Source organism: Hyperolius riggenbachi, chromosome 1, assembly GCF_040937935.1.
Source record: "Hyperolius riggenbachi isolate aHypRig1 chromosome 1, aHypRig1.pri, whole genome shotgun sequence".
Taxonomy (NCBI): Eukaryota; Metazoa; Chordata; class Amphibia; order Anura; family Hyperoliidae; genus Hyperolius; species Hyperolius riggenbachi.
The window spans coordinates 89,957,203-90,101,381 of NC_090646.1; the positions used below are offsets into that span (position 1 = coordinate 89,957,203).

General features: G+C 44.6%; 1 protein-coding gene across 1 annotated transcript; it reads right to left on the bottom strand.

Annotated features, from left to right (window-relative positions):
* Positions 1 to 9,984: 9,984 nt before the first annotated feature.
* Positions 9,985 to 98,664, bottom strand: LOC137545724 (G-protein coupled receptor 26-like). Its single transcript, XM_068267266.1, has 3 exons — positions 97,997 to 98,664; positions 71,325 to 71,438; positions 9,985 to 10,878 (listed from the first exon to the last, which is right to left on the bottom strand). Exons 1-3 carry the CDS (start codon positions 98,662 to 98,664, stop codon positions 10,641 to 10,643), a joined length of 1,020 nt encoding a protein of 339 aa, XP_068123367.1. The 3' UTR covers positions 9,985 to 10,640.
* Between the last annotated feature and the right edge of the window lie 45,515 nt (positions 98,665 to 144,179).

Sequence of the window (144,179 nt, forward strand, 5' to 3'; positions counted from 1 at the left end):
CTTCAGTATAGGTTAGATTAGGTAGCTGCTCCCCAGTATAGGTTAGATAGCTAGCTGCCCCCCAGTATAGGTTAGGTAGGTAGGTAGGTGCCCTAGAAACGGGCCTGGCTTGACTGTCCTGCTGATCCTCTGCCTCTAATACTTTAAGCCATAGACCCAGCCTCCTTACACCACATGTGGCAATACTTACAATCTGGTCTCCTGTAGAGGGGCAGTATCAGCTTTCCGATCTGGTTCAGGTAGAAATAGCCAAGCCCAACCTGGTCCGCTCTACTGCACAGGCATCCCATGCTTGTGCATTAGAGAGGACCCGGTCAAGCTTGGCTATTTCCACCTGAGTGCAATAGGAAAGCTGATACTGCGGCTGCGCAGGAGTGCAGATTGTAAATATTGTCGCGTGCTACTGCATCTGCGCACAGTGTGTTGGAACTTGTTGGGGTATTTTTAGGGGAGCCATCACTGGATCCCGAGGCTTAAGAGGATGGGGGAGCCTCTTTAGGATCCTGAGGCTTCCCTCTTTCGAGGTAAGTACCCCATAGGCGCATTATTTTTTTACAGATTTACTTTAAAGTGCTGGATTTTCTCAAATTAATACCATAAACTTGAATAGCTGTCTCTGGATTTCTGTAATTTCAAAATGAAGAGACAATACAACATACAGTATTTAAAACCTTCTGATAAACATTTTATTATTTTATAGAAATTATAGGACAGTTTGCATCACAAAAAAAACCCAAAAAACATTTACAATATTTTAAAAATAACTGTTGGTTAGTGTCACACCGTACCCAAAGCCCTGCTATACATTATTGGAGAGGAAGGGATTATTTTTGAGGGGGTAAGGTTTATCAAAACACTTTTGGCACAAAAAAATTCCCAATCTAATACTGATTAATACATAGTTTCTTTCGACAAAAAAATACCCTAAACTGTTCCTGCAGTCCTTTTAATACATGTATATTCATAGATCCACATTCATACATACATACAGTAGATACAATTTCCAGCAATTGCACTGCTGGCAAATGTATGCCGATAAAACAATAACAGATGTAGGCCTGACCTATCAAAGAATGTCAAAGAAGAATGTTTTAGGGACGAAGGTATTCTAGTTGGGGAGAGGAAATGATGTGGAAAGGATGATTAATATTTATTGGGCCATGTATGAACAACCTTACAGTGAGCAGGAACGGTAGTTAATGCCATTTCCCTCAAGTTGTGGTACCTCAGCCTGCACTAGCCATGACACAATGAGCAAAAACGGTGGAGCTTACCGGAACCCTGTAAGTATTCATGCTATTAAGCAGCAGAATCCATAGAAACAGGAGTTTCCTTTTTCTAAAAAAACGTATTCAATTATCCAATGACACTTTTTTATTCAAGAAAAGTTTGGATTTGTGCAAAATCAAACTGTTAAAGAATGGTTACTTTTATTGAACGGGAGAACCAGAAAGCTTAGATCTGACTGCATCAAATAGATTGATTTAGGTTCACGCATTCTGTTTTCAGTCTCATACACACTGTCAGTCAATGCCACCCTCAACAATCGTTACTGTACAACAGTACAAGAAGCAAGCACTATACAGACATGTGGTTAGCTACTATTGAGCAGCATGTACTGTTGACGAGGAAAGTGCTAGTAATCCCAAGAACACGAACAATAGACTTATTCATCACATTTTGGTTGGCTAAACAATGTCAGCTGTACACACAACAGATTCTCATCCAAGTCAGGGCTGAAAACTTGCCTTGGCCAAGGGTCATCTAGTGTGTATCTAGTATACAAAGCTTTACAGTCCTTTGTTACTGTTTTAAAATAGCTAGTTTAAAAAATTGGGTACCAATACATTTGGGTGTGGCCATCCATCGGGTGTTGGCTGTGATGGATACCCTGCCTGCTCCAGTATCACAGGACCCTCAGACTCATGGAGGGTTGGCATCTCAGTGCGGGTGGGGGTGAAGGTAGTTTTGGATCCCAGGTTTAATTTACAGAAATGACATGGTTCTTATTTTAAAGGGAAACCTGAGATAAACTAAGCATATTGATTTATACTTACCCTTAGCTTCCTCCAGCCCCCTGTAGCCCATCTGCTCGATCCCCTCCAATCTCCCACAGTGGAGTCCGTGACCCGGTCCAGTCGCTATCCACTGTGCATACGCTGTTCAGGCTGTGCACATCCCCCGATCGCACACAGGTTGTTTTAGCAAACTGTACATGCGCAGAACGCTCCAAGCCAAGGAAGTGCGTTTGTAGAGACTGAGCATGCGCAGTGAAGCACAACTGGTTCAGTTGGGGAATTTACTGGGCCATACTGTGGGAAAAAGGAAGGTATCGGGAAAACGGTGATCAAGCAGATGGACTATAGGGGGCTGAAGGAAGCCCCAGGTAAGTATTAATCTACACACTTAATTTATCTCAAGTACACTTTAAACGCTTTGAATAATGAGACCTATTTTCTATAACTACTACAAACAATAACTGTAAGGGTCCCTCCTTTAGCGTGTTCTGTCCATTGCAGTGGGGCTGCAAACGGACAGTTCTGGCTTGTCAGCCTCCATTCGGTTGTGCATTTGCAATGGGTCTCATTGTCATTTGCAATCGCTCTGCAGTTCTGGGCAGCTCAGGATGCTGTCATCATTCCACCAATTGCTTGTTGCTGCTAAGCTGCGGCCAGATAGGCCCGGATTTCCTGCATGCATGTTGTTACATAATACTGCATGTATTTCTTATGAGAGTCCTTTGCATTCACAGCCAGCTAGCAAATGGTAATCAAGCCAGCTCAGGATTGAGTGATTACCATTCAGCTGTGTGGAGATTTGCATACCTGCATCCATTGGCTGATGCCAGCATAAAAGTCTGCCTCCCATTTCATACCCCGCCCGTCATAGTGGTCAGTACGCTGATCTGCTGGGCACCTTGTTACTCTGTATAGTTCTGTTATTGTAGTTCTATGCAACCTTATTACTTGTGCTTTAGCTAGTTCTTGATAAATATATATGCAGACTTGCTAATATATATTTATCCGTTAGTTGAGCCGTTTGTTATTTTTCTTATTATTGTCTATTGCCTAGTTCCATGCTTGATGGACGTTTGCTGCATCCGCGGTGGGTCAGTGAAGTCCATTATCCAGATAGCTTGGATTCTGCCATCACCACGTTGGTGACTGGTAGTATTCCTGCTACTCTAATTTCTGGAAACGTAACTATAGGCTGCAGTTGCTATTAGTTACGTTCTATCCTGTAGTTTTGCCTTGGTGGATGCTTGCTGGCGACTGTTGTTAGCCTGCTTGCTCTGCTTCTGTGGACGTGACTGTGAGCTGCGGCTGCTACTAGTTAAGCTCCAATCTATAGTCCTGTCTTGTACCTGTCTGAAAGCTTGCTATCGCTAAGGCAGCACAGTGTGAACTAAGGCAGCGCAACATTGCACTGCGCTGCCATTGTGTTTTATTTGTAGTGATATCAGAAGCCCAGAGCTGCAGTTGCTCTGGGCAGCCTGTGTAACCTCTTCCATTATCCAGCTCTTAGCCTTGTTGCACTGGGTGGTCAGAAAGTATGACCCCCCAGCATTACAATAACTCTGTTTATTAGCATTAAAGCTATATTCCAAGCACAAACGTCGTCCTAGATTAGCGTACTCAGAGTTCATTTGTGTCTATGTACAAGCTCCATAAATACCACATGTCAAATAAATAACTTGTGTATTCCACAAAGGAGCGGCACCACACAGACTATGTATAGCTCTTTAAGGTTTTATTGATGCAGACATGACTACAACAACAAACAGTTGTTTCGGCCTCCTCCGGCCTTTATCAAGTTGTTTAATGGTCATATGACCATTTAACAACTTGATAAAGGCCGGAGGAGGCCGAAACAACTGTTTGTTGTTGTAGTCATGTCTGCATCAATAAAACCTTAAAGAGCTATACATACTCTGTGTGGTGCTGGTCCAGGGGCGTAACAATAGACCCTGCAAGGGATGCCTCCGCAGGGGGGCCCAGAAGCCACAGGGGGCCCGTGGAAGGAAAAGTTTGAGAGACTGACAGCTAAGGGCATTTAGAAAAAAAAACGTATTCTGCTCTCACACCATTGTTATATTGACTGCATGTGTCCAGCACACAGATAAGGACTCATACACACTTTGGAATTTGTACACTGTCCCTGCTCCCTAGGGTTCGTAAAAAACACCTGTCTCTCACTGCTGCAAAGTTCTGATGACTAGATTACAACTTTTTTTCAAAATGTGACTCCTTTGTTTGTAAGGTTGTACCACTTTCCCTTTTCAGCAAAAGGATTCCTAGATTCTTATCACACACAAGCTAATGACCTTATGGCCTCTAATTACTTTTACAACACAATGGAGTGGAGATTGATGTCTGACTGTTGCTGCCTCATTGAGAGCTTTTTGTCTCCCATGGAGTCCGAGATCCCCTAATAACAGTAACAATCAGTGACATTCTGAATGTTTTGCCAACGTTACAGTGAATAATATATCTTACGTTCAGCATGTCATTGTTGTTCCTCCATATAGCATGTGCGCTCATGCAGTAAAATAATACAGCTGTGTGTGTATGTATATACTGGGAGCAGAGCTGCAACGAGGGACTTGTCGGCTGCAAGGGGCTGGAGGAAGCCCCGGGTAAGTAGATCTGGGGGTAGCATAGATTGCCTGACGTTTCCTTTAAGTCTAAATGTTTTTATCTGCATGGGGAAAACACATTGGTCCTCAGTTTTTCTGTGCAGAAAGCGAGGGGGGTGGGGGCCCCATCCAAGGTTTCACAGGGGGGCCCAGTGATGTCTAGTTACGCCCCTGTGCTGGTCCGTTGTGGAATACTCATTACTGTGACCCCCAGGTACCGGGGTGAGGACCTTGGCACACCAGCTTTTAATTTTTGAGCCTTGTTTGGAGCTCCTGGACACTTGCAGTATAAAATAAATAACTTGTAAAATTCTTTATCAGGAGCACAGAATCTGGCCACTTCCTGCACAGACAGGCTGTGCTATAGGCTGCAGTCTTCTCAGACAAATACTGCCTGTGCCTTCCTATTTTCAGTCTGAACAGTAGGAATGAGGTAATTCAAGCAGCTGCAACCAAATAAATCTGCCTTGCTGAACTTCCTTCCTACCTTTGGAAATGTTATCAACATCAGCCAGTCTGTTCATCAGAAATTGGTATACCAGGGTATCCCAAAAGTACTTTTCTCCATGGTATTCAGGGCCCCCAGAAAGATTATTGAGGGCCACCCTGATTGAAGACAGATCCAACCCCTCCTCCCCCCCCCCCCCTGTGGTAGGCAGTAGTCTTCCACCCCTCTTCCCTCCTATGCAGAGTAGTGCAGGGTGTAAGAGGGCACAGTCATATTTATTGAGTCCACGCTGTCTCTGGTCTCCTCTTCTTGCTGGGAGCCTCTATGCGGACATCCTGTGGCTCCTGATCATGTGATGCACATCGGGAGCCGGAGGATTTCAGCATACAGCGCAAGAAGAGGAGACCAGAGATGGGGTGGAGTCAGTAAATACGACAGTGCACCCTGTCCTACTCTGCACTAGATGGGGAGGGAGGAGGAGTGCATTCAATGGGAAGGATGGAGGTGCCCCCAATACCCCACAGGCCCCCATGATAGCTTGGGTTCTTAGGGCTATTATCACACCACTAAAAGGCTGAGCTGCTTACTTTCTAGGCCAAAGACATGTTTTAAAGCCCATTTTAAAGAGAAACCGTAACCAAGAATTGAACTTCATCCCAATCAGTAGCTGATACCTCCTTTCCCACAAGAAATCTTTAGCTATTCTCAAATGGATCATCAGGGGGCTTCGTATGGCTGATATTGCGGTGAAACCTCTCCCACAGTGTCCTGTGAGCACCAGGGTTCTGACATCACACTGTTGGAGCCTTGTTGTGTTGTGGGAAATAACAGCTGTTTCCAACTGCCAAAAAAGCAAGCAGCATCTCCTTCCACTGACATCACCTGCCAGCTGTAAAAATGTCACCATATGATAATTGTCAGAATGTAAATCAGGGAGAGGAAAGATTTTACAGTGGGCAAACACTGACTAAATAATTTATGCATACATAATTATTGTACAAATTAAGCACTTTTTTTCATTATGTTTTTTTCACTGGAGTTCTTCTTTAAATCCTCTTTCAGTGTTAAAGTGGACCCAAATTAAAATTACCGGTGTCCGGCAAAGGATGAATTGCTAATGGCTGCCACCTTTATAACCCTAACTATGAAAAGAGAAGGGTGAAAAGCATGAATTGAAATGCTCATAGGCTGGAAGGAGTGTTTATTTATCTTTGTATGTGTCAGAGTGGTGCAACTAAATATTTTGATTTAAAAAAAATGTTTAGTTTGGGTCCGCTTTAAGTGATGACAAGTAAAAAAGAAAATAAAAAATAGCATCATACCATAATTTGAAGTTGCCTCATTTCTTCAGCTTAACTTTATTGAAGAGGCAAGCTGAACACTCCATAAATATGACTGCCGTATATTCCAGCGTATAAGACGACCCCCCAATTTTTCCAGTTAAAATATAGCATTTGAGATATACTCGCCGTATAAGACTACCCCCTGTTCCAACGCACACCAAATTAAAATAAAAATTTAAAAAATCATGTACTGGTGCTATGTATGAACAGATACTGGTGCTGTACTGTATGTGTTACCCAGTATATAACAGTATATAGTCAATTGACTTGTTGCATTGGTCAACTCTCCTTAAGTAGACTGGTCAGCTCTCCTTGTCTACCTGTTCAGAGCGGTATGAAAGAATAGATTGCGCTCCCTCAGCAGGGAGATCTGAGAAGCGGTAACAGGATAGGGCGTATCACCCGGCATCAATGACACCCGGCGTATAAGACGACCCCCAACTTTTCAGAAGATTTTCAAGGGTTAAAAAGCAGTCTTATACGCAGGAATATACAGTACTTTAATTCAGAATTACATTAAAGTCATGACTGGATCAAGTGGGAGTGGGAGACTGAGCATACTCTAAAAACGAATACTACCTAGTTGGCCACTAACACAGGGCTTCAAAAAATAAAGGTATACTGGGAGGCTAGGTCCACTATAAGCTCTTAATATATACTTTAGTGCAAAATAAGATCTATATAAATAACAAATAATTAATTTGCTATACAATACAAAAGTTCTATAATGAATAGTATACACAAATTCCAAAAAAGTACAAATATAATACTAAATACAATAAAATGCAATGACAGTACATTCAATTTTACCGGATCTTTGAGAGAATAAATCGTTCTTTGGAGTCTGTATTTTGAACATGGAAAAGCCAGGATGGAGATACAGGGAAAGCCTGAGATACCGTCTTTTTCTCTAGATCTACTCAATAAAAGTAAGCTGCACGAAGGAAAACAGGAATGCTAGGGTGTTTTGCAGCCTATGAAGTAGAAAAAATAACGTACTCTGTTCTAATGTTATTCTATATTAATCATACACGACAAACACAGACACATTACTGTGTCCATCAAATCCTCTTGTTTTATAAATAAAGTACTGGCAGTTTAAAAGCCGTTGCTGATTTTCTTTACAAGGATCAGGGGGTCTTTTCCATGGATTGCTTTTTTGTTTACGTGGTATTTTACATAGTTACAAAAGTCCATCAAATTCACACATATATTTGGTGGTAATTTCACATCTGTCTTCAGGAGAATTCCATAGTTTGGTATTTTCTAACACAGCTCTAGTGACACTGCCCCACCCCCTATATTGTAAGCACCGCCTCATGCAATAAGTCCCACCCCTGCAGAACATGATCAGCTTTTCAAACACAAAGGCTACTTTGATTCTTTATTTAATACAACCCTGTCCTGTTTGAAAAATAAATGTAGTCCGGAGTACTTATAGCATGTTGATATCTTTATTTCAAATCCACCACCTGAGAAAGGTTTCTTGTAATGTCTTATAATAAGAGAGGTTCTATCTGTGGGGTAGATTTATCAAAACCAGTGCAAGGAAAGTTGGCATAAAACAGGTTAAGCAGATACTCAGATCAAGGATTCTAATTGGTTGCTCTGAGCAGATACTTCATGTCTAGTGGCTTAATAGTGTACTGGTACACCGCCTCATCCTGGCTGAAGCCCGTACCAATTCAGTAAGGAGTCCTTGGGTAACACCACAGGTGGGCTACTGAGCGTACCCTTAGTGGCTGCAGCTCTCAAGTGCTTTGAGTCTGACAGGAGAAAGGCTGAATATGTTAGCATTATTATTCTACTCCTGCTTTGTTCCAGTTTTGATAAAGCTGCCCTTCTGTGACTTGGATTGTTATCATCAATGCTTCTCAACTCCAAACCAAATCACACACGAATGCAAATAAAACAGTATGATGGACAACCGCGGACCTCTCAGGAATTTTGATGATGGAAAGTGGTGAGAGAAAGATCTAAAAACATTTTAAACACCTGTCCAGCTAAAATGTTTATTAATCATATGGCTTCATCTCCCTTCCACTAGACTTGCTGTAATTGTGTAGCATGACAAAGAAACTCATAAAGGCCTCTATTTTTCTTTGAGAACTTCCTTGTCTAAACGCCACCCCCACTGCCTGCACCACTAATTTATCGTCTAAACTTCACCCCCACTGCCTGCACAATCTCCCACCACTGATACCTCCTACTTCCCGATTGGGAGAGCTGGTGAGTGGCAGCTGGGACACATTTACCCTCCTATAAGGTAGCACGACCTGGAGGGCACAAGTTTTCACAGTTATAGAGCTTATGACTGGTGACTTCCACAGAGAGATTGCAAATTACTACTTCACACCTAGAACTGTTTTCCCCTTAGAATAGTTTTGATATTTTACATATGCTATTTATTCAGCAATAACTTTATCACTGCTTATAATACCTTAGTGATATATACATCTTTTTGGGGGCAAACTAGGCTTTCTTTGGGTGCTTTTTATTCCCGAGATTTATTTTATTTCCTATGCACTTTAAAGGGAAAGAGAAAAAATGAAAAAAATGCAGTCTCTCAGTTTTCACCTATTATGCTTTTAAAACAAATAATGCTACCATAGATAATAAACATTAACTACATTTGGCTATTTATACCATTTTTTATAAAACTTTACTTTTGTGGTTGGTACAATGTATGTTGAATATATTTCTTATTGAAATAAAGGTATTTTTGTACATGATATCTCTTTTTTTCTAGTACTGCAGTGATAATAAAATCATGTCTAAAGGTAAATGGGGTAATAAAAGGTTTATAGAAAGTGCAATTAGATGCTTTAGTATGCAGGGTGTGGCTTCAAAATTGAGTGGGGTTATAGGAGGTAGCAAAACAGTATTTCCATAGTAATAATAATATTTGTAATATTTAACGCTTTTCTCTATGGGGACTCAATAGCACTGCACTAGTGAGCTGTGGGTCCCTTCATCTTATTTAAAGCTTTATAGCTTACTCCAGGGTCTTGTGGAGTTTCCCCTATTTTTTTTTTTTTTGGGGGGGGGGGGGGGGGAGGTAGTCTTTCCCTTTAAGGCAATTCCCTGGTAGTGTAGTGGTCCCCATTCCCTTTAAGGCATTCCCTGGTAATCTAATAACCCCACTTCTTTCCCAAAGCACCACCACAGTAGATTTTCCTGGTAGTCTAGTGGTCCTCCTACCTTCCTCTTGAAACCGCGGATTAGTTGACTTGTAAGGTATATCTTGAAGTATTAATTTACTACCTAAAGTATTGTAACGTAAATTTGAAGTACTGAAGATGAGCTGTAGATGAGTAATGGTGCCCATACACTATACAATAAAAACATTCGATTTTCCCGTTTATGCGATCTAAATGATCGAATCGTATGAAAGCTGAAAATATTTTTTTTTTTTTTTGATCAAGAAATTCAAACGATTATCCAGTTTTTTCGAGAAAAATCTGATCGGACATGCTGGAAAAATCTTTATATTTGATCTAACGGAATAATCAAACTAAATTATCTAATCCTAAAAAAAATTAAAAATTGTACCATGTATGGCCACCTTAAGAGTGACTTACGTTTCATTTTACATCTCACAAAATCATTAGAAGTACTGCATGAATCCTGCAATCTATCCTCTGTACAGATGCAAAATATAAAAGTGGATATTGCTTAAAGCACGTCTGAACTGACCTCAAAAATCCTAAACTAAACAAGAGAACATGTCTATTATGGGGTCCTGATACTTATAGGTTCCTTTGATTCACCTGGCTCCCCTTTGTTGCACTGCTCTCCCCCTCATTCGTGCATGAGCGGCCCTTCTGCCTAGACATATAGGGATTGTGGAGTGGAGCAGAGCGTGCACCAGTCCTTTGGTTTCCTCTCAAACATCTTCAGTTGAGCCATGAATGGGGTGCCACTGAGGGGACCTGTTAAAACCAGGTGATCTGTAAGTATCAGAACCCCATAATTTACCATGTTATCTTAGGATTATTAGAGTCAGTTCAGTTGTCCTTTAAGACTTGGCTTGGTACCAATGGCAGAAGCATGGATTATTTCAATCATCCAAAATACCCTCCATCTTTGTAATTAAAACAGGTTAGGAATTCCCTACCCTCAAGCCTTATAATATTATTTTATCTAATGCCAAGGTGCTAAATATCCAACCCTCTGTCTTGTGCTGAGTTAGAGATGCCAGAACGATGTCTTCTTAATGTGCTCTGTGCAGACAATAGTCATTCTCAGTGTCCAGAGAGCTGTTGTAGCCAGACGAAGGATACAGTTCTCTTTTTAGAATCCTGTTGACCATGTTAAGAAGGACTTTCTTGTACTGCTGACGAAGGAGGGAATATACAAAAGGGTCAGCAGCAGCTTTACTGTATGCGAGGCACTTGCTTGCCATACCCCAGTAGTTATTAATTTTTATATATGGAAGAAGCTCAATCAACCTAGAAAGACAAAAACGAAGAAAGTAAGGAACATTGATAAAAAAACAAAAACATATTTACTTTGTTTGCAGACAGATAATACAAAACATGACTGAACATATACAACAAGCAGCTAAAACACTAAAATTATTTCATTGCAATGGCAGCTATCAAGTGCTGTGATATATTGGATTGTAAGCTCATAAGGGTTGGGTTCTCTCCCTTTTGTGTCTTGTATATTTTGTTAAAGCAAGCCCGGGAGGTTCGTAATGCATATATATTGATACTTACCTCGGGTGAGGAAAGCATCTGGATCCTAAAAAGGCTTCCCCAGTCGCCTTCTGTAGACCCAGTCCACCACTGGGACCTCCAAAGTGTGGCCTCCGTGCACATGCGCACTACCACAGTGCCAGCTGGGCTCCAGCGGATATAGTCAAGCTGGATCGGATCCATGCTACTTCACAGGTGCAGACAGCCGCACCTGCTCAGTAGTGCCAAACCATAACTGGACCAGCTACTGCCAAAGAGTGCTGAATGAGACAGAGGTAGCGCACATGCATGAGGCTCCGACATGCATTGACATGGAGACTTTTGGGGGTCTCACCATTGGAAGGGTACTGCTGAGGAGGATAAAGGAAGCCTTTTTAGGATCTAGAGGCTTCCCCCTTTTCGAGGTAAGTACCCTCTAAGGGCACTTTTTGCTACAGGTTCCCTTTAAATACTGTACAACTGTCACAATAAAGTATTATTGACTACCACCTCTGAATTATTTACCCGCATTTGTATTTATATGTATACCAATAAATTAATCAAAACAATAATAATAATAATAATAACTAGACAGCAAGTGAACCGTCAGGTCTTGGAGGTGATGTGTTGAAAGCAGGAAAATTGGCAGACATTAGGATTGAAGTTGCAAGGGTCTAGAAAACGGAAGGCCTTGTACCCCACACAATATGCATTGGTTAGTACCCACCAAAAGTAGTCCAAGGAAAGGGCAACCAGTGAACAACAGAATGGGGTATGGATGCACAAGGTTAGCTGATGCATGTAGAAAGCAAACAACACAACCTACAGTACCTAAAAAAACCTGCTGCCAATATCTTGATGTCAGATAATAGAGGACACCTTTAGCGGTCTTCTTGTGGACTTCACAAACTTACATGGGTCAGAAATACTTTGTTGGCATTAGGGGAACCTACACAATATTAGGCAGGCAGTTTTAGTGTTTTCTGCAATTACTATAAGTTTGTTAATATAGAACCTAGGTTCTCAACGTGTGGTACGCGTACCCCAGGGAGTACGTCTAATGGTTCCAGGGGGTACTCAGGCTTGATATATTTAACCAAGAATAACAAATTTAGAGTTTAAGAAAAAGATAAATCTTATTTAAACAACACAAAAATAAGTATTTTTGCTAATTAAAGGCAATAGTTAATGCTTAGAAATTGTTTAGAACCAATTATCATGTACTACGATTAAATATACATTTGTCAAGGGGTACTTGTGATAATGTTTGCTATGCTAGGGGGTACTTGGTGAGTACGGGGTCTTAAAAGGGGTACATACCAACAAAATGTTGAGAGACACTGATATAGAACATATAATTGACAGCGCACGGAGAGGAACAAGAACCAGTAGAATACAATTAGGCGACAGCAAAATGAACTACAGAGCAGCAGATAATAAAAATCATTATTGCCATGCCTTCTAGAGTCCACTTATTATAGCTATGGCTTTGGCTATATTTCAATGAATTTGCATACTAAAGAAATTCTATTAACCTAGAGAAAAAAGGGGAAGAAATTCTGGAGTTTTAATCAAAGAGATGCATTTTAGCTTAGGCAGTCAGCTTCAGCCAAATAAAATGAGAACTCCTTAACCATTCTTAGGATATGGAAATTGTGCCAGCATGAATCATTTCAGGCAAAGTTACACGTACTCAGCAGTGAAAGCAGTTTTTTATTTTAGCATTTCATAAAAAGCAAAGAGAATAACAGAAGGTGGCGGAGCACTTAAAAAATTGGTTCTTAACCCGCGTTTAAAGGGAATTATACCACATTATAAAATGCATGTTATTTTTTCTCTCTCTTTAAAGTCTATCCATCACTATGATTTACAACTCTTTGTCAGAAATAGAAACTGACAGCGACAAAATGAATCACTAAACCTTAAGTAGGTTCAAAATAATTTAGAGCATTCACAAATTTTACCTAACATTTTTTTTAAAGAAAAAAAAAAATAGGTACTATAATGATAACAGAAAAAAAAGGAAAGCTTCAATTGCAATAATAATAATAATAATAATAATAATAATAATAATAATAATAATAATAATAAAGACCTCTAACATTGTTGACCAGTGCTAAAGGAAATGGAATATGGCCATTTTTGTTTCACCATCATTCTTGTGAAAGTGTGTATCTGGATGACACTTCTATTTACAAAAAAAATCTCTCTACTACCTTCTGAGTCTGAAGAATGCTTACTAGCTGAAAGCTTACCGTTTTTCTTTTAAAGTAGCCAATAAATGGTATTATCCTGATTCAAAACATCTTGGGCCATATGCAATTCCCTTTTTCACCTGAGTTTTCTCCTAGGTGATAATTTTAAACTTGTCAATAAAATGCCTTTTAAGCCACCAGCAAGGAAGAAAATACTCAAAATAATTTTGATAGCACTTTTTTACCTACTTTTTGCTATTATTTTAGTTGAAAAGTGCTGGAAAGTTATTTTAAATCGAAGATGAAAAATTATCTCCTAGGACAGAGGTTCCCAACCGGTGTGCCGTGACACATTTATGTGTCGCGGCAGCACTAGCTATGTGTCGCCGCTCTTTGCTACCCCTGCTTGTCTCCCCCGCAGATCGCCTTATTATCTTAGCAGCGGCCGCTCTCCCCTCTCCAGCGCATGTATTTATTCAAGCAGCGTATCTCCCGGCTGCTCTGTGTGTGATGCGCAGGAAGCAGGGCTCGGTTACCATAGTAACGGCAATACATATTGCCGCTACAGGAAGCCGCTGCCCTGCATCCTGCGCATCACACACAGAGCAGCCGGGAGATACGCTGCTTGAATGAATACACGCGCCGGAGAGGGGAGAGCGGACACTGTTAAGGTAATAACAGCGGCGGGGACGGGCGGGGGGCACCACCTACCCATACTGGCTATACCGGGGCACTATACTGGCTATCCTGGGGCACTATACTAGCTATCCTGGGGCACTATACTGACTATCCTGGGGCACTATACTGGCTATACTGGGGCACTATTCTGGCTATACTGGGGCACTATTCTGGCTATACTGGGGCACTATTCTGGCTATACTGGGGCACTATACTGGCTATACTGGGGCACTATACCGGCTATACTGGGGCACTATACTGGCTATACTGGGGCACTATACTGGCTATACTGGGGCACTATACTGGCTATACTGGGGCACTATACTGGCTATCCTGGGGCACTATACTGGCTATCCTGGGGCACTATACTGGCTATCCTGGGGCACTATACTGGATATACTGGGGTGCTATACTGGCTATACTGGGGCACTATACTGGCTATACTGGGGTACTATACTAGCTATACTGGGGCACTATACTGGGGCACTATACTAGCTATACTGAGGCAACTAAACTCCCTATACTGGGGCAACTATGCTAGCTATGCCACTGCACTCATTGTGCCTGCAGCATCAGCAGTTTGTCACTGAGCCCCTCATTGTGCCTGCAGCATCAGCAGATTGTCACTGAGCCCCTCATTGTGCCTGCAGCATCAGCAGATTGTCACTGAGCCCCTCATTGTGCCTGAAGCATCAGCAGATTGTTACTGAGCCCCTCATTGTGCCTGCAGCACCAGCAGATTGTTACTGAGCCCCTCATTGTGCCTGCAGCATCAGCAGATTGTCACTGAGCCCCTCGTTGTGCCTGCAGCATCAGCAGATTGTCACTGAGCCCCTCATTGTGCCTGCAGCATCAGCAGATTGTCACTGAGCCCCTCATTGTGCCTGCAGCATCAGCAGATTGTCACTGAGCCCCTCGTTGTGCCTGCAGCATCAGCAGATTGTCACTGAGCCCCTCATTGTGCCTGCAGCATCAGCAGATTGTCACTGAGCCCCTCATTGTGCCTGCAGCATCAGCAGATTGTTACTGAGCTCCCCACCATTGTGCCTGCAGCATCAGCAGATTGTCACTGAGCCCCTCATTGTGCCTGAAGCATCAGCAGATTGTCACTGAGCCCCTCATTGTGCCTACAGCACCAGCAGCTTGTTACTGAGCCCCTCATTGTGCCTGCAGCATCAGCAGATTGTTACTGAGCCCCTCATTGTGCCTGCAGCATCAGCAGATTGTTACTGAGCCCCTCATTGTGCCTGCAGCATCAGCAGATTGTTACTGAGCCCCTCATTGTGCCTGCAGCATCAGCAGATTGTTACTGAGCCCCTCATTGTGCCTGCAGCATCAGCAGATTGTTACTGAGCCCCTCATTGTGCCTGCAGCATCAGCAGATTGTTACTGAGCCCCTCATTGTGCCTGCAGCATCAGCAGATTGTTACTGAGCCCCTCATTGTGCCTGCAGCATCAGCAGATTGTTACTGAGCCCCTCATTGTGCCTGCAGCATCAGCAGATTGTTACTGAGCCCCTCATTGTGCCTGCAGCATCAGCAGATTGTTACTGAGCCCCTCATTGTGCCTGCAGCATCAGCAGATTGTTACTCAACCCCTCATTGTGCCTGCAGCATCAGCAGATTGTTACTGAGCCCCTCATTGTGCCTGCAGCATCAGCAGATTGTTACTGAGCCCCTCATTGTGCCTGCAGCATCAGCAGATTGTCACTGAGCCCCTCATTGTGCCTGCAGCATCAGCAGATTGTCACTGAGCCCCTCATTGTGCCTGCAGCATCAGCAGATTGTTACTGAGACCCTCATTGTGCCTGCAGTATCAGCAGATTATACTGAGCCCCTCATTGTGCCTGCAGCATCAGCAGATTGTTACTGAGCCCCTCATTTCTATCATACGGGACGTGTCATGTATATCTGAATGTTTGGCATGATGTGACGTGTCACGGATATCTGAATGTTTGTCGTGATGTGTCACGACCTGGAAAAGGTTGGGAACCACTGTCCTAGGAGAAAGCTGTAGTCTGCAGCAATGCTTAGCTACTAAGATAAGGAATTACACACACAGGCCCATATGCAATTCACTTTTTCTCCTTAGTTTCCCCAAAGTTGATATTCTTACACCTTATCAATAAAATGCCTTTAACCACTTGAGGACTGCGGTGTTAAACCCCCCTAGTGACCAGGCCATTTTAACTTAATTGGGCCACTGCAGCTTTAAGGCAAAGCTGCAGGGCTGCACAACACAGCACACAAGTGATCCCCCCCCCCTTTTCCTCCCACCAACAGAGCTCTCTGTTGGTGGGGTCTGATCGCTCCCCCTATGTTTATTTTTTTTAATGTAAATATTTTTATTATTATTTTTGAAACAAAAAAACATGTTCCTTTAAATGTTTTCCCTCCCTCCCTCCCTCCGTCCCCCAGTCAGCCAATCACTGCGATCGGCTGTGATAGGCTTCAGCCTATCACAGCCGATTGCTTCTGTGTCACCCAGGGGGACAGCCGTGTCACACGGCTGTCCCCAGTACAGCGCTGCTGCTAATCGCAGCACTGTACTACCTTATTAGACGGTGGTTTCCCCGACTAAGTCTTCCGATCGGCGATCGCCGCTCAGAGACTGAAGGCGGGGTGGAGCTCCGCCCCCAAGCAGGCGATCGCACACACAGAGTGCGTGCGATCTCCTGCTAGCCCCATAGACGGCCATTCACGCCAATGGGCGTGGAGCGGTCCTGGAGCTGCCACACTGCTCACGCCAATTGGTGTGGAGCAGTCGGCAAGTAGTTAAAACCCTCAGCAAGCAAGAAAATACTCCAAATAATTTCAACAGTACTTTTCAACTACATTTTGGTACTTTTTCAATTACAGAAGGCTAAAAAGAGAAGATGAAAAATTATCTCTTAGGAGAAAACTCAGGTAAAAAAGTGAGTGTTTCTCTCCCTCCTGCCTCTTCCCCTTGCTTGTAGAGTCATCAGACACAGGCTGGGGGTTCGATTGATTTGTCTGTGATTTGTCCACGCAGGAGCAGGTCTCTGGAAAAGAGACCTGTCTTTGCTTTGTAAGTTTCAGACCTGCTCTGCTGCTGAGGAATTTGCATACACTTGTCAGGCAAACTGCCTAGCTGCCTCATTTGAAGGCTTGCAGTATAAATACCATGTGCTCCCAGAATCCTTTGCTGGTCATGAAGGTTTGTTCCTGCAAAACACTCCTAGAGTGTCAGCCTTGCTGTCGTTTGCTAAGATTATCTTAGAGTAATTCCTGGGGATTGCACTAGGCATCCCTTCTAGTGCAGTCAGGTTGTATTATCTGTTTTGCCTAGTTCTGTCTCTCTGTCTCGATTGCCTTGTCACCAGCGGCGGTCGACAGGGAATCGTTCTGTCTGTCTGGGAGTGTAGGCCAGAGCTGCGGTTGCTACTGGCTGCTCCATCTGTCTGGATTGCATTAGCCCTAGTGGTAGTGGCAGTGCTTCCTTCTGTATTCTGCCTTAGGGGTGCTAACCAGAGCAGCGGCTGCTACTGGTAGCCCCATCTGTTTGTCTGTCTGGATTGCATTAGCCCTAGTGGTAGTGGCAGTGCTTCCTTCTGTATTCTGCCTTAGGGGTGCTAACCAGAGCAGCGGTTGCTACTGGTAGCCCCATCTGTTTGTCTGTTTGGATCGCATTCGCTCTTTCGGTAGCAGCGATGGTTCCTTCTGAATTCTGTCTGGGAGTGTAGGCCAGAGCTGCGGTTGCTGCTGGCTGCTCCTTCTCTCTGTCTTGTCTTGTACGAACGCTTGCTGTAGGCTCGGTGAGCTAACCGTTTAGCAAGCGTTCGCGTTCTCTATTTCGTGTTTGTGTGTCATTGGTTAGTTAGGGTGGCACGCTTATCACTGGGTGCCTAACGTGCGGTGTTCGTGCTTAAATGCGTTCGCTGTTGCGGTGTTCGCGTTTAGTTAGCGTTTGTTATTTTCCTTATTGTTCTTGTTTGCTGTGCCTTTGCTACTCTCGTGCTCTGTCCTGCTCAGTCTTGTGTCACTTCTGGCAATCGCCTCTCTTGCGATTGCGTTCCCACTTTGTTTCCGCTGTTGTGTGTTCACCGTCGCTGGGTGTTCTGTCTCTGTGCTCTTTCTCTATTAGGGCTATCCAGCCCTACATTGCTTCAACTCGTGCAATTCCCATCTGGCATCTGTGGCAGTACAGAGGCTGAGTCCATCTGTACTCCACAGCTCCATCTGCCGGTGGGAATCTCCCTCTACAGGTGCATAGCACCATAGCTAGGTCCTATATAATTACACGCTTGTGGAGGTTTTCCGCAGTGTCAGTGCGCATTCTGTGCGCTGACCACGGAAATAAATCCCGCAAACGTTACAGAATGACCAGCCAAACCGAAAGCCCCAGTGTAGAGGGAATTTCCGATTTGTACGATTTTGTCGAATATGGTTCTCGTATCTTTTAAGAGGTTTAAGATACTGAACTCTGAAACCAGAGATGACTTTATATCAGAGTGTTCCAGATTCTTGGCGAATCCTGAATTCCAGGCCACTAAAATTTCCACTTGGAGTGCTCAGATTGCTTACAATCTTCTCCAAGGAGATCTGTTTGTGTGGGCTGCTGAGTATGCTAGACACAGGAATCTGAGACATAACCCTCGCAGATTTATTGCTCACCTGTTTTTTCGTAAGCTTGGAATTCCCATACCATCCTATTTCTATGAGTTTTTTCCTGCAGTGCAAGATGCTGATCAGTTTAGTTTATGCAACACCTCCCAGTCATTACCATATGCTAATCAGTTGCTGCTTGTAGCCCAGTCTGTTGAGTCAGTAATTTCCTGTAGATCTATTCAGCCCCAAGTTAAAGCATATGTGGATCCGGTGATTGGTGGGTGGCAGATGATTTTGGATGAATTGCACACACACCAACCAATTGACTCCAATAAAGAGACACCATTATCGGATGATTGTTCCTGCCTGTCTGGGGTAAAGCAAGTGAGTGCAGACGTTGTGCGATCTGAAATGAATGGGTGTACTACTGTTGACACCTGTGTGAATTCTGGTAGATTCTCGTCTGCTTGTGTGAACTTTGAGTCTGTGCGATCTGATGCCTGTTTCTCAGATGATCCTGCTATGGGGAAAATTCCTAAACTATGCAGCCTCAAGAGTAACGTTAAAATGACTAATAAAGTTGTTCCTGTTGTTGTCACAACTTCTACTGCAAATAAATCTATGTCTCACTCTGTTCACACTTGTAAAGGCACATTGCCTGATGACAGTTGTTCCAGCGTTTCTGTCCTGAACACTTTGCAGTCTGGTCCACAGATTGCGGAGGTTTGCGCTCTGGAAGCGTCAGTTTCGCAACCTAAAGCGATCTTGGATTCGCAAATTTTGCGTTCTGACTCCTCGGATTCGACATTGTTAGCCGAGTCTAAGGGGGAGGCAGCGCTTTGGTTTTGCGAATCTGTTACTGGGGAATCTTTGCCTTGTCCAGAGAAGGTCTCTGTGAGCCTGCCCTGTACCATGAATAAAACCATGATGTCCACTCGCACTGACATTTGTGAGTCCCTTTCTTGCTCTAAAGATAGTTCTGACTCTCCACCTTGTACTCTGGATGAGTCAATATTACCTTGCATAAAATCTCCTGCAGTGACCCTAGAGGCTCGTCTAGGTATTGCTACTATTCTCACCTGTTTTTCTGCTATTCTTGCAGTCTAGTTTGACTACTATGCAGAATTCTGCGTGCAGTGAGATTGGAGTTAGAGAGTCAGTGTGTGTTCCAGTAGATATTCCTGTGCATCCTGTTCTTGATGATGAAATTCAGTCTCAGCATATGGTAGAACCATTCCTGGGACATCTGCCCTGTCTGCAGAAGGTATTTGTTATATGGCCCTGTAACATGGATAGTTCAGAATCCCTGTCAGAAAACTTGAAAACTGATATTTCTGAGGTCTTGTCTGATGTTTTGAAGGTTTCCAAGTTCCTCCCAAAGGGTGCAGAACTTTTAGGAGATGCCTCCTGCCCCCCAGATCCGTCTGAGGTATTGCCCACTTCAGTAGGCTTTGCCATTATGCTGACTACCTTGGCAGCTCTTGTGGAGCTTCAGTCATGCGCACTCAATGATGAGTTTTGGTTAGATACAATTATAGTCACAGAAACTTCTAAGTCTGAGTCCAAGCCTTCTTTTGGAAGACCAGTACCTGTGACCACTACTCGTGATGATTTTCTGCCCGGTCCTGGTTTTGGTCTTGTCGTGTCGGACTCTGAGGTTGGCAGTTCCCCGACATGTCCTGAGGTTTCTCCTGTGCTAGTGTACCCCGATGTGCTCTGTGACCCAGAAAGCCCAAGTGTGCCTCGGTTACCAGCATGCTCAGATGCTTCCTCGGTGGAGACATGTTCTGATATTGCATGCCTGCCTGCATGCCCAGAAGTGGTCCCTGACAGCCCTGATCTTGATGGTTGTCCTGGTAATCCGGAATAATCATAGGTTCCATATGGGTTCTTGGTAGTTTTCCATGTGAGCCTGGTGAGCGTTCTGGCCTCTTGGGATCTCTGCGGAGCTTCAAAGTGTTCTGGGAGATTCTGGGAGAATTTTTTCTTGGTGACCTGGATGGGATCAACAGTGGCTTCTCTGTTGAAAGGGACACTTCAAATAGGTATTGTGGCAGGTTTGGTGTTTTTGGATGCTCCCTGGAAGGTGGTGGGTATTGCCTGGAGGGTGTCGATGGCTTCTTCTCTGGCATTCACAGTTCTGATGGGTGTTGCGCTGAGACTTGTAGTACTGATGGGCATGTTTTGGTGGCTTCTGCTTCCGAGGAGGTCAGTTTCGAGAGGATTAACTCTGGAATTGGGCCTTGTCGGGCTGGCCTGATCTTCATAAGTCTTCAGTTAGATTTTTTTGGAAACGTCGGTTTTGAGAGATGTCTGGAATCCATCCCTAGAGGGGGGGGGGGGGGTACTGTAACGATCTGCTCAGCTGTCTGCACGGGCAGACAGCTGTTTGTCCATTCCTTAAGTCTGAGGGCTGCAGGTCTCTGGAAAAGAGACCTGTCTTTGCTTTGCAAGTTTCAGACCTGCTCTGCTGCTGAGGAATTTGCATACACTTGTCAGGCAAACTGCCTAGCTGCCTCCTTTGAAGGCTTGCAGTATAAATACCATGTGCTCCCAGAATCCTTTGCTGGTCATGAAGGTTTGTTCCTGCAAAACGCTCCTAGAGTGTCAGCCTTGCTGTCGTTTGCTAAGATTATCTTAGAGTAATTCCTGGGGATTGCACTAGGCATCCCTTCTAGTGCAGTCAGGTTGTATTATCTGTTTTGCCTAGTTCTGTCTCTCTGTCTCGATTAATACAATAAACAAGGCCGGTATTCGTACAGGAAAAATGAATCATGCAACACGGGAGTCAAGATCTGACCTGTGACAACAAGGTGGTGTGAACTACGACAGCACTCGAGTACATTTGTAGGAACCTTGAGTCAGATATTGACTCCCGTGTTGCACGCTCTCTGTCTCGATTGCCTTGTCACCAGCGGCGGTCAACAGGGAATCGTTCTGTCTGTCTGGGAGTGTAGGCCAGAGCTGCGCTTGCTACTGGCTGCTCCATCTGTCTGGATTGCATTAGCCCTAGTGGTAGAGGCAGTGCTTCCTTCTGTATTCTGCCTTAGGGGTGCTAACCAGAGCAGCGGTTGCTACTGGTAGCCCCATCTGTTTGTCTGTCTGGATTGCATTAGCCCTAGTGGTAGTAGCAGTGCTTCCTTCTGTATTCTGCCTTAGGGGTGCTAACCAGAGCAGCGGTTGCTACTGGTAGCCCCATCTGTTTGTCTGTTTGGATCGCATTCGCTCTTTTGGTAGCAGCGATGGTTCCTTCTGAATTCTGTCTGGGAGTGTAGGCCAGAGCTGCGGTTGCTGCTGGCTGCTCCTTCTCTCTGTCTTGTCTTGTACGAACGCTTGCTGTAGGCTCGGTGAGGTAACCGTTTAGCAAGGGTTCGCATTCTCTATTTCGTGTTTGTGTGTCATTGGTTAGTTAGGGTGGCACGCTTATCACTGGGCACCTAACGCGTGGTGAGCATGCTTAAATGCGTTCGCTGTTGCGAATGAGTGCGGTGTTCACGTTTAGTTAGCGTTTGTTATTTTCCTTATTGTTCTTGCTTGCTGTGCCTTTGCTACTCTCGTGCTCTGTCCTGCTCAGTCTTGTGTCACTTCTGGCAATCTCTTCTCTTGCGATTGCATTCCCACTTTGTTTCACTGTTGTGTGTTCACTGTCGCTGGGTGGCGACTAGATTGGTGGACACACATTTATTCTGTCTCTGTGCTCTTTCTCTATTAGGGCTATCCAGCCCGACATTGCTTCAATTCGTGCAATTCCCATCTGGCATCTGTGGCAGTACAGAGGCTGAGTCCATCTGTACTCCACAGCTCCATCTGCTGGTGGGAATCTCCCTCTACAGGTGCATAGCACCATAGCTGGGTCCTATATAATTACATGCTTGTGGAGGTTTTCCGCAGTGTCAGAGCGCGTTCTGTGCGCTGACCACGGAAATAAATCCCGCAAACGTTACAGTAAGTAAGTAAGTGTTAAAGCATGCCAGCCCACTAGCCAAGTACATCAGTAGGTAACATTTCTTCCATAGTAGCACCATCATTTGAACAATCTGCTCTGATCAAAAGCCTCTGAGTTCTGTTTTTAATTGCTGAACTGGTTAGCGTTAATTTTATCACCTAAGTTAGGCAAAAATAGCTAAATCTCACCATACAAACATTGATTTTGCTCATCCAAATTGGCCCCAAATCGTGTTAGTAGAGAGAATCGTGTCAGTGTGGCCACGCTTGTCTTTGCATGGGCTGTCGCAAACTTTCGGGGTTCCAACAATTGCGTAACTACAATTTACAATCAAACTTTGATGGCCCCCCCAATGTTCCCACCCCTTCCCTTGCCTCCCCTTGGTGACCCTCACAGCCTGGGGCCCATCTCACAAGGGTCATAAAACAAGTGTAGCCATCATGATCTTCACACCCATAACAAGTAGCCACAAAACACCTGATCTGAAGTATAGTCCTCTGTATTAGTGGAAGGGAAGGTTAAGCTGAATACTCACCACCCTACGGAGGAACACAATGGGCGCGAACGGAAAGTCAAATGGTACTTTGGGTGGAGTCATCAGGGATCTTAAAGATTCGATCCACCATGGCGGTCATTATCGGCGCATGACGCTAAATGATGTTCGCATGATTGCACGCTTGTACCCGCGTCCTTTTGAAAAGGGTGCCTGGAAAAAAGTGCGTGTAACGATCGGTGTCAGCACACAGAGAGAATCTGATTATTGGTGATCTGCAGTATCACCAAGAATACAGATATATACTACATTATTGATGATCTGCAGAATCACCAATAATATAAGTATAACTAACCTCTGGATACCTATATAGTGTGAGTGTTTGGTGCAACAGTAATGACTTTGAGTGGGACCACCCGAGGAGCAGGTGGTTCTTGGCAGTATGAGAAATACCTCCCTCTGGGAAGTGCGAAGACCTTCCAACAGCCTGAGACTTCCAAAGGGGTGGAGCCCCAGGCTGAATAGCAGGAAGGCCCTGTGGCTAAGTGACACCTAGAAGGTGGGCGTCACAAGCAGGACTGGAGACTAATCACTCAATGGAGAGGGATAGCTCGCAAGGTCGGGCAGGCTAGGTCGGCAACACACGGGCAGATAAGGTACAGAGACAGAAGGCTGATTCGGTAACCAGGGACAGGCAGGGTTGGCAACAGGTAATCAGATATGCGTAGGTACCGAATCAGAAAGCAGAAGGATAGTCAGGCATGCAATAGGTCATAACAGATATCAAACAATGCCTAGTCTTGGGTGTGAGGTCCGTGGTCTCAACACCCTGGAACTAGTCTGAAGTATAACACAATGGTAACACAGTATCCCTAGTCTTGGGTGTGAGGTCCGTGGTCTCAACACCCTGGAACTAGTCTGAAGTATAATACAATGGTAACACAGTATCCCTAGTCTTGGGTGTGAGGTCCGTGGTCTCAACACCCTGGAACTAGTCTGAAGTATAACACAATAGTAACACAGTATCCCTAGTCTTGGGTGTGAGGTCCATGGTCTCAACACCCTGGAACTAGTCTGAAGTATAACACAATAGTAACACAGTATCCCTAGTCTTGGGTGTGAGGTCCGTGGTCTCAACACCCTGGAACTAGTCTGAAGTATAACACAATAGTAACACAGAAGTAATCTGGCTCAGTGTGAATTCCCAGGTCCTCCTGGTTCTAACACACTGTGGGATCTGACTATGGTCTGAGTGCTTTCACGTAAGTGTTCGCAACAGCAGACAACTTGAGACTGACCAGCAATAACTATATATAGAGCGGCGCTTCCCGGCGCCACCCATCGCTGATCAACCAATAGCCACTCGCTCTGAGATCAGCTGACCAACCTGGTCAGCTGATCCCTCCTCGTTTGTCATAAATTGTATACAATGAACAGAGGCGCCAAAAGTATAAGATTAGATTAAATGAGCTTAAAAACCAACTTAAATGGCAAAATTGAAGGAGGAAGTGGTGGTCTTACCTCCCTCAAGCAGACACGACAACGACTGCGATTCAGACAGTCAAACACATTTATTAGGAATTCCAAAAAGAAATGCAACGCGTTTCGCAGGTTCAACCCCGCTTCATCAGGCAATATAGGGAGGAGTATCAAACTGAAAATGCCAGAGACCAAAGTATGAATACACTCGTACAATCATAAATGTGTTATTATATATTATTCAAAAATAGTGATTTCAATATAATAAACTGAGTTCAAATGCAAAACTATGGATTAAATATATAAGGTAAGCCCATGATTTAATTAATTTCAGAATAAATGTATCTTGGAAAAACGCATTTACATAGCCCAACATGGCAATGCATATGGTTCCCTCAATTAACTCAATAAATTGAGTTCAAAGGCAAAACTATGGATTTTGTATATTCAGTATGTCAATAATAACACAAATCGCAGAACAAATGTATAGCCAAACATGGCAATGCAGAGAAATTGCAGCAAATGAGTGATTGTTTTATCTGATCTAATGCAACATCCATGTGCTGCAAATGGATTGAAGTAGTAGGTGTTTAATAGTAAATAATAGTGTATTCAGTATCAGGTATTTGTCCTGGATAAGGAGTGACTAAACTAAAGGTAATAAACGTTTTGCTGGTATCACTCTAAGGATGTGTAAAGCATAATTATACAAACTAGGAGTCAAGATTCCAAAAGATGTAGCAAAGTGACTTACCAATCTGCACAAGGATTCAAATTAAGCACCTCTGTAATGAAAGAGCAAGCCATATCAGCTTAAATAGGTGTTGGGTGAGTATGGGCCAATCAGGGGCTGCCATGTGGACAGTGTGGACAGGCCAGTGATGTAACCAGTGATGTAATGCTGCTGGGCGGGGAAGGAAGAGGGAAAAAAAAAAAAAAAGGGGAATTGTGTTTGAAAAATTCTTAACTGAGGAATGGTAACCTCAGTGGTAAGCATGACCAGATCTGGTAATATAGTACTAAGGTCGGGGCTTCATTGCCTAATGTAGATATAGACACAACAACAACAACATTTGCATAGATCATCCAATAAATATCCAATAAAATTATATATAAGATAAAAAATATAAAAAGATATAAAATTAATTGATACATATATAAAAATGAATAGTTACCTAAATTAGAAAAGAATACCTAAAAAGAAGAAAAATGGGAGAGGGGGGGGGGGGGGAAGGAAGGGGATTTTAGGGGGAAAGGGGGGGGGGGACAAGAAGGGGGAGGAGAGGAGGGGGGAGGGTTTGGGAAATAAGGGAGTTGTTGACGGTCACCAGCTGTTTGGACTGACAATTTAGTATAAAGCCAATTATATGAACAAATTATATACAGTGCATATCATATAACATCATATAAAAATTATAAAAATGTAAATATAAAATATAGAAAGAATTAAGAGAGAGGACTAGTTAAAAAGTCTTAACGGAATGTGGATAGTAATAATTCAATAGATTTTTTCTAAAACTTCCTTGAGACCCTCAGGAACTATGATGCCAGGCTCATGGTCCTGCAGCCAGACCCGTTGCGCAGCATGTACATTTGTACTGAACACCTCCACTTTCATGTCCAATACTACTGGTATCCAATATAGTATAAAAAGACGTATATCTTGCCAATCCAAATTCATTATTTATCTGATCTTTTGTGCCTGCCGTCTCCAGTACGTAGGCAGAACCACACAGGAGGCACATAGCAGAATAGGCCAACACAAAAGAAATATTCTTAACAAATTCCCCCTGCACAGTGTTTCACGTCACTTCCACCAGATTCACCATGGGGACCCCAGCACCTTCACCATCACCCTAATAGATGAAATTAATGCAACAGAACCAGCGGCCTATGACAAACTGAAAAAATTGGAGATGTACTGGATCCAAACCCTCAGGACGCTAGTTCCTGAGGGTCTCAACGAAGTTTTAGAAAAAATCTATTGAATTATTACTATCCACATTCCGTTAAGACTTTTTAACTAGTCCTCTCTCTTAATTCTTTCTATATTTTATATTTACATTTTTATAATTTTTATATGATGTTATATGATATGCACTGTATATAATTTGTTCATATAATTGGCTTTATACTAAATTGTCAGTCCAAACAGCTGTTGACCGTCAACAACTCCCTTATTTCCCAAACCCTCCCCCCCTCCTCTCCTCCCCCTTCTTGTCCCCCCCCCCTTTCCCCCTAAAATCCCCTTCCTTCCCCCCCCCCCCTCTCCCATTTTTCTTCTTTTTAGGTATTCTTTTCTAATTTAGGTAACTATTCATTTTTATATATGTATCAATTAATTTTATATCTTTTTATATTTTTTATCTTATATATAATTTTATTGGATATTTATTGGATGATCTATGCAAATGTTGTTGTTGTTGTTGTGTCTATATCTACATTAGGCAATGAAGCCCCGACCTTAGTACTATATTACCAGATCTGGTCATGCTTACCACTGAGGTTACCATTCCTCAGTTAAGAATTTTTCAAACACAATTCCCCCTTTTTTTTCCCCCCTCTTCCTTCCCCGCCCAGCAGCATTACATCACTGGTTACATCACTGGCCTGTCCACACTGTCCACATGGCAGCCCCTGATTGGCCCATACTCACCCAACACCTATTTAAGCTGCTATGGCTTGCTCTTTCAATACAGAGGCGCTTAATTTGAATCCTTGTGCAGATTGGTAAGTCACTTTGCTACATCTTTTGGAATCTTGACTCCTAGTTTGTATAATTATGCTTTACACATCCTTAGAGTGATACCAGCAAAACGTTTATTACTTTTAGTTTAGTCACTCCTTATCCAGGACAAATACCTGATACTGAATACACTATTATTTACTATTAAACACCTACTACTTCAATCCATATGCAGCACATGGATGTTGCATTAGATCAGTTAAAACAATCACTCATTTGCTGCAATTTCTCTGCATTGCCATGTTTGGCTACACAATTGTTCTGAGATTTGTTTTATTATTACTGAATATACAAAATCCATAGTTTTGCATTTGAACTCAATTTATTGAGTTAATTGAGGGAACCATATGCATTGCCATGTTGGGCTATGTATATGTGTTTTTCCAAGATACATTTATTCTGAAATTAATTAAATCATGGGCTTACCTTATATATTTAATCCATAGTTTTGCATTTGAACTCAGTTTATTATATTGCAATCACTATTTTTGAATAATATATAATAACACATTTATGATTGTACGAGTGTATTCATACTTTGGTCTCTGGCATTTTCAGTTTGATACTCCTCCCTATATTGCCTGATGAAGCCGGGTTGAACCTGCGAAACGCGTTGCATTTCTTTTTGGAGTTCTTAATAAATGTGTTTGACTGTCTGAATCGCAGTCGTTGTCGTGTCTGCTTGAGGGAGGTAAGACCACCACTTCCTCCTTCAATTTTGCCATTTAACCTCCCTGGCGGTAAGCCCGAGCTGAGCTCGGGCTATGCCGCGCAGGGGGAGATCTCAGCCCCTGGTGGGGCGATTTTCATTTTGTAAATTGCTGTGCGCGCAGCCAGCACTTTGCTAGCCGCGCGCACAGCTTGATCGCCGCCGCTCTGCGGCGTTCGGCCGCACGCAGCGGCTGAAGAGGGCCCCCCCCCCGCCAGAGCCCTGCGCTGCCCGGATCAATGAGTTCCGGGCAGCGCTATGGGCTGGATCGTGTGTCCCTGACGTCAGGACGTCGGCTGACGTCCATGACGTCATCCCGATCGTCGCCATGGCGACAGGAGAAGCCAAACAGGGGAACGCGTTGTATACGCGTTCCCCTGTTTGCTATTGTTGCCGGCGGCGATCGGACTAGAGGGCCACATGCGCCCTCTAGTGGTGTTTCATGTAGCTACCACTCTGGTAGCTTTACATGAAACTTTAAAAAAAAAAAAAAAAAAATTGGAATTCTGCAATTTTTGCAGAAAAAATTAACCGCCAAGGAGGTTAAGTTGGTTTTTAAGCTCATTTAATCTAATCTTATACTTTTGGCGCCTCTGTTCATTGTATACAATTCTGAGTCCACCCTTGGTGGAGGGTTGCTACCCTTTCTTCCTGTCTACAGAGAGCGACTTCTTAATCCTGAGTGGGGTCAGGACAATCTCCCCACCTGCCTTTACAGTGGTTGCCTGCTGGTGACCCTGACTTGTGAGTATCTAGCAATACAAACTTATTGCCACCTTGTCCAGTACGAATTACACTATTGGGGCTCTTGGTGTTCCCTGTTTTTATCTCTTTGCTCGTTTGTCATAAAGGTTCTGCCTCTCAGCGCGCGCGCGTATTCCTCAATCTGTGTGCACTAACAGGCCCAGCCACATCAGACGCACGCTACCGCGTGCAAACCGCCGAGCTGGACGCGGAACCAGCCGCCTCGCTGCAGTCCGCGCAGCGGCTTTTCCGCAATCTATTACAGTGCGCCTGGTGTAGCCATATATGCCAAATTTGGCTACAAAGCGCTCCCGGTGTAGCCCATATATGCCAAATTCGGCTACAAAGGGCACCTGGTGTAGCCCATATATGCCAAATTCAGCTAAAAAAAGCATGCTATTATAGGCAAAATTTGTTAGGCTATAAAAAAGCTCTAGATATAGCTGAGAAAAGTGATTACTATGACCTAACTTCTCCCTACTCTCACACAGAACCCTCCCCTGATGGTGCCTAACCCTAACCCCCCTGGTGGTGCCTAACCATAACCCCTCCCTGGTGGTGCCTAACCCTAAGTCAGCCCCTGGTGATTACTATGACCTAAATTCTTCCTACTCTCCCACAGAACCCTCCCTGGTGGTGCCTAACACTAAGACCCCCCCCAGGTGGTGCCTAAACCCTAAGACCCCCCCCAGGTGGTGCCTAACTCTAAGACTCCCCTGGTGGTGCCTAACCCTAAGACTCCCTGGGTGGTGCCTAAAGGTGCGTAAAAAAATTCCCAATACAAGGATCGCACACACGTCGGTAGGTAGGCTGGTGCTGGACCCCCAGGCAATGTGCAAGTAATTTTCATGAAGGAGTCCGCACACAAACCGTAGAAGCAATAAACGTGAAGTATTTATTATCCCATCACATACATATGCAGACACGGTCTGACCTGCTTAGGTCGACGCAAGTTTCGGGGCCACGCAGGGTCCCCTTTGTCAAGACAGATAGCAGATAAGACATACACCTTGGTGTATGTAGGTGTATGTCTTATCTGCTATCTGTCTTGACAAAGGGGACCCTGCGTGGCCCCGAAACGTGCGTCGACCTAAGCAGATCAGACCGTGTCTGCACATGTATGTGATGGGAGAATAAATACTTCACGTTTATTTCTTCTACGGTTTGTGTGCGGACTCCTTCATGAAAATTAAAGGTGCGTACACACGCACTATTGTAACAAACGACGGGTCCATCAATCCCTCCTGTGGCGCGGTCGTTCTGCCGACAGTAGTACTTGTGTACAGGCTGTCGGCAGACTGATAAGACCGTTTTAGACTGAAAAGAAACAGTCTGCCGACCGCCTGCACTCACGTACTACTGTCGGCAGAACGACCGCGCCGTGGGAGGGTCTGATGGACTTGTCGTTTGTTACAATAGTGCGTGTGTATGCACCTTAACCCTAAGACCCCCCCAGGTGGTGCCTAACCCTAAGACCCCCCCAGGTGGTACCTAACCCTAAGACCCCCCCAGGTGGTGCCTAACCCTAAGATTCCCCTGGTGGTGCCTAACCCTAAGACCCCCCCAGGTGGTGCCTAACCCTAAGACCCCCCCAGGTGGTGCCTAACCCCCCTAGTGGTGCCTAACTCTAAAATACCACCCTGCTTGTGATGCCTAATCCTAATCCCCCCTGCACCCCCAAATCAAAAATCTCGGCTATAAAAAGGTGCCCTTTTGTAGCAGAATAAAAAACCTTGTAACCGAAAAAAAATGGGCTACAAAGGGGCACCCTTTTGTAGCAGAATCAAAAACCTTGTAGCCGAAAACCTTGTAGCCGAATAAAAAATATGGGCTACAGTAAGGCGTCCTTTTGTAGCCAAAAGCCTTGTAGCCAAATAAAAAATATGGTCTACAAAGGGGCGCCCTACTGTAGCCGAAAGTAGCCAAATAAAATATGGGCTACCAAGTGGCGCCCACGTAGCCTATATCAAAACTCGGGCGCCCTTTTTACCACCTTGTAGCTGATATTTGCAGAAATAACATTGACGTCTATGGAGGCGCCCTTTTCATACAGACATCTCAGGCACCTTTTTCAACTGATCCCCTAGTACCCACGTCATGACATAACCAAAACGATCACTTGTCGCTTAAAGTATCGCCAGACATCGGGAAAATTGCGTCATGGGTACGGGACTTTAGTAGTTGGGACCTCCCATGGCTCTGGGTCCCCGTGTGATTGCAGGGGCTGCTACCCTGTAGTTACATCCCTGGGTCCCATCGCTGGAATGGAGAAACGGAGGGGGATGGGGAAGCCTCTGAAGGATCAACGCTGTACTGTAAAAGCAGATAATAACAAGCTCTGCCGCTGAGGGACGACACAGGACTCGGGGAAGTCTTTTTCTTGCAATCAGCTGTTCTATTTTCTTTCACCTGCTGTGCCTGGGATTTACTTGTGTTCTCCCCGTCATTCCTAATTATGCTTTACCACAGGCCATTAGTGAAGTCACTGCAGCACCCATAATTATTCAGATGAAAAGATCTCCCTCCTTGCCTGGATTTACAACGCAAACTCCTCGCATACCACCAGCTGCAATGCCATCATTCTTAACATGTTTTCTAGACAAACAGTTCACAACACAGCGTTTAACATGCTAGTTAACTAATCAATATGCTAAATCCCTCATTAAAAAATCCCTGCAGATTTACAGCTTGAAATCAAAATAAAATGCCATTGAAATTATCTTGAGAAAAAAAGAAAAGCGCAGTACTGATGTAAAAAAAAAAGGAAAAATATGACAAACAAGGTAAATATATGCATGGCCTAGATTCAAGAGCGGTTGCAGAGGCGATTGTAGTATTTTAGACCTGCTGGAGAATTATTTCGGTGTTTCACTGTGAGTACCAGGTAAAAATAATCCTATTGTAATTCTGTACTCAGGCGAAGCTGACAGAAATGGGTGCCTCACACAATATTTACTTTATAGTGCTGTTTCTAAAAGCTGTCCCAAGGGACCACTAATTCGAGAAGGTCGGGATTTTCTGATATACAAGGGCTAACAGGTGAACTAATTAATCACAGCTTAGAGCTCTATTCCTGGAAAACGATAGTTCTGAACTGTGTGCAGATGGGTCAAAAGCACATAATAGTTTTTACTGAAATCTGCATTCCCACTGGAGAGATGTTCCTTCATTTCCATTGAAACCGGGCAGGAGACCACAGTGACTATGTGGCCAGACTTCAAAAGCCAGTGGAAGACTGAAGAGCTGTCCAAACTCCCCAGAATGATGTAATTGCTGGGTGCTGTAGGGGCCATCCTTTGTGTTAGGTGGAGGAGGATAGGAAAGATGGGGGAGAAACTGTAGATGGGCCCTAAAATACATTGATTTATAAATACCCGTATTTCGCGCCGTATAAGACGCTCCGGAATATAAGACGCACCCAGGTTTAGAGGGCAAAAACCAGAGGAAAAAAAAAAGTGTACTAAACCTGGTGTGTCTATATACTGGAGCGTCTTGTAGATGTTCTCCCCCAATTAATGTCCTCCATGTGACCTCAGGTGTCCCTCAGGTGTTCCCAGGGGTCCCCAGTGTGGTCCCCCTGTGTCCTTAGGTGTCCCCAGTGTGGTCCTCGTGTCCTTAGGTGTCCCCCATGTGTCCCTAGCTGTCCCCCATGCTAGCTGTCCCCCATGTGTCCCTAGTTGTCCCCATGTGTCCCTAGCTGTCCCCCATGTGTCCTCAGGTGCCCCCATGTGTCCATAGCTGTCCCCATGTGTCCCTAGCTGTCCCCCATGTGTCCGTAGCTGTCCCCCATGTGTCCTCAGGTGCCCCCTATGTGTCCTCAGGTGCCCCCCATGTGTCCATAGCTGTCCCCCATGTGTCCTCAGGTGCCCCCTATGTGTCCTCAGGTGCCCCCCATGTGTCCTCAGGTGCCCCCCATGTGTCCTCAGGTGCCCCCCATGTGTCCTCAGGTGCCCCCCATGTGTCCTCAGGTGCCCCCCATGTGTCCTCAGGTGCCCCCCATGTGTCCTCAGGTGCCCCCCATGTGTCCATAGCTGTCCCTCATGTGTCCCAGTTACCTGTGTGTTGTGTGATTGTGCTGCCCCTATGTGTTCCTGGTTCCCCCGTGTGGTCCGCTGACTCGTGCCCCTGCCTGCTTGTGTCCGCTCCCGCAAATGTGCTCTACCCTCCCCGCAATTATGCTCCAGCCCCCGCTCGTTTCAGCCAACCTCCCCGCAATTATGCTCTAGCCCCCCCCCCGCTCGTTTCTGCCACCCTCCCCGATTGCGTGTACGCTGCCCCCGATATCCAAATAGCCGCCGCAGTCTTACTGTATCAGCGGCTCCCGGGATCGCAGCCCTGTGGTCTCCTGTCTCATCGCTCTAGTGATGGCTTCTGCTGATTACGCGCATTGCAGTAATCTTAACAGTAATCTAAGGGCCTAGTGGATGTTACCCCCCCTCCCCCCCACCAAATCTTAACCATTTCAGCACTCAGTTGTTTTTCACCTTATGCATCCTAATAATTTTAACCTCCCATTCATTCGCCAATAACTTTATCACTAATTATCGCAATGAATTGATCTATATCTTATTTTTTTCCGACACTAATCAGGCTTTCTTTGGGTGGTACATTTTGCTAAGAATTATTTTTTCTAAATGCATTGTAGCAGGAATATTAACAAAAAAAATGGAAAAAATTCATTATTTCTCAGTTTTCGGCTAGTATAGCTTTAAAATAATACATGCTACCATAATTAAAACCCATGTATTTTATTTGCCCATTTGTCCTGGTTATTACACCATTTAAATGATGTCCCTTTTACAATGTATGGTGACAATATTTTATTTGGAAATAAAGGTGCATTTTTTCAGTTTTGCGTCCACCACCATTTACAAGCCTATAATTTAAAAAATATCAGTAATACACCCTCTTCACATGCATAATAAAAAAGTTCACACCTTTAGGTAACTATTTATGGTTTTTTTTTTTCATTGTAATTTTTTTGTCATTAAAATTTTTTTGGGGGTAATTTTTGGTGTGGGAGGTAAACAGTTAATTTTAAATGTAATTATATGTGTTTATTTATTAAAAAAATGTACGTGGATGTAGTTTTACTATTTGGCCACAAGATGGCCACAGTAAAAAAAAAAATCCGTCTTGGAAGCGAGAGTATAGGGAGGATGGGAATTTTTTCTTTGATTCAGAATGATCGCAGCCTCTCAATGAAGCCGTCGGTCTTTCTGCCAGGGACTTAGATCAACGAATAGGAATGTTCCCATTCATTGATCTCTGGGCTAATGGGGGGGTGGGGGGTGGTACGAGAGTGCACGGGCAGGCGCGCTTGCATGGGCGGGAGCGCGCAAGTTGAATGGATGTGACAGTCACGTCCATTCGGCTAAAATGGTTAAAGGACACCTGAGGCGACAATAAACTAATGTAATAAACAATTGTATCTATCTTATTTCTCCTAAAAATGACTTTTTAAGATATTCCACGGTTTTATTTTATGTTTAAATCTACTTTTTAAGTTTTAACTGTTTTATTGTTTTTGCTCAATGATTCATTCATTGAAGTATGCCAGAGCTAAAATGTATGAACTATTGACCCTTGTTATCTCTTTCCTGCTCTCAGAAGACATTTTCTGCTAGGAAAGTGTTTTATAGTTGGAATTCCTTATCAATGAGGGTCACACTGTAGTCACTTCCTGTCTGAGTCAGGACTAAGTCAGCCACTTACATACCTGATATTTAACTCAGGCAGAGAAAGAAAAAAAGGAACACAGCATAGTTATTTGTGTGCTTGGCACTGTACATACCCATGTATATCTCATGATGTCACATGTCACCTCGGGTATCCTTTAATAAAGAAGCAAAGTAAGCATCAGCAGTGGGCAAAAACTGCTATTTTGCCTAGAGCCCCATTTCACCTTAACCTCCTTAGTAGTAACCCAGAGTCAGGCTTGGGCTAGAAATCCAGTAACCACGAGCCTGAGTCCTGGTAGCTGCCAGGAGGTATGTGCAGAGCCTGCACAGCAGGCTTTCATAATTCACCTCCCCGTGGATCCAGACGCTGGCAGCCATTCTTCTTTAAGTCCTCGAAAGGCTCTCATTCCCTCTGGTGAGATCGCCATCTGACGTCATGTCGACAGGTGGCGATTTTACTATAGGGGTACAGCATAGGACTGGTAGAGAGAATTGCAGTGCTGACCCAGGGGAGACAGTGAGTGACAGTTTGCGATAAGGTTTTACTGCTGGAAGGTTCAAAGGGTCATTAGCTCTGCTCTTTTTTAGCTTAAAATAGAGAATGTGGTTTGTAAACTGCAAATATGATAGAATAATGCATTGTTATATAGAAAAAAGCTGTATAAATGAAAATAAAAATATGAGACTCTTCTTTGCCCCTTATTTTCTATTTGTTATCCATTCTGAACATACAATTCATTATATCATAAGGTTTTTTTTGCTTCTGGTGTGCTTTAATGTTAGAAAGCCCTTTTCTTGCAAGCTATAAGCTAGGGAGCATCTTCAGAATTACAGTCTGTATAGGCAATTATATGATTGAATCGAGCAGAACAGAGACCTGCAGCTTAGGGCTGCTATTTCCCTGAATTTCTAGGATAGCATTACCATAACAATGTCTCCAGGTACTGCAAATGTCACAGCTACAACCCAAAGTGAATGCTTACAGAAAGTATACCTTGGTTTACCACTAAAACAGCTGTGCAGACCTTTAGCGTGAGACCCCCCCCCCCCCCCCCCCCCAGGCGAGAGTATCAGCAAAGCCTGATTACTGAGTGTCAGGGACTGTGCATTCTTCTGGGGATGACACACACCAATGTCATTATCAAGTGTTCCCATAACAGAAACGCCGTACAACTGTGCTCAGCAAGCTCTGCAAGGGTTTTAATTATTCCACAATAATACAGAAGTGTGCCTTCTTAAAACAGAAGGTATTTGCGATTATTTAGGTTGGAGTGAGCATATGATTTCTCCCCCAATCCATCACTGCTGAATATGCAAATTGTCCTTTTGATGTCCTTGATAGCTAAACACACCTCCAGAACCGATGGAATGCAATGATCAGGCCTGGATTTACATCACAGAAGCCTATAGGCACAGATGTCATGTCACTCTAGACTTCACCCTCCATGAACCTACAAATCCCCACCGAACAGGTGTCCTGTGGCATTAGGTAGGCAGAGGTACTCTCAATATTAATTAGCTAATGGTGCCCCCAACCGAAGGGAGATCTTGTCAGTGGAATGATGAGAGCTGGGTGAGTAACCTCTCATTTACTGCTCATCTGCTTGGGACTCTGCATAGAGTTGGAGGGAGGAGGAGGGGATGGAGGGAGGAGGAGGGGATGGAGGGGAGTGAGCCACCTTTCCATCATCAGGTGCCCGTAGGCATGTGCCTTTTGGTAAATCTGGTCCTGGCAAGTGGCAATGATACATCAGCTTGTTAATTGTACAGAGCCACAATAATCCAGCAGTTTCAGCCTGGTTGGTCCTCATCAGTGCATGGCATGGATTAATGTGGCTCTATGTGGTGTAACTTGTAACACCCAGAGTGACAGACTGCCCAGCAAGCTCATACCTTCTGTTGGAAGAAGGCAAACGTTTGTATTCCATAGTATTTTAGTAAGAGGGCTTTTTGTTTTTCTGTAGCCCCTCACACACTCCTAGGAGCAGGGATGGTCGTAGTCAGCCAACTTCGCTACGCTGGAAATACGCGTAGTTTTACGCAATTACGCTTCGCCAAACTACGGCTTCCAAAACAAATATTCGCTTCGTATGCATTTCGTAGAATACGCATTAGCGAAGCGTAGTGTATGCAGATACTTATGCCCGTATGCAGAAAATTGTACGCATTAATTTCTTTATATATGCATGTACTGGGAACCCTTCTATGCGTACATTCCCCTTTCCAATGCGTACATTTGTATGCATACAATCGCATGCAGAAAATTAGACACGAGTAACGCATTCGTAGTTCACTACGCAATACACATGTTAACTACGCATAGTGGGCGTAAGCTACGCGTAGCGGTACTTCGTTACGCGTAAATTCGTAAGCGTAGGTTTGAAACTTCGCCTATGAACTACGATGCGTAGATGCGAACTACGATGCGTAAATTCGCACTGGCGTAGTTTCTGCTCATACCTGCCTAGGAGTTCTGATTCACCATGAGCTTGCTGGGCAAGCTGCAACTCAAAATAATGCCCAACTCTAAGCACAAATGTTCACCTGGTCCTATGCAGGCAAAGCTTGTTATATCGGTCTATAGTCCTTCATCAACCACTTGAGGACCGCAGTGTTAAACCCCCCTAAAGACCAGGCCATTATTCTAGAAATAGTCCACTGCAGGTCTGCAGGGCCGCACATGTCAGCCGTTCACTTCTTACACAACAGAGGGGACAGCCGTGTTACACGGCTGTCCCCAGTACAGCGCTGCCTTACATCGCAGCGCTGTACAGCAGTAAAAGATGGCGGTTTCGCTGTCTAACAGTCTCCCAGCGGCAATCAATGTAAACATAAAAGTAGAAAAGAAATGGCCATAGCGACAGCCTGTTGTTTCAAGCTTGTTGCCCTTTATCAAGCCATATAGCCATACAGGTATGAGGAACAGGCTGTCCTTAAAGAGAAACTCCAACCTAGAATTGAACTTTATCCCAATCAGTAGCTGATACCCCCTTTTACTTGAGAAATATAATGCTTTTCACAAACAGACCATCAGGGGGCGCTGTATGACTGATTTTGTGCTGAAACCCCTCCCACAAGAAGTTCTGGGACCGCAGTACTTTTGGCAGTTTGTTACAATGTAACAAGGTTCACAGACAGGAAATAGCTGTTTACAGCTGTCTCTAACAGCCAAAACAGCTAGGAGCAGCTACATAACCTGCCCACAGTAAAAATGTCACCATGTAATAAATGTCAGAATGTAAATCGGGGAGAGGAAAGATTTTACAATGAGCAAACACTGACTAAATCATTTATACATAATTATGGTAAAAATGAAGCACTTTTTTACTACATTATTTTCACTGGAGTTCCTATTTAAAGTGGACCTGAACTCTTGCACAGGACAGAAGGAAAACATAGAAAAATGCACCCTGTATGTATTTAGATGATTTAGCCTGTCTAATTCCCCCTCATTTGTGTCTAATCACAAATTGTATCAAATGACTGCCATGGGCAGATGGCAGATAAGCCCATTTGAAAGCACTGGATGTTAACAATATGTCTGCTTCCATAAATCAGGAAGTAGAAACAGTGCAGATTTATTTTAGGATTTGTATCAGCTGTAACAAAAATGTTTTTAGTTTAAAAGGTGTTATGCTGTTGTGTATCTTTTAGAGCAGAGGACGTTCTGAGTTTAGGTCTGCTTTAAATAGTAATTACCATATATACTCGCAAGCAAGCCGAATTTTTGACCCCCACAAAGGGGGTCAAAAGTTGGGGGGTGGGCTTGCTTGCGAGTCATGTGATAAAGCCCCCGCTCCCCCCGCGGCCGCCGCTGCTATTACCTTGGCTCGGCGCCACTTCTATTCCCTTGTCCTGCTGGTATACGGTAATCCATTCCACAGCAGCGCGCCACACGGCGGCTGCTGTGTGATGACGGAGGAAACCATAGAGAGCGGTTCCCATAGTAAAGGCGATACACATCGCCGTTACAGGAAGCCGCTCTCTATGGTTTCTTCCGTCATCACACAGCAGCCACCGTGGGGCGCGCTGCTGTGGAATGGATTACCGTATACCAGCAGGACAAGGGAATAGAAGCGGCGCCGAGCCAAGGTAATAGCAGCGGTGGCCGCGGGGGGAGGGGCACTATATTAGCTATGCTGGGGCCCTATATTAGCTATGCTGGGGCACTATACTAGCTATACTGGGGCACTACCTACCCATGCTGGGCACTATACTAGCTATACTGGGCACTATACTAACTATGCTGGGCACTATACCGTGTCTCCCCGAAAATAAGACACTGTCTTATATTAATTTTTGCTCCAAAAGATGTGCTAGGGCTTATTTTCAGAGGATGTCTTATTTGTGGGGAAACACTGGTAGTTTTCCTATACAAAATGTATATACTGCATGCCATGATGAAACACAAGCAGCATGCACAGAGCTTGTGATTTCCAGATATTGGCTCTCACTTAAGGCGGCCATACACTGGTCGATATGCCATCAGATCGACCAACAGATAGATCCCTCTCTGATCGAATCTGATCAGAGAGGGATCGTATGGCTGCCCTTACTGCAAACAGATTGTGAATCGATTTCACTATGAAACCGATTCACAATCTGTGGAGCTGCCGCCCCGCATACATTACATGATCTGGCCGGCACGAGTCCCCCGCTCTCCGCTGTCTCTTCTCTGCGCTCGGCTCTAGCTTCACTTTACTTCCTGCCAGGGGAAGTTTAAACAGTAGAGGGCGCTCTACTGTTTAAACTTCCTGTCGGGACAGGAAGTAAGTGAAGCCAGACGGAACCCAGTGCGGAGAAGGGACAGCGGGGACACGCACCAGCGGAACAGGTAATGTATTGCCACTAGCGTCGGTCATTTGAACACCGCTATCGACGCATTCCCGACTCGGCGGCGATCGACGAAATCTTCCACACGGACGGATCGGCTGGAACGATCGATTTCAGATGGAAATCGATTGTTCGGTCAGCGTTTGCGCAACGATTTCACAGCAGATTCGATCACAGTGATCAAATCTGCTGTATATCGGTGGGAAAATCGTTAAGTGTATGGGCCCCTTTACAAGAAATTGATTCTGCTGATCATGTGGGTAAGAGTCTATTTATTGCAGGCAGAAAACTTTGTCAGGCTCCTCAGAGTTATAATAGGATAAGCTGTGTGTCCTGGGAAGAGGTGAAGTGCTGCTGATGCTTATCACGACAGATCAGGAGGGCTGGCTCCAACAAAAACACAAATTGCCTGACACATATACAGGACTGTAGAACTCACATTATACTGCTGCTCTTCTGTATCCAGGCTTTGTATTGAGCGTGACTTGCTGGTATCATGTGAGCTGCTCCTAGGGCTTACATTCGGGGGAGGTCTTATATTTCAAACATGGTAGGAATTCCTGCTAGGGCTTATTCTCAGGGGATGTCTTACTTTAGGGGAAACACGGTACTAACTATACTGGACACTATACTAGCTATACTGGGGCACTACCTACCCATACTGGGCACTATACTAGCTATACTGGGCACTATACTAACTATACTGGGCACTATACTAGCTATACTGGGCACTATACTACCTATACTGGGCACTATACTAGCTATACTGGGGCACTACCTTCCCATACTGGGCACTATACTAGCTATACTGGGCACTATACTAGCTATACTGGGCACTATACTAACTATACTGGGCACTATACTAGCTATGCTGGGGCACTATACTACCCATACTGGGCACTATACTAGCTATACCGGAACACACTGGGGGGATCACATGGACAGCATTTCCTACCCCCGGCTTATATGAGGGTCAATCATTTTTTCCTTGGTTTTCAGGTAAAAGTTGGGGGGTTGGCTTATATGCGGGTCAGCTTGCTTGCGAGTATATATGGTAGTACACATATCAACCAATTAATTTAAACTTTAAATTTCTGTGAGCCAATCACAACAATCACAGCACTCAAAAGGGGACGGATGGCTCTGGTCTTAAAGCTGCCAGAGCTCTCAGGTCCGTAAAAGGTTAACAAATCTTGACTATCTCCTTCTTGGAAAAAGAGTACTTTGATCTTGTCATTATTCTAGAAGTGTGATGATGCCACCATGGCTGTGTTGCTAGAGCCTAGCACCCGGGGCACGTGCCCTGAATCTGAGGCCAGGTGCCCTGGACCTCCAGCCACCAGCGTTGATCTTTGATACTATTACTTCTTTGTTGCTTTGTGTGCCTTGAGATGTTTTAACCACTTGCCGACCACGCACTCATAACGCGCGTCGGCAAAGTGGTAGCTGCAGGACCAGCGACGCACATCTGCGTCGCCGGCTGCAGGCTAATTAATCAGGAAACAGCCACTCACGCTTCCTGTCAATTCACGGCGGGAGACTCCGTGAATAGCCTGCGGGCTGCCGATCGCAGCTCGCAGGCTAAATGTAAACAAAAGCGGAAATAATCCGCTTTGTTTACATTTTTACAACGCTGCTAACAGTAGCAGCGTTGTACTAGATCAGCGATCCCCGGCCAATCAGCGGGCGGGGATCGCTGTCACATGACAGGTAGGAGCCTGTTAGAGGCTGCACAGGACAGATCCGTTCCTGTGCAGCCTCCGATCTCCAGGGCAGGGAGGGAGAAGAGGAGGAATCCTGCCGTGGAGGGGGCTTTGAGGTGCCCCCCCCTCGCAACCCACACGCATGCAGGAGCGATCAGACCCCCCAGCACATCATCCCCCTAGTGGGGAAAAAAGGGGGGCGATCTGGTCGCTCTGCCTGTTATTTGATCTGCCCACCCAGCACAGATCTTAGAAATCAGCGCTGGTCCTTAAGGGGGGGGGGGGTAAAGGCTGAGTCCTGAAGTGGTTAACCATGTCCTACTTTCTCGTTATTGTGTGCCCAGAGGTGTCCCAGTATTTTTTTTAAGATGCCAGCAATTCTCTTGGTTATTATGTATACACAGAAACCAGCAATGGCAATAAACACCAGTTTAGCACCTGGATCATCACTGATCCACAGATAATTAGGGAACATCTGAACCTGAAATATCTGGGATGCATCTGAGCTCACGCAGGCTGATCCGCTAATCACTACTTGTAACTGTGCTTTCCTGAGGTTAAACAAACGGAACATGTTGCGGATTAGCGGCAGCATAAAATTCACACCCACTACTCCGTGCTTCTCTGAATCACACAGACTCATTAGCATTTACAAATACACAAAAGCCAATTTACGGTCAGTTCATGGCTTGTGGATTTTAATCAGCAAATCTGTTACGGTGGGGTGGGGGTGAGGAAACAGGAAATCTGTGTGCTCCCTGCATTGGCTTTTCAGAATAATCTTTCCTGCCTTGCTAGATTGTAATGCTGCAGAGTATATGCAGCAGATTCAATGTGAGCCAGAAGGGAAAGAAAGTCATAGAACAAAGTGTAAAATCTAAACAAAGATTCTTCCAATGACTTGACATTTATAATGACATGGCATGGTTGTAACTTGATGGTTAGTTTCTAACATTCTAATATCTCTTTAGTTGTTTATTGTTCAGACCCTACTCAAATGTTTATCAACTGGAGTATTTCAGATAATCTTTCCTGTATTATATGCAATAAAGCGGATCCGCAATGAAAAAGTAACTATAATAAGTAACTTGTCTATATATCTTATCTAAAGTTTAGATAGTTTACACAGCAAATCTAGCTGCAAACAGCTTCAAAAGTGTATGATTATTTATTGCTGTGATACAATGAGGGCAGCCATGTTCTGTTTGTCACATTACACTGAGGCAAACTGATAGCATCTCCAGTCCTCAGCCTGTGGAAAATGTCACTCCCCCCCCTCCTCCTCCCCCCATCCCTCCCCTCTGCTTCTGAAATCTCTGACTAGTAACCTCCTCCCCCTCCTGCCCAGACTGAGCTCCCATAAGCCCTTGCTACCTGGGACTGAGTGCCAAGGCTCTCTGAAAAGCTGTGGGGGAGGCTTGTTTAGTTTATAGGGAATAAGAGTATTAAAACAAAACAAAAAAAGTATTTGGCTTGAGGAATGCCCTATAAACTATATGAAAGGAACACAGTTATGCAGTGAGTAAAAGTTTATCTCGGATCCACTTTAAGTTTGGTTTTACATCTGAGTGGAGGGATGCATTGCCCCCCTTGCATTGTACCGCAATGCCAAAAAAAGATTAATCTGAATCTGTGGCAGAGTGTGCCGACAGGGTCATATGCATAACTCCACCCCCACACGCCCCTTACCCAGTGATGTACTCCCTGCGGGACAAGCTGTACGTCACTTGGATTCCTGACTTCCCTGTCATATTTGTGTCATTTCATGCATGTATGTCGCACCACTGCCACCAACATTGACTTCAATGTATCACATAACATCAGGAGCCTATGGAAAGGCTGCAGTGAAGAGGAAGAGAGTACCTGGCACTGGGCTAGGTAATTTTGCTATAGCTCAAGACTGCTGCGCTGAAGTTCCAAGATGCCACATAGGTACTGGGATGTCCCCTCGATCCTTTCCTGCAGTATATCACTCACAACATGAAGAAAGCAGAGAAAAACGCGGGACTCCCTCAGTTTCAAGCAATCTTGATCCAACTTTAATGTAAAACACAGTACATATACAGGAACGTAGTAGTACACTCACCTCTGTGGGTCCTACTTCCACTAGGACCCACTGGCTAAAACCGCTTCCCCTCCAGGTGGTACTCATAACCGTTTCCAAAGTGCAGGGTGCTCGTGTTGCCCTCTCTCAACCCAACCAGTTTCGACATCCTGCCATCATCAGAGGTATTGAGAGCGGGCAGGCAATCAACTATTATATATATAAAAATAATAATTACCACTCCTAGCGTCCAGACACACGTTGGCCGTCCGTTCGCCGTTTGGTACAGTGACTTCCGGCATCCGGCGGAAGTGACAGCGTTCCACCGTGGCTCTGCACATTTTCGCTTCCGTCTATGCATTATGCGCTCCATTCATGCGCCCTTTACGTTGCATGCGTCCCACTGCTGGTACTACAATAAAACTTGCACTCCACTCATGCGGCCCATACGTCGCATACATCATGTCTATTGCGTGCCTGGATGCTACTACATCAATATTATCTCTGCGCACACGCAGTCCTTATAGTTTCCCCGCTGCTGCTATATAGCAAAGCTTTTGTCAGTGCGACTGTAAAGTCACACTAGTAAAAACAGAAAACCAAGGAGGAGGGACATACCTATCTTCCAAATCTATAAATAAATAACATTCAATAAAAATATATATGACACATTCATGGCGGAAGTCACTGTACCGAACGGCGAACGGATGGCCAACGTGTGTCTGGATGTTAGGAGTGGTAATTATGATTTTTATATATATAATGGTTGATTGTCCGCCCGCTCTCAATACCCCTGATGACGGCAGGATGCCGAAACCAGTTGGGTTGAGAGCGGGCAACACGAGCACCCTGCACTTTGGAAACGGTTATGATTACCACCTGGATGGGAAGCGGTTTTAGCCAGTGGGTCCTAGTGGAAGTAGGACCCACAGAAGTGAGTGTATTATTATGTTCCTGTATATGTACTGTGTTTTACATTAAAGTTGGATCAAGATTGCTTGAAACTGAGGGAGTCCCTTGTTTTTCTCTGCTTTCTTCATGTTGTGAGTTATATACTGCAGGAAAGGAAGGAGGGGACATCCCAGTACCTATGTGGCATCTTGGAACTTCAGCACAGCAGTCTTGAGCTATTGGATTTGTTGAGACTTTTGGGAAAGGTCTAACTGCAGCAGCTGGCAAGTTCAAGATTTTGGAGAGTCGCCTATTTCTCGTTGTCTACCATTTCTACTGTAGGTAATTTTGCTGAGCTTTGAAAAAAAAAGGTTTGCTTTGGAACACTAATACTTACTCTGGATAATCCACAGGCCCGTTCCAAGTCTGTCCCCTCCGCAATGCCGTAGACAAGCCCTTATCGATGACTCACACGTGTAGTAGCATAGACCCGATTGGGCTTTGGGTTTTTTCACTGAAGCCCGAGTGGGTGCATACTACTATGCAGGGGCAAAGCAGCCGCACTTTGGGGGCCTCAGCATTGAAACAAAATAATGGAGAAGAACGGGGGAAGCCTCTGAGGATCCAGGGCTTCCCTCCTCTGAGGTAAGTATTAGATTTTTCCATTTGCAAATCTCACAGCCTGTCAAAGGTTGATATTTAATGACAATAAAAACATGTCTTGACTTACTTTATGAATTTTAGGTCCCAGCTGCAGTACTTGGGGTCTACAGCCATAATTACCGGCTCACAGTTCGCCTTTAGCCTATAAATTCCACAGAGCCGTATAACACAACTCGCAGGCAGCAAGTAGTGTTGGGCGAACATCTAGATGTTCGGGTTCGGGCCGAACAGGCCGAACATGTCCGCGATGTTCGGGTGTTCGACCCGAACTCCGAACATAATGGAAGTCAATGGGGACCCGAACTTTTGTGCTTTGTAAAGCCTCCTTACATGCTACATACCCCAAATTTACAGGGTATGTGCACCTTGGGAGTGGGTACAAGAGGAAAAAAAAATTTAGCAAAAAGAGCTTATAGTTTTTGAGAAAATCGATTTTAAAGTTTCAAAGGGAAAACTGTCTTTTAAATGCGGGAAATGTCTGTTTTCTTTGCACAGGTAACATGCTTTTTGTCGGCATGCAGTCATAAATGTAATACATATAAGAGGTTCCAGGAAAAGGGACCGGTAATGCTAACCCAGCAGCAGCACACGTGATGGAACAGGAGGAGGGTGGCGCAGGAGGAGAAGGCCACGCTTTGAGACACAACAACCCAGGCCTTGCATGAGGACAAGAAGCGTGCGGATAGCATGCTTTGTACCACCATGCAGTCATAAATGTAATAAAGATAAGTGGTTCAATAAACAGGGACCACGCGGCAACGCTAACCCAGCAGCAGCACACGTGATGGAACAGGAGGAGGCGCAGGAGGAGAAGGCCACGCTTTGTGAGACACAACAACCCAGGCCTTGCATGAGGACAAAAAGCGTGCGGAGAGCATGCTTTGTACCGCCATGTAGTCATAAATGTAATAAAGATAAGAGGTTCAATAAACAGGGACCACGCGGCAACGCTAACCCAGCAGCAGCAGCAGCAGCAGCACACGTGATGGAACAGGAGGAGGCGCAGGAGGAGAAGGCCACGCTTTGTGAGACACAACAACCCAGGCCTTGCATGAGGACAAAAAGCGTGCGGATAGCATGCTTTGTACCGCCATGTAGTCATAAATGTAATAAAGATAAGAGGTTCCATAAACAGGGACCGGCAACGCTAACCCAGCAGCAGCAGCAGCAGCAGCACACGTGATGGAACAGGAGGAGGCGCAGGAGGAGAAGGCCACGCTTTGTGAGACACAACAACCCAGGCCTTGCATGAGGACAAAAAGCGTGCGGATAGCATGCTTTGTACCGCCATGTAGTCATAAATGTAATAAAGATAAGAGGTTCCATAAACAGGGACCACGCGGCAACGGTAACCCAGCAGCAGCAGCAGCAGCAGCAGCACACGTGATGGAACAGGAGGAGGCGCAGGAGGAGAAGGCCACGCTTTGTGAGACACAACAACCCAGGCCTTGCATGAGGACAAAAAGCGTGCGGATATAGCAGCAATGCTTTTTGCCGCCATGCAGTCATAAATGTAATACAGATGAGAGGTTCAATAAACAGGGACCGGAAACGCTAAACCATCCCAGATGTTCATCGGTCATGTTACTTGGTTGGGGTCCAGGAGTGTTGCGTAGTCGTTTCCAATCCAGGATTGATTCATTTTAATTTGAGTCAGACGGTCTGCATTTTCTGTGGAGAGGCGGATACGCCGATCTGTGATGATGCCTCCGGCAGCACTGAAACAGCGTTCCGACATAACGCTGGCTGCCGGGCAAGCCAGCACCTCTATTGCGTACATTGCCAGTTCGTGCCAGGTGTCTAGCTTCATGCCCGGTTTCAGGTCCAGCGGTGCCAGCCACAAATCCGTCTGTTCCTTTATTCCCCTCCAAATTTCCTCCCCTGTGTGCTGCTTATCCCCAAGGCAGATCAGCTTCAGCAACGCTTGCTGACGCATGCCAACAGCTGTGCTGCACTGCTTCCACGATCCTACTGCTGCTGGTGCTGGGTTAGCATTTCCGGATGAGGTACAGCTTTGAGATGCGTTGGAGGAGAAGGAGTCAGAGAGGTAGGTGCTGCTGTTGTTATCCAGCTGTTTGCGGCGTGGGCAACACCCGCGCCGTAGCAGGTGAGGAATCGCTGCCAGGCTCCACAAGGTTCACCCAGTGCGCGGTAAGGGAGATGTATCGACCCTGGCCGAACGCACTCGTCCAGGTGTCAGTGGTGAGGTGAACCTTGCAGGCAACGGCATTCTTCAAGCTTCGGGTTATTTAGCTGACCACGTGCTCATGCAACTCAGGCACTGCAGAGCGCGCAAAGTGGTAGCGGCTGGGAACAACGTAACGTGGGATGGCCACTGACATCATGCCCTTGAAGCTGTTTGTCTCCACCACTCGATATGGCAGCATTTCGCAGGCCAGAAGCTTGGCTATGCTGGCTGGCTGTTACTGCCACGGCCCGGGGGTCATTTGCTGGCAATTTCCTCTTGTGCTCAAACATCTCAGAGACAGACAACTCAACCGTAGCGCTGCACACCGAAGGGCTGTTGGTTGTTGTGTTTGATGAACACTGGGAGACCTCAAGAGCACTAGTCCGGAAAGTGACAGTGTCAGCATCGTCTGATGTTTGTGAATGTTGTGAACCACGCAATGGCTGGGCTACTGCTGCTGCTGAGGCGGGTCTGGTGGTGAGTCTGGTGAACCCAAGGGAGGCAGTGTTGCTGGTGGTACCCTGTCCTGCCGCGTTTGCCCACAGAGTGGGATGTTTGGATAGAATGTGGCGGCTCATGCTGGTGGTGGAGAGGTTGTTAATACTTTTCCCCCTGCTCAGGCGGGTCTTGCACACCTTGCAAATCGCCATGGTAACATCCTCAGTGCAGTCTTCAAAGAAAGCCCAGACTTTAACTGGCTGAGGACTCGGACCTCGTGCGTGATGTGCTGGTGCTGCTTAACCCACTGCTGGACGCTTGAGAGGTCATCCAAGTAATTATCTGGTCCTGTTCTTTTGGATCTGTGAGGGTTGTTGTCCTGGACAACATGGGCAGTATTGAGTGGGTTTTCTTGGGTGCTCCCCTGTGGCCTGTACGTGAACCGTCAGGGGAAACACCTCTTCCCTTGCCCCTCCCTCTTTCACCGGATTTCTTCCTCATTTCACTTATCCTTAAAGTACACGCTGACTGGCAGCAGTACAGTGGCAGTACAGAAATGCTATACAGTGGTGGGTGAGCGGTGTACCACTATTGTCAGCAGTGACACAGAGCACAATGCTATACAGTGGCGGGTGAGCGGTGTACTACTGTTCCCAGCAGACACAGAGTGGAAGTAAACACAATGCTATATAGTGTGGCTGAGCCGTGTACACAGAGTGGCATTAAACACAATGCTATATAGTCTGCTATATAGTCACCCCGAACAGGGTGATGTTCTGCAGAACCCGAACAGTGGCAAACACTGTTCGCCCAACACTACTGGGAGGGAACGCAGATTTTAGTACCTAAACACACGATACAACATGTTTTCCGGGGTCGGACTCTGAGGCACATACAGATGGTCCCGATCATCATCCTCATCATACAACTCTTCTCCTGAGTCTGACCCACCCACCACCTCTGCCACCCCAACATCCCCAGACACAGACCCCTCATCGTCCTCAACATTAACTTGGGATGCTGGCCTGAGCCAGACCTCCTCCTCCACATCAGGCCCCATCATCTCCTCAATGGCAGCCCTCATTAATCGCTCTGGCGACGGACTGATGGACACAACGTTCTCCTCCGGGGAGGGCTGCTGCTGACCACTGGCTGCTGGGGTGGATGTTATAGCTTGCGTGGGGCGTTGGCTGTTGCTGTTGTTGGGAGTGCTGCTCACAGCGGAGGTCTCTGGGGAACTCATGTTGAGCTCATATAGTGGTTGACGGTGAGTGGAGTATTACTGATCCCAGCAATATACACACTGACTGGCAGAGTACGCAATGCTATATAGTGTGGCTGAGCGGTGTACACAGAGTGGCAGTAAACACAATGCTATATAGTCTGGCTGAGCGAGCGGTGTACTACTGTTCCCAGCAGAATCAGAGTGGCAGTAAACAATGGTATATAGTCTGGCTGAGCGGTGTACACAGAGTGTCAGTAAACAATGGTATATAGTCTGGCTGAGCGAGCGGTGTACTACTGTTCCCAGCAGAATCAGAGTGGCAGTAAACAATGGTATATAGTCTGGCTGAGCGGTGTACACAGAGTGTCAGTAAACAATGGTATATAGTCTGGCTGAGCGAGCGGTGTACTACTGTTCCCAGCAGAATCAGAGTGGCAGTAAACAATGGTATATAGTCTGGCTGAGCGGTGTACACAGAGTGTCAGTAAACAATGGTATATAGTCTGGCTGAGCGGTGTACACACAATGCTATATAGTCTGCTATATAGTGTCAGTAAACAATGGTATATAGTCTGGCTGAGCGAGCGGTGTACTACTGTTCCCAGCAGAATCAGAGTGGCAGTAAACAATGGTATATAGTCTGGCTGAGCGGTGTACACAGAGTTTCAGTAAACAATGGTATATAGTCTGGCTGAGCGAGCGGTGTACTACTGTTCCCAGCAGAATCAGAGTGGCAGTAAACAATGGTATATAGTCTGGCTGAGCGGTGTACACAGAGTGTCAGTAAACAATGGTATATAGTCTGGCTGAGCGAGCGGTGTACTACTGTTCCCAGCAGAATCAGAGTGGCAGTAAACAATGGTATATAGTCTGGCTGAGCGGTGTACACAGAGTGTCAGTAAACAATGGTATATAGTCTGGCTGAGCGGTGTACACACAATGCTATATAGTCTGCTATATAGTGTCAGTAAACAATGGTATATAGTCTGGCTGAGCGAGCGGTGTACTACTGTTCCCAGCAGAATCAGAGTGGCAGTAAACAATGGTATATAGTCTGGCTGAGCGGTGTACACAGAGTTTCAGTAAACAATGGTATATAGTCTGGCTGAGCGGTGTACACAGAGTGTCAGTAAACAATGGTATATAGTCTGGCTGAGCGGTGTACACAGAGTGGCAGTAAACACAATGCTATATAGTCTGGCTGAGCGAGCGGTGTACTACTGTTCCCAGCAGAATCAGAGTGGCAGTAAACAATGGTATATAGTCTGGCTGAGCGGTGTACACAGAGTGTCAGTAAACAATGGTATATAGTCTGGCTGAGCGGTGTACACAGAGTGTCAGTAAACAATGGTATATAGTCTGGCTGAGCGGTGTACACAGAGTGGCAGTAAACACAATGCTATATACTCTGGCTGAGCGAGCGGTGTACTACTGTTCCCAGCAGACACAGAACAGTGAACAGAATGCTATATAGTGTGGCTGAGCGAGCGGTGTACCACTATTCCCAGCAGACACAGAACAGTGAACAGAATGCTATATAGTGTGGCTGAGCGGGCGGTGTACCACTATTCCCAGCAGACACAGAACAGTGAACAGAATGCTATATAGTGTGGATGAGCGAGCGGTGTACCACTATTCCCAGCAGACACAGAACAGTAAACAGAATGCTATATAGTGTGGCTGAGCGAGCGGTGTACCACTATTCCCAGCAGACACAGAACAGTGAACAGAATGCTATATAGTGTGGCTGAGCGAGCGGTGTACCACTATTCCCAGCAGACACAGAACAGTGCACAGAATGCTATATAGTGTGGCTGAGCGAGCGGTGTACCACTATTCCCAGCAGACACAGAACAGTAAACAGAATGCTATATAGTGTGGCTGAGCGAGCGGTGTACCACTATTCCCAGCAGACACAGAACAGTAAACAGAATGCTATATAGTGTGGCTGAGCGAGCGGTGTACCACTATTCCAAGCAGACACAGAACAGTGAACAGAATGCTATATAGTGTGGCTGAGCGAGCGGTGTACCACTATTCCCAGCAGACACAGAGTGGCAGTAAACAGAATGCTATATAGTGTGGCTGAGCGAGGTACACAGAGTGGCAGTAAACAGAATGCTATATAGTGTGGCTGAGCAAGCGGTGTACTACTATTCCCAGCAGACACAGAGTGGCAGTAAACAGAATGCTATATAGTGTGGCTGAGCGAGGTACACAGAGTGGCAGTAAACAGAATGCTATATAGTGTGGCTGAGCAAGCGGTGTACTACTGTTCCCAGCAGTGACACAATGACAGGGGGGACCCTGGCTAGCGTGGCTGGAGCGCGAACTACCCTGCCTGCCTACCCAAAGCTAAACCCACAGACAAATGGCGGAGATATGACGTGGTTCGGGTATTTATTTACCCGAACCACGTGACCGTTCGGCCAATCAGAGCGCGTTCGGGTCCGAACCACGTGACCCGTTCGGCCAATCACAGCGCTAGCCGAACGTTCGGGGAACGTTCGGCCATGCGCTCTTAGTTCGGCCATATGGCCGAACGGTTTGGCCGAGCACCGTCAGGTGTTCGGCCGAACTCGAACATCACCCGAACAGGGTGATGTTCTGCAGAACCCGAACAGTGGCGAACACTGTTCGCCCAACACTAGCAGCAAGCAAGGTATGAACTGATGTGGCTCTATGGTTCGACTTGATGAGAATGGTTGTACAAGGTACCCAGTTACATTATGGAAAACCAAACCTAAATGAATGTAAAATAAATCCCCCCACCCCTGCTGAAAATGTCATACTAGGTATTATCTGTGTTTCTAAAACAAAAGGTGTTTAGCTTCATGAGGAAGAAGTAACCCCTAACGCAGCTTGCAACAGCTGTCTACAAGTTATGGCTGTGTAAAATGAATAGGTTACAGGTGTATATAAACAAAGGATTCTGGCTGTATGCCTATCTTTTTTTGCAGAAAAATAAAGGAATTCACAAATGCACGCACTGTCCTGAAGTGATGCATTATGATGATTTCTTCTTATTTATGTGAAGCGGAACACTTGCAAATGCCTAATATTTTGCAGCTTTTCAGTAGGAGAGTTTTGAGGTTCCTTTAGGTCCTACACAAAAACTAATTGTATTGGTTCATCATAATGTAATATAACAATCGAAAGTCAGGTGGCGATAAGATGCTCAGGGTTGCTCCTCATGCAAGCAAGTACACTATCAGTGGCGTAGCTAAGGAGCCAGGGGCCCCAGTGTGAGTTTAAGATGGGGCCCCCAAGCGATATGGAGCCTCAAAGCCTACCAAAGATAGATAGCTTCAGTGTAACAGGTGCATTTGTTAATGATACGAGTATTCAGTGCACACATACAGGTGATCATTACCAGCAAAGCACCAATGAAAAGCTAAAAGGACGGATGAAGGAAGGCCCCTGATTGGTCCCTCTGGTTCAGGGGCCCCGGTGCAATTGCAACCTCTGCATCCCCTATTGCTACGCCACTGTACACTATAATCACAAAGGAAAAAAAGTGCCAGAAAGGGAAACTTTCCCTGGACAGGTCTCACCTTTTAGGAATGCTGTCAAGGCAGCGGTGTAAGTGGCAGGGGGAGACAACTAACACTGGAGTGAGGGGACCGGGTTCCCCAGTGCACCCTCCCCATGCGCTGGCATTACCTCAGGCCCGGAACACCTTACGGAGCGGCGTGGGTGGGGCTGCAGTGGCAGAGGGAGAGCGGGCATAGCGCAGTAACTCACCTTACAGGATCCCCCACACTGTAGCTTCTTTCTACTTCCTCTCTCAGGTGTCCCTCGCTTTGGTAACAACTCCCCCTGTGATGACATAATGGCATGTCATCACAGGGGGTGCTGGTACTAATGCGAGGTATACCATTCACCAAATGCTACTGCACCAATGGATGTTGACGTGCTGGGCTCACCCCTGGAGTCACAGTGAAATATCCAAATCAGCCTTTCTCAACCAGGGTTCCCTGGAACCCCAGGGTTCCTTGTGTACTCTGCAGGGGTTCTTTGGCATTTTCCACCATCATGGGGGAAGTATAATGGAGCACATTATAATAGGTGGTACTTTAAGAAGAAGCACTAAATTGGGGGCTCAGGAGTAGAGATGGCTTGAACCTTCGATTTTCGCTTTGCGAACCTTGAACGCAAACCTCCGCAAAAAGTTTGGTTTCGCACGAACTTTTAGAACCGCAATAGACTTCAATGGGGAGGCGAACTTTGAAAACTAGAAACATTTATGCTGGCCACAAAAGTGATGGAAATTATGTTTCAAGGGATCTAACATTTGAGTTTTTACATGGAGGAGTGGGATAGACGCCAAAAGTCCTGGGGGGGAAATCTGGATTTGACGCACAGCAGCGTTTTAAGGGCAGCAATCACAATGAATGCTAAATTGGAGGCCTAAAGTGCTTTAAAACATCTTGCATGTGTATACATCAATTAGGTAGTGTAATTAGTGTACTGCTTCACACTGACAGACCAAACTCACTGTGTAACGCACCGCAAACAGCTGTTTGTGTAGTGACGGCTGTGCTGGACTGGTGCGCACCATGGCGCATGATTTCAAGCAAGGGGATTATCCAACTCCATTGATAGTGGTTGCTATCTGGATCCTGCTGGATTACAAAAAAGTCTTAAAGGGGTCCCCCACCGCAAGTATTCACTATCTGCATGGCACCAGTATGAATGCGCGGGATGCTTGAAGTGTGTAAGAGTGGGATTGTCCATATACATCATTGAACCGGGACTTTAATTATTAGTGCTGTCTTGATGGCTATATTAGCTTTTGCATACACAATTTTAAATTTTTGAATCATGATTGCTCCTTTCATATGTGTATTATTAGAAATTATGTATGTTCTTGACTGATTAATAAATTTTGATACTTGATACATTAAGGTGGCTGGTAACCCGTATATGTTCGGATACTTTGAGGCATGTACACACACCAGAAAAAAATGTCATTGGTTTTGTTAGCGGCCGCTGCTAGCAGCGGCCTTAAAAATTCAGGAATCCACCTGGAGTACTGGTCCCTGTAGGTGGTGGCGGAGAAGGCAGTCAAGTGGCCTGCAGGCAGAGATGCTGTTTGGGGACCGACTTAATCATGGGGCAGGCAGTCATACGGCGTGCAGGCAGAGATGCTGTGTGTGGGGACTGACTTAGTCTTCGGGCGGGCAGTAGCCCTCCGGGATCCATGCCTCATTCATTTTGATAAAGGTGAGGTACTGAACACTTTTGTGACCTAGGCAACTTCTCTTATCAGTGACAATGCCTCCAGCTGCGCTGAAGGTCCTTTCTAACAGGATGCTTGAGGCAGGGCAAGACAGAAGTTGGATGGCAAATTGTGACAGCTCTGGCCACAGGTCAAGCCTGCGCACCCAGTAGTCCAGGGGTTCATTGCTACTCACAGTGTCTACATACACACTTAAGGCCAGGTAGTTGGCTACCTGCCAGTCCAGGCGTTGGTGGAGGGTGGATCTGGAAGGGCTAAGGCGAGACGTTGGACTAAAGAATGTCCGCATGTCTGACATCCCATGAGATCGCTAGAGTGTCCTATCCTTGGACATGGGAGGAGGAGGATTACTGGCAGTGGCACCTTTATTTCGTTGTGCTGTGACATCACCCTTAAACGCACTGTAAAGCATAGTTGCCAGCTTGTTCTGCAAAAGCTGCATCCTTTCTGCCTTCTGGTGATTTGGAAACATCTCCGCCACTTTTTGCCTATTCCGAGGGTCTAGTAGCATGGCCACCCAGTACAGCTCATTCCCCTTGAGTTTTTTTATACGGTTGGTCCCTCAACAGGCTGGACAGCATGAAAGATGCCATCTGCACAAATTTGCATGCAGACGTACTATCCATCTCCTCTTGCTCTTCCTCAGTGATGTCAGCTAAGTTCTCCTCCTCCCCCTAGCCACGAACAATACCACAGAAAAGTTAAGCAGCACAAACCCACTGCGATGCCTGCTGTGGTTGTTCTTCCGCCTCCTCTTCCACCTCCAAAAAAACACCTTCCTCATCATCTGACTCCTCTTACCCACATGACTCTTCCTCCTCCTCCTACCCCCTCTGTGCTGCCGCAGGTGTTGAGGAATCATCTGCTTCTGCTGAGAATTGATCCCACAACTCTTCCTCCTGTTCCTGTTCCTGTTCACGCTCCTCCACAGCTTGATCCACCACTCTACGCATGGCATGCTCCAGTAAGAAAGCATATGGGATCAAGTCGCTGATGGCGCCTTCACTGTGACTCACCAGGTTTGTCACCTCCTCAAACGGCCGCATGAGCCTGCAGGCATTTCGCATGAGTGTCCAGTACTTCTACCAGAACATCCCCATCTTCCCAGAGCATGTCCTTTGACTGTAGTTGTAGAGATACTGTTTGACAGCTTTCTCCTGTTGTAGCAGGCTGTTGAACATCAGGAGCGTTGAATTCCAGCTAGTCGTGCTGTCACAAATCAAGCGTCTCACCGGCAAGTTGTTTCTCCTCTGAATATCGGCAAAGGGTGCCATGGCGGTGTAAGACTGCCTGAAATGTCCACACACCTTCCTGCACTGCTTCAGGATGTCCTGTAAGCCTGGGTACTTAGACACAAATCTCTGAATTATGAGATTCAGCACATGTGCAATGCAGGGTACATGTATCAACTTTCCCAAATTCAAAGCTGAAATTAGATTGCTGCCATTGTCACACACCATGTTGCCGATCTCCAGTTGGTGTGGGGTCAGCCACTGATCCACCTGTTTGTTCAGAGCACCCAGGAGAGCTGCTTCAGTGTGACTCTCCGCTTTGAGGCAAGACATGTCTAAGATGGTGTGACACCATCGTACCTGGCATGCAGCATAGGCCCTGGGGAGCTGGGGCTGTGTAGCTGGAGAGGAGATCGCAGCACCAGTAGAGTTGAACTGACACTCAGCCAAGGAGGAGGAGGAGGATGACAGCAAAGAGGATGTAGCAGGAGGAGAGGAGGTGGCAGCAGGCCTGCCTGCAAGCTGCAGAGGTGTCACAACTAGGTCCGCTGCACAGCCACACACTCCCTGCTTGCCAGCGGTCACCAGGTTGACCGTGCTTGGCAGACCAGGCATCCGTGGTCAGATGGACCCTTGACCCACCGCTGTGTGCCAGAGATTACACCACTTGCCTTTCAACTTCATAGTACAGTTTGGGTATCGCCTTTTTCGTCTCCTCCTACTCCTCTCTGACTCCCCCTCTGAATTGTCCCCTTGGTCATCTTGTCTATTAGGATCCCATGTGGTATCTGTGAGGATATATTGGAGTGATGATGATATGTACGGTAATATGCAGAATATAGCCGCCGTATGGTATCGCACCGAAGCCATATTTTATCATTTTGCTATCTGCTGTGTATCTTTCAGAGGTGGATGTCAGCCAGTCTGGTTTGAAGGCTGGCAGCTTCCTGAAGTTCCGTATATAATGTAAATTAACTCTGCATTCAATGGCCATTGTCTGCTCCTAATTGGGAAAGAGGTAATTAAATAACGAGCCCCTCTTTTGTCTTTTGTTGCCGTGTGTTGAACTTTGTGCATATGTCAATAAGCCAAAATACAATCCAGACTGGACAGTGGAAGCTAACACAGGAATGTTTGAAGTCAGAGGACAGCCTACCTGGAAGTGGGTGAAGTGGTTTGAAGTCCTTTTGATACAATTTTACCTGGGGTCTGAATTGCTTTGAAGTCTGCCAGGTGTGACAGGAAAAGCCTTGAATTTCGCATGTCAAAGCTAGCCCAGATGTGACAAGTGGCTCGGCAGACCGTGATGTCACAAACGGGGAAATTGCGTTAGCCTCTGGCCAGGAAATGGCTTATTATGCCAAGAGCATTCAAGTCCCCACCTTTGATATGCTGTAAAATACACTTTTAAAACTAGTTCCTCCCCTTCCCAATGAAGTTGCAGCCTCCAGGCGTATATCCCAGTATAAGAAGCAGGGCCAGATGCTCTGGAGATAGCAAGGACGCTAAGGGCTGCCCGACTACTGGTCGAAGCGGTGTTCTCCCGCCAATGACGTTCAAACAACGCGGTAACATTTATTTTTCCCTTTTATTTCGGCAACCTGTCTTGTGTGTACCTTTGTAAACTCTTAATTTTGTAACTTTTTACTTTGCTTTTGTAAATCTTTTGTGTATATTATTTTCTGCATTGTTCCACATTTTCCTGGAATATTAAATCGTTATTTAATAAGCTTGACTTCTGCTGTACTAAACTAACACTCATAGCCTAGAAGAGACTGAAGTGTAACTAAGTTCATGCCTGATTGTATGATTGAGCGACACTACCGTATGAGATTGTAATTGCATTGTGTGTATGGGGCACTTCTGCGCTCGACAGCCGAGTGGGAAGTCTAACAGTATCGTTCGGAACGACTGTTAGTGGTTTTGCTTCACTACAGTGTAAGATTGCAACTGTGGGTGTGTGCGTGGCGTTCTCGTATTCGGCCTAAAGCGCAAAGCTGACCCAAATCCAAAAATGCAGATTGCGTGTTGAGCACTCGACAGCTGAGTGGACGTGTCTAGCAATGTCTAGTGGCGGCAGTGGAAAGTGTTTGAGGGGTCCCAGCCTTGTTTGTAGCTTGAATAAGGCTGGTCCCCGCTTGATCTGGTCAAACTCGCAGTCGGGAACCGTATACGCAGGCATGCCGCAGGCCGGTTCCTGACATAATTGGCTGGCAGTGGTGGGATCGTTTAGTACATTAGTACGCAGTTTAGCGCTCTATTCTGTGTACTAAAGGCTGGAAGCTGTTAGAAGCGACTAGCCTACAGAAGTCTTCTCAGTGCAGAATCTACGGTATATACTTCCCCCCCCCCCCCCAAAGATACACACTTGGAATTTTGCTTCCCATCCCCCCTTTTTCTTTTTTCCACACGATGGCTCAGAAAGCACCCAGCTATGCAAGGCAAAGCAAAGAGATACTACTCAACCTGTGTGAGCACAATGGCATCGAGACGGCGAGCGGCCAGACTAAGGAGCAGTTAGTTCATGCCCTCGAGGAGTAAGATGAGGCAGAGCAAGCCCGTGCTCCAACGCCAGCCGATGCAGCTCATGACACTCCAGAGGAGGAATCGCTCATGCCGCAGAATGCGTGTGGAGACGATGTCCTGGACGACCCACCAAACAGGGAGATGCCATCTCTGGAAGCGGATCTACAGTTACTGAACTCGGCTGATCCTGAACTGCGCCTAAAGCTGATCCTACTGCACCGACAGGCAGAGAAGGTACAAGCTGCACAGAGACTCCGGGCCGAGAGGGAACAAGCTGCCCAGCGACTCCAGGCCGAGAGGGACAGACTCCGGGCAGAGGAGGGAAGAGCTGAACGGCAACACCAGCTGAAGCTGGCTAAACTTCAGCAGCAGAACCGGTCTGCTGGACCCGCAGAACGTGAAGGTGAGCAAGTCCATAGAATCCCCCTGGATAAGTTCCCCGCTATGGACAAAGACTTTGACATAGACACTTTCCTACAGGGGTTTGAAAGGACTTGTCGGCAGTATGGGGTGCCCCGGGCCGTGAGCAGTGGGCAAGATACCTCACACCAGGGCTGAGAGGCAGGGCCCTGGAGGCGTTTGTGAGTCTCCCCCAGGAGGAAGAAGCAGACTTTGAGGCGATTAAGAAAGCCATCATTGCACGATACCACCTCACGCCAGAGGTGTATCGCAAACGTTTCAGGACAATGCCACGAGGTCCTAATGACAGCTACCTGGATCATGCTTGCAACCTGTACACTGCATTCCAGCAGTGGTTAAAGGGACTGTCAGTCAAAACCTTGGACGCCCTGAAGGAGCTGATGATAAAAGTCCAGTTCCTACACACCTGTGCTGTTGAGGTCCGGCTGTTTGTGCTGGATCGAGAACCAAAGACAGTGGATGAGGCTGCGGAAATGGCCGATTTCTACACTGCCCATAGAGCACCCGAGTCCTGGTGGACTACTACGCCCAGCTGGAGGGGAGAACAGATTGCTAAACCTGTGTCACCCAGCACCCAGAGGAGGCAAGCACCGCTGTCTCCTGGATTCAAGCAACCCACCACTGACACTCGGAAATGCTTTGTATGTGACAGGGTGGGTCATATCAGCACGACTTGCCCAGAGAGGAAGATGGAGGCCCTAAAATCCAATGAGGCCTCAAACCCCAGTGGAGTACCAACTGCTTGGTGTGCTACCAGAAATGCCACTGGCTATGCAGAGAATCTGAAGCTTGTCACGGTTGGGGGTACAGTTGCCACTGGGCTGAGAGACACTTGAGCATAAATGACTCCCATACATCCCCAGTTTGTAAACCCGGAGCAGTACATACCTGGGAAAATTATGGCCGTCAGAGGAGTTGGGGGTGTCACCCCAGCCATACCCACCTCTTTGGTCCACCTAGATTGGGGAGCCGGCAGCGGATTGAAAGAAGTTGGGGTAACTGACAAAATCCCCACCAACGTTTTGCTGGGTACTGACCTGGGATGGCTAGTAGCCCGGTATGAGCCTAATCCAACCCCGTGGAACCCGCCTCCCCAGCAAAAGTTCAGGACTCTTGCAAGGTACTGTGTGATAACTCTGTGCAAGTGGGGGGTGCTGGTGGGCCTCCCGGGGCTATGAACTGTATACTAGGAGCCAGCCCTAGTGATTCTCCAGTGCCTAGGCCTGGAGTGGGACATGTTGATACAGAGAATGCAGAAACTGATGATGTAATTTATGACGCACGGACTATCAAGGCGATCGATGCAGGAACTGTTGATGCTACTTGTGAAGTGCTGAGTAGCACTGTGTACAATGCTGCAGATAATGTTGATGTGGAATGTGATGTTCTAAATGTCAATATGTGTAAGACGGATAATGTTGATATCATATGTGTTGTGCTACATAATGATGCTTGTCCTGTGGACACTCAGTCAGCTGCAGGAGTAACCAGCAGTGGTCGCTGGGCTGCAGCAGGTGGACTGTCCACTGAAGGGGCAGACGGCACCAGGCCAGACCTTTCCCCTTCAGATGTTTTTAAGACCAAATGTGACGTGATTTATGATGTGTGTAATGTGGGCACTCCCTCAGCTGCAGTGGTAACCCGCAGCGCTAGCGGGTCTACAGCAGAGGGACTGTCCACCGAAGTGGCAAACGTTGCTGGGTCAGCCACATCCAATTCGGAACCTGGCCCTGAGGGCCCAGGAGCCTCTCCGTCTGCAGCCTTCCTGGAATGTGTGACAGGCAGCACTGAGCTCTCTGGGGCTGTTCAATTTGACAGCAGCCTGGAAGAGCTCAGGGGGCTAGCCAGCAGGTCACCGGCTGGGGGGGGCGGGCTGAGTGGATTCTGGGAAGTTATTCCCTCGGAGCTGTCCGAAGTGGAGGAGGCAGACCGGTAGATAATCGTTCCCCAAAGGGACCGAGAGATAGCTCCTGCCACTATAGAGAAAGTGCAGGTAGTGACGGTCGGAACCCATCCCCAGCTGCAGCACTGTCTCTATGGTCACGAATTCACGGTCGTCACTGACCCTCATTCCCCTGGTTGGTTACGTCAAGTTGCCAGGGGCAACGACACATTGCAGCAACCTGACCTAGCTTTCAAGTCGTGTAGCTTGAAGTTAACTGCCAGGTGGGGAATCCTCGAGAGGATGCTAAGGGGTTACCCCCCAGGCCCGGCCGGCAATGTAGGCGCTGGCCAGGTCATTCATGGGAGTCACCTCCCAGCACCATTCTAAAAGAATTTTGCTCTCTGCTGTGTATCTTTCAGAGGTGGATGTCAGCCAGTCTGGTTTGAAGGCTGGCAGCTTCCTGGAATTCCGTATATAATATAAATTAACTCTGCATTCAATGGCCATTGTCTGCTCCTAATTGGGAAAGAGGTAATTAAATAACGAGCCCCTCTTTTGTCTTTTGTTGCCGTGCGTTGAACTTTGTGCATATGTCAATAAGCCAAAATACAATCCAGACTGGACAATGGAAGCTAACACAGGAATGTTTGAAGTCAGAGGACAGCCTACCTGGAAGTGGGTGAAGTGGTTTGAAGTCCTTTTGATACAATTTTACCTGGGGTCTGAATTGCTTTGAAGTCTGCCAGGTGTGACAGGAAAAGCCTTGAATTTCGCATGTCAAAGCTAGCCCAGATGTGACAAGTGGTTCGGCAGACCGTGATGTCACAAACGGGGAAATTGCGTTAGCCTCTGGCCAGGAAATGGCTTATTATGCCAAGAGCAGTCAAGTCCCCACCTTTGATCTGCTGTGAAATACACTTTTAAAACTAGTTCCTCCCCTTCCCAATGAAGTCGCAGCCTCCAGGCGTATACCCCAGTATAAGAAGCAGGACCAGATGCCTAAAAAATTGTAGCTCTCTGGAGATAGCAAGGACGCTAAGGGCTGCCCGACTACTGGTCGAAGCGGTGTTCTCCCGCCAATGACGTTCAAACAACGCGTAACGTTTATTTTTCCCTTTTATTTCGGCAACCTGTCTTGTGTGTATCTTTGTAAACTGTTAATTTTGTAACTTTTTACTTTGCATTTGTAAATCTTTTGTGTATATTATTTTCTGCATTGTTCCACGTTGTCCTGGAATATTAAATTGTTATTTAATAAGCTTGACTTCTGCTGTACTAAACTAACACTCATAGCCTAGAAGAGACTGAAGTGTAACTAAGTTCATGCCTGATTGTATGATTGAGCGACACTACCGTATGAGATTGTAATTGCATTGTGTGTATGGGGCACTTCTGCGCTCGACAGCCGAGTGGGAAGTCTAACAGTATCGTTCGGAACGACTGTTAGTGGTTTTGCTTCACTACAGTGTAAGATTGCAACTGTGGGTTTGTGCGTGGCATTCTCGTATTCGGCCTAAAGCGCAAAGCTGACCCAAATACTAAAATGCAGATTGCGTGTTGAGCACTCGACAGCTGAGTGGACGTGTCTAGCAACGGCTAGTGGTGGCAGTGGAAAGTGTTTGAGGGGTCCCAGCCTTGTTTGTAGCTTGAATAAGGCTGCTCCCCGCTTGATCTGGTCAAACTCGCAGTCGGGAACTGTATACGCAGGCGTGCCGCGGGCCGGTTCCTGACAGCATCCGTATCATCATAATAATCCTGCCCAGCTTCGCTTGCCTCAGACACCTCATAAACTGCACCAACAGCAGGTACTTCATCCTCCTCCTCCTCACACCTTACGTCCATAGTGTCGCCTAACTCAGACATATGAAGTGGTGTAACTTGCTTAGCACCTTCATCTTGTTGTAACAATAATGACTGCGAATCAGTGAATTCCCCACCAAATAACTCCTGCGAAGTGTCAAATGCAGTAGATGTGGTGCTTGTAGTAGCGCTGGTGACTGCGGAAGATGAGGTGTTCTGTGTTAAATAGTCAACCACGTCCTAACAATCTTGGTAGTTGATGGGGCGTGCCTTCTTCTGAACACTATACTTTGGGGCAGGGCCACACGAAATCACGTCAGCACAACTTCGAACAGACCTGCCGGGTGGCCTGCCTCTTGGTCTGCCTCTGCCTGTTGTTTTGTTCATATGGGGGCGGGGGGGATGAAGTGAAAGTTATGCACTGACTAGAATAATACAATGTGCAGTCACACAGGTGCAGTGAAAGTTATGCAGTGACTGGTATTACAATACAATGTGCAGCTGTCACACAGGTGCAGTTAACAGGTATGCACGGACTGGTATATTACACAGCGTGCGGTCACACAGGTACTGTGAACAATTATGCAATGACTAGTATTAGAAATTTGCAGCTGTCACACACACAGGTACCGTGAACAGGTGCAGTGACTGGTGGTTTATAACACTGCATGCGCTCACATAGGTAGGTAGGTGCACTGAACAGGTGGGTATGCAGTGATTGGTATTACAAATGTGCAGCTGTCACACACACAGGTAGAGTTGAGCTGAAATTTTCGTAATTTCACATTACTATAATTACGCATGCGAAATTTGCGATTACGATGCGAAATTAGCGTAGCGAAATTGCCATTAAAATCGTAATTGAAAATACCGTAAGCATAATTTTCAACGCGAAATTTCGCGTTTCGTTCATGCCGTAATTTCGCATTAAACGCTACTGTAATTTCGCGTTAAACCGTAACGCTCCGTATAATATAAAAAAGCCGCCGACTTTAAGGGTTAATAGCAAAGCCCCCTTAAATGCTAAGAGCCTCAAATTTGGAGAATACATTAAGGAGATCAGGAGGAATAAGAGGAAATTTTTTTTTTCAAAAAGACCTTATAGTTTTTGAGAAAATCGATGTTACAGTTTCAAAGTAAAAATGTATACATTTAAAAACCAGCCGACTTTAACGGTTAATAGCAAAGCCTGCTTAAAGTTTAGGAACACCAAATTCCTAGGGTATATTAAGGGGATCAGTGGGAATAAGAGGAAAATTTTTTTTTCCAAAAAGACCTTATAGTTTTTGAGAAAATCGATTTTTAAGTTTCAAGGGCAAAAATGTCTTTTAAATGCGGAAAATGTCAGTTTTTTTTTGCACAGGTAACAATAGTGTATTATTTTCATAGATTCCCCCAAGTGGGAAGAGTTTTACTTACTTCGTTCTGAGTGTGGGAAATATAAAAAAAAAACGACGTGGGGTCCCCCCTCCCAGACCTCTTTAACCCCTTGTCCCCCATGCAGGCTGGGATAGCCAGAATGCGGAGCACCGGCCGCGTGGGGCTCCGCACCCTGACTATACCAGCCCGCATGGTCCATGGATTGGGGGGTCTCGGAAGGGGAGGGGCAGCCAAGCTTTCCCCTCCCCCTCCGAGCCCTTGTCCAATCCAAGGACAAGGGGCTCTTCTCCACCTCCGATGGGCGGTGGAGGTGGAGGCCGCGATTTCCTGGGTGGGGGGTTCATGGTGGAATCTGGGAGTCCCCTTTAAAAAGGGGTCCCCCAGATGCCCACCCCCCCTCCCAGGAGAAATGAGTATAGAGGTACTTGTAGTACCCCTTACCCATTTCCTTTAAGAGTTAAAAGTAAATAAACACACAAACACATAGAAAAAGTATTTTAATTGAACAAAAAACATAACCACGAAAAAAGTCCTTTAATATTCTTAATTAACCATTAATACTTACCTGTCCCTTTAAATAAATGATCCCACGCAATATCCTCGGAAATGTTCTATCAGTTACAATGTAACAAAGTTATTATGTAACAACTTTGTTACATTGTAACTACGCCGCACCCGACGCCACTCGCCGCTCAGCCGCCGCATACGCGTCCGTGCAGGACGCTAAGTCCCCGCAGCTCCCGCTGTCCACCCCGCCCACATCTGTCACCCACATGTCACCCACATGTCACCCACATGTGGGTGACATGTGGGTGACATGTGGGAGAGGCGGGGAGGGCAGCGGAGCCGGCGGGGACTTAGCGTCCTGCACGGACCCGACAGAGCTCTGAGCTATATAGCTCAGAGCTCTGAGAAGCATCTTTGTATTTGGGCTCCAAGGAGCCCCATTGGTCCTTAGCAGACCAATGGGGTTCCTTCAAATCAGAAGGAACCCCATTGGTCTGCTAAGGACCAAAGGGGCTCCTTGGAGCCCAAATACAAAGATGCTTTCGAGAGCTCTGAGCTATAGCTCAGAGCTCTGTCGGGTCCTGCAGCGCAGACGCGGAGGCGGCGGCGGCGGTGAGTGACTTCGGGTGCGGCGTAGTTACAATGTAACAAAGTTGTTATATTGTAATAACTTTGTTACATTGTAACTGATAGAACATTTCCGAGGATATTGCGTGGGATCATTTATTTAAAGGGACAGGTAAGTATTAATGGTTAATTAAGAATATTAAAGGACTTTTTTCGTGGTTATGTTTTTTGTTCAATTAAAATACTTTTTCTATGTGTTTGTGTGTTTATTTACTTTTAACTCTTAAAGGAAATGGGTAAGGGGTACAAGTACCTCTATACTCATTTCTCCTGGGAGGGGGGTGGGCATCTGGGGGACCCCTTTTTAAAGGGGACTCCCAGATTCCACCATGAACCCCCCACCCAGGAAATCGCGGCCTCCACCTCCACCGCCCATCGGAGGTGGAGAAGAGCCCCTTGTCCTTGGATTGGACAAGGGCTCGGAGGGGGAGGGGAAAGCTTGGCTGCCCCTCCCCTTCCGAGACCCCCCAATCCATGGACCATGCGGGCTGGTATAGTCAGGGTGCGGAGCCCCACGCGGCCGGTGCTCCGCATTCTGGCTATCCCAGCCTGCATGGGGGACAAGGGGTTAAAGAGGTCTGGGAGGGGGGACCCCACGTCGTTTTTTTTTTATATTTCCCACACTCAGAACGAAGTAAGTAAAACTCTTCCCACTTGGGGGAATCTATGAAAATAATACAATATTGTTACCTGTGCAAAAAAACTGACATTTTCCGCATTTAAAAGACATTTTTGCCCTTGAAACTTAAAAATCAATTTTCTCAAAAACTATAAGGTCTTTTTGAAAAAAAAATTTTCCTCTTATTCCCACTGATCCCCTTAATATACCCTAGGAATTTGGTGTTCCTAAACTTTAAGCAGGCTTTGCTATTAACCGTTAAAGTCGGCGGGTTTTTAAATGTATACATTTTTACTTTGAAACTTTAACATCGATTTTCTCAAAAACTATAAGGTCTTTTTGAAAAAAAAATGTTTCCTCTTATTCCTCCTGATCTCCTTAATATATTCTCCAAATTTGAGGCTCTTAGCATTTAAGGGGGCTTTGCTATTAACCCTTAAAGTCGGCGGCTTTTTTATATTATACGGAGCGTTACGGTTTAACGCGAAATTACGGTAGCGTTTAATGCGAAATTACGGCATGAACAAATAACCATTGTAATGTGAAAATTACGCGAAAATTACGCTTACGCGAAATTTCGCGAAATCCTTCTTCATTACGATTATGTACTTACGGCCATAATCGTAATTACACTAATTACGCGGAATTTCGCGAAATCGTAATTAGGTCATTACGCTCATCTCTACACACAGGTACCGTGAACAGGTGCAGTGATTGGTTGTATATAACACTGTGTGCGCTCACGTAGGTAGGTGTACTGAACAGGTGGGTATGCAGTGATTGGTATTACAAATGTGCAGCTGTCACACACACAGGTACCGTGAACAGGTGCAGTGACTGTTGGTATAGAACACTGCATGCACTCACGTAGGTAGGTAGGTAGGTGCACTGAACAGGTGGGTATGCAGTGATTGGTATTACAAATGTGCAGCTGTCACACACACAGGTACCGTGAACAGGTGCAGTGACTGGTGGTATATAACACTGCGTGCAGTCACGCAGGTAGGTAGGCGCACTAAACAGGTGGGTATGTAGTGATTGGTATTACAAATATGCAGCCGTCACACACAGGTAGTCACTGAATGTGCTGGGCCTGGCAGTGGCACAGTAGGAATTACCAAGGGGCCAAGGACCAGCAGCTGCGACTAACTGACAAGGCTGTATATGCAACACAAGTGTCTGTGGGACACACAGACACAAAAAAAAATAGATCACAAGAACAACATTAGCTCTCAAAAGAGCTGTTGAGGATGAGGAGTTATTTTTAGCAATAAATATCAAGAAGGAACAACCTAACAAGCCTAACACAAGAGCCTTACTAAGCTTTTCCTATGTCAGCAGGTTCTTTCCCTTCTCCAATTACTGCAGCCACACGAGTGAGTGAAAAGGCTGACACTGCCTGCGTTTTATAAGGCGGGGGGGGGGGGGGGCTCCAGGAGGGAGTGTAGCCTGATTGGCTACCCTGTGTCTGCTGACTGTGATGTAGAGGGTCAACGTTGACCCTAATGATGTAGTATAGGGGGCGTTTCGAACTCGCATATAGTTCGCGGTTCACTGCGAACGCGAACCACCAAAGTTCACGCGAATAAGTTTGTGGTCAAACTGTTTGGGCCATCTCTACTCAGGAGACCGTATACTGAGTGGCAGTGTAATAGGGGATAGTGAAATAAACAGCCACACATACTTTTTAAGTCCATGCCTCCTCCAAAATAACTGCAGGGGTTCCTCGAAATAAAAAAATTGTTTGCAGGGGTTCCTTGAGATCCCAAAGTTATTTGCAGGTTCCACCAGGTAGAAAGGTTGAGAAAGGCTGATCCATATACTTTACAAGATCTGCACTGTCTAAAATCTTCTTTATTTATAGCTCTTTAAAACAGGGCAAACATTAAAGGCAGTGAAAACAGCATGTGCCGGGTCTGATGACGGGATCAGGTATTTCTGGTATTATTGTCAGATCTGACAAGATTAGCTGCACGCTTGTTTCTGGTGTTATTCAGACACTACTGCATCCAAATAGATCAGTAGGGCTGCCAGGCAACTGGTATTGTTTAAAAGGAAAAACATATGGCAGCCTTGACATTTTTCTCACTTCAGTTGTCCTTTAAAGTGACACTGAAGCGAAAAAAATATGATATGATGAATTGATTGTGTAGTACAGATAATTAGAACATTAGTAACAAAGAAAATATTCTCATTTTTTTTTTCAGGTATAGTTTTTTTTTTATAACATTGCATCATTCTCTAATAATTGCAGTTTACACATTACACTCAGCATTCTAAATTGGTTTCACAGAGAAGGCTAGTGAACCTTTGAACTGTCCTCTGCAGAAAAAACAAAATACAGTGACAGACACTTGAGATAATAAGCTTCAGAAGACCAAGCTCTCTGCCACTTTGAAAGTTGTGGAGATCAGTGGCTCTTTTGCATAGATAACAACTGGAGTTTCTTAACCTGCTGAGCGGTCTGAACGAGCTCAGCTCGTCCATTACCGCCAGAGGCTGCCGCTCAGGCCCTGCTGGGACGATTTGGCTCAAATAAAAAGCAGCACACGCAGCCGGCACTTTGCCAGCCGCGTGTGCTACCTAATCGCCGCTGCAGCGCGGCGATCCACCGCATGCAGTGGTGAAAGAGGGTCCCCCCAGCCGCCTGAGCCCAGCGTAGCCGGAACAAAAAGTTCTGGCCAGTGCTAAGGGCTGGATCGGAGGCGGCTGACGTCAGGACGTCGGCTGACGTCCATGACGTCACTCCGCTCGTCGCCATGGCGACGAGGTAAGCGAAACACGGAAGGCCACTCATTGCGGCCTTCCGTGTTACTTCTGGCCGCCGGAGGCGATCAGAAGAACGCATACGGAGCGCCCTCTAGTGGGCTTTCATGCAGCCAACTTTCAGTTGGCTGCATGAAATAGTTTTTTTTTTATTAAAAAAAAACCCTCCCGCAGCCTCCCTGGCGATCTTAATAGAACGCCAGGGAAGTTAACTCTCTCTGTACTGGAAACAATATTAGACTCATATCTCTGCTGCCGATGTCACGTGTTATTAGTTGTACCACACATACAAATCATTATATCATAAGTTTATTTTAACTTCAGATTCTCTTTAACCTGACCAATTTTACATTCTTCTACCAGCAACACAGCAGATATGTATTGGACAGAGGACTTGGTTTTATTTGGTCCAATACTTGCCAGTCCAGACTGCATTTTGGTATCTGAGTTTTTATCTGATTATTTCCATAACTCAAAAAGGATTACACAGTGATGCTCTTTAGATGCTTCTTTCCCCGGGGACTGCTATCCAACTCAAACAATATACATTTCCATCACACATGAGTTTGGTTTGGCAACAGATTCCCAGTTATAACTCCCCATCAATCTGTATTATTTATCAAAGTGACTAAATTAAACTCTATGTATTTCCTGTAACAACTGGCCAGATCCACCATTTCAATTCAAACCTACTCTGAAAAAATGACCAATTGCAAACTGATTGGTTGCCAGGGGACACACGGTTACTGTATTCCTTCACACACTGGTTAATGAGGTCCTGTGAGGACCCAGTATAACATATTGCTGGATGTGGCTACAGGACATTTCTTACACATTGATTAGGTGCAACCAGAGAACATACAGTTGTGTTCAAAATTATTCAACCCCCACTGAACTTGAGTGTTTTGGCCAGTTTGACATTGATTTTGATCATTTCAGTCATCTTGTTTACTGCTTCACATGCTTTTCTTCACAGGCCTTGTTCTTCTTCCTCCTCCAAACATAGCGTTGATCCATGGGCCCAAACAGTTCTAATTTTGTTTCATCAGTCCACAGAACACTATCCCAAAACTTTTGTGGTGGTGTAGTGCACAGATTTAAAAGCTGTTATAACTGGAAAGGTATGTTGTACTAAGTACTAAGAATGAATGTCACTTGGGGGTTGAATAAAACTGATAATGATGTGAGCACAGAAAATACATTTGTGGTTGTTTCATTATAAATGTTATGTCATATTTGTCTGACTTACAAGTGCCTCTGATTAATTTGTAAACAAGATGACTGAAATGATCAAAATCAATGTCAAACTGGCCAAAACACTCAATAATTTTGAACACAACTGTAGCTTAGACTGGACTGCCACCTTACATCCATACATAAGTAGTCATTGTGGAGACCAAAGGCGTAGAATGATACCCAGGTGTTTTTGAGGAAGCAGGTGGTGTGGGTGCCAGACGTTTGGACAGGGCACCAGCACTTACCAAAGCTACCTTCTTTTAGCAAAAGGGTAGTAGACTGGATGCCCAACGTTTAAGAAAAAAAATGCTTCACCTGTGTGGTGCAGCACTTACTACGATGACACAGTGATGGTGTATTTGACACACCAACACTGAACATGAAGGATGAAAACAATGAAAGATAGGTATCAATTATAGCAAGGAGCAAACTACGAGGGATAGGGTTTAGGGATGGTCAGAAATACTGATTTCTGATTCCGCGGTAATTCTGATTTCCATCAAAGCCAATTACCAAGTTGACTTATAAATATTGGACAAATCAGATAATGCAGAATTTTACCGCAGTAATCGTAATACCACTGACATTTTAGGGCAAACACAAGGCTTGGGAGTACTTGGTAGTATCCCAGTCTTGTGATTGGTCTAAAATTACAGTGGTAATCTGATTTTGGCAGAAAAAAATCTGCATGCCCTGATTGGTCCAATGCTTCCGTGTGCTGTGATTGGGCAAAAATTACTGAGTTGCAGTAATCTGGTATTTCTGCCGATTCCCGAAATGCAGAAATTTCAATAGCACTGAATCCGAATGAACATCTCTAATAGGGTTAAGGGGAAGTTATCCATCAGTTTTGGCATCAGGAATGGGCTTACTAGTAAGGAGAGGAAGTTAAGGTCAGTCATCAGGAATGAGGTTTTCATTGAGAGGGCATTTACAATTAGGTGTTGGGTGAGGGATTTCCTAAAGCTTCATCTACATGCGTAGATGAGGCTCCGATCCGGCGGCTCGATTAGCCACCGGATCGCCTCTTCCGCGAACCCGCCGCATCCCCGCTCGCCCGCGTGTACGCCGCATTCGATACCCGCTCGTCCCAGCGCCGTGCCGCTTATCTTCTGCTTGATTCCCTGCCATTGTCCCCTCGTGGGGAACGAGCAGGGAATCGGCGGTAGCAAGATCCGACCTGTCGGATCTTATCAATCGAGCCACATCAGTGGCTCGATTGATAACACACATCGGAGCCTCATCTACGCGTGTAGATGAGGCTTTAAGGGGGAAGGTTTGAGTTAGGGACTGGAAGGTGGTGCTCCTCTGAGGGAGAGGTTAGGATTAGACATTGAAAAGGGTTTTTTATCAATGTGGAAGGGGAATGCATTAGGGGTAAGTTTGGGTTAGGGTAGTGAATGATGACAGAACAAACCCCAAAACCACAAATACGGTGTTGCACAGATGAAACATGACATGATCTCTAACCATATACCCACAATGCAGCTGTGCCGCTCAAACCACTAGTATCAATTGTACATGTATGCATTTTGGAAATACCAGTTGTTTAGTTCTTTGAATTCTGGACTAGGTGTCTGCAGTTCTCCCCACTCTGAGGTTCCTACTATCTCTCAATCAGAGCAATGAAGGGTGTTGCACAGAGCAAAGTCAACAGAGGGAAGCAAGCTCCTGTTTATAGTCTTCAGGCTGATTCAGTAACACAGTGCAAAGAGGCGTTGTACAAAGTGCAACGCCCAAAAGCACAAGATGTAGTTGGGAAACTCCCATGGATCAGACCGACTTCAAATTCACAATACTCTGGATCCTGCAAACACTGCAACAAGCTTCACTTTAAAACAACTTCAACCTAAAAATTCCTCTTCATGATTCCTTGACGTTTATGCTCTTCATAGCTACATAACATTATTTTGATAGTTATTAGTGTTATTTCAGTTTGCTGGCCAGAGCTGCAGGATTTGCTGTCTGGTTTGTGGGAGTGTCACTTTGCTTTATTCAGTGCGCGCAAAGGTTACTCAATACAAACTGACAGCTGGTCCAGACACTGTAGGGTTACTGCTACTCCTAGCGCTCCCTGGCAAACACTTTGTTTACATTAGAGGGGAATAGCAGGGTTAAACTCTGCAGTGCTGCCCACTTTCACTCATTCGAGAGCATAAAAAGTAAATGTCCAACTAAATTGGAAAGGCAACTACTTGAAGGTAAACTAATTGCCCCAATCCCCACCACCAATTCACAGTTTTTATGATAATTTTGGAGTGCCACCATAGATACCATTATAAAAAGTGGCTATAGTGTGAAATTTTCTATTTAACACACTAAGGGTTCGATTCACTAAACCGTGATAACTCATAGCATGGTCGTGCTAGCGTTTTCACGTGCCTTCGCTTAATTTTTGCGCACAATCGTGTACGTAAATACGCAATTGCGTGCAAAAACGCTAGAGCGGCCGTGCTATGAGTTATCACGGTTTAGTGAATCAAGCCCTATAGGCGCTATTTATAACGGCGCCCAAGTTTCTTACAATAGCGGAAGCTCAAATTTCCAGCTTAGGTTAATATCTCCTTTACAAAACACTCTGAAACCTTCATAACTAAATGAAATAAGGCCACCACATGATCTGTGTGTCTCCTCTGCAGCACATAACATTTGCCAGAAACCCCAAGACAGTGATGACATATGACTAGATCAATAAGAATCACTGCTGACATTGAGAACATTTTGTATATATATATATATATATACTGTACTGACCTTGTGATAACATACGGAGCGAAGCACACCACAAACGAGCCTATAAAAATACTGATCTTCTTCGTGGCACGTTGCCGTCTCCTCTTCTGCTCGCTCAGACACCTCTGCTTCACACTGAAAAGGCAGATGCTGATTGTGATTATATGGCAATACATGGCAGGACAGACAGGGGACCCTAATACCATATCGCATCTAGACATACAGCCATATACAAACGTACCGGTGAGAAAGCAACTATGGTATGGTAATCTGTAGATGTGACATGACATAGAATAAAGCTCCCACATCAGTGTTAAAAGCTTAATAAACTTAAAGCAAACCTGTAGCAAACATAAATTTAGGAGATAATAAATTGTGTGTGTAGTACAGCTGAGAAATAAAACATTAGTAGCAAAGTAAAGAGTCTCATATTGATTTCCAGTACAGGAAGAGTTAAAAAAAACTTCGATTGTTATCTATGCAAAAGAGCTTCTCTGTGCTGTTCGACCCACTGGGTCCAATGCAGTCCTGTTTTCTGAACAGCAAAGAAACATTGAGATAAGGTTTTACTGCAGGGAAATTCAAAGGGCCGTTATTTCTGCTTTGTTTATTTAGTTTAAGTATTTATTTAGTTTAAAAGGCAGAGTGTAGCTTTCAAACAGCAATTGTGACAGAATGATGCAATGTTATTTAAAAAAGCTATTTAAGTGAAAATAAAAATTAGACTTTTTTCTTTACTACTAATGTTCTATTCCTTACCCGCACTACGCATACAATTCATTATATCAGAGATCAACTGAATTTCCTGTTCGCTACACGCATGTGAAAAAAAACATTAGCGATTCAACACAGTAAAGATGCCAGCATCACTGATCAATAAGAACATAAATCAGGGTGAGGTAAAATACCACACTGGGCAAACATTAACTTAGAATGTTGTGGGAAAAAATAATTTCATTATGTTCAATAAAGTTCATCTTTAGGTACCTGGGAAGAAGTTTATTGACTTGAGAACCTTAACTGAGTAAAAATAAAAAAAGTTTCACTTACCTGGGGCTTCCACCAGCCCCCTGCAGACATCCTGTGCCTATGCCAGGACAAACCACAGCCAGATAGTTTTGTTTTCAGTGACTGGCAGGCCATGCATCCTTGATCGCGCTCCTGTCACTGTGGCCATCCTGCGCATTTGCAGTTTGCGTACTATAAGTACACATGTACATAGTATGCGTACTGCGCATGCGCAGGATGGCCACGGCGACAGGAGCACAATTGTGGCCATGCAGGCGCACTAGCCAGGCGACTGTATAGACGCTGAAAACAAAACTAGCTGACTGTGGGGTACCGGAGGATCGGTTTGTCCTGGCGTAGGCACAGAACGTCTGCAAGGGGCAGAAATTATTCTCCTGAAAGAAAAAAAGATGAATTGGGTCAGGCTCAATGTCTTCTTTCACCCCTCTTGTGTCCCAGCTTAGTCTAAACTGAGTAGTTAGTGGATTTCTTGTACTAATACAAGGGCCAAGGGATCGTCTTCACTCATTGCAGTTGAAGAAGTACTCTGCAGGATTTATGAAATATTCTCTAGGACATAAAAAAATAGTCCAGTAAAGATATTTGAATTTCTTTGGTTATGGTTAAATCATAGGATCTACCATAAATACGAGTTTCTTTAAACTGAATCCAAAAATGAAAATGTGAAGAACAAGTGTAAAAGGAAAAATTGGAGGCCGAGGGCCATATGCAATTAACTTTATCTCCTGAGTTTTCTCCTAGGTGATATTTTTAAACTTGTCAATAAAATGCCTTTTTAAACCACCAGCAAGTAAGAAAATACTCAAAATAATTTTGATAGTGCTTTTTCATTTACTTTTTGGTACTTTTTTAGTTGAAAAGTTCTGGAAAGTTTTTTGAAATAGAAGATGAAAAACTATCTCCTAGGAGAAAACTCAGGTGAAAAAGCAAATTGCATATGGGCCCCAGTGTCTTGTACAAAAGTTACCAAAAAGTGGCTATAAACAATATTATAAAAGAATGGCTGCTTAGGAATCAGGAAGTGGGTGGGACCCCAGGAAACACATTCATTGGGAACTATTTCTACTCACCTTTCTGGTTCCTGCGGCCATTCAGGGGCGTAACTAGGAGCCACTGGGCCCCCCTGCAGAGATTCTGATGGCTCCTCCGACGGTGTTGTGTACAACATTTCTGAAGAAATCTACAATCGATGTCTACCAGCTCCGATCAAACATTTATTAAATCTTTTTACAAAATCAATTATATTCCATTGATCTAAAGAAAGCTTATACATATTTTTTTATATAATCACTTTTTATAAACATCAAAACCAAATAATGTGGTGATGTTTAGTTTGGCTACCTACCTTAAAGCTTGTCATTTCCATCACCAAAATACCGAATGCAGTATTTTACAGAATAAGATATTTTTTACCAAACAACCCTTTGTGAATTGAGGCCAATTTGTATTTTTAATCTTTCAAATTGTCAGACTCAGACATTTTTTTAAATTGCTTTTCTCCCCATTTAAGTCCTACTTTTTGGCCTCTTTACAGCCCAATGTTGTTTTATCTGTTTAGATACAAAGTTCATGAACATACAGTCTTGTGTATGCAGCAGTAGAACAGTAAAATTCCTAGCAAAGAGCTCACAGAACTTAGGACAGAGTGATGGACAGATGCCCTGCCCTTCCATTTTTTCCAAGTTTCTTGCTTAACCACTTCCCGACCGCCTAACGCACAGAGGCGGCCGGGAAGTGGACCCCGCAAGGACCAGCTCATGCCCAAAGGCGGCGGTCCTTGTAGGGGCATGGGCGGAGCGATCGCGTCATCCGTGACGCGATCCTCCGCCGGCGCCTGTCACCGCTCACCCGCCGCAACATCCCGCCGGCCATACGGAAGCGCCGGCGGGATGTTAACCCCGCGATCGCCGCATACAAAGTGTATAATACACTTTGTAATGTTTACAAAGTGTACTATACAGGCTGCCTCCTGCCCTGGTGGTCCCAGTGTCCGAGGGACCACCAGGGCAGGCTGCAGCCACCCTAGTCTGCACCCAAGCACACTGATTTCTCCCCCCCCTGCCCCAGATCGCCCACAGCACCCCTCAGACCCCCCCCTGCCCACCCCCCAGACCCCTGTTTGCACCCAATCACCCCCCTAATCACCCATCAATCACTCCCTGTCACTATCTGTCAACGCCATTTTTTTTTCTCCCCCCCCTGCCCACTGCCCCCTCCTGATCACCCCCCCACCCCTCAGATTCTCCCCAGACCCCCCCAGACCCCCCACCCCCTGTGTACTGTATGCATCTATCCCCCCTGATCACCTGTCAATCACCTGTCAATCACCTGTCAATCACCCATCAATCACCCCCTGTCACTGCCACCCATCAATCAGCCTCTAACCTGCCCCTTGCGGGCAATCTGATCACCCACCCACACCGATAGATCGCCCGCAGATCCGACATCAGATCACCACCCAAGCGCAGTGTTTACATCTATTCTCTCCTCTAAACACCCACTAATTACCCATCAATCACCCATCAATCACCCCCTATCACCACCTGTCACTGTTACCCATCAGATCAGACCCTAATCTGCCCCTTGCGGGCACCCAATCACCCGCCTACACGCTCAGATTGCCCTCAGACCCCCCCTTATCAATTCACCAGGGCATTATTTACATCTGTCCTTCCCTGTAATAACCCACTGATCACCTGTCAATCACCCATCAATCACCCCCTGTCACTGCCACCCATCAATCACCCCCTGTTACTGCCACCCATCAATCAGCCGCTAACCTGCCCCTTGCGGACAATCTGATCACCCACCCACACCAATAGATCGCCCGCAGATCCGACATTAGATCACCACCCAAGCGCAGCGTTTACATCTATTGTCTCCTCTAAACACCCACTAATTACCCATCAATCACCCCCTATCACCACCTGTCACTGTTACCCATCAGATCAGACCCTAATCTGCCCCTTGCCGGCACCCAATCACCCGCCTACACGCTCAGATTGCCCTCAGACCCCCCCTTATCAATTCGCCAGGGCATTATTTACATCTGTCCTTCCCTGTAATAAACCACTGATCACCCATCAATCACCCCCTGTCACTGCCACCCATCAATCACCCCCTGTCACTGCCACTCATCAATCAGCCCCTAACCTGCCCCTTGTGGGCAATCTGATCACCCACCCACACCAATAGTTCGCCCGCAGATCCGACGTCAGATCACCTCCCAAGTGCAGTGTTTATATCTGTTCTCTACCCTAAACACCCACTAATTACCCATCAATCACCCCCTGTCACTGCTACCTATCAGATTAGACCCCTATCTGCCCTTAGGGCACTCAATCACCCGCCCACACCCTCAGAATGCCCTCATGCCCCAGCCCTGATCACCTCGCCAGTGCATTGCTTGCATCTATTCCCCCCTCTAATCACACCTTGAGACACCCATCAATCACCTCCTGTCACCCCCTAGCACACCTACCCATCAGATCAGGCCCTAATTTGCCCCGTGTGGGCTCCTGATCACTTGGCCAAACCCTCAGATCCCCCTCAGACCCCCTTCCGATCACCTCCCCATTGCATTGATTGCATCTATTTTCCCCTCTAACCACCCCCTGAGACACCCATCAATCACCTCCTGTCACCCCCTAGCACTCCTATCCATCAGATCAGGCCCAATACAACCATCTAAAAGGCCACCCTGCTTATGTCCGGTTCCACAAAATTCGCCCCCTCATAGACCACCTGTCATCAAAATTTTCAGATGCTTATACCCCTGAACAGTCATTTTGAGACATTTGGTTTCCAGACTACTCACGGTTTTGGGCCCGTAAAATGCCAGGGCGGTATAGGAACCCCACAAACTGACCCCATTTTAGAAAAAAAGACACCCCAATGTATTCTGTTAGGTGTATGACGAGTTCATAGCAGATTTTATTTTTTGTCAAAAGTTAGCGGAAATTGATTTTTTTTTTTTTTTCACAAAGTGTCATTTTTCACTAACTTGTGACAAAAAATAAAATCTTCTATGAACTCGCCATACACCTAACGGAATACCTTGGGGTGTCTTCTTTCTAAAATGGGGTCACTTGTGGGGTTCCTATACTGCCCTGGCATTTTAGGGGCCCTAAACCGTGAGGAGTAGTCTAGAAAACAAATGCCTCAAAATGACCTGTGATTAGGACGTTGGGCCCCTTAGCGCACCTAGGCTGCAAAAAAGTGTCACACATGTGGTATCGCCGTACTCAGGAGAAGTAGTATAATGTGTTTTGGGGTGTATTTTTACACATACCCAAGCTGGGTGGGAGAAATCTCTCTGTAAATCAAACAATTGTCATTTACAGAGATATTTCTCCCACCCAGCATGGGTATGTGTAAAAATACACCCCAAAACACATTATACTACTTCTCCTGAGTACGGCGGTACCACATATGTGGCACTTTTTTGCACCCTAAGTACGCTAAGGGGCCCAAAGTCCAATGAGTACCTTTAGGATTTCACAGGTCATTTTGCGACATTGTTGGTTTCAAGACTACTCCTCACGGTTTAGGGCCCCTAAAATGCCAGGGCAGTATAGGAACCCCACAAATGACCCTATTCTAGAAAGAAGACACCCAAAGGTATTCCGTTAGGAGTATGGTGAGTTCATAGAAGATTTTATTTTTTGTCACAAGTTAGCGGAAAATGACACTTTGTGAAAAAAAAACAATTAAAATCAATTTCCGCTAACTTGTGACAAAAAAATGAAAACTTCTATGAACTCACCATACTCCTAACGGAATACCTTGGGGTGTCTTCTTTCTAAAATGGGGTCATTAGTGGGGTTCCTATACTGCCCTGGCATTTTAGGGGCGCTAACCGTGAGGAGTAGTCTTGAAACAAAAATGACCTTTGAAATCCTGAAGGTACTCATTGGACTTTGGGCCCCTTAGCGCAGTTAGGCTGCAAAAAAGTGCCAATCATGTGGTATCGCCGTACTCGGGAGAAGTAGTATAATGTGTTTTGGGGTGTATTTTTACACATACCCATGCTGGGTGGGAGAAATACCTCTGTAAATGACAATCTTTTGATTTTTTTACACACAATTGTCCATTTACAGAGTTATTTCTCCCACCCAGCATGGGTATGTGTAAAAATACACCCCAAAACACATTGTACTACTTCTCCCGAGTACGGCGATACCACATGTGTGGCACTTTTTTGCACCCTAACTGCGCTAAGGGGCCCAAAGTCCAATGAGTACCTTTAGGATTTCACAGGTCATTTTGAGAAATTTTGTTTCAAGACTACTCCTCACGGTTTAGGGCCCCTAAAACGCCAGGACAGTATAGGAACCCCACAAATGACTCCATTTTAGAAAGAAGACACCCCAAGGTATTCTGTTAGTAGTACGGTGAGTTCATAGAAGATTTTATTTTTTGTCACAAGTTAGCGGAAATTGATTTTTATTGGTTTTTTTCACGAAGTGTCATTTTCCACTAACTTGTGACAAAAAATAAAATCTTCTATGAACTCACCGTACTACTAACGGAATACCTTGGGGTGTCTGCTTTCTAAAATGGGGTCATTTGTGGGGTTCCTATACTGTCCTGGCATTTTAGGGGCCCTAAACCGTGAGGAGTAGTCTTGAAACGAAATTTCTCAAAATGACCTGTGAAATCCTAAAGGTACTCATTGGACTTTGGGCCCCTTAGCGCAGTTAGGGTGCAAAAAAGTGCCACACATGTGGTATCGCCGTACTCGGGAGAAGTAGTACAATGTGTTTTGGGGTGTATTTTTACACATACCCATGCTGGGTGGGAGAAATAACTCTGTAAATGGACAATTGTGTGTAAAAAAAAATCAAAAGATTGTCATTTACAGAGGTATTTCTCCCACCCAGCATGGGTATGTGTAAAAATACACCCCAAAACACAACATACTACTTCTCCTGAGTACGGCAATACCACATGTGTGGCACTTTTTTGCAGCCTAACTGCACTAAGGGGCCCAATGTACAATGAGCACCTTTAGGCTTTACAGGGGTGCTTACAAATTAGCACAACCATTTTCCGCTTACTTGTGACAAAAATTAATAGCTTCTATGAACTCACTATGCCTCTCAGTGAATACTTTGGGATGTCTTCTTTCCAAAATGGGGTCATTTGAGGGGTATTTATACTATCCTGGAATTCTAGCCCCTCATGAAACATGTCAGGTGGTCAGAAAAGTCAGAGATGCTTGAAAATGGGAAAATTCACTTTTTGCACCATAGTTTGTAAACGCTATAACTTTTACCCAAACCAATAAATATACACTGAATGGGTTTTTTTTAATCAAAAACATGTTTTTCCACATTTTTCGCGCTGCATGTATACAGAAATTTTACTTTATTTGAAAGATGTCAGCACAGAAAGTTAAAAAAATCATTTTTTTGCCAAAATTCATGTCTTTTTTGATGAATATAATAAAAATTAAAAATCGCAGGAGCAATCAAATAGCACCAAAAGAAAGCTTTATTAGTGACAAGAAAAGGAGCCAAAATTCATTTAGGTGGTAGGTTGTATGAGCGAGCAATAAACCGTGAAAGCTGCAGTGGTCTGAATGGAAAAAAAGTGGCCGGTCCTTAAGGGGGGTAAAGCCCTAGGTCCTCAAGTGGTTAAACGGAATATCAAACATGAACACAGAGTAAACAAAGCCTGAAGATCTGTGAAAGTGAATAAGGTAAAATAAGGTATGAAATTATGAATAACAATGACACAGTGTTTGAGGCATGCTCAGGGCCGGATCTAGGACAACGCCACCTAGGTAATGGCCTAGGGCACTACAGGAGCAAGGGTACCAAAGCAGCAGGCTGATCTTAAGCAGCATTAGCAAACTAGCAAATGCTGCAATGCAGGGAGATCATGCGAGCGCCTGACCGCGGTACTCTGGTGCTAGCCACCTGTGCATCAGCCACCTTGCTCTCTATACACATTTGCATTGTGGCCGGCGGCTATGGACTTGGGCAGCATTGGAGACGGAAAGGAAGAGGAAGCTTCTGCAGAGAAATGAGTGACACTGATGGCTGCTGCGGTGTGAAGGCGAGCTGGCTACCTATACTAAAAGGAGGGAAGTTGGAAAAGGGGGGATTAAGGGAGTCATCAGGTTACCTATACTGAAGGGAAAGGGGGAGGGGTCATCTGGCTACCTATACTTGAGGGGGTGGCTGGTGACAGCGGCCTTGGGCGGTAAAGAGTACAAATCCAGCCCTGGGCATGCTTGCTCAAGAGCCAGTGTAGCTGCCCCTGAGCTTATGTAAGCCTACATGGGGCTCGATTCACAAAAGGGTGCTAACTCAGTTAGCACGCCCAAAGCCTTTATTGATGGCACGCAAAGTTTAAGCGCTGTGCGGTGCGCACAAAACTAAACCAACGCACCGGGTGCGCCTAAAACATTGCACCGGGTGCGCTCAAAACTTCGCACCATGCGACGATTCAGGCGCACCCGGTGTGACGTTTTAGTCGCACCCGGTGTGAAGTTTAGCATGCACCGCACAACGCTAAACCCTGCGCGTGCTAACTTAGCGCGCAAAACTTTGCATGTCCTAAAGGACTTTAGGCGTGCTAAAGGGCTTTTAGGTGTGCCAACTAAGTTAGCACCCATTTGTGAATCAAGCCCATGGTGTAACCACTACAATTAGTAAAGTGGTGTGAAACTCAGCATTTCTTCTTTTGCTCTAAAAGATTTTTTTACAGCCTTAAACCTGCTACCAGACAAAAATGGTAGCAGAACAGCATTTAAACAGTTAAACACAGCACTTTCTTCTTCAGTGAGGATGTTATTGCTGAAGTTAGATTAAAACTCAAGTGATACGATTATCTTGTTTATGTTTACCTAGCAGCTACACTGCCACTATAAGTAAACATTGCTGTGCAGTGATGTAGCTTGGACGGACAGCAGAAGGTAAAATCCGCAGAGAAATCTCACTGAGTACATTATAATATATAAATACAGCAGCTATGCAATAAAATGCAATGGCAGCTTTCAGAGCAGATAAACTGTACTTTGGGAACTTGTATTTTGTAAATGGACAAAATACTTGTGCACAAAAGCAAATATGATAACTGTATGGGTAATAAAAAGTGAGAAAACACATTTTTATTGAATATTATGTCAGCGTTTAATCCCACTTTAACCCTGGTCATCGTATCCATATACCATACAATACCATCCCATGCCACATACTATATACAGTATATCACTGTGCTACAATAAGAGTTTACATGTCAAAATACCACACACCCTTCACATGATAAAAGTACAGAATGGGAAAGCCTAAAGATTCCAATGGCAATTTGTTTCTGTACTGAATACAGGTAAACCAATTCTATCACAGAGATGTTCACCATGCTATTCAAATAAGCAATCCGCAATACTGAAGCCACATGGTCTATTAGAATGTAATAGAGGGGAGGGGGGATGGTCTCCAGTGGGCACTCTGAAAACATCAGCTGTAATACCTGAAAGTGGCATCTCCCAGTGGCGGTTCATTCATGAAGCAAAGTGAAACATTTGCATCAGGCGCAGAGATTACAGGGGCAGCATGTTTGTACTGTCTTCACTCTAACAGCGTCCAGTCAGAGTTGGAGGAGAAGCGAGAGGAGAGCGAGGTGAATAGGTCATCATTAGGGAAAAGCAGCTTGTTGTGTTGTGTGAGGAGTCTGACAGTCAGTGAGGAGGGGGAGGCAGGAGAGCAGCAGGGTTTCATTTGACTTGTACAGCAGAAGGGACGAGGTGGCACTGCTGTCCTGACTGAGGAGGAATGGAGTTGCTGAGGTTTGTTTGTCAGACTCACAGCCAGCCAGTGTGCTATTGGGTTGAGCTGCAGCATGGCATTAAATGAAGCAGAGTAAATTGTCGGGTGCTGTGTGGTCATTCCAATTGGGGGGGGGGGGGGCGAATTCTCACAAGTTTTCCTCAGGCAGCAAAAAGTCTAGAACTGGCCCTGATCTCTCCACTGATTTGCTCCTCTGGATAGGAAGTCAGTGTGATGTCATCTGCAGTATGGAAATGTGCCAACGAAGAGCAGGAAACCTGTGCTGTGTACTGTATTCCACAACTCCGATCACAGAAACCTGAAGTTACATGTGTATTGTGGGATACCCAAACAGCCTACAGCTGTCTCGCTTAAAAAGAATGCTTGTTTGCAGCTTTCGCTAGTAGTGGTTTGAACAGCAAAGATGCTGCGCTTTTAAATGCATGCCACAAATGTACACCTATATGACAGATCATAACGGGAGATGGAGAGTGTGCATGTATTTATAGATAAAACTAAAAAAAAAGGCCATTGTCACTTAAAGTAAACCAGAGATCAAAAAAATCGAAAGAATTGATACTTACCCGGGGCTTCCTCCAGCCCCATCCTCCCACGGCCTGCTGCTCAGCCGCGATCAGCCCCGATAACTGGCTCAGTCATCTCAGTCTGGGTCTAATGCACGGGAGGTATGCGCATGCGCAGAAGACCCAGACTGGACCCAACTGAGCCTGTTACTGGGGCTGATTACGGCTGAACAGCAGACGGCAGGAGGATGGTGAGGGACTCACACGTGCTTATGGGGCTGGTGGAAGGCCTGGGTAAGTATCGATTCTTTAGATCTTTTGATCTCTGGTACACTTTCAATATATTGTATTTCCCCTCTACCAGAAAATTAGCAACAGAAGAGAAAATTGTACACATGTGCACGAGCCACAAAATTACTTGCGTGTACATATGTCTGCAATGGCTGCCATCTCCATGGAAATGTCAAAGACCGCCGGTACAAACACAAGTATACAACAAAGATTCATTTTTTAATTTCTTTTAGTGATTGCTTATAATCATGCAGATTTAAAGCTCTGGAGGGCCACATAAAATGGTGTGGGGGGCCGGATTTGGCCCACGGGCCTTTCAGTTGACACCTGTGACCTAGATTAATTAACAAAGTCTGTAGCAACAACACCAGTCCAGGTTTGCAACACTCTTGGTCTAATGCACTGATACACAGGGCCTTATTCAATTAACTTTTTATCTGAAGTTTGCTACTAGGTGATATTTGCACGTCTAGTCAATGCCTTTTAATACCTTTTAAGCCACCAGCAGGCAAGAAAATAATCCGAATAATGTTCAACAGAACCTGTACTGAGTAAAATTATTTAAAATAAACACATGAGGTAACTTCAAATGAACATTACATAGTTACCTTGCCATCAGTTCCTCTCAGAAGCTCACCATTTTCTTCTGACAATAATCCCTTCCAGTTCTGACAATATTTTGTCAGATCTGAAATATATCAGTTGCTTTCAGTTATATATCAGTTGCTGTCAGTTACAGCTGAGAGGAGAACTGATGTGTCCATGTTTCCCTATGGCTCAAGTGGGCGATGTTACATTAACAGCATGCTGACCAGAAAGCTGTTATGGGGTAATGACCATTTTCAAAATGGAGGACGTATAATTCCATTGATCACAGTGCACAAACGAGACGCAGGAGAGGAAAAATAGATTGAGGAGTAGACTACACAGGAGGTAAGTATGACTTGTGTATGTTTATTTTGACTTAATTTTCAGTTCAGGTTTCCTTTAACAGTATTCAGTACTTTTTTTTTACTTCCTTTTTTGGTACAGTTTCAATTGGAAAGTGCTGAAAAGTTATTTTAAACAAAAGATGAAAAACAATCTCCAAGGACAAAACTTCAGAGAACAAAGTGAATTGAATAGGGGCCAATGTGAATTGTATAATTAACTTTTTCTCCTGAGTTATCTCCCAGGAGATAATTTTCATATGGTTTTTAAAATATATTTTAAGCATTTTACAATTGAAAAAAGTACCCAAAAGTTGGTGAAAAAGTACTAACTTTTCATCTTTTCTTTAAAATAACTTCTCAGCACTCTGCAATTGAAAAAGTATCAAAAAAGTTGGTAAAAAAAAGTACTGTCAAATTTATTCTGAGTATTTTTCTGCTTGCTGGTGGCTTAAAGGGCATTTTGTTGTTAAGATGAAAATATCACCTAGGAGAAAACTTCCCATAAACAAAAAGAGACAAGCCCATACAAATAACTTACTCCTTTCCATGATTCGCTCTATGAATATGTTAGGTGAGTCAAAAGCAAAGTGCATAAAGAAATGGATTATGTGTAGCAACTTCCCCATTGGTTGCAAGGAAGGGGTCTTGGGGTAGCTGTGAAAAGCAGCACTCGCACAAGTGGCCGATAAAGAGTGCTGTAGTAGGAAATGAATATATTATGCAGACTTCAAATAATTCCAGTACTTGTATACCACTTTCCTCCTGTCAGACTCAAAGCACTTGCGAGACAGCCACTAGAGCGCACTCAATAGGTACTAGGAGTTTTAGGGAGTTTTAGGGAGTCTTGCCCAATAACTCCTAACTTAAAAGGTGCTGGTTTAAATAGGAAGAGCCGAGATTTGAACCCCAGTCACCTATGTCAGGGGCAGAGCCCTTAACCATTACAGTCACATTAAGTAAAATAATATAAGAGGTTAACTCACGACTACAAAAAGTTATCACTCCTGCTATAACAAGATTATCCAAATTGAATTTACTGGATGCAACTGTGGAAGTGAAAGAGGAACATGAAAGCCTAATGTGTTCCTGCTTTGGGTCCTTACATTGCTATCTGGCAGAGAAGCAGTAAAAAACTATACTCAGCTCAGCTGCACAGTCACGCCCGTCTTCTACAGCTGACTAAGGGCCCCTTTATACCTTATGTGTTTTAATGCATTGCTATGCGTTGCATTGTGTTTTAATGCAGGTTTTCTTTCTCCATAGCAGTGCATTGTGAAAAAGCTTCAGTTTTCCTAATGTGAAAAAGTCTATAGGGGAACATGGACACTAGTCTACACATCAGTTGTCCTTTCAGTTACAACTGACGGCCACTGATATAATAGTGTAAAAGGGTAATTTTACACCTATTCAGTTGCTCTCCGTTATAACTGAAAGGACAACTGTTTTTTAAACTAATGCCCATGTTTGCCTATGGCTCAGTTCCCTCCATATGTGTTTTAACATCAGTTTTTCAGAGTCTAGTGTAAAAGAGGCCTTAGGGTTCTATTACACTATATTAGTTGCTGTCAATTGTAACTGAAAGGACAACTGATGTGCAGACCAGTGTTCATGTTTCCCTATAGCCTCTTTCACTCTATATGCTGGAGAACTGAAGCATTTTTTACAACACACTGCTATAGAGAAAAAAATGCATTAAAAATAAATGTAATGCAAAGTAAAGCATTTAACCACTTAACGACCACCTAACGCCGATAGGCGTCGGCGGGTCGTTAGTGGTATAGCATGGAAACCTTTCCATGCCAGTTCACGGAGGGTGTCTCCATGAATAGTGTGCAAGCCGCCGATCGCGGCTCGCACACGTAATGTAAACACGCGGGGAAGAAATCTCCACTGTTTACATCATACGGCGCTGCTGCGCAGCAGCGCCGTAAGCCAGATCGGCGATCTCCGGCCTCTGATTGGCCGGGGATCGCCGGCATATGATAGGCTGAAGCCTATCCTACAATGCGCAGGACGGATATCATTACATATCAATACATGGAAGAAGAGGTAGGGAGGGAGCGCAGAAAACGCTGCGGAGGGGGGCTTTGAAGAGCCCCCCCCCCGCAAAACGCAGCAAGCCGGCGGCGATCAGACCCCCCCAGCAGGACATCCCCCTAGTGGGAAAAAAAGGGGGGAAGTCTGATCGCCCTGGCTATTTCCTGATCGGTGCTGCGGGCTGGAGAGTCCACGCAGCACCGATCAGAAGAAAATCCCCTGGTCCTTAATTAAACACATTGGGCCTGATTCACAAAGTGGTGCAAACTGTTTAGCATGTGTGTGCTAAACAGTTAGCACGTGAAGTGCCGTTCGTGGACTTTTGCGAGCGCAATTTGCCGCGATTTGCACGATCGCGGACTTTTGCAAAAGTCCGCAAACGGACTTCACGTGCTAACTGCTTAGCACACCCGTGCTAAACAGTTTGCACCACTTTGTGAATCAGGCCCATTAAGTGTAAAATGGCCCTTAGGCTTGGTTCACACAAAAAAAGGTGTCCTGTCCAGTTTTTGACAGTTGGCACTTGGCCTCAGTTTTGCATGTGTTTTTATGGACCACACATAAATCTGTACATTTCCGGTCATGTCTTGTCAGTTTTGAATCAGTTTTGTATGTGCTTCTACGAAGGCTGTATACTATATACAACCACTATACAACCATACTGCCAGAAAGGAAAACAGCAACCTACTACAGTGTCACTTTAAAGAAGCATTCACTTGTTTTTATACATAATGCGCAGCAGAGAGAGTGCAGAAAGGGGCCAGCTGAGCAGTTAGCCTCTCGTGGAATCCTATATATCAGCCACCTCTCTGCTCAGAGATAAAGATAATGCACTGGAACAAATTTGTTAAAGCAGACCTGAACTCAGAACATCTACTCTGCTCTAAAAGACACACAACAGCATAATAACCTTTATACAAAAAACATTTCTTTGTTACAGCTGGTACAAATGCTAAAATAGATCTGCAGTGTATCTACTTACTTATTCATGGAAGCAGACATATTGTTAACATCCTGTGCTTTCAAATGAGCTTATCTGCCATCTCTGCCTTGGCAGTCATGTGACACAGGGTAAAGATCAAATTACAAATCACAAATTGTGATTAAACACAATTGAGGGGGAATTACACAGGCTAAACTCTCTAAGTGCAGTTCCTTATGTCCTGTGCAAGTGTTCAGGTCCACTTTAAGTACAGTAGATGGTACTGTGTTGTGTTAATTACACATCCAAAAAGAGACCTTTTTTTGGTAACATTTCTATAGGTAAAAATGAAATACTGCATATGATTATTTCATATATACCCACAGTTTCCAGCAGGTGATGTGATCCTCCAGTGTTAAGGATGTTGAGATCTCCTTGTTTTGCTTCTCCTTACACAAAAGCAGAAGGTAGTTTTTTAACCTAATTAAGAGTAATTCATCAGTCTTTTAATTTAAGGTAATTGGATGTCACCACAAACCATAAATTGAGAAGAGTTTTTATTGAAAGTATCCGTTTATATCTCAATATGTTCGTAGCACATGATAAGCATGAACTATTCCTAGGCAATACTTATTCCAAGGTAGGCATGAGCGAGAACGTTCTCGCAAAAAAAAAAACAAGATCGTCCTGCAGTATGGGGGAGGCAAAAGTGGTGTATGTGGGGGTTAACCTAAGACACCACCTCTCTTCCCGATGCATTCTATGCTGCATTCCATCTTCTTACACTTCCACCTTCTAAGCCGGAACTTCCACTCTGAATGCGAAAGCGTCAGAAGATGGAATGCAGCATAGAATGCATCGGAAGATAGGCGGTGGCTTAGGTGAGTAAGCTCCCCCCCCCCCCTCCCATACACAGCTCTCGCACACACTTCAGAACCATCTTGCTTTGCACAAGAACGTTCATCACTACTGCAAAGCATAGTTAACTAGTTGAAGGAATCATATTTTTCAGTAGTTAATATAACAAATAAATACAAGGGACAATTTATATTCTCTTTTGAGGGATTTTTTTTACAGGAAGCTTGTTAGATGGAGACACCAAGATTTTTTTTGCAGTGCTGAAGGCTGTCATCATTCATCTTCCAGAAGTAATGTTCAGGAACTGATATATCATTACGTGTGATACTGTAGAAATGAGGTATGATTGAGTCAGTGGTTTCACATCTGAGAATAGAGCTACTGATGGGAAAATCCAAACTGGGTGATTGCACTGTTATGGGTTACTGTACATTCAGTAGTGCATGAAAAGAATAAAGCTTGTAATGCTAGGGGGGGGGGGGGGGGGGGCATGCTTTCTGAGTCAGCGTGTGTGCTCCAGACTATGTAGCTGGGTAATGGAAGAGGCTACACAGATGGACACAGGAGTAATGAACAAGGGAGCAAGAATGCCCAGAGCAACTGCAGCTCTGGGCCGCCTATCAGGCTAGATGCTATGTGATACAATACACAACAGATGTAGTCGGTAACAGGCTAGGGTCATACATGTTAGATCAGATGGCAGTGGTACAGTGGACTAGGCGGAATCAGAGTCAGTAACAGGCTAAGGTCATACACGTTAATTCAGAAAAATAACAAACGGCTCAACTAACGGATAAATATATATTCTCAGATCTGCATATATATTTATCAAGAAACCAGCTAAAGCACAAGTAATAACAATTAACAAGAAGACAAACAACAGACAGACAGATGGAATGCTTTGCCAATCTAGTCGCTGCCCCAGGGACAGCAAACATTCACACTGACATAGACAAGACTAACAGGTAGGAACGTAACTAATGGCAACCACTGCTTTAGTTATGTCCTCAAGAACAAGGCAAGAAGGAATACTACCAGTCACCAACATGGTGCTGGCAGAATCCAAGCTATCAGGATCAGAAGGACTTTACTATCCCGTGGATACAGCAAACGTCCAAGCAAGTTAAACAATGCAATATACAATTCACATGAATGACCCAGCAACAACTCAGAGAGCTGAACGTTATGTCGGATGGGGTCTGAAATGGGAGGCAGACTTTTATGTGGACATTAGCCAATGGATGCAGACATGCAAATTCCCACACAGCTGAATGGTAATCACTCAATCCTGAGCTTGCTTGATTACAAGCTGCTAGCTGAAAGACTCTCATAACAAATACATGCAAAATTTTGCAACAACATGCATGTAGGAAATCCAGGGCTATAAGCAATAGGAGGAGTCATGACAGCATCGTGAGCTGCTCTGAACTGCAGAGTGATTGCAAATGACAATGAGACTTATTGCAAATGCGCAGCCGAATGCAAGCAGATAAGTCAGAACTGCTCGGTTGCAGTTCCATTGCAACCGACAGAACATGCTACAGGAGAGATCCTGACAAAGCTATCCTATCGGTCATTTTAGGATGTACCACAAAGCCCCAAGCAGCCTCTGGCCAATGTGGTTCCATTCACTGCAGCTAAAATGGATCTCCTCCAGCCCACTACTCAAAAATGCTGCTGGGCAAACCTTTGTTCTCTTTACAGGCCACACTGTATTATATTACAACACTGGCTTGAACATGTGCATTGTCTGCAGCAGGGAAGCCCAATAAGCAGCAATTGAGGGACTCTACATGGCCATACGCATTGCTTGGCATCAGAGGTAGATTAAGGCAAAATTAGGCCCTCACTTTCTGGAAAGTGGAAGTGAGACAGGGGGTCATCGAAGGTTTTATCCAGGCCCTAGGGATTTGCCTAGGCTGACTTGTCAGTAATCTGATTCTCCTCAGCAACATTTCTACTGTGAACAAACCCTTAAAAAGGTCCAAGCAGCTTAAAATATAAGTAATTTACTTACCTGGGGCTTCCTTCAGCCCCAGCACCTGCAATGTCCCTCACCGCAGCTCCGCACTCAGCCGCTGGAGGAAGTGGAGGAAGCCCCGGATAAGTAAATTACTTTTTTTAAGCTGCTCGGACCTTCTCTGTAAAGCGGACCTGAACTCAGAATGCCCTCTCTGCTCTAAACAATATGCAACAGCATAATAACCTTTAAACAAAAACATTTCCTTGTTAGAGCTGATACAAATCCTAAAATAAATCTGCACTGTTTATACTTCCTGATTTTTGGAAACAGACATATTTTTAACATTCTGTGCTTTCAAATGAGCTTATGTGCCGTCTCTGCCATGGCTGTCATGTGACACAGGGAAGATATAAATTACAGCTTGTGATTAGGCACAGATGAGGGGTAATTACACAGGCTAAACTCTCTAAATACATACAGGTTGCATTTCTCTATGTTTTACTTCTGTCCTGTGCAAGAGTTCAGGTCCTCTTTAAGTACAATGCTTTTTTATAGTGACAATTTGCAGTTTGCCATGACATTTAATAAAAGCCTGTTTCCTTAACCTATTTAGTTTCTACGTCCAGGAACCATGCTCGCTACCGTGCGCCCCCACGGCCGATCGCACGCGTGCACGCGCACTCCCGGCCGCGGATTCGGTAGCCAGGGAATCAATGTATCGGGCTATGGTGCCCGATCACTGATTCCTCTCCCCCGCTGAAAAAGCGACAGCTTCTCTCGGAAGCTGCGCCTTTTCTGGCCGTTCCCTCCCCGATGCGCCACTCTAAGCGTGTGTTACGCTTAGAGTGATGTCATGTAAACAAACTCATGGCCGCCATCTTGTGGCCAAAAAGTAATACTACAACTGAAAATAAAAATAAATTAAAATGAACACACGTTTACATTATAAATCTATTTTTTACCCCCCACCCTCCCAAAACTACCCAAATAAAATGTTTACTATATAAAAAAAAAACCCATTACAATAAAAAAACAACATGTAAATATTTACCTAAGGGTCTAAACTTTTTAAATATCAATGTAAAGATGAAATATTTCTATTTTTTTTTTATTTTAAACTTGTTAATAGTGATAGATGCAAAATGGAAAAAATGCACCTTTATTTCCAAATAAAATATTGTCGCCATACATTGTGATAGGGACATAATTTTAATGGTGTAATAACCGGGACATATGGGCAAATACAATACATGAGTTTTAATTATGGAGGCATGTATTATTTTAAAATTATAATGGCTGAAAACTGAGAAATAATGAATTTTTCAATTTTTTTCTTATTCTTCCTGTTAAAATGCATTTACAGTAAAGTGGCTCTTAGCAAAATGTACCCCCCAAAGAAAGCCTAATTGGTGGTGGAAAAAACAAGATATAGATCAGTTCATTGTGATAAGTAGTGATAAAGTTATAGGCTAATGAATGGGAGGTGAACATTTCTTATGTGAAAACCACGGAATCTGAATGGGTTAATGTCTATTGTGCCTATAGTTATGTCACCTCCCTTGATCCTAAGGTGACATCCCTCCTTCCCCCTAGAAGGACATTAGCACTGGAAGCTGCCATTGCATGCAGATGGTATGTCCAGTTCACTCAAAAAACACTACAGCAAGGAAAATGATCTCTCTTATCTTCAATAAATTAAGCTCTTTGCTTTGTTTGCAGTTGCCTTATCTCCTGCAATTAGTGATCAAAGAACAACCTGGGCCATCATTGCAGCCACCACAGCTAAATGCAGCACAGGAAAGTTGTTTACAGCAAAGTTGTTCTTATAAGTTATTAAAGCGTACCTGAGATGGTACACTGGCATTTATTTATACTTACCAGGGGTTTCCTCGAGCCCCATGATCCCTGTGGCTTCCCTTGCCGTCCTCTTCAGCCCCTCCGTTTACTCCTGGTAGTAATCTGGTCAGTCATTGACAGTTGTTGGCTTCTGCGCATGCGGGACTCAGCTGCAGGACACCCCGCCACGCTCCCAGCCCCTGAAGCATTCTGCACCTGTGCAGTACTACTACCGGGAATCATAGTGGCACAACGGAGGGGCCGAGAGGACCGTGAGGGGGGCCATGGTGCTCATGGGGTTGGAGGATGCCTTGGGTAAGTATAAATAAACGCTAGTGTACCATCTCAGGTTCACTTTAAGGTGTGTCTTATCTGTTGGAATAGAAGTGAAATTCTGACTATAGACAGACATTAAACGTTTGACTGGTAAAATCAAGATAACAGTCACCTATATTGTTTGTTATGTCCTCCATAATCAAAGACAATAACTTGTCTTTAAATGCATAACTTATCAGTTATGCAATATACTGTACATGCTACTTTGATTTTAGCTCTACAGTATTTTCTATCACAGGACAAATGTGTACTCTGAACCTATCCTTCTAGTAAGCTGGCTGCAATGTATAACATTTAAAATGTTCTTCTAACCCCCCACCCAGAGTATCCTCCCACTTCTCACTTGTCTCTTACATTCACCTTATTATTTCTATTCAGGATTTATCATCACATCAACATCAACAAACATTGATTACAGTGGAGCTACTCATTTGGGTAAAAGTGGCAGATTTCTGGCAACATTACGGGGCAGTTAATTGACTCAAATGGCAGCTGAACCAACTAGAGGGAATGCACTTTGGATTTGATCATTTCAAATAGACCAGATAATGTATCAAATGTGCAGGTTCAAGAACATTTGGGGAATAGTGATCACAACATAACATTTCATCTGATGATTGATAGGTTGTGGTGCAACTAAAACTATGATTTTTAGAAAAGCACAGTTCAATCAACTCAGACATCAACTAAGTTCAGTGGACGGTAATAATACTGTATACTACAAGGGAAGGACACTGAAAGGAAATTGCAAACTTTTGAAAATTACTCTCAATGAATAGTGTTGTAAATATATCCCATTTGGAAACAAAACTTCTAGGAATAAAAAACAGGCCTCTATGAATGAATAGAAAGCTTAGAGATAAAATGAAGTGGAAAAATAGTGCATGTAAGGCCTTAAAACAGGAGGGGGTCGAGGTTGCATTAAGCAATAATAGGCTGTGCAAAAAAAAATGAAGCTGGCAAAGACTAAAGCTGAAAATCAAATCGCTAGGTATATCAAATCAAATAAAATCCAAATACGTTTTACAAGTATATCAACAACAAAAAATGAAAGTTGGACTGTACATTATTGTATTCCTAAAGGATGAGATAGGGAACTCAATGGTGAATGATGAAGTAAGGCGAACTATTGAAAGCTTGCTTTGCTTCACAAAGGAAACATCGTTGTTGCAAATTGCAGAAGCATCCCAATGTTCCAATTTTATTAATAAATACTTAACACAGGAAGTAGTCAAGGCAAGACTAAATAAAATCAATACTGATAAAGCACCTGGCCCAGATGGCATACATCCTCGGGTGCTAAGGGAATTAAATTCAGTTATTGATAAAAACCCTTCATCTTATCTTTTGTGACTTTCAAGTGGGATAGCCCATGTTTTACCATTATTTAAGAATGGCAGAAAATCAGATATTGGAAATTCTAGACCTGCAAGCTTAACATAAGTTGTGTGCAAACAGAGGGATTCCTAAGAGATGGTATACAAGACTTTGTAGCACAGAATAATCTAATTTCCCAGCATCAACATGGGTTTACTAAGGAAAGGTCTTGTTTGACTAACATGCTCAGCTTTTATAAGGTAGTGAATGCTAGTGTGTGGATATTGGGAATACTGTAGATGTGATATACTTGGACTTTGTAGAGGCCTTCGATACTGTACCCCACAATAGTCTGGTGCAAAAGTTGAGGATGTGGAAGAATCTGTGTGCATGGATAGGGAACTGGCTAATGGACTGAAAGCAAGGAATTGTGGACAGTGGATCATATTAAAAATGGGTTACTGTTACCAGTGGTGTTCCACTGGGGTTGGTATTGTGTCCAGTATGCTTCAATTTATTTATGAATGACCTAGTAGATGAAGTAGAAAATAATGTGACTATTTTTGCGGATGACACAAATGATCAACTCTCGGGAAAATAGTGAAATATTGCAGAAGGATCTGGATAGGATAGCTATTTGGGCAGTTGGGCACATATATAGCAGATTAAATATAATGTAGAAAAATGTAAAGTCATGCATTTTGGTCATACCATGCAATGGTCTAGCACAGGGGTGTCAAACTAAAATACAAAGTGGGCCGAGATTGAACACTGGGACCAAGTCAAGGGCCAACCTCAATATCTACTGACCACCTTCCTGCCTTATAAAGTTCCCTGGTGTATAATGGCTCCCTCCAACCCTTATACAGTTCCCCAGTGTCTAGTGGACCTCCTTCCTACCTATACAGTTCCCTGGAGTCAAGTGGTCCTCACTCCCCATACAGTTCCCCAGTGTCTAGTGGCCCCCACCCTACCCCATTTCTCACTGGAACCCTATTCTTTTTTGCAACCACACTTCCCTTCCCTGCGCTTGCACACAGAGGGGAGTGCAGCTGTGAGAGAAAATCCAACAAGCTCTTATCAGATTTGCTTAGAGGGCCCCAGGGATGGATCGGTGAGGTCCAGGATAATGGCGGAAGCCTCGTGACTATTTAAAGGCTTCCCTCTGCTAAGGTAAGTATGTAACATTTACTCGAAATTTCACTTCAAGTTCACTTTCAACCAATATACCATTGCCATTATTATACATGCACACCTCACTTCTATTCAAGTCCTGGTTTTACATTGTGACACAGCAGTGAACTTAAATACAGCCCATAAACGTCTTCTATATACAACTAATCTGATTTTATGCTATGTTAATTTTAAAGAACCAGGCAGCATCGGCCAGTGTGGTAATTCATTACATTTAAGATGGTTCCATTACTATAATTGACATAATTTTCCTCCTATCCTTATATATACAATATATATATACAGTGGCTTGCAAAAGTATTCGGCCCCCTTGAAGTTTTCCACATTTTGTCATATTACTGCCACAAATATGAATCAATTTTATTAGAATTCCACGTGAAAGACCAATACAAAGTGGTGTACACGTGAGAAGTGGAACGAAAATCATACATGATTCCAAACATTTTTTACAAATCAATAACTGCAAAGTGGGGTGTGCATAATTATTCAGCCCCTTTTGGTTTGAGTGTAGTCAGTTGCCCATAGACATTGCCTGATGAGTGCTAATGACTGAATAGAGTGCACCTGTGTGTAATCTAATGTCAGTACAAATACAGCTGCTCTGTGATGGCCTCAGAGGTTGTCTAAGAGAATATTGGGAGCAACAACACCATGAAGTCCAAAGAACACACCAGACAGGTCAGGGATAAAGTTATTGAGAAATTTAAAGCAGGCTTAGGCTACATAAAGATTTCCAAAGCCTTGAACATTCCAAGGAGCACTGTTCAAGCAATCATTCAGAAATGGAAGGAGTATGGCACATCTGTAAACCTACCAAGACAAGGCCATCCACCTAAACTCACAGACCGAAGAAGGAGAGCGCTGATCAGAAATGCAGACAAGAGGCTCATAGAGACTCTGGATGAGCTGCAGAGATCTACAGCTCAGGTGGGGAATCTGTACATAGGACAACTATTAGTCGTGCACTGCACAAAGTTGGCCTTTATGGAAGAGTGACAAGAAGAAAGCCATTGTTAACAGAAAAGCATAAGAAGTCCCGTTTGCAGTTTGCCACAAGCCATGTGGGAGACACAGCAAACATGTGGAAGAAGGTGCTCTGGTCAGATGAGACCAAAATGAAACTTTATGTGTGGCAGAAAACTAACACTGCACATCACTCTGAACACACCATCCCCCCTGTCACATATGGTGGTGGCAGCATCATGCTGTGGGGGTGCTTCTCTTCAGCAGGGACAGGGAAGCTGGTCAGAATTGATGGGAAGATGGATGGAGCGAAATACAGGGCAATCTTGGAAGAAAACCTCTTGGAGTCTGCAAAACACTTGAGACTGGGGCCGAGGTTCACCTTCCAGCAGGACAATGACCCTAAACCTAAAGCCAAGGCAACAATGGAATGGTTTAAAACCAAACATATCCATGTGTTAGAGCGGCCCAGTCAAAGTCCAGATCTAAATCCAATCGAGAATCTGTGGCAAGTTCTGAAAACTGACGTTCACAAATGCTGTCTATCTAATCTGACTGAGCTGGAGCTGTTTAGCAAAGAAGAATGGGCAAGGATTTCAGTCTCTAGATGTGCAAAGCTGGTAGAGACATACCCTAAAAGACTGGCAGCTGTATTTGCAACAAAAGGTGGTTCTACAAATAGAGATGTGGCAAACTGTTCCGAACATCTCTGGGGGTTTTACTACTTCCGGGTCGCTCTGACTCGGAGTAGTATGCCTGCGCTGCCTGGTGGAGCGTGTCCTAGATCGCGCTCCTGTTGCCGGGCACTCTCTGCGCATGAGCGTGACGTCGTTCATGACGTCACGCACATGCGCAGAAAGTGCCCGGCAACAGGAGCGCGATCTAGGACGCCCTCCGCCGGGCAGCGCAGGCGTACTACTCCGGGTCAGAGCGACCCGGAAGTAGTAAAACCCCCATGGATTCAGAGAAGTTCACCGGCGAACGGTTCAGGAACTGTTCGCCACATCTCTATCTACAAAGTATTGACTCAGGGGGGCTGAATAATTATGCACTCCTCACTTTGCAGTTATTTTTTTTTTTAAATGTTTGGAATCATGTATGATTTTCATTCCACTTCTCACGTGTACACCACTTTGTATTGGTCTGTCACGTGAAATTCCAATAAAATTGATTCATGTTTGTGGCAGTAATGTGACAAAATGTGGAAAACTTCAAGGGGGCCGAATACTTTTGCAAGCCACTGTATACTGTATATATCATATACTATAGCATAGTAATTGCAATGTTTCTTACCACAATCTGATCTATATAGTCCAAAAATCTGCCTCATCTGGTACACTGAGCATATGATTAATTGTACATCACAATTACCACCAGCATTTCTGCGAAATACGTTCCAATTGCATTGATTAGTAATTTGTGCTGGTAATATATGAGTCACTGCTGACCTTTATAATGCTGTTATTCACATTTTAGGCATTTACAATGTGCAATGCAAGTCATTTCTGCCAAGGCTAATTTGCATATCTACTCTATGGTGCCATCCATTAAGTTATGGCACTGGTACAGTTTGGATTTTAAGCAGTACGGTCCTGTGCTGCATATAGTAACTCATAGCAACCAATCAGTAACTTCATTTCTTTGTAATTGGCTGCCTTAAAGTGAACTAGATGGAAAAATAAAATGATGAGGTAAACAATTGTATCTATCCTCCTATGCCTAAAAATGACCCTTTTTTTTTTTTTACATATCCCACTGTTTTAAATTATGTTTAAAAACTTGTGTCATGTCTTATTGTCTTTGCTGACAAATGACATGGTCTTTCAAGTGTCCCAAAGCTAAAATATATGAACTATTGTCCTTTTTTATCTATCCCTTGCACTCCAAAGCTGTTCTCTGCCAGGAAAGAGTATTTTGGCCGTACAGTATGTCCTTATCAGTGGGGGTTACGCTGTAGTCAAACTTGGTCCTGATTGGAGAGAAGTTGTCATTTGCATACCTGAATGTTAACTCTTTCAGGGAGAAAAATAAAAAAGAAACACAGCCTAGTTATTAATATACTCGGGACTGTACATAGACATGTTTATCCCATCGTTTTTTTATGTCACCTTGGGTACACATTAAAGTTATAAAGTTTGAAATTTGCATGTAAACTATTAAACTATTATGATAGTGAATGAACATCAGTACCCCTTGTTCCATTGCACTGTATTATGCATATAAAAGGACTATCAGACTTATTAAAACAATGTAAACCCTAGAGCAATTATGATAAACAAGGTATAGAAATCCATGATAGTCATTCAAGTTTTACATTTAAAAGTAGTACTCTGCCCACACACATGCTTTCTCTAGGGGTAAAGGGGCCAAAACCAATGTAAGAAAACCATCACACTATCACAACTAAGTTTTATATTTCATCATCAGTTGATAAACTTGATGACATCTGTTTTAATTACCCTTTTATCTAGTGCCCTTATTTGTTGCATTCTTTAGAGTACATTAAACTATTCCTGTTATTAGTTGTTCCTCAAAGGAGCTCACATTCTTGGTGGTAGTCTATAGTCCCTTTCAGAGGCTAGGGGAAATCTGGGTGATGCCAGTTACCTTATCGCACAGTCAGTATGTAAAAACAGAAACCCACCCCCAAAAAGGAGACTTCTTGCTGTCCTGGATAAGATATGAATCTGGGACTGTAGTGCTGCGCAAGGCGGAAGTGCCACATCTATCTATCTATCTATCTATCTATCTATCTATCATCTACCTGAAAGTCTTAACTTATATTTTGTTTTATTCTTATGAGATAAAACTACTCGACATCTGATGACTGTTGTCTCCTGTAAGTGATCTCAATCACTTTGGGAAATGATCTGCAGCCCATGCACCAGCATGACTCCTCCCTGATCTCTCATCCTTGACCCCACTCAGGAGAAAATGATTAGCACAGTGGGATACTCCTGGCTGAATACTACTGTGTCCCCCACAACAGAACACCACCAGCCTCTCTCTTACCACCTCCCTTCTTCACAGAAATACATATGAACACTGGTCTAAGTAAAACATACTTATTTATACAGTGATCATTACAAACATCTTTGGTAGGCTTATTCTGCATTGTTTCTAACAACAGCCATAGCATGCCTTTAACTAGATTAGTTTGGGAGGTTTTTCTGAACAACTACAACATAGAAGAGTGCAGAGGGAGAATTGGAAAGGAGACATTTTTGGTTAAGGCTAGATGGACACTAGGTGGACAGTAGCAGCAAAGAGTGATGGAGTTAGCATTGGAGGCATAATTTAAAAAACGAACTCTGTATTGAAGTTATTGCTTTTTTTGGATGATCATCTATGCTAAAGGCACTGTTAGAAACGATATTCAAAAATGAGCAAAAGCGTAGCATGTAGTGTCTGCCAAACGTGACATCAATCTAACATTAATCAACTTTGTACAATACAGATCAGTGTCTTCAATTTTGCCTGTGTTACCCTAGAATGTACCCAGCCATAGGAACATGAGCTAAACCCTGGCATTAAATGCTAGTGTGAACTCGCCCTAAGACATTTGTATTTTGGGTTTATGAAGGGTGCAGTTTATTAGATTGCCAGCTTGCAAATGTATGGATCCTCGACAACTGAATCTGCATTATGCATGCCTATCCTTGAAAATTCAGAGCAAACATACAACTGTAATGAGGTAATTAGTGAAAAAGTTACCTGGGGTGTATGTCTACCAGCAACACAAGGGTTTGCATGGTGATAATGTCTATTCTCCTGCAATGGAAGCGTGCCACTTTCAGCACCTTTAAATAAGTAAAGCACAATATAACCAAGGAAAGCATGAAGCTAGCAGCGTGGAAAACGACGGTGAAAGCTATAAAGCGTTTTTTCTCCGGAGCTTCCTGCACGTGTAAGGTACAGGAGGCGTAAAGGCTGTTATAGTCTAACCAAGAGAGAAAGAGGGAAACCAGAGGAAAAGTGAGAGAGTGCAGCCAGGTGTACCCCATCATTATAGCAGCGTCCTTAAACCTCATCTTGCTGGTGTAACTCAGAGGGAAAACCACGGCAATCCATTTGTCTATGCTGAGAGCTGCCATGCTGAGCATGGTGTTAGAAGTCAGAAAAGTTTCCAGAAAGCCCAGAGCCTTGCAGAGGGAGTCACCGAACGGCTGCTGGTGACTTAGCACAGCCAGGAAAGTGGAGGGCATGTTTAGGATAGTCAGAAGGAGATTGCACAGAGACAGATTGACCAGAAAGATCCCAGACACCTGCTTCCTGATCTCGGCGCTGTACAAGAAGCATATCAGCACCAGGAGGTTGGCCAGTAAGGACACCAGGAACACTATTATTAGTAAAACGGCCAGCAGAATCTCTGCCAAGTGCATTTCTCAGCAGGTATCCATCAATTAAGAGCTAGATGGCTTTCTTACATGCTTGCCTCCTCGTATATAACTCCATGGCTTGGCATTGGACAAGACTTGCCCCTCGCTCACCCAGTGCTGTTCTCTATGAGGCTGCTGTCCGAGGTGCTGAAGCCAAGCAGACTTACTCAGAGCTGTCCTCTATGAGGCTGCTGTCCAAAGTGCTGAAGCCAGGCAGACTCACTCAGTGTTGTTCTCTATGAGGCTGCTGTCCGAGGTGCTGAAGCCAGGCAGACTCACTCTCAGCGCTGTTCTCTATGAGGCTGCTGTCCGAGGTGCTGAAATAAGGCAGACTCACTCAGCGCTGTTCTCTATGAGGCTGCTGTCCGAGGTGCTGAAGCCACACAGGCTGCAGTGCAGACAGTCGGCTTCCATCTCTCTGCACGGGGGACGTGTTGCTGTATGGGGGCATGCAGGGGAGAGAGTGCTGGCATTCCACTGTCACACCGCACTGATCCAGCAGCTCCAGGGCAGGTCTAGCCTAAGAAGCAGCACTATCTAGCACTTGTGCATTGTGAATGTGAGTGGCACACCTTCTCATCAGAGAGAGAGCCTGGAGAAGTGTGACTCATGCGCTGGGCAGAACCGCTGACAAAGGCAAGACAGGCAACATCAGCAGCCACTACTATGAACATCACTTGTCTGCTGCTTCATTACACCTAAACGTCTGTAACTATGAGAGATGATGTACAGAAAAAAAACCTCTTCAGTCCAGCCACAGCTAATTACACATCTTAGCTTTTAAAGTGTTAGTGCACTTATACCTGCTTTTTTTTAATACAATAACATAAGACTGGGATCAAAAGTGCTATGTGTTTGCAGTTTGCATCATCATTATTATTATTTTTATTATTATTTTTACACAAAATATACAGAGACGTCACTCTTAGAGCAAAAATAATACTAACAGTATGTACAGTATGGGATTTTAGCTTTATACAGCAACACACACACACAATAAAACATTTTAATTGCACACACTATAGAACACTTTGCATATCATATAAACCATAAACCATAAGCCATCTGAAAAAGATTACTATGAAATGGTGCCCTGGGCAAGATAACACTTTTTGCCCTCCACTGATGGTCACCTGACTTATTCAGTTAGACTTGGGAGCTTGCATTCACCATGCACCTAGACTCTTTCCGGGTCCCAGGCAGCTGCCTAGGTTTGCCTTATGGATGATAAAGCTCTGTATGTCATACAGCACATGCTGCCACTATGCACCTCAAAACCAGCACCCTGTAAGATCTCGCTGCCTATGCCGGCAGAACGCTGAGATCCACGCTGAGGCGCAAGCCTCCGGATCTTGGCGAGGCTCTGATGTCAGTGGAGCGCAGAAGAGCGCTCAACTCCCATTGGCTAGACAGCGGACACATCCTCAGTACACGCTCCGCCGCTGTAAACAGTGACGGCGTGGTGCATGGCGTGTCAGCAGGTCAGCTGCCGCTTAGCTATTAGTTACTTTGGATTCCCTTTATGTTGATTGGTAAGTCCTGGTGTAGAAGTACGGTGAGCACCCTCAGTCTTCGCCTGTGATAGCCTATGCTGGGCTTGTTGCTGAGACTGCGCTCACACCAAGTTGCCTGTCTTGCTGCCGACTTGTGTCTGTCTCTTGACTAGCTTATTTCAGATTGCCTTATCGTTGCCGACCTCTGCCTGTCCCTGACCACGCCTGATTGCCACCCGGATTGATCCCTGCTTGTTAAAGGACTTGCAATGACTCTGCGTGGACTGACTCTGGCCTGTTATCGACTAAGCATCTCTTTAGTGATTTAATACCACAGCCTGCTATCTTTGCGATCATCTGGACTGCCTCAGCCTATAGGCCTCAGGTGACTATTAAGTATACTGTGTTTGCATTGCTCATTGCTGTGTTTGGTGATTGCTGTCTGTCAGATTGTATGCTACATGCCTGTATCATATTGTAGTTTATATTAGGCAGGAGTCTTCGCAGGCGTTAGGGCTGGGCTATAGGTCAGTCATATAGGCATACAGCCTGACTTATAGCAGGTACCCAGACAAGCCTGACACCCCCACACTACAACTTCAGACATCATGTCCCCACAGAACAATTTCAGTGCTCATGTCCTTCACTTTTCAAGATTAGATTATGAAGCAAGACAGTCTTCATTTCTGAATACTTTTTCACAAACACTATGGGATAGGTAACATACTAATAAGTCGACTGCTTTCTAGGGATGGTCGGAAATGCCAATTTCCGATTCCGTGGTAAATCCGCATTCCGCCATTTCCAATTACCGATTCCACTTGCCGGTACCAATTTCCGCATTCCAATGCGGAATTTCCGCCGGAAATCGCGGAAATTCCGCCTGACTTTAACATCGATTTTCTCAAAAACTATAAGGTCTTTTTGAAAACTTTTTTTTTGCATCTTGTTCAGAAGATTCTGTTTAATAAAACCTCACAATTTGGTGTTTCTAGGACTTACAGTGGCTTTGCTATTAACCGCTAAAGTCGGCGGATTTTTACTGTAATGTAAAATGCAGAAAATAGGCAGATGCAGATTTTCTGCATTTTACATTACAGTAAAAATCCACCACATTTAGCGGTTAATAGCAAAGCTCCCATGAATCCTAGAAACACCAAATTTTCAGGGTTTATTAAACTGAATCTTGTGAACAAGATGCAAAAAAACGTTTTCAAAAATACCTTATAGTTTTTGAGAAAATCAATGTTAAAGTTGTTTGGAATTTCCACGACTTCCAGTGGAAATTTCCGTGATTTCCGCTACCGCACTTGCATTACCGATTTACGCATTCCGATGCAGAAATGCAATTTCCGATCGGAATTTCGGAAATTGCATTTCCGCGGAATCCGAATGAGCATCCCTACTGCTTTCCCCCAAAACAAATCTATAGCAAAAATATTAGACTATGACTATGGTAGGGATTAGATTGTGATCTCCTCTGAGGACAGTCAAAGACATGACTATGAGACCTGTAATGCGCTGCAGAAGATGTCAGTGCTATAAATACATAATAATAATATGGAGGAACAATAGACTATGATTAGATTGTGAGCCCCTCAGTGGACAGTCAGTGACATGACTGTGTACTTTGTAAAGTGCTGCGGAAGGTGTCAGTGCTATATAAATACATAATATTTTGGTAGGACATTAGACTATGACAATGGTGGCCCACAGAGTGTGGTAAGTCCTTGTGTAAACTGCTGGGTGTACCTTCATCTATCTAATGTTAAAGTACATTTTGGTGCATAATGTAATGCCAGAAGCCATTACATTATGCACCATGCATTCCCCTATCCCTGTAGGAACAGTGTGCTTCACTATTATATACCAGAACAATGCCTCTGTACAGCGCGCATTTCTTGCAGTGCTACTTGCAGTATCTAGCCATCAGCAGCACAGTGCAGCCCCGGTGTCCACTCTGCAGTCCTGCGCTCCTCCACCAGCCCACTCAGATCACTAGGCTCTGGAAGGCCCTAGAAGGACCTTCTTAGGGTCACAGCACCACCTAGTTCCAGTCAGAGCAGGGTGCATGCATTGTCCACACAGCAGACACATCTGAGAGCATACTGGTCATGTGCAGTTGGGAAACATTCGTGACCACATATGCCCAATACGCTCCCGGAGGTGGTTGCTAAACAGCCATGTGGGAGTGTGCAAAAAGAGGGTGTGCAGAGTGGAAAGAATTGGTGCTACAGTGGCAGCAGGGCGAGAAGGCAAGAGGCAAGAAGGGGCCACAAAGTATCTGATGATATAAAGAATATACACAATTCTCACATTTTACCTTAAGAGCTTTAGAAGATGACTTCCACAAGGGACAGAACTGTCAAAAGAACACAGGCCTGCCACACTCACAGCAATTCACTATGCAGACAACAGAGACCCACTGCTGGGGCACATGTCTCTCCTACCTGTCTCTCCTAGCTGCTTCTTATTACACTCACTTTGTCTACCTCTGATGGAGCAGAATTCCAGCTCTGCAGACTCCTCCAAGCTCACTACAGTACACAGCACCTGGGGTGGGGGTTGAGAGGCTGGGAGCAGTGTGCTGTACACAAGACCCTGCTGCACGCTGAATAGGAACGGTCTACAAATCTTTGTCTACAAAACTTTGCATGATTCCTTATCAGTGACTGAGCAGATGCAGTCAGTTAGAACAATTGTGCAGAGAGTAGAAAGCTTTTTCTCTCCGCACCCTTAGTTTTCAGTCTCTCAGGACAGAAAAAATAACTTTTTTTTCCTTTTCCTGGACTGCCAGAAAATTCTTCTTTGCTTCACAGACCAGCTATAGTGCCTGTGGTTTGAATTGCTCCTGGCTTTATAGTAAAGGAAAAGAAGGGTATCACATGAGATCAGCTTAGGCTCTGAAGCTATTATGCCACCTAGTAGAGGGTTAAATTGCCTCTCCAATCTCATTTGGCATTTCTTCCTCGAAGCCTTGAAAACATCTGTAAATATTATAGTGTGCATGTTTTGCTCATCTTACTTCTGTAATGAAAGACATAAATAAGCTTGGATTGTAGAACAAACGCAAATTCAGTAAAACAGGTACTTTATTATTGATCGGAGTATCATTATAATTTATTTTAAGCACTTAGGTATGAGTACACTAATACTTTGTAGTGGACCCATAAGTACTTTGTTTACTTAGCAATTACAGCTCCACATTAATGAGGGGGTAAGGTGGAAAGGGGGGGAGGGGTTGGGGCAATATTTACATTGAAAATATGCATATTAACCCAGTGAAAGTCACAATTCTTACTAAGCTATAGTTAAAGATCTCTTTCGAAGTCTAGATCATGTTCACTGCTGTGTCTCCTCTTTCTGCTCATGGCCCAGTGTTATGCAGGAGAACAGAGGCGCCAAAAGGATAAAAGGAAGCTAAATGAGCTTAAAAAAACAAATTTTTGGTAAATAGAGGAGGTAGTGGTGGACTTACCTCCTCCAAGTAGACACACTACGACTGTAGTAAAGACAGTCAATATATTTTATTTATGAACTCCAAATATGCAACGCGTTTGACAGGTTTGATCCCGCTTCATCAGGCAATAACAACGTAACAATAGCATATGTGGTCAGTAGAAGAGCCAGGCACAGAGGCATAATGGAAAGGACCCTAACGGAGGTGAACGGATCCTATGTTAATCAATGGGATCCGTTCACATTGCTCCATTCGAACAGATTCCTTCGGCCCATTCTGCCAAACAGGCCGCAAGTTTGGGTCTGTAGCGATTTCTCTGGATCGACGGTTGTCTTGCATTGACCACAAACAGAATGGAGGGTCACAGATAACTAATGCCTTTAACCTCCCTGGCATTATGATTGTTTCCAGATTTAGGGTCTAAAAGCAGTGACATTTTTGTCACAAGCTTTTAATCCCTAAAAACAAGAAGAAAAAAAAACATTTCACAGAGAGATCTGCAGCAGCGACAGCATATACCTCACTCAGGCTCGGGATTACCGCTCTGAGCTGCGGATTTCCATCCCAAGCCTGACTCGGGATTACCGCTAAGGAGATTAAAAATGGATCCCTTCCATGGATCAGTTTCCCATATGTGCCAGTGTGAACCGTCCCTTAATGTGACACACATTGCATTCCTATTTATTTTATAATCCTTCTTATTGAAGTATTGCATCCTATTTTTCTGTCATTTGCTGCAGCTCTGCCTCTTGTCACTATCTCCAGGAGCCCGTCCCATGCAATTGCTTCATCTCACTCATAGGTACAGGGGGTGGTGTGTAAGTACACAAACCGCCTGGTCCTTCTGGCAGTTCCCCAGGGAAATGCACAAATTACTTAACCTCCCTGGCGGTTTATTTATTTTGCCAGGGAGGCTGCAATGTGGTTTTTTTTTAATAAAAAAAAAAAATATTTCATGCAGCCAACTGAAAGTTGGCTGCATGAAAGCCCACTAGAGGGCGCTCCTGAACCATACTTTCGATCGCCTCCGGCAATCGAAAGTAACAAGATAGGCCGCAATGAGCGGCCTATCTTGTTTCGCTTTCCTCATCGCCATGGCGACGAGCGGAGTGACATCATGGACGTCAGTCGACGTCCTGACGTCAGAGCCGCCCGATCCAGCCCCTAGCGCCGGCCGGAACTGTTTGTTCCGGCTGCGCTGGGCTCGGGCGGCTGGGGGGGACCCTCTTTCGCCGCTGCACGCGGCGGATCGCCGCGGAGCGGCGGCGATCGGGCAGCACACGCGGCTGGCAAAGTGCCAGCTGCGTGTGCTGCTTTTTTCAGCACTAAAATCGGCCCAGCAGGGCCTGAGCGGCGACCTCCGGCGGCATACCCCGAGCTCAGCTCGGGATTACCGCCAAGGAGGTTAATCACATGTATGCAATCTATAATACACATACAGTCTACTGTATGTACTATTTATAGTATTTCAGCAGCCAATCACATAAAGGTGAAATTCCAGCATTCGGACATTCCTTCCATCTTGCCAGCAATGTTTCTTTATTTCTTTTCAAGCAAGTGTTTTAAGAAGTGGTAAAGAGGCGCCCAATTTCTATAAAATACTCTAAAATCAATAAAATAACAAAAATGAGGTGGCTTACCTCACAGACGACAACTCACTTTGATAAGGAAGTTTAATTGGAGATTTAGCACAGGCAACGCGTTTCGTGGGACCAAGTGTCTGGCACCATGTATCGCCAGCTATGGCCAGCCAGCCAACATGCCCTTCAACGTCAGCTGCTGATGCCACCGTAGCGCCATCACCCCAGGGGGGCTCAGCGGTTTGGAAATTTTTTAACATGATTGTCTCAGATCGGAGCAAAGCCATCTGTTCTCTCTGCCAGCAAAAATTGAGCCGTGGAAAGGCCAACTCTTACGTAGGGACAAGTGCCTTACGAAGGTACCTGGAGAAAAGGCACAAACAGCTATGGCAAGAACACCTGAGGAAAAGCAGCACCCCTCAAAAGACAAGCCACCCTCCTTCTCCTCTTCCTCCTTTAGGTGCATCGTCTTCATCCGCTTTCTCCCTTGCACCTTCACAGCCACCCTCCTCCACACCGCCTCTTCCCTTGAGCGGTTCCTTCTCCTCTGCCCACAGCAGCACCCAGCTGTCCGTGAAGGAAGTATTTGAGCGTAAGAAGCAAATGTCTGCCAGTCACCCTCTTGCCCGGCGTCTGACAGCTGGTGTGGCGGAACTATTAGCTCGCCAGCTATTACTATACAAGCTGGTGGAGTCGGACGCTTTCCGTAAGTTTGTGGCCATTGGTACACCGCAGTGGAAGATACCAGGCCGCAATTATTTTTCACAAAAGGCCATACCCAAACTGTACCGTGCAGTTGAGAGGCAAGTGGTGTCATCTATTGCGAAGAGCGTTGGGTCAAGGGTCCACCTGACCACGGATGCCTGGTCTGCCAAGCACAGGCAGGGCCGCTACATTACGTACACAGCCCATTGGGTCAACCTGGTGACCGATGGCAGCAAGCAGGGAGTACGTGGCTGCGCAGCGAACTGACTTGTCACACCTCCACGGCTTGCAGGCAGGCCTCCAGCCACCTCCTCTCCGCCTGCTACCACCTTTTCGCTGTTGTCATCCTCCTCCTCCTCCTTGGCTGGTGCCGTGTTCTCCTCTCCAGCTACACAGCCCCCGCACCCCAGGGCCTATGCTGCATGCCAGGTACGACGGTGTCACGCAGTGTTAGACATGTCTTGCCTGAAAGTGGAGAGTCACACTGGAGCAGCTCTCCTGGCTGCTCTTAACAAACAGGTGGAGCAATGGCTTACCCCGCACAAGCTTGAGATCGGCAACGTGGCGTGTGACAACGGCAGCAATCTCATTTCTGCATTGAATTTGGGAAAGCTGACACACGTACCCTGCATGGCACATGTGCTGAATCTGGTCGTGCAAAGATTTGTGTCCAAGTACCCAGGCTTAGAGGACGTCCTGAAGCAGGCCAGGAAGTTGTGTGGGCATTTCAGGCGCTCTTACATGGCCATGGCATGCTTTGCGAACATTCAGCGTAGAAACAACTTGCCGGTGAGACGCCTGATTTGCGATAGCCCGACTCGCTGGAATTCCACCCTGCTGATGTTCTCTCGCCTGCTAGACCAGGAGAAAGCCGTCACGAGGTACCTGTATCATTACAGTACAAGGACATAATCTGGGAGGATAGGGATGTTGTGGCCCAACAACTGGACACTGATGCGAAATGCATGCAGGGTCATGGAACCCTTTGAGGAGGTGACCAAACTGGTGAGTCGCGCTGAGGGCACCATCAGCGACTTGATACCCTATGCCTACTTCCTGGAGCGTGCCGTGCGTAGAGTGGTGGATAAAGCTGTGGTGGAGCGTGAACGAGAACAGTTACAGCAGCAGGAGTCGTGGGAGCGATTTACACCCGAACCCGATATTTCCACAACACCTGCGGCAGCACAGAGGGGGGAGGAGCAGGAGGAAGAAGAGGAGTCGTGTGGGGAAGTAGAGGAGTTAGACTCTGATGATGATGATGAGGAAGGTGTTTCTGTGGAGGAGGAAGAAGTGGCAGAAGACAGGGGCGTAGCAATAGGGGGTGCAGAGGTAGCGACCGCATCGGGGCCCTTGGGCCAGAGGGGCCCCGAAGGGCCCTCCCTCAACTACATATGTGTTGTTGAGGGAGGGCTAACAGGAAGCAGCGTGTGTATCATCGTATAGGCGGCAGAGAGGAAGAGACCGGCGGCGAGAGAGCAGCGCTTGGAACGCAGGGAGGTATGTTGTATACAGCGCTCCCTGCGCATTACTCTGCAGTCTGGAGGGGGGAGCACGGAGGGCGGCCCGGGAGAGGAGAGAGAGGGAGAGGTCGGGCTGCCCTCCTCGCGGCTCCGGCTCCCCCCCTCCATTATAGGGGGGCAGCTACCTATCTAACCTATACTGAGGGGCACCTACCTAATCTAACCTACACTGGGGGGCACCTACCTAATCTAACCTACACTGGGGGGCAGCTACCTATCTAACCTACACTGGGGGGCAGCTACCTGTCTAACCTACACTGGGGGGCAGCTACCTATCTAATATATACTGGGGGGTAGCTACCTAATCAACCTATGCTGGGGGGCAACTACCTATCTAACCTATACTGGGGGGCACCTACCTAATCTAACCTACACTGGGGGTCAGCTACCTATCTAACCTATACTGGGGGGCAGCTACCTATATAACCTATACTGGGGGCAGCTACCTAATCTAACCTACGCTGGGGGCAGCTATCTATCTAACCTACACTGGGGGGCACCTACCTAATCTAACCTACACTGGGGGGCAGCTACCAACTAATCTACACTGGGGGGCAGCTACCTATCTAACCTACACTGGGGGGCAGCTACCTAATCTAACCTACACTGGGGGGCAGCTACCTATCTAACCTATACTGGGGGCACTTATCTAACCTGTATTGGGGCACCTACCTATCTAACCTATACTGGGGGCACCTACCTATCTAACCTATACTGTAGGGCACCTACCTATCAAACCTTTACTGGGGGCACTTACTTATCTAACCTGTATTGGGGGCACCTACCTAGCTAGCCTATACAGGTGGCAACTATACTGGCTACCTATATTGCAGGCACCTACCTAAATAACCTATACTGGGGGCACCTACCTATCTAACCTATGCTGGGGGCAACTATTCTGGCTACCTATATTAGAGGCATCCACCTAGCAAACCTGTACTGGGGCACCTACCTTTCTAACTTATACCGGGGGCGCCTGCCTATCTAACCTATACTGGAGGCACCTATCTGGCTAACCTATAGCGGGGGCAACTATACTGGCTCACCTATGCCTGGCCACCTATACTGGGGTACCTATTCTTGGCTACCTATACTGCGAGGACCTATACTAAGTGCAACTAGACCTGGCTAACCTATACTGCGGGCACCCATACCTTGCTCGGGGGGGGGGGGGCGCAATTTTTACACCCTCGCCCTGGGTGCATTTTAACCTAGAAACTGCACTGTAAAAGCAATGCATTTATTAATGAAACTCAGCAATAATAACATTGGTACTGAATAGATCCAAATGTGGCACAGCCACAATGCAAACGGAAAAGTGTGGTAAGCTCACTCTTATATTACTAATCACTAAGTGCTTTTTAAATATAAAAAACACCCTGAGAACAACCCCCCCCCCATGAGGAGATGGGCTAGTTTAAAACCTGTTGGTTCTGTCAGATTTCTACTACCTATTGTAAGTGATAGCAACATAAGAGAAAACTAATTTATGGCTCATTTTACTCTGGAATAAACATACTTATTTGTTTGTGTTTACATGTATGTTAAATTTTACAATTTTCGCAGTAGTGGTCCTTTAATTTCTGTGTCTCCCACTCCAGCAAAGGGCCTCAATAACTGCTTTTCACCGTTTCCTGTCCTGACTAATCTTGCTTATCTCAGTTCATGATGTCTTTACATTCTTTATTTCCTCCACCCACTTCTTCCCCAAGTTGCTTTTGGCCTCCCGCTGATGTCACAGCTATGACTTTAGGTCTGCCTTAAATACGGACTAATCTTTATTGCAGCCACAGGAGCAATGTAGACATTGCTGGTTGAACCAATATTTTAACATATGTTCATCCGGATCTGTATGTCTCCTTTATTTGAAATTCATCTTTTTTGCTACATACTGGCAAGTAATATACAGCACACGATGTGAGCAGTGTACTAACTACCGAAACAATGAAAGATCGGAACCAATATGACTGATATTGAATTATGTCTGCAGGCTTTCCCATTTGCAACAGCAGAAGCATTACATTTTGTGCAGTAAATCTGGATGGTGAGATATTTAGGCTACATCCAGGATATGTTCTATTACATATTTATTTTCGTATTTTCTGATAAATTCAGTAGGAAAAGACATTGTCACTTCACCTTTTCTTTATTAAATCAACTCCTGAGAATTCAAAAACAGGTCAGTAATATGTTTGTAAGGGTGTTCTACATACCCACTGCAATGTGAAAAGTGGCAGAAAGAGGGCAGTGCTGAACAAAGGGCAATGCTGATCTCATCATCACTAGCTCTGCTGTCTATATTCAAAGGAAAATTCCATTTTAGTCAAGGAAGAACCTAGTGTTTCTGCTTATATTTAAGTATTTAAAGTGTACTCGAGGCGACATGACATGATGCGATGAACATGTGTATGTACAGTACAAAACATATTAATAACCAGGCTGTTTTACTTTTTTTATTTTGTTGCGTAAAAGAGTTAGTTTTTAGGCATGCAAGTGACAGCTTCTGTCCTGCTGGTACCTTGTGGGGAATATAGTAAACATCACTGATAAGCGAATAAAAGTTTTCCTGGCAAAATGCAATTTCTAGGAGAAGAGGGAATTAGAAAAAGATCAAAAGTTCATGTATTTTCTTTTAGAGACACTTAATAGGCTGCCACTGAGCAGAGAAAACAAAAAATTCATTCAGCTTTGTAAATATTTAAATATAAATAAAAAATGGGATAGCTAACAAAGTAATTTTTAGGAGTAGTAGGAAAAATTCAATTGTTTATCTCATCAGTTCCGTTTCACCTCGGGTTGACTTTAAGGGATAAATAGAACTAGAACCAAGTTTGCTGGCAGCCAAAGGTTTAGTATTAATAATGGTGGTTGGTGACAGCAGTTTGAGCCTACTGAGCTGACAGTGCCAGGTCTGAAAATGCTTAGCTTGCTATAAATCATAATGGAAAGTCATTTTTTCATATCATTACATTGCATCACCCATTTCTATTCATCAATAGAGATGGCCCGAACAGTTCAGGCGGTGAGCAGTATTCTGCGAACATCGGCTGTTTGCATTTGCGGCAAACAGCAAACATTTGGCGTGTTCGATTCGCCCCCTATACATTATCATTGAGCTAAACTTTGACCCCTTACCTCACATTCAGCAGACACATGACAGCCAATCAGCTAGCACCCCTTCCTGGACCCCCTCTCCCCCATCAAAAAGCAGTTGCGCTGGCCATATTGGATTAATTCTCTGCTGGCTGCTGACTGTTAGTGAGAGCAGGGTCAGACTTGCTGCAGATAGGTAGGGAAAGCATTAGCCAGGCCTGTGTCCTTGTTCTTCATGAGCTGTGAAACAGCCCTCTTGAGGGCTAGCACATTGGTCTCCTGTGTTTTTTTTTGTGTGTGACACTCCACAGCCCACTGACACCCAGAGCTGTGTGCACACTACTGCTGTTGCCTCATTAAGTTTCAGGCACAGAACCACTCCAGTGCATTATTATTTCACTGTATTCTGATAGTACTATTGCATTTCTGTGTGTGAGACACTCCACAGCCCACTGACACCCAGAGCTGTGCATAATGTGATTTCTGCCCTTTAGGGATTAAAACCTGTTTATGTCAATTCCTCAATTTTTAGTGGTACTTTTGGCATAGATCCATCTCCGGCATGCCCCTGTCCAGGTGTTAGACCCTCTGAAACAAGTTTTCCATCACTTGTACTGTATGTGTCCAGGAACAGTCTTTGTAGGTTTTAAAAATCACCTGCCAATTGAAGTCTATGACGGTTTGCCAGATTCGCCTGTTCATGAACATTTTTTCCGGAAGTTCGTGTTTGCCACTCGCGAACTGAAAATTCTATGTTCGCGACATCTCTATTTATCACTATTTTATAATGAAAGTGGAATTTACAGAAGACTAAAAACATTTGATTTTCCCGCTTATACAACCAAAACGATTGAAACAAATGTAAGTCGAAATATATATATATATATATATATATATATATATATATATATATATATATATATTTACAGTATGCACAGAGGTAGATGCTGGTTTCTTGGCAGTTGGAAAGAGCTGTTATTTCCCACAATGCAACACTGTTCACAGACAGAAAACTGTCAAGAAGATGGTTGTGACATCACACTGCGGGAGGGATTTCACCACAATATCTATTTGAGAAAAGGTAAAGATTTCTCATGGGAAAGGGGGTATCAGCTACTGATTGGGATGAACTTCAATCCGTGGTTACAGTTCCTCTTTAACAGCTTTGCTTTACACTGTCACCTTTACAGTATGCCCTGGGTTTGTAAAATATGCCTTGAAGCACTTTGGCCTCAATTCACTAAGCTTATCTCCTGTCTTTAATAACGTTTATAGAGTTATCACCATGGTGATGAGACATGTCTTATTCAGGAAACATTTTACCTCAGACAAACCTAAAGTTAACTCTTCTGTCTCTAAGTTAACTCTTCAATCCTTAAAATAACTCCTGAGTTAAAGACAGGCTGTTATTTAACTGCGTGTGAAAATAACTACAGAGGAGGTAAATTAACTACAGAGGAGGTAACTTAACTACAGAGTGTAACGATTGTGGAACTTTCTCCGTGATCAGCGCACAACGCGTGCGCTGACACGGCGGAAATCCTCCACAAGCGTGTAATTGCAGGCACCCAGCAAAAGGTGCTACTCACCTGTAGAGGGAAATTCCTGTCGGCAGATGGCGCTGGGGAGTGCAGAGGAACCAATCCTCTGTACCTCCACAAATGCCAGACAGGAATTGTACGAAGCGCAGAACGCAATCGCAAGAGAGGCGATTGCGAATGAGAACGAGCAAAGGGACAGGTTGTATGTGTGTGCGCCAATCCAGTCGCCGCCCCACGACCGCGCACACACAACAGCAGATATGAAATAGGAACGCGATCGCGAGAGGTGCGATCGCCAGACGTGACACAAGGCAGATCAGAACAGAATACGAGGGTAGCAAAGGCACAGCAAATAATACAATGAGAAGATGCGGAAAATAACAAACGCTAGCTAACCGCGAACACCGCACTCATTCGCAACAGTGCACGCGGTTATGCGCGGTCTCCACGTGATAAGCACAATAGAGACAAGCACGCCTAACTAACCATCGACAGACAAACATGAAACAGAGGACGCGAAAGCTTGCTTAACGGTTACCTCACCGAGCCTCCAGCAAGCGGTCGTAGCAGACAAGACAGACACACAAAAACGGGGACAAGCGAGAGATAGGATCCACAGCACTAGCGAAAAGTGGCTAGCGCGATCCAGGTACAGAGTAGCAGAACAGAAGGATCCACAGCGCTAGCGAAAGTGGCTAGCGCGATCCCAGGAGACAGAACAGAAGGATCCACAGCGCTAGCAAAAAGTGGCTAGCGCGATCCCAGGAGACAGAACAGAAGAGATAGCTGGTAGCAACCGCTGCATTAGCTATACTCCAAGAACAGAGATCAGAACCATTTCCTGTCGACCACCACTGGGACAGGACAACAGCAACAGAACAAACAAACAGATAAACAATCCTAACTGCACTATGGAATCTGCCTAGCACAGTTTCCAGGAATTACTCTAAGCTGATCTTCAAACCAAGAGCATGGCTGACACTCTCCAGAGTGTTTCACAGGAAGACTCCTTATGAACAGCCAAGCATTGTGCGAAAGACATAGTACTTATAGTACACGCCTCCAATGAATGTGGCCAGGCAATTTGCATGACAACGTATGCAAATTCCTCTGCAAGCACAAGCTGCAAAACTGACAGAAGCTCCTCTTTCTAGAGTCCTGCAGCATGCAAACCTACACAATGGTCAAAAGGCTGCCTGCCTGCACAGGCAACTGAGCAAATCATCACAGTACCCCCCCCCCCCTCCAGGGTCGAATTCCAGACGACCCTCAAAACTGCTATTAGCAACAGACTCAAACTGAAGACTCATGAAGGTCGGGGCAGCCCGACAAGGTCCAATTCCAGAGTCAGTCCACCCAAAACCGACCTCATCGGAAACAGAAGCCACCGAAACATGCCCATCAGTACTACCAGTCTCAGTATAACACCCATCAGGACTGTGAACGCCAGAGAAGAAGCCATCGACACCCTCCAGACAATACCCACCACCTTCCAAGGAGCGTCCGAAAATACCAAACCTGCCACAATACCTGTTCGAAGTGTCCCTTACAACACAAAAGCCACCGTTGATCTTATCCAGGGTACCAAGCAAAATTTCTCCCGGAATCTCCCAGAACCTTTTGAAGCTCCACAGAGATCCCAAGAGGGCAGAACAATCACCAGGCTCACATGGAGAATTACCAAGAACCCCCATGGAACCAATGAAAATTCCGGATTCAGAATTACGAGGACACCCATCAAGATCAAGACTTTCAGGGACCACTTCTGGGCATGCAAGCAGGCAGGCCATATCAGAGAATTTCCTACTGTATGAATTCTGGCGGCCACATCCAATTTCTATTGCACTACCCTCATTTTTTTTGGGGGGGGGGAGCCACTCAGGTACCTATGTGCAACTCTTATCTCTAAAATTAATAACCTGAGTGTCTACTTGTGCTTAAATATGTTTTTATTGTTTATCTGCAAAATAGCACCATTAAATACCTGGTTCACACATCAATAAAATTTATATTAAAACCAAGGATGGACACAAGAGCTGCTTATACTAAATTCCCATCCTCCCCATGAAGGTATGTCACCGCTTTAATCGCCCAGCCAAGGCCTATGCAGATCAAACGGTTAACCATTCATGTATGGATTCCTGTGGGACATTCACCAGGCACACACCATGAGGCCTCCCCATGCATACAACATTGCACAGTGCACTATGTCTTAAGGCTGCTTCTGGAGGTATCAAGCGGTTGGAATCTTCCCTGTTTACTACGCTTGTTTACATCTGGGGCTGTGGGAGAGACAGGATGTGTACCCCTTGGACCTCTTCCAGAGACATGTCCGTCTCTGGCTGAGGTTCATTGATGACGTGCTCCTGGTCTGGCGAGGCACCAGGGAACAGCTAAATTGTTTCATGGAGAAGTTAAAGGAAAATGAGAGAAATCTTAATTTTACCCTTGAGTGGAGCGATAGGGAACTTTCGTTCCTGGACTTAAAAATTCGAAAAGAGGGTGAAAGATTAGTAACCTCCACCTACAGAAAACCCACAGCGGGAAACACACTTTTACACTATTCAAGTCACCACCTGGAATCACAAAAGAGAGCTGTTCCCAGGGGGCAGTTTTACAGACACCGTAGAAACTGTACCCTGGATGAAGACTTTGTTAAGGAAGGCCGGGAACTTAGTGAGAGATTGGTGGAAAGAGGTTACCCGAAGGAATTGGTAGAGCAAGAGTATCAAAAAGTACTTGAGAAAAAGAGGGAGGATTTGAGAAGGGGGCGCTCACCACGGAAAAAAGCTGGGGGAGGGCGGGGAGAGGAGGCAAAGCGGGATCCACTGAGGTTTATTACAGCCTATGGGTCACATTGGTACCCACTGCAGAAAATATTGCAGAAGCATTGGGGTATATTGTTATTGGATAAAAGAATAAAGAAATTAGTGGGGGAGAGACCTTACATGACTGCCAGAAAAGCCCCCAATTTGAAAAACAAATTGGTGAGATCGGAATATATAAGTAAGGAAAAGGAGACGTGGTTAAATAAATTCCCTTGTAAATTTGGGATGTTCAGCTGTGGAGATTGCAATGTGTGTGGTCTGGTGGAGAGGACAAAAACGTTCACAAATGCCAAAGGTACGAGAACTTTTGAGATTAGGGACAATATAAATTGTAATTCTAAAAGAGTGGTGTACTGTATTAAATGTCCCTGTAATCTGATGTACATTGGAAAGACGAAACGGAGATTGGGCACCCGAATTGGGGAACACGTGAACAATATAGAAAAAGCTGAAAAGGATAGTCCTCTAGGGACACATTTTGCTCGATATCACAATAGAGACCCAAGTAAGTTACGATTCAAGGGAATTATAAAACAGAAACTGTCTCATAGAGGAGGAGATATCGAAAACGATCTGTACAAGATTGAAGCAACCTGGATTTATCGTCTGGGAACGAGAATTCCTGAAGGTTTAAACTCTGACTTGAATATGGTGTATTTCCTGAAATGAATAGTGGAGATGTGTGGGTTATCAATAATTGACTTTTTTGCAGCAATGAAATCATTAAAAGTCTATTCTGCCCTTTCAAGATGAGAGCGTAAATATATGTTGCCCTATTATATGCCAGAAAGGAAAATGGAGGAGTGACAGGTAGCTCCATGTGACAGCCTCTATAAGGAGAGATGACTGCGTAGGAAGCCAAACCCCATGACACTTTGAGAAAGCCCTGAGGGAGGGGCGAAACGCGTCAGTGGGCGGGGCTGGACGGACACGTGTGAGCGCTCACATACCCGGGACGCCGGGCTGCACTGTGAATCCCCCGTAAGATGGCGGCTAACTAAATGATGTGTGGAACGCGGAGAGAGGTGATGCGCACACAAGCGTCGGGCAGTGGTGAACACATGAGCCCTGAGCGTAGCTCCCTCTGAAGCATAAAGTACACGCTGGATGGTCGAGTGGCCGTGAGTAAAAGTTCATATACTGGCATCTGCAGCGGGCATTCCGCAGTGAGCTGACTTGTTGAAGATGTGCTGTGAGAGGAAAGAAGTGGAGCTGCAGCAGCAGCATAGAGTATCACCCTGGGTGAATCTGTAGTCATTGTAAGGATTGCACTGATTGGCTAAAGACTGTGAGTCGCAGTAAGGAGGCACAAGTGCCATCCATAACCCACATATCCTCCATTGGTGGACTTCACATCCATAATAAACAGGGAAGATTCCAACCGCTTGATACCTCCAGAAGCAGCCTTAAGACATAGTGCACTGTGCAATGTTGTATGCATGGGGAGGCCTCATGGTGTGTGCCTGGTGAATGTCCCACAGGAATCCATACATGAATGGTTAACCGTTTGATCTGCATAGGCCTTGGCTGGGCGATTAAAGCGGTGACATACCTTCATGGGGAGGATGGGAATTTAGTATAAGCAGCTCTTGTGTCCATCCTTGGTTTTAATATAAATTTTATTGATGTGTGAACCAGGTATTTAATGGTGCTATTTTGCAGATAAACAATAAAAACATATTTAAGCACAAGTAGACACTCAGGTTATTAATTTTAGAGATAAGAGGCCATATCAGAGCATCTCTCCACCGAGGAAGCATCTGAGTACGCTGGTAACCGAGGCACACTTGGGCTTTCTGGGTCACAGAGCACACTGGGGTACACCAGCACAGGTGAAACCTCATGACATGTCGGGGAACTGCCAACCTCAGAGTCCGGCACGACAAGACCAAAACCAGTACCGGACAGAGAATCATCATGAGTGGAGGTCACAGGCACTGGACTTTCAAAAGAAGACTCGGATACAAATTCAGAAATTTCTGTGACAATAATATCATCATTGACTACATATGAGTGAAGCTCCATCAGAGCTGAAAAGGTAGCCAGCAAGGCAGCAATGCCTACGGAAGAGGGTAACACCTCAGAAGGACTTGGGGGGCAAGAGACATCTCCTACAAGTTCTGCACCCTTTGGGAGGAACTCGGAGACCTCCAGAACATCAAACAAGACCTCAGGAACATCATGTTTCAAGTTTTCTAAGAAGGATTCTGTACTATCCATGTTACAGGGCAAAACTGGAACTTTATTTTGAGAACAGGGCAGATGTCCCAGGGAAGGTTCCACCATAAACTGAAACTGAATTTCATCATCATGAGTGGAACGTACAGGAATATTCACTGGACCACACACTGACTCCCTAACTTTAATCTCGCTGCACCCAGAATTCTGCGTAGCAGTCAAACTAGCTTGCAACTCCAAAACTGCAGAAAGACAGGTAAAAATAGCAGCAATACCTAGACGAGCCTCCAGGGGCAGGGCAGGAGATATTGTACAAGGCAATATTGACTCATCCAGAGTACAGGGTGGAGAGTCAGAACTTTCTTCAAAGCAAGAAAGGGACTCCCAAATGTCAGTGTGATTGGACATCGTTTTGTTATTCATGGTACAGGGCAGGCTCAGAGAAAGCGTCTCTGAATAAGGCAAAGAAGGTTCAGCATCAGATTCGCAAAAACCGAAGCGCTGTCTCACTCTTAGATTCGGCTAACAATGTCGAATCCGAGGAATCAGGACGCAAAACCTGCGAATCAAAATTCACTTTAGGTTGTGAAACTGATGCTTCCATAGCGCAAACCTCCGCGATCTGCGGAGCAGACTGCAAGGCATCTAGGACCGAAACACTGGAGCAACTGTCTCCAGGCAACGGGCCCTTACAGGTGAGAACAGGGTGATACAGGGAATCATTTGCAGAAGAAATAGCGATATCAACAGGATAAACTTTATTAGGCATATTAATTTTACTTTTGACTCTGCACAGTCGAGAAACTTTACCCATAGCAGGGTCACAGATGGAAGATCTCAAAGATCTGTTTCTAAATGACAAAGGATCCCACACATCCTTGAGGAAACCGGCAGACTCATGCCGATCACAATCTGCAGGAACATCCGAGAAACAGGCATCAGATCGCACAGATTCAAACTGCACACTGTCAGGAGAGAATCCTTCAGGATTCGCACAGGAATCAACCACAGCGGCATACTCATTCATTTCAGATTGCACAAAGTCAAGACTCTCATGCTTTACCCCAGAAAGGCAGGAACAATCATCCGACAACAATGTCTCTTTATTGGAATCAATTGGTTGGTGTGTGTGCAACTCATCCAAAATCGTTTGCCATACATAGATCACCAGATCCACATCATCCTTGTCACATTCATTGGAATCAATCAGAAGGTACATAGAATCAAGACAAGCATTCAAGACATCTTCGCTTTTTGCGATGTAAAAATCGCAAAAGGCTTTCCAATCAAAATCGAATTCCTCCAGCAAGGCCCCAACATCCCAGGAAGCAAATGGGGGTTCAAACAGGCCAGTATCCAGATAATCTCCATAGGGAGGGAGTTCAGGAACAAGAAAAGATTTTTTAACTGCTTTAATCATGTAGTGTGCGATCCTACCTATAGCAGGATCCACATAAGCTTTGGATTGGGGCAAAAAACCTGGAAACTGATCAACATCATCATACACATCATTAGGGAGTGTTTTATTCAGATGCTTGCGCTTTTTAGTTTTTCCCTTTTTTGCAACTTTGCATGTCTGCTGTTTAAAACCTGAAGTGGCAACAGACACATTGAACTGATTGTCATACTGAAAGGTTTTGCATGGAAGGGAAAGATCAGCTGACCTATCAGCAGCTACACACTCAATCAGAGCAGGTGGCAAGCTAGGCCGTTTAAACCAGTGAGAGAATATCACTGCAAGAAACTGATACAGATTATCATTCCAGGAATTGATTTTTAACAGATCATATGCCCAGGTGAACAAATCGTCTTTTAAGAGCACATAGGCAAACAGAAGAGCCGACGTGGACAGATCAGAAATCTGAAAGGTGGGATTCAGACCAAACCTCACACATTCAGAAAGAAATTCCGCCTTGGTCTCTGAATTTAGCCTTTTAAAGCTCTTAAAGACACAGGACCCAAACTCGACAAAATCGTACAAATCAGAAATTCCGTCTACACTGGGGTTTTGGGTTGGGCTGTTCATACTGTAACGATTGTGGAACTTTCTCCGTGATCAGCGCACAATGCGTGCGCTGACACGGCGGAAATCCTCCACAAGCGTGTAATTGCAGGCACCCAGCAAAAGGTGCTACTCACCTGTAGAGGGAAATTCCTGTCGGCAGATGGCGCTGGGGAGTGCAGAGGAACCAATCCTCTGTACCTCCACAAATGCCAGACAGGAATTGTACGAAGCGCAGAACGCAATCGCAAGACAGGCGATTGCGAATGAGAACGAGCAAAGGGACAGGTTGTATGTGTGTGCGCCAATCCAGTCGCCGCCCCGCGACCGCGCACACACAACAGCAGATATGAAATAGGAACGCGATCGCGAGAGGTGCGATCGCCAGACGTGACACAAGGCAGATCAGAACAGAATACGAGGGTAGCAAAGGCACAGCAAATAATACAATGAGAAGATGCAGAAAATAACAAACGCTAGCTAACCGCGAACACCGCACTCATTCACAACAGTGCACGCGGTTATGCACGGTCTCCACGTGATAAGCACAATAGAGACAAGCACGCCTAACTAACCATCGACAGACAAACATGAAACAGAGGACGCGAACGCTTGCTTAACGGTTACCTCACCGAGCCTCCAGCAAGCGGTCGTAGCAGACAAGACAGACACACGAAAACAGGGACAAGCGAGAGATAGGATCCACAGCACTAGCGAAAAGTGGCTAGCACGATCCAGGTACAGAGTAGCAGAACAGAAGGATCCACAGCACTAGCGAAAAGTGGCTAGCGCGATCCAGGTACAGAGTAGCAGAACAGAAGGATCCACAGCGCTAGCGAAAAGTGGCTAGCGCAATCCCAGGAGACAGAACAGAAGGATCCAAAGCGCTAGCGAAAAGTGGCTAGCGCGATCCCAGGAGACAGAACAGAAGGATCCACAGCGCTAGCGAAAAGTGGCTAGCGCGATCCCAGGAGAAAGAACAGAAGAGATAGCTGGTAGCAACCGCTGCAGCAGCTATACTCCAAGAACAGAGATCAGAACCATTTCCTGTCGACCACCGCTGGGACAGGACAACAGCAACAGAACAAACAAACAGATAAACAATCCTAACTGCACTATGGAATCTGCCTAGCACAGTTTCCAGGAATGACTCTAAGCTGATCTTCAAACCAAGAGCATGGCTGACACTCTCCCGAGTGTTTCACAGGAAGACTCCTTATGAACAGACAAGCATTGTGGGAAAGACATAGTACTTATAGTACACGCCTCCAATGAATGTGGCCAGGCAATTTGCATGACAACGTATGCAAATTCCTCTGCAAGCACAAGCTGCAAAACTGACAGAAGCTCCTCTTTCCAGAGTCCTGCAGCATGCAAACCTACACAATGGTCAAAAGGCTGCCTGCCTGCACAGGCAGCTGAGCAAATCATCACACAGAGGAGGTAAAATAACTACAGAGGAGGTAACTTAACTACAGAGGAGGTAACTTAAGGAATGAAGAGATAAGATAACTCTCTTTTGTGTGGAGGTAAGTTTTCTCTTGCCTTATTATCTCCAGCATGATCTTAGTGAATTGAGGCCTGTGCCTTTTAGAACTTAGTAACATATGGGAGGCCTAGACTCATTAATGCTTAAGGAATGTTTGATAGTTCAGTCCATCTCTTGCACTTAGTTCGTACATCATTATAATAATGACCACAGATATCTGTTCTGATAACTACCTCCCAAGGCACCCAATGTACACTCATTAACTCCTCATTAAAACAGAAAGCTAAAGTAAAAGTTGATTCAACATGAAATGGCATCATAAAACATTTATAACTGTAATTTAATGGACTCCGCCATAAAATAATGTATGTAGACAAGTTACCTAAAGTTAAAGTTCTTAAAGAGATAAAGAAAATGTTCAGCCTTATTTCTTCTATCCTATGAGTTCCTATACCTGTTCTAATGTGGTCTGTCTTACTGCAGCCTTTCCTAGTTGTACATTGGCTGTATTATCTCTGTTATATAATCTAATCTTCTTTCCTCTGATGGCTTTGTCGGGCTCAGGCACTCAGGCAAGAATGTGCTGCTCTGCTTGTGATAGGATAGAAGCTATACACACCCTCTCCACGCCCCCTGCAGGCTCTGTGTGAGTCACAGACTGAGCTCCTCTCAGCCTATCACATGCCATGTCTTTTGTTTGTAAACACTGCCTAAAACTGGCAAGTACAAGCCAGGGTTGCAGCAGGGAGTTGCAGAAACAGCACAGAGGGGCCCAGGAGAACATAATGAATAGAATGGTATGCATTTTATTGTAAGAATTTTAGAGTACAGATTCTCTTTAAGAGCATGCAACAGTTATCATTGATAGCTAAGTGCTTAAAGGGAACCTTAACTGAGAGGAATATGGACGATTCCTTTTAAACAATACCAGTTGCCTGGCAGTCCTGCTGATCTCTTTGGCTGCAATAGTGGCTGAATCACACACCTGAAACACACCTAACTGAAGCTAGCCTAGCATGTACCATTTCTGCTCAATCCAAGAGAAACATTAAGTTGCTTAAAGGGAACCTTAACTGAGAGTGATATGGATGTTTCCTGTTAAACAATACCAGTTGCCTGGCAGTCCAGCTGATCTCTGTGGCTGCAATAGTGGCTGAATCACACTCTGAAACAAGCATGCAGCTAATCCAGTCTGACTTCAGTCAGAGCACCTGATCTGCATGCGTGTTGAAGAGCTGTGTCTAACAGTATTAAAGACACAGGATCAGCCGGAGAGTCAGGCAGATGGTATTATTTTAAAAGGAAAAATCCACATCCTTCTCAGTTTAGGTTCTCTTTAAAGCTAAGGCAGCTAAAAAAAGGACATTTACTTACTCGGGTGCTTCCTCCAGCCACTTGCAGCCCACATGTCCCTCGCAGCAGCCTCCGCCGGTGCAGAGGCTGATGGCTCTTTAACTCTTCTAGTCATTACAAAGGGGTACGGTTTTACACTAGAAGGGAGCGGGGAAGAGAGTATGAGCAGTCAGCTTAAATGTGTTGAAAAGTAAGGAAATTAATGAATTAGGGGAGCAGGGGTTTTTTTTTTGTTTGTTTGTTTTTTTTCAAATTTCTCAAAAACGGTAACTTTCCCCCCCAAAACTTTAAGCACAATTAATTTAAATCAATATTCTATTAAATCCTTTTAAAAAAGAAACTGTTCCTGAACTTGGCACTTTAAATGGAATGTTTTCCCTTTCAGCTGTAGTGTAGAGTGTACAAATGGCCAGAACAAGATTTGCTAACTACTCCCACGTTACAGGTGCCTCCTATCAGGAGAAAGCAGCATAATACAATCAAGTATTTTTAGAAGTGCAATTTAGTGATTGTGTGTTACAGTGGCAACATCTGACGTTGCTGACAATTAATGTGCACAGAAGTACGTGGACTGAACAGTGTTAAAGCCTCTGTGCTGTGGTCAGTGGAGGAGCAGACTGCTTCTCACATATTTACCCATTCCAAAGGAACACATTAAACTACAGTGATCTTTTGTGCCCCCCCACACACACGCATGCACACAAACACACGCTCACGCACACACACACACAGTGGTGATATTAATCTCTTAAAACAGACAATGGCCTCAATTCACTAAGATCAAGCTGGAGATAATAAGGCAAGAGAAAACTTACCACCACACAGTGAGAGAGTTATCTTATCTCTTCATTCCATTACCTCCCCTGTAGTTAATTTACCTCCTCTGTAGTTAAGTTACCTCCTCTGTAGTTCTTTTCACATGCAATTAAATAACAGCCGGTCTTTAACGTTAGATTTCTGAAATTATTTTAAGGATTGAAATGTTAACTTTAGAGATCTCTCCTTAACTTAAAGACAGAAGAGTTAACTTTAGGTTTGCCTGAGGTAAAATGTTTCTTGAATACTAAATGCCTTATCACCATGGTGATAACTCTAGAAATGTTATTAAAGACAGGAGATAAGCTTAGTGATTTGAGGCCAATGGCCTCAATTTAAAGTGAACCTCCAGACTAAAAATCTACTCAGCAGCACTGAAAAGGCTTGGTGTTTCTTTAACATTTTCACAGCATCAGAACTTTGTTTTTCTTACCAAAGCCTCATTTTTAGCTGCACAGAAGCTATGCTCTGCCCCATCAAAGAAATCTGCCCGGGCATTTTTACCTTATGCTGTGCAAAGCATGTTGGGATTTCTGGTGGTGTTGTTCTAGTTGCCTAGCGCGTGAAGCTGGGAGGGGTGATCAGGACACAGGACAGTTGGAACCATGTCTCATGCTCTCTGTCACCTCCTTTCAACCAAGGAGATGGCTGCCCCCTTGAAATCACAAACATTTGCCTGTTCTTTTAAAACAGGGTGGGCAAGAGATTATATTACCTATCTATTTTATTTAACCACTTAACGACCGCCTAACGCCGATAGGCGTCGGCGGGTCGTTAGTGGTATAGCATGGAAACGGCCGCTCGATCGAGTGGCCTTTCCATGCCAGTTCACGGAGACTGTCTCCGTGAACAGTGTGCGAGCCGCCGATCGCGGCTCACACGCATAATGTAAACATCCGGGGAAGAAATCCCCACTGTTTACATCACACGGCGCTGCTGCGCAGCAGCGCCTTGACGTAGATCGGCGATCCCCGGCCTCTGATTGGCCGGGGATCGCCGGCATCTGATAGGCAGAAGCCTATCCTATCAGGCGCAGGACGGAACTCCGTCCTGCGCCACTCACAGGGTAAGGGAGAGGGAGGGAAAGCCGGGGAGGGCGGAAAGCGCTCCGGAGGGGGGCTTTGAAGAGCCCCCCCCCCCCCGGAAAGTGCGGGTAGCCGGCGGCGATCAGACCCCCCCAGCAGGACATTCCCCTAGTTGGGAAAAAAGGGGGGAAGTCTGATCGCCCTGGCTATTTCCTGATCGGTGCTGCGGGCTGGAGAGTCCATGCAGCACCGATCAGAAGAAAATACCCTGGTCCTCAAGTGGTTAAGTTACATAACTAATGTAACTTAATGACAGTATGTTTGTTTAGGCTGAAGTTCCTCTTTAATGTTGATAAATGTAAAGTCATGCACCTTGGATGTACCAATGGTAGATCACCATATCAAATAAATGGCATACACCTGGAAACATCAGACTTAGAGAAGGACTTGGGAATACTGGTTGATAACTAGAGATGGGCCAACGGGTCTGCCAACAAATAGTTAGGGACAAACAAAGGGTGTTTGCATTCGGCCCCTCAGGCGATTGTTTGATTCGCCCCCTATACAGTACATTATAATAGAGCCAAATTTTGACCCCTCACCCCAGAGTCAGCAGACACATGGCAGCCAATCAGCTATCCCTCCCACCTGGTCCGCCCACCCACCTATCAGAAAGCCAGCACAGCAGCCATTTTGCAGTCTGTGTTTGGCTTCTGTGCTAGGCAGATCAGGTAGAGTGTGCTGCAGATAGGGAAAGTGTTATTAGGCCTGTGTTCTGTGTCCTCAGTGCAGATTCTTGCTGCTATCACATTGTCCTGAACAGCTAAGCCCTTCTTAGGCTGGTACATTGTTTTTCTTGCTTTCATATTGCTGTTCTGTGTCAGGTGCAGACTCTGCTGTTGGAGGTCTGCTGGTCCTAGTAGTGTACCGACCATAACCTAATAATCCTTCACCACCACTACTGGCATCTAGTATCCACTACTGCCCCCTGTATAAGGCCTCAGTGCAGAATCAGTGTTTTTTTGGTCACTTACCTGTCAATAAACTACCTCAGCCTGAACATAAAGGCTGGAAAACTGTGATCGCCTGCACTCCCACAAAGGTGCGCACAAGCACGGCAGCCACTACACAAAGACTGCTGACAAGAGGACTAACATTTATATCCTGGATATGTCAACTAGTAAAAACAATGATTACTCACCTGACGTTATTACTAAAACTCTTTGTGGTTGTTTGCGGTGCGTTAAATGCGGCGTTTCGTCTGTCAGTGTGAATCAGGCCTAACCCTTACACTACCTTATCGCATGCATGCCAGACGGTTTAAAGCACTTAATTGCACAAATTTAGGAATGTACTGTGATTTCTGACCTTTAGAGATTAAAACATGACTCTGCATCGACTATGTAATTTTTGGTGGGACTTTTGCAATGGATTCTTCTCCGGCATGCCACGGTCCAGGTGTTGGGTACCTTGAAACAACTTTTCCATCACTTTTGTGGCCAGAAACAGTCCCTTTACGTTTTAAAATTTGCCTGCCCATTGAGGTCAATGGCGGTTCGCAGATTCGCCAGATTCGTGAACTTTTGTGAAAATTTGCATTCGACATTTGCAAACCTAATATTTGATGTTCGTCCCATCTCTAGTTGATATTAACAAGTTAAAGTGGACCCAAATCAAACGTTTTTTTTATTCAAAGTATTTAGTTGCACCACTCTGACACATGCAAAGATAAATAAACACTCCTTCAAGCCTATGAGCATTTCAGTGCATGCTTTTCACCCTTCTCTTTGCATAACTAGGTTTATACAGGTGGAGCGATTAGCAATTCCTCCTTTGCCGGACACCACCTACTACACCAGTTTGCCAGATTCTGTCCCGGCAATATAAAAGGAAGGGGAGGGGTTCCTCCAATAAATTTAAAATATTTTATATTTGTCATCATGCAGCTGAAAAAAGGCTGCTATTTATTATTATAATTTAGAAACTAGATTTTATTTCTGAAATCGTGTATTTTTAATTTGAGTTCACTTTAAGTAACCATATACAATGCCAAGCAGCTGTAGCTGAAGCAAATAACATTCTGGGATGCATGAAACAGGAGATAAAATCTCAAGATGCTAGTATACTACAAATGAAACTTGAAAAATTAGAATATTGTGCAAAAGCCCATTTTTCAGTAATTCAACTTAAAAGGTGAAACTCATATATTATGAAATAGGAACCCTTTGCAGGTATTTTGGATTAATTAGCTGATTAGAGTCTGACACTTTGAACCTAGAATACTGAACATTTTCATAATATTTTAATGATCTGAGATTTTGGTGTTTTCATAAGCTGTAAGCCATATCTCACATTGCATGTAATGTATCTATTTCATAGCAACTGAAATAAGTGGACTTTTGTACACTATTCTAATTATTTCGAGTTTCACCTGTACTCCCTCTGTATAAATCCCTTGTCAGGCCACATCTGAAGTATGGAATACGGTTTTAGGCACCACACTATTGAAAGGACATTGACCTTCTGGAACGGGTACAAAGACAGGCAACTAAATTAATCAGAGGGATGGAAGATCTCACTTACCAAGAAAGGTTGGACAAACTGGGCTTATTTAGCTTAGAAAAAAAATGACTAAAAGGTGACCTGATTAACATTTATAAATACTGTACATCAGAGGGCAATACAAAAGCATGGCAGATGTGCTGTTTGTCCCTAGGGTTGTACAATGGACTGGGGGACATGATCTGCGTAGGAAGGAAAAAGTTTTTTGGCATCTATTTAGAAAGAGGTCCTTCACAGTGAGAGAGGTTAAAATCTGGAATGACCTCAGGAAGTAGTTATATATCTGCATTTAAATGTATATCTAAGAAGAGTGAGAGGTGTGTGCTTCTGACCAGTTTCACCTGACTTATATACTGGCTGCCTCAAGTCTAAAGGCTCATTTGAATGTAAACTGACTCTCGTCTAATTAAAAACGGCAAAGCGTTGCAAACTGCATTCGCCTACCAGATGTTGCAGGATCTAAGGCTACCTCCCTGACATTCCTGCAGGAGTTGGCCCACGCAAATTCTTGCATCTCAACAGGGGCGTGTAGGCTTCCTTGTACCCCCAAGAAATGAGGGGCAGTGCAAACACCCCCACAAAGCATCCACTGCCCGGGAGCGCCGCAACTGCCTCTCAGGGTGGGGGGGAGCGAGAACACATGAATGGTGTACTCCCCAGACGTGACCCGTGCCTAGGGAGAACCATCCATTCTGCCCCCCCTCCATAGGATAGATGCCCTACTCTTGTGTGTTTTGCTTACCCGTAGTGCATATGCGCATCCTGGGAGCGAACACACCAACAATGGGGCGGGGGGGGGGGTGAGCGCAGACATACCCCCCCGGTGCAACACCACTGCCGGGGGACCTATCGGCAACCCCCCTTACAACACCCCCAAGAAAAAGAGCACATTACAATGCATATCTAAGGAGAGTGAATGGTGCGTGCTTCAGACCAGTTTCACCTGACTTATATACTGGCTGCCTCAAGTCTAATGACTCACTTGAATTTAAACTGACCTTTCACTCTCCTTAGATATGCATATCTGCATTTAAAGAGGGCTTGAAAGCCTTCCTTGCATTGAAGGGCATCAACAGCTATAATTACTAGGTAATTCCTGGGAGAGTTGATCCAGGGATTCATCTGACTGGCATCTGGAGTCAGGAAGGAATTTGTCCCTTTTAAGGCTAATTGGCCCAGGCCTTGTAAGGTTTTTCGCACTTCTCTTGATCAACTGAGATATGTGAGGATTCAGGATGATGTGTTTTTTTATCCTTCTGGTTGAACTTGAAACTAACTGTATTACCATGTTACATCGCATGCCCCACTGTTAACCGGGCCTAAATGTTGTTTTTATACTTCTGGGTTGATTCACAAAACTTATCTCCTGAATTATCTCCCCTTATTTATGAAGTTATGATTTATCTCTTTGTATCTGTTTATCTCATACATTATCTCTCATTATGTTTTTTTTTTTCTCATGAATTAGCTCTCCTTTTATAGCTGAAGTGTAAATTAGGTAAGGTGAGTTAATTGAAGAGAAAAGCTTTGTGAATCAGCAACTTGGTGTGTCATAATCTGGACAGCTTTTAGAAAAGGCTAAAAACCCACCTCTTTTCTCGAGCCTTTGAGACTGTATAACGCAGGTCACATCGCTTCGAGTCTCCAGGGAGAAAAGCGCTATAAAAATGTTATTGTTATAATGTGCCACAGAATTTGCCATATTTTTTGGCATTAATGTCTGCAAACCAGTAATATTACAAAAGTCACATACTTAACTTGGTAGAGGAAAGCTTCTAGATTCTCCAGAGGTTTCCCCCAGCTTGCTCAACCTTGCCGATCCAGGGCTGGGACCACCCAAAGCTTGTGGCTGTGCTCCTGTATGTAAACAAGCACAGCACCTGTTCAGTAGCACGGAGCCGTCACTCCGGCTTATTGGAAAAAGCCAAGCCCATTTGGCTCCCTGTTACTACGCCTGCGCATTGCCGCCATGCTCTGTCGACAAGGGCTTGTTAACAAGCATCGGGGGGTTGTCCTGGAGGTAGAAATGGAGGGGAGGAGGAAGACAAGGAAAGCCTCTGGATTATCCAGAGGCTTACCTCTACCTAGGTAAGAACCCAAATTTCACACTTTTTTTCCCCTTCAGGTACACTTTAAAACATGCAAATTGCACATGGCTCCTAACTTTATTTGTTTCAGTTTAGCATTGGCACTGGATCTGGACCTTGATGAAGAGAGCTCAGTGAACGAATGTTTCATTACAGCTATTTCCCATAGCCTTCCAGCAGAACATTCAGTATCAGGAGGATAAAAGGCTTTACATCCTCGTCCGTACCTTCTATAGATTAAGATAATGGCAGGCAACAGCGCACTTTTTGCAGCTAGTAAATTTACAAAGCACATAGATAAACTTGCTTTTCAATGAGCATAATGGAATTTTCAGTTCACTATTCAGGTCACCATGTACCGCACTTCTGAGAAATGGAATACATTGAAGGAGCGTTTTCTGCGCTGTAATTTTTATGTGCCGCCACAGTAGACTGATGACATATCCCAAGGACACTACCAGTTTCAATGCTTAGTCTGTTTTTTGTTTTTTTTTCTACTAAGAGTTGGTGGGAGAGAATCAATGTCATATTATTACATAAAAAATAGATGCATTGTACCTGATATATCTGGGGTAAAAGAAATAAAATAATATTATTACGTATGAGGGAGATAGAGGATGATTCACTAAACAATGGTAAAATGTATTTGCAATTTTTCCGGTATTTAAGCAATTAGCATAGCGGATTTTGCGCTCACAGCTCAACCTGCGTTATATACACAACAGCGTGGTGTAAAGCATATTACCATAGCAACACACGTGTTACCCTGGGAATGCACGTGGCACTAACAGTTTAACGGGCGCTGCTCTCCTGGTGGTAGTACCAGTAAATTTGCAGTGTGCTGCCTGCGCACAGCAAATTTACCAGCCTTTCAAGCATCAGACCTCAAAAGAGATAAATAATGAATAAAGGCAGATAAGGAGAGATAAATCATGAGTAAAGACAGATAAGGTGAGATAAATCATGAGTAAAGACAGATAAGGAGAGATAAATCATGAGTAAAGACAGATAAGGTGAGATAAATCATGAGTAAAGACAGATAAGGTGAGATAAATCATGAGTAAAGACAGATAAGGAGAGATAAATCATGAGTAAAGACGGATAAGGAGAGATAAATCATGAGTAAAGACAGATACGGAGAGATAAATCATGAGTAAAGACAGATAAGGTAAGATAAATCATGAATAAAGACAGATAAGGAGAGATACATCATGAGTAAATACAGATAAGGAGAGATAAATCATGAGTTAATAAATAAGGTAAGATGATTCATGAGACACAATTTGTAAATCAGCCCAGATGTAACTGAAAGATGTGCGTTGGTAAGGAAAGGATTACTTTGGCTGTTACCAATGCTCTAAAATGCTTTTCAGTGATGTCTTTTTCCTCTACAAGCTCCAGACCTGAGTAGGCCTTATATCATAGAGAAATTCAGCACAGAACACAGTATTTCCAGGCAATGGAATGTTCCCTGCCAAAACAAATTCTCCTGTAAATCTATGATGTTACTCTGCAGTGTAGGCCATCTGCATGGAATAGGCTGGCCAGATGTAGAAACTTACAACTATCCATATTCATGATGCTGCTCTCTCCTGCACAGTGAAATCATTAATAAGTAAAGCTGTAAAGAAGTGGGACAGTAGACATGGGATACTGCACTGGAGCAAACATACTAAACATACAATTGGGCAGTTACTTTTCTTGGTTGGGAGACAAGTGACCACCTCTCCCCTATTACCTCTAGCAGGGTCAGATCTAGACTTTCTGCTGCCTGAAGCAAACTCTGGAGGGTGTGTCACCCCCTCCTCCCCCCATGAAATGCTGATATTTATATATATAGTCCCCCATCATATATACCTCATATCATATATCCCCCCCCATACAAACCTCATCACCTGCAAGAGCTCACCATGGCCAGTCAGAGGGGAAGCTTTGGCATGTGACCAATCAGGCGGGAGTGCTGGCATCACAGCCGTCTGCTGCCACTTTTGCTAACTAGAGCGGATGGTCTCGCGGGGGCGGGACCATGGCACCATCATTGGGTGCCATGGTCCCGCACTCGATCAGTAGCAATGACCTATGAAATGTCACTGCTGCTGATCAAGTGATTAGCCCAATGACGGTGCCAATGATGGTGCCGTGGTCCGGTCCGCAAGACCATCAACCCCAGATGGCAAAAGGAGCAGCGGGGGCGGTAATTCACGAATTGATTGTCAGGTGCCACCACTCAAATGAGGATGGGGATTTGGGGATGCATGGATGAGGAAGGTAGTGTGTGTGCCAGAAAGGCGTGCAGGAGAACGGAAAAGAGGCAGGTGTCAGGTGAACCAAACAGTTTGTCCAAATGCGTTCCCTAGATTTTGCCACCTGAATCACGTGATTCGGTGGCTTCATGGTAGGTCCACCCCTGGCCTCTAGATGAGGAAACCCATTATGTAGATATACTGCTTAGGATGCCAACAACAGAAGGAACAAGGTGTTGTGTTACATACTGTATATACATGTGTATCTGCCTACGTTTAATAGTGGCGTGTATTCATTTGGACACTGGATGATGCTGAAAGGCAAAATATCAGCAAGCAACACTGATTTACAAGTCTTGATTACTGCTAAGGACAAGAATGAGTTCATGATTACTGCCCCGTGTCTTTATTGCCTTGTAGTCTTCCAGCCACTTCCATGTACAGCTAATCTTCTCTTTCATGTACATCATTCACTCTGTAGTGATATTCAAATTTGTCTCAGGCCAATTTGAGAGCTGTTCAGCAGATCCAGGAGTGTAAAAATAGTCCCTACAACTAGTGCCATTGCGAGAGGGCCCGGGGATTGGGGGAGTCTTCAATAACTCATTGACCAAAAATGAATAGCCTCATGCGAGTAGTCCACCACACTCGAGTAGTCACATATATGTCAGGGTGAGGGTTAGTCATATATATATTACAGTAGAGAAAGAAGCTCTACCGGATTCGGAATTCCAACCCTGGGTTCACAAGTTTACAAATCGCCAATAATAATAATCAATAATAATATAATAATACAATATAATTATAATAATAATAATAAAAAACAATAATAATCAGTATCACCAAAGGGTGGAATGCCAGTATAGCATTGTTCTGATTTACCTTATGTCTATAAAAAGTTTTTTTCAGAATCAGAATCAATTTATTTGACTTGGCAGTTGCTAAACAGACACAAACGAAACAATACAAAGTCAAGGACAGACAGTATACTGTATATATATCACAAGGACAGTATGTACATTCTAGTGGCAATGAACAGGGTGAGGGTGAGAAGTGTTCATTTACATTTCTTTACTGAATGTTTTCAAGTCCTAGCAGCTCTAGCATGGTTCTGCATTAAGCATGGCTACCGCCTAAGGGAAGAAGCTGTTCCTGTGCCTGGAAGTTTTAGTTGCGACTGAGCAGTATCTGACTCCTGAAGGCATAAGCTTGAAGATGGAGTGAGCAGGGTCAGAGTGGTCAGAGGCAATCTTGGTCGCTCTCTTTCTGCATCTGTAAGCGTAAAGATCCATTTTTCGAATGTTGCACTGTAGTTTTATCTTTTCTAGTACTGAGCAGGAGCCAAACCATACAGTCATAGATGATGTCATGACGGAGTCATAGATGATGTCATGATGGATTCAATGATGGCAGTGTAGAACTGCACCATTAATTTTTGAGGGAGGCCAAACTTTTTCAGATGCTATAGGTGGAACATCCTCTGCTGCACTTAGTAACAGTATTGTATCATCTTATGTTTGTTGCTTTCATGATACTATCTAGCCATCTTTATTCTCTGTCATCCTCTCCTTCTTTTGCCCTCAATCTTTCCCAGCATTGGGGTCTTCTCCAATGACTCCCCCCTTCTCATTATGTTTCCAAAGCATTTCAACTTTAGCATTGCTCCTTCCAATGAACATTCAGGGCAAATTTATTTAAGGATTCATTGATTGGACCTTCTTGCAGTTCAAGGGACTTTCAAACCTCTTCTCCGGAAAAACAATTCAAAGGCGTTAATTCTCCGGTGCTCAGCCTTCCTTATGGTCCATGTAAAAACCATGGCTTTGACTATACAAACCTTTATTTGAGAAGGTGACATCTCTGCTTTGTATTACATTGTCCAAGTTTGCCATTGCTTTCTTTCCAAGGAAGACAGATTCGGGGACTTCCTAATTAGGAGACTCCTGCTAGTATATCTGCCCTCACTGCTATTTGCTTTAGCCTAAAGCTACAAATCTATATATATAAAATCGCGCGCGTGTGTGTGTGTGTGTGTGTGTGTGTGTGTGTGTGTGTGTGTGTGTGTGTGTGTGTGTGTGTGTGTGTGTGTGTGTGTGTGTGTGTGTGTGTGTGTGTGTGTGTGTATGTATGTGCCGCGATCACATGAAAACGGCTTGACCGATTTGAACGAAACTTGGTACACAGATCCCTTACTACCTGGGATGATAGGTTCTGGGGGTCTCGCGCCCCCCCTGCTTACCTGGGCGGAGCTACAAACAGCAAATCAGATTCCACCCATTAAAGTGAATGGAAAAAATGGAAAAGGCTGCCATTCTCAAAGTAATTGAGCCAGAGTCCCCACATTTGGCACAGTTGGTCACTTGGTGACCGAGGTTACAAATCCAGGAAAGGTGGGCGGAGCATAAAACAGCCAATGAAATTTCAGACATTCACTTTAAATGGAAAAATGCAAACTGCAGCCATTCTTACACTGTTAATCGCAGGGTTTTCAAACTTGGCACACTTGGTCACTGGGAGAATCAGATTAATATTCAGGAAAGTGGGTGGAGCCTACAACAGCCAATCAAAAGTCACCTATTGATTTTCAAGGGGAATATTAAAACTGCTGCCATTCTTACACTGTTAATGGCAGAGGCTTCAAACTTGCTACAGTCGGTCATTGGGTGACTGGGGTCCAAATTCACTAAAGGGGCGAGGCCACAAACAGCCAATCAGACTTTCTTGGTGGATAAACTGCTTCCATTCACACATTTTTCATGCCAGGAACCTGAAAGCTCACAAACTTGGTCTTTGAGTGACTGTGTGTCAAGGTTACAAAAAGTGGGCGGAGCCAAAAATAATAGGAAATTATAAACTGCAGTCATTCTTACAGTTACTGGCAGGGTTCTCAAACTTTGCACAGTTGGTCACTGGGTGAACGGGATGAATATTGAAGAGAGTGGGTGGAGCCTACAACAGCCAATTAAAATTCACCTGTTGATTTTCAAGGGGAATATTTACATTGCTGCCATTCTTATCCTGGGTACACACATTGCAATTTCCCGCTCGATCCGCAGGATCGATTAGATTATTTCCAACATGTTCGATCGGGTTTCGATGGATACAGCCATCGATTTTGCATATTAAGTATCCATCGAAACCCGATCAAACATGTTGGAAATAATCGAATCGATCCAATCGATCCCACGGATCGAGCGGGAAAATCGCAACGTGTGTACCCAGCATTGCACAGTTAATAGCAAATGCTTCAAACCTGGTACTGTTAGTCACTGGGTGACTGGGGTTCAAATTCAGAAAGGGGGCGCAGCCACAAACAGGCAATCAGATTTTTTTTTATTTCAATGGGAATATACAAATTATTGATACCAAAAGCCCAAAGCTCATAAACTTGGTCATTGAGTGACTGTATGTCAAGGTTAGAAAAAGTGGGCGGAGCCAACAACTACATTTTTTCCAGGGGAGAATATAATTTGCAGCCATTCTTACACTGTTAATGGCGGGGTTCCCAAACTTGGCATAGTGGGCCACTGGGTGACTGGGATTCATATTCAGAAATGTGGGTGGAGCCACCAACAGCCAATCAAATTTCACTTATTGATTTTTAAGGATAATATTTACATTGCTACCATTCTTACACTGTTAATGGCAGAGGCCTCTCGCCTGATAGGTGACTGGGGTCCAAATTCACTAAAGGAGGTGGAGCCACAAACAGCCAGTCCAATTTGTTACATTAATTTCAGCCATTCTGTTATTGGCAGGGCTCTCAAACGTGACACAGTTGGTCAATGGATGACTGGGATTAATATTCAGGAAAGTGGGTGAAAACTACAACAGCCAATCAAAATTCACCTATTGATTTTCAAGGGAAATATTTAAACTGCTGCCACTCTTACACTAATAATGGCAGAAGCCTCAAATCGGCAACAGTCGGTCATGAAGTGGCTGTGGTTCAAATCCACTAAAGGGGTGAAGCCACAAACAGCCAATCAGATTACTTTATTGGATAAACTGTTTCCATTCACACAATTTTGATGGCAGAAACCCGAAAGCTTAAAACTTGGTCACTGGGTGACTGGGATTAATATTCAGAAAAGTGGGTGGAGCCTAAAAAAAAGTCAAAATTCACCTGTTGATTTTCAAGGGGGAATATTTAAATTGCTGCCATTCTTGCACTGTTAATGACACAAGCCTCAAACCTGCTACAGTTGGTCATTGGGTCACTGGGGTTCAAATTCAGAAAAGGAGTGGAGCTCCAAACAGCCAATCCGATTTGTTTCATCTTACTGGTAAATTACAAATTGATGCCAAGGACACCAGAGCTCACAAACTTGGTCATTGAGTGACTGTGTGTCAAGGTTACAAAAAGTGGGTGGAGCCAAAAACAAATTTCACTAGGAAAAACTGCAGCCATTCTTACACTGTTACTGGCAGGGTTGTCAAACTTTGCCCAGATGGTCACTGGGTGACTCAGATTAATATTATGGGAAGTGGGTGGAGCCTATAATAGCCAATAAAAATTCACCTGCTACAGTTGGTCATTGGGTGACTGGGGTTCAAATGCCGGAGAGGGGCAGAGCCACAAACAGCCAATCTGATTTGTTTAATTTCTATGGGAATATACAAATTATTGATGACAAAGACCCCAAAGCTCACAAACTTGATCATTGAGTATTTGTGTGTTAGGGTTAGAAAAAGTGGCCGGACTAAACACCAGCCAAATACATACCCGGGCAATGCCGATTCATCAGCTATTATTCATAAAAGTGGACAAAAGCCAATCAAAATTCACCTATTGATTTTTAAAGGGGAATATTTCATTACTGCCATTCTTGCACTGTTAATGGCACAAGCCCCAAACTGGGTACAGTTATTTATTGGGTGACTGGGGTTCAAATTCAGAAAATGTGTGAAAACACAAACAGCCCATCAGATTTGTTTCATTTCAATGCAAATTATTGATGCCAAAGACTGCAAAGCTCACAAATTTGGTCATTGAGTAATTAAGTAATTGTCTGTTACTGTTAGAAAAAGTGGGCATAGCCAACACCAGCCAAATACAAACCCAGGCAATGCTGGGTCATCAGTGGGTGGAGACAAATACAAATTTCACTGAGAAAATGTAAACTGCAGCCATTCTTACACTGTTAACGGCAGGGTTCTCAAACTTTGCACAGTTGGTCACTGGGTGACTGGGATTAATATTCAGAAAAGTGGGTGGAGCCTACAAAAGCCAATTCACATTCATTTATTGCTTTTCAAGGGGAATATTCAATTGCTACCATTCTTGCACACAAGCTTAAAACCTGGTACAGTTGGTCATTGAGTGACTGGGGTTCAAATTCAGAAAAGAGGGTGGAGCCACAGCCAATCAGATTTGTTTCATTTCAATGCAAATTATTGATGCCAAACAATGCAAAGCTCACAAACTAGGTCATTGAGTCATTGTGTGTTAGGGTTAGGAAAAGTGGGCGGAGTCAACACCAGCCAAATACATACCCGGACAACGCCGGGCAATCAGCTAGTATAAGAATAAAACATTAAAAATGTAAAGGTAAAAACCTTCAACTACGACAAAAACACATAATCCATAGCTAATACTACAAACTAAACATCAAATAATAGCCGTAATTCAAGACCCCCCTCCCCCCTTCTTCCCCCAACAAAGACAAGTACCTTCATTTATCCACCAAGCCTATTTTCAATAGTTTTCTAATATTGGCCATCTCCTCTAATACTACATGAAATGGAACACTGTCTATTATCGTAACTCTTAAATGGGCTATATTATGTTTACGTCACACAAAGTGTTTTGCTAGTGATTGTTCCATGTTTTCATGCCTAATGGCTGATTTGTGGAAAGCTAATCTATTTTCTAATATCTGTTCTGTCCTCCCCACATTGGACATGAGGCTATAGAGCATGATAAATGTGTTGTCAGATTATGAGATGGAACATGATGACCTAACAACAAAGATCTGGTAAGCAGGCCTTTGCCTTTGTTGTTTCCACATGCCCCAGCTGACAGATGAGAATGGGTTGATGCAGCTTCTACCTGATATACACTGCACAGGGACCTTGTTGTTTTGGGCTCCCTGCTTTCTCTTCCAGGATGTTACTGCTGTCCAGCTTCTCCATAGTCATCCACTGCTGGTCCATACCTTTACCCCACGATGGGACATCATTTCCCACTTCCGCTTCCTCTTCTTGTCCAGTTATAATCTTACATTATGCAGCAGAGAAAGGAGAGGGAAAGCAGGCACTGCTGTTATTTGCTTTATTCCAATACGTGCATAAAACATGTGCTATTGCAGAAGTATAACATACCGGTACACGGTGGTAGCTGGTGGCGGTGGGTGCTGGGCTAAAGAATCCTGATGGCTGTTTTGTGCCATAATTTGCTTCTATGGAGGCTGTCTCCGAAGAAGTGCATTTTTTTGCAAAATGGATTGCTTTCCATTCTCTTTTCTCTGCTGCATAGATGTCTAACCATGCCAGAGCACGCTGAATCTGCATATTAAAGGTACAGAGTGGAACAGCTACACCCCTCTATCACACTGCCATTCACTGTAGTACCAACTCACCTCTACCACCTTGTGTATAATATTACATTAACTGCAGGAGAGGGCACTTGTTTTTCTACATCTTTGCTCTCTCTCTCTCTTCAGACATGACTGCAGACAACAGGAAATGTATACATTAAAGTCTCGGTTATCCGTTACCAACCAGGATTGACTGATACTGGATAAGAGTGCTTTCTGGTTGCATGGGTCTCAATGTTAAAAATAGGCCTTGCTAATACAGTTTAATTACTCGACTCTATATATACACCATGAATTCTGTATAAAATGTAAAAAAAAAACAATAATTGAAAGTATATTAGCCTTGGAGGAGCCATGTAACCCCCAGGCTTTAAGCACAGCAGAGCCCAGAAAAAGCCTAAGTTGTTGGCCTTCACCACTGTAAGAACTGGCGGTAATTTGTGATGGGTGGTTGAGACTTTTGGTTAGTGGAGTTCCAGAGATAACCAGCACTCTACTGTATATAAAAAGTGCAGCAACTTTACCCACACCCCGTTCTTTTTTTCGCTGTACTAAGTGTTAACGTTACACTTCCCATGTTTCTCTCCTACATGGGCAACACGGTGGTGTGGTGGATAGCACTCTCGCCTCCTCGGTTCGTATCCCAGTCAGGGCACTATCTGCACAGAGTTTGTATGCTCTCCCCATGTCTGCATGGATTTCCTCTGATTTCCTCCCACATCCCAAAAGCATACAGAGAAGTTCTTTGGCTTCCCTCTAAAATGATCCTAGATTACGATACATACACAACACTACATAGACATATGACTGTGGTAGGGACTAGATTGTGAGCCCCTCTGAGGCACAATACAAGTTACAAGACAATATACTCTGTACAGTGCTGTGGAAGATGTTGACGCTATACAAATACTAAATAATAATACATATTCATGTATGTCCAGCCCACTGAGGCAGCTATGATAAAAGGCCTGCCTCGCCTTCTGCTTTACATGACACATATTGCTCTACCCTTTGCCAAGATCATAGTAATGGAGCATAACTATGCTGTGTTCTTAAAGAGGAACTCGAACTCCAGTGAAAATAATGTAATAAAAAGTGCTTCATTTTTACAATAATTATGTATAAATGATTTAGTCAGTGTTTGCCCATTGTAAAATACTTTAAATCCCTGATTTATTTTCTGACATTTATTACATGGTGACATTTTTACTGTTGGCAGGTGATGTAGCTGCTGCTTGCTATTTTGGCAGTTGGAAACAGCTGTAAACAGCTATTTCCCACAATGCAACAAGGTTCACAGACAGGAAACTGCCAGAAGTACCTCGGTACTCAGAGCTTCTTGTGGGAGGGGTTTCACCACAATATCAGTCATACAGTGCCCCCTGATGGTCTGTTTGTGAAAAGGAATAGATTTCTCATGTAAAAGGGAGTATCAGCTACTGATTGGGATAAAGTTCAATTCTTGGTCGGAGTTTCTCTTTAAGATTTGCCATCACCTCCTGCTTCTTTACTTCAAGGCTTACTGCTATCTTAAGAAATATGGGGTGTAACTAGGCCCCACTGGGCCCCCCTGCAGAATTTCATTGCGGGCCCCCCCTCCCCTTCCTGGGGCCCGCTCAGGGCCGTTTTGTGGGGGCTGGAGGGGTGGCAGCATGAGGGGAAAGCCTTGGCCACAGTCGGCGGGGAGAGGGGAAGTTCCCCCCCTCTCCCTCACCTCGGGGCTCTCCCCTCTGCGCTCCCCTCCAGCTAGTTGCCGTGTGGGCAGCGGGCAGCGGCGGGCAGATACATACCTTCTTCCTTGCGTTCCACCGCATACACCAAGTGACGTCACTTCCGGAAGTGATGTCAGCCACTAGAGTGAGGTGTATGCGGTGGAACGCAAGGAAGAAGATATGTATCTGCCCGCCGCTGCCCGCTGCCCACATGGCAACTAGCTGGAGGGGAGCACAGAGGGGAGAGCCCCGAGGTGAGGGAGAGGGGGGGAACTTCCCCTCTCCCCACTGACTGTGGCCAAGGCTTTCCCCTCATGCTGCCACCCCTCCAGCCCCCACAAAACGGCCCTGAGCGGGCCCCGGGGAGGGGAGGGGGAGGGCCCGCAATGAAATTCTGCAGGGGGGCCCGTGTGGGCAGCGGGCAGTGGCGGGCAGATACATATCTTCTTCCTTGCGTTCCACCGCATACTCCTCGTTCTAGCGGCTGACGTCACTTCCGGAAGTGACGTCAGCCGCTAGAGCGAGGTGTATGCGGTGGAACACAAGGAAGAAGGTATGAATCTGCCCGCTGCTGCCCGCTGCAAACACGGTAACTAGCTGGAGGGGATCGCAGAGGGGAGAGCCCCGAGGTGAGGGAGAGGGGGGGAACTTCCCCTCTCCCCGCCGACTGTGGCCAAGGCTTTCCCCTCATGCTGCCACCCCTCACAAAACGGCCCCGAGCGGGCCCCCCGCGGAAGCAGGGCCTGCAGGGCCTATTGGTACGCCCATGCATGAATATCATTGTTGCTTGGTTATAACCAAGTCCAGAAAGCAACACTCACATGCAACAGCCATTCGTTTTCATGGTCAGCTTTGGGGTGCAAAAAAATCCCCTCCTCTATGTGCAGCAATAGTCCCCAATCCATGGTCAGTCCCTAAGGTCTAACAGACTCCCTTACATTTCCATGTGTATCTCTCTCCTAATATCTGCAGCTCCCCTGTGCAGCAGAATGTGCCCGTTTGTTGTGCCAGTAAACAGTAACTAAAGCCAATTGCCAGTGGTTTCAGGGGGCCTTAAAAAAGTAATGGGTTGCCTGAATAATGGGTGGGCTTCACAGACAGTATCCATTAGCCTGGGCCTGGTGCATGGCGAGGTTCAGTCCCTTTTGGGGTCTTCTGGGGGCTGATATATTGGATCATTCAAGTATAAAAAGTGCCTCCTGTTACCTGAACCTTCTTATATGACAAACTCAACACAAGTGGTGTAGCTGATGACTTATGTACTTTTGACCTCCAGGTCAAAGTTTATATGACAGTGAAAATCTAGGAGGACCCCACTTCTGAAATGGAGACTCTTCTATATGGATTTGTTCATTACGTAGCAGGAGGCTCAGGCAATCAAATCATAGTAGCTGGAGAGTTCCTGGCAAAACTAACTTTAATTTTGAATAATAAAGTAAACCTGAACTGAGAAGGATATGGAGGCGGCCATGTTTATTCACTTTTAAACAATACCAGTTGCCTGGCATCCTGCTGATTTCATTGGCTGTAGTAGTATCTGGATTACACACCAGAAACAAGCATGCAGCTAATCCAGTCAGACTTCAGTCAAAAACATCTGATCTACATGCTGGCTTAGGGTCTATGGCTATGAGTATAAGAGGCAGATGATCAGCAAGCATGATTCCAGGCAACTGGTACTGTTTAAAAGGAAATAACCTTGCCTCCATATCAATCTCAATTTGTTCAGGTGTCCTTTAAAGGGAACCTGAAGTTAGAGGGATATGGAGGCTGCCATATTTATTTCCTTTTAAACAACACCAATTACAGTTTCCTGGCCGCCTTGTTGATCTCTTTGGCTGCAGTAGTGTCTAAATCACACACTTGAACATGCATGTAACTCATCTTGTTAGGTTTTGCCAAAAACATCTGACCTGCAGGCTTGTTCAGGGTCTATGGCTAAAATGATCTAAGGCAGAGGATCAGCAGGATAGCCAGGCAACTGGTATTGTTTAAAAGGAAATAAATATGTCAGCCTCCATATCCCTCTGAATTCAGGTTCCCTTTAAAGCTTATTCCTGCAGTTTGTCCTGGTTTCTAATAGCTGTAGGAGCTGCCATTTTCTCCCTTTCCCTTTCCTCTGCCCTTATTTGTCTGGGGGAAGAGGTGAATGTAATCAGGGCCGGTGCTACCATAGAGGCAAAGGGGGCAATTGTCCCAGGGCCCCAGAGCTTGTAGGGGCCCCCAGTGGCTACAAGAGGAAAAAAAAATTCAAATCGACCTTATAGTTTTTGAGAAAATCGATTTTAAAGTTTCAATGGAAAAAAAATACACATTTAAAAACCTGCCGACATTAATGGTTAATAGCAAATCCACCTTAAATGCTAGAAACCCTAAATTTGCAGGATATGTTAAGGGGGTCATTGGTAATAAGAGGAAAAAACAATTTTTCAAAAAGACCTTATAGTTTTTGAGAAAATGGATTTTAAAGTTTCAAAGGAAAAAAGTATACTTTTAAATGTGGTAAATGTCACTTTTAGTAGCAAACCTAACAGTAGTGTAATTTTACATGCATCAAAAGAAAGTGCAATACATTTCCTGACGGGGTTTCCAGGGGGTCCATACGCAGCCACAGCGCTTTGGCCAGGGATCGATATACAGCCGCAATATGGCTGCATGAAGATCCCTGGCATTTTTTCCTATTTTCCCAATTTTTTTTTTATGTTTAGAGTGTGGGAATTTTTTTTTTTAAATTATGTGGGGTCCCCCCTCCTGCAACTTTTTAACCCCTTGTCCCCCATGCAGGCTGGGGTAGCCAGAATGTGGAGCTCTGACCGATTGGGGCTTCACACCCTGACTATACCAGCTGCAAAAAAGGTACCTTAATGCCGATTTTTGTTCCGGGTATCTGTTGGGGGGGCCCCCCAGGTTTATTTTGCCCTGGGGCCCCATTGTTGCTTAAACCGGCCCTGAATGTAATCAAGTTTGGATTCTGTAATCTGTTTGAAGTACAGTGTCCTATGTCTCCTTACTACAGCTAATTACAGCAGTCCTTATATGCTTGCTCTTTCTATGGATGGCAGGCCATGATGGAAGTAGGGCAATAAAAGCCTCTAACAAACATTTAAATGTAAAAAGAAGAGATAGAATTGATTTTTTTTTAATAATGAACCACATTGTTAGTATGCATTTTTATGTGCTTTTGAGATGCCCTGGAGGCTAAACATGCCGCTTGGTTCACTTTAAGCAGGCTGTGGCAAAGGCAAAATGCATTTTTCCTAAAAAATGTCAACTTAATGCATGGAACACAAGACAAAACCTGTTCTCATGTCAACTAAAGGAACAGGAGTGAAAAAGAATTGTGTTTCTTGAGGTCTCAACTAATTTGACACTCTTGGTCACAGCAGGGTGTCTTATAATTAAAATAAGAGGTGACAAAGGGAACAGTCTGCTGGGTAATGAGAAGAACTAGTGAGTCATGGTTGAAAACCTCAGGCCAAAGAACTTTCTTATATATACCATATATAAAAAGTTCCTAGTTTCTTGAAAACACATACTGTATTTGTGTGAATAACACTATGCCCAAACAATAAGCTGTTATTAGCGTTACAAAACCTCAATATAGTGCATTGTTTCATCAGTTTATCAAGTTATGAATGGACAGAGATATATTTGGGACGTTTAAAAAAGGAATTGGTGCAATTTTTGTCATTAATAGAAAAATCAGTCAAACTGAAATTGTTTTTAGGCAGTCTTTTAATTCAGTCACCACTCTTTAGTGGTCTCAAAATTCCATCTCTCCTACAGTTAAAATAACCCTATAAGGAATACACATTTTAAAGAGGAACTCCAGTGAAAATAATGTAATAAAAAAGTGCTTCATTTTTACAATAATTATGTATAAATGATTTAGTCGGTGTTTGCCCATTGTAAAATATTTTAAATCCCTGATTTATATTCTGACATTTATCACATGGTGACATTTTTAATGCTGGCAAGTGAGGTAGCTGCTGCTTGCTGTTTTGGCAGTTGGAAACAGCTGTAAACAGCTATTTCCCACAATGCAACAGGGTTCACAGACAGGAAACTGCCAAGAGTACGTACTCAGAATTTCCTTGTGGGAGGGGTTTCACCACAATATCAGCCATACAGCGCCCCCTGATGGTCTGTTTGTGAAAAGGAATAGATTTCTCATGTAAAAGGGGGTATCAGCTACTGATTGGGATAAAGTTCAATTCTTGGTCGGAGTTTCTCTTATCTCTTTAAGCATATTATGCATTCGGAGGAATATGGAGGTTACCATATTTATTTCCACTTAACCATTTCAGGCTGTAGGTTGTTTTCACCTTATGGACGAGAGGAATTTTCACATTTCAGTGCTCCTCCCTTTCACTCCCCAATAACTTTATCACTGCTTATCACAACAAAATTATCTATACCTTGCTTTTTTCCGCCACCAATTCGGCTTTCTTTGGGTGGTACATTATGTTAAGAATTATTCTATTTTAAATGCATTATAATGGGAATAATAAGAGAGAAATGGAAAAAAAATCAATATTTCTCAGTTTTCGGCCATTATAGTTTTAAAAATGTTCTACTGTGGATAAAAGACATACATTTTATTTGCCCATTTGTCCCGGTTATTGCAACAATTAAGTTATAACCCTAGTACAATGTATGGTGACAATATTTTATTTGGAAATAAAGGTGCATTTTTTTAGTTTTATGTCCATCACTAACTACAAGCCGAAAATATAATAATGATATACCCTCTTGAGATACAGTGCTGCCCATAATTATTCATACCCCTGGCAAATTTTGACATAAATTTATTTTTATTCAACCAACAAGTCATTTTTTGATGGGAAATGACATAGGTGTCTCCCAAAAGATAATAAGAGGATGTACCAGAGGCGTTATTGTGGAAAGAAAAAATTTGCAGCTTTTATTTACATTTGAGAAAAAAGTGTCCAGTCCAAAAATATTCATACCCTTCTCAATAATCAATAGAAAAGCCTATTACAGCAATCAAATGCTTCCTATAATTGTCTCCACAGGTATTTTTGCCCATTCATCTTTAGCAATGAGCTCCAAAAATTTCAGGTTGGAGGGTCTTCTTGCCATCATCCTGATGTTTAGCTCCCTCCACAGATTCTCAATTGTACACCATTGTCTGTATTATGTACCCCATGTTTGTTTCTTACTTTGTACAGTGCCACAGAATATGTTGGCGCTTTATAAATCAATAATAATAGTAATTTAAGTCAGGACTGTGGCTGGGCCACTCCAAAACGTTAATGTTGTGGTCTGCTA

Bases quoted from the DNA above. Each gene is read 5' to 3' on its own strand.
- LOC137545724 (XM_068267266.1), bottom strand. From the start codon at position 98,664: ATGCACTTGGCAGAGATTCTGCTGGCCGTTTTACTAATAATAGTGTTC. The intron at 71,439-97,996 runs GTAACTTTTTCA...CTGCCTTTTCAG, and splicing joins CTGGTAGACATACACCCCAG to TGTGAAGCAGAGGTGTCTGA. The intron at 10,879-71,324 runs GTCAGTACAGTA...TTGTCTTTCTAG, and splicing joins GCTCCGTATGTTATCACAAG to GTTGATTGAGCTTCTTCCAT.